This window comes from Lichenostomus cassidix, chromosome 9, assembly GCF_008360975.1.
Source record: "Lichenostomus cassidix isolate B80296 chromosome 9, HeHo_3.0, whole genome shotgun sequence".
NCBI lineage: Eukaryota > Metazoa > Chordata > Aves > Passeriformes > Meliphagidae > Lichenostomus > Lichenostomus cassidix.
The window spans coordinates 718376-823267 of NC_139490.1; the positions used below are offsets into that span (position 1 = coordinate 718376).

At 45.8% G+C, this 104892-nt stretch overlaps 3 protein-coding genes across 6 annotated transcripts; 1 reads left to right on the forward strand and 2 right to left on the reverse strand.

Annotated features, from left to right (window-relative positions):
• Nucleotides 1-7227: 7227 nt before the first annotated feature.
• On the forward strand, nt 7228-34137 carry ARHGEF26 (Rho guanine nucleotide exchange factor 26). 4 transcript variants are annotated; one of them, XM_085068878.1, is made up of 15 exons: nt 7229-8256; nt 8296-8733; nt 10146-10182; nt 12083-12228; nt 15532-15588; nt 17513-17673; nt 23226-23378; nt 23757-23886; nt 24858-24932; nt 25476-25565; nt 28248-28402; nt 30224-30433; nt 31659-31726; nt 31923-32027; nt 32838-34137. In XM_085068878.1, the coding sequence occupies exons 1-15, from the start codon at nt 7798-7800 to the stop codon at nt 32978-32980; spliced, it is 2427 nt and encodes an 808-aa protein (XP_084925004.1). In that variant the 5' UTR covers nt 7229-7797; the 3' UTR covers nt 32981-34137. The 4 variants fall into 4 exon arrangements, with proteins under 4 accessions (XP_084925003.1, XP_084925005.1, XP_084925004.1 ...); XM_085068877.1 differs by having other exon boundaries at nt 7228-8733; nt 10149-10182; XM_085068876.1 differs by having other exon boundaries at nt 7229-8733.
• Nucleotides 34138-37852: 3715 nt separating this feature from the next.
• Nucleotides 37853-54003, reverse strand: DHX36 (DEAH-box helicase 36). The gene is made up of 25 exons (XM_085068875.1): nt 53683-54003; nt 53096-53217; nt 51981-52182; nt 51283-51321; nt 49951-50121; nt 49497-49576; nt 48496-48570; nt 48199-48365; nt 47559-47640; nt 46949-47089; nt 46352-46454; nt 45939-46026; nt 45044-45099; nt 44850-44914; nt 44207-44350; nt 43596-43713; nt 42867-42965; nt 42138-42311; nt 41759-41845; nt 41060-41143; nt 40886-40985; nt 40710-40800; nt 40225-40345; nt 39537-39689; nt 37853-38895 (listed from the first exon to the last, which is right to left on the reverse strand). Exons 1-25 carry the CDS (start codon nt 53986-53988, stop codon nt 38710-38712), a joined length of 3054 nt encoding a protein of 1017 aa, XP_084925001.1. The 5' UTR covers nt 53989-54003; the 3' UTR covers nt 37853-38709.
• Nucleotides 54004-54231: 228 nt separating this feature from the next.
• Nucleotides 54232-62316, reverse strand: GPR149 (G protein-coupled receptor 149). Its single transcript, XM_085068884.1, has 4 exons — nt 60898-62316; nt 59887-60079; nt 58844-59262; nt 54232-55285 (listed from the first exon to the last, which is right to left on the reverse strand). Exons 1-4 carry the CDS (start codon nt 61837-61839, stop codon nt 54713-54715), a joined length of 2127 nt encoding a protein of 708 aa, XP_084925010.1. The 5' UTR covers nt 61840-62316; the 3' UTR covers nt 54232-54712.
• Between the last annotated feature and the right edge of the window lie 42576 nt (nt 62317-104892).

The following is a 104892-nucleotide window of genomic DNA, read 5'->3' on the forward strand; positions in this document are numbered from 1 at the left end:
GTGGCTGTTCCAGACTCAGTTTCCTCCTGCCCTGAGGTGCTGCAGTAAATATTACCATGGATAGAAATCAAGTTAAACATCAACAGCAAAGAGGATCAGGGTACAAGTTGAAGGGTTGTGTGCCTGTTTCATTAAGGCATATGCATGGCTTTAGGTCTGGAAAAACACCATTTAATTAGTGGTTTGTTCTTCAGATTGTTAGTTCCTCTAAAAATTATTTTTATCCTACTCAGAAAATGAAGCCATAAAAAAAAGCTGTTCCACTGTTTCTAGTGGGTGATGATTTGGACTTCACTGTTTCCCTCAATGGCCTAAGGTCAGTGCTGATGCTGCTGCAGGACTCCCCTCACATCCCAGCCAGACACAAGGAACTTTATTTTTATTGTATACTGATTTAAATTTATATTTGGCATGTATTGAGCTTAAAAACTAATTCTAAATCAGCAAACTCCTTTAGGAGCATTCCCAAAGGAGCTGGGGCATTAAGAATCCTTCGTTGCACAACTGAGAGGTGTGGGCTGTGCCAGGCTCGGGCTGCACTGTCAGACCAAATTCCTTTCCCGTGAGCTTTATTGTGTGGTTGCTGCCAAGTCACAGGAGTCCGTAGGGTACATGCAAAACTGCACCCAGCGAGATCCACAGAAATACCTGGGTGGAAAAAAATCTTGTTTGATAAAAATGAACATTCTCTCCCCTCAGCACATGAGAGTTCACCTCATGAAAGCATTTCTATCTGATCTTTAACATCTCTGAGCTTAAAATAATTGCTCTGTTCAAAGAGCCCATATAACTCACAGTGAGATGACTAAATCAAGTACTTTGGTTATTTTGCTACTTGAAGAATTGATTAATCATGATACAGAGCAAGTAGGTACCGAGCTGAGCAAACTGCCTGGCAACACATGTTCTTCTCTTCTGTCTTAGAGGGAAAAGCATGTTCTCTATTTCCTTGTAGTGTCTGGCTTTTATCAGTGAAAACCATGGGATCATAAAGTGCATCACAGCATTCCCAAGGAATGTTATCCATGGCTGCACTGACACTGCCCAGGAGGTGCTGGATGGGGCCTGGGCAGTGCCAGCTGAATTCAGCACCCGGGGGCAGAGCATGCCAGCAGCTGAGTGTCCCTTTTCTTATTTGTCTAAATTCTTCAGAGGGAAAGAACATGAAGAAACAAGCAGAACAGGAAGCACTGACAGTCTCACAGGCAAACTGCTCCTTGCAGTTTGCAGTTCTCTTTTTGGGGTTTCCAGGCAATGAAACAAAAGGTTTCTCTTGCTTTCAGACTGCATTTGAAAACATTTTCAGTCACTTTATTTCGCTTTCATCTCCTGAGAAACTGAATAAAACTGTAAATGAAACAAAAGCACTTTGACACCCCAGATGAATCTGGAGGTATTTAACAGCACAGAGCTTGCTAGGAAGATGCCAGGCAATATTTTCTGAGAAAGAAATGTTCTTGCTCTATGCCTGGTATATTAATCCACTCCTACCTTTTGTTTTCTATACCCCAGAGGAACATAATTCAACATTAAAAAGCCCTCCATATAAAATACATAATAGCAGCCTGTAAAAATGAAATGCAAGACACAGTAAGACCATGCACAAATATGAGCAGTGCTCTAACAGGAACCACAATCCACAGGCTCCTCCTCATCACTCAGAAGGCCACAGAGCACTGTCACCTGTGCTGTGGAGGCACTGTGGGGGCTCAGTCCTTGCAGATGATTGTCTCAGGTCCCCAGAGAGAACAGCAGCGCTGCTGATGGAGCTGCTCAGCCTGGTGGATCCTGCAGCCACGGGAGATGCTGTCCCAGCCATCCTGGGCAGCTCCTGTTTTGTTTCCATGGCCATGGCGGGGCTGCTGCGTTCCCTTCGCGTTCCAGGTACTTGTGAGGCCTTTGCAAAGCCACTGGAACTCGGACTGTGTCCTCATGCTCTGAGAGGCTCTGCCTGCTGCAGCTCTTCCCAACTAGGTAAGGTATGTGGAAGGACCCTGCCCAGCCCCTGCCTGCCCAGCCCCTGCTCTGTGCTGAGCCCACGCCGGCCAGCTGACCTGCTGGAAGAAATCATTTTGCATGGCTCTCTTGCCAAGTTTTGTCAGAGTAACTTGAAAAGCATTAAAACTCTTTATTAACATTTATAAACCAGTTTGTCCTCCATGGCAGTGATGCTGGGCAAGGCTTCTGCTTATTTTGGGTGCAGCCCTGCCTCTCTGGAAGAAAGCCTTTTGCAAGGTCTTGATCACCTTCAGTTTGATTTAAGGAATGAAATCAGTCTGTGACTAATTTTGAAACCAACTAAAAAGCAATACAATTGTTTTGTCTGTGGGGACTTGTTCCACAGATAAAACGAACAGTCTCAGCCAGATTTGCTGCACAGGCAGAGTGCTCTGGCCATGTTGCTGCATCAGAGGCCTTGGCAAAGCAGGAATAACTTTATCCACTCCTTTTTGTCCCTTCGTTTTGAAACCAGAGTTCCTTTCTTTTGGGAATCTGGTTTTGGCTCAGTGAATGTCTCTACCCCCCTCTCCTCTCTCTTTTCAGTCTTGTTAGAAGTGCTGTTTGAATTCTCAGACTCTCACTGCTCCTGACCTGCTGCTATTCCAGCTGGAGGGTTTTTCACTCCTGCAATATGCTCATTTACACACCCCCTCTCCTTTTGTCCTCTTCAGGACTGCACCCATCAGGTCTAGAATTTCAACTCTGTTCTGTGTGGTAGGTCAGGAAATAAGTCACAGCAAGGTAAAGGATGAAAAAAGGACTTAGATAATATGACAGAAATTATTTCCAAATAAAAAGAACACTGAAGTGACTGCTAGAAAATTAGAGCTTGGATTTGACTGGAGACAACTCAAGAAACTGAGTTTAGAGAAACTATAGAGTTGAATTTTGGCACATCCAACAGCAGAATAAACCCCACTAATTAAAACGTATTTGAGCTAATTAGTAGGATCAGAGTTGAATTAGGAACACTTTTAATAGCTTGGAAAGAAAATAAGAGAAGTGCCAATTTTTCAAAATGTTTAGGAAAGGAGCAGGGGGAAGGGGAAATGTGAGAGAGGCCTCTCGCTAAGCAGATCAGGGAATTCGGTCAAACTTGTGGTTATTTAGGTCCAATTAGGCCTGATGCAGCCCAAACCCCAGCCTTGTTGAAGTGAGTAATGAAAGTCCCCCAGCCCTTGGCAGGCCAGGCTCTGCATGCAGCCATGCATAGTTTCCACTGAAGGACTGCAGCCAAGTGAGGCGTGGAGTCTGATGTGGGGAGTGCAAATGGGAAACTGGAATTTAAGGGGGAAAGGCACACTTCAGAGCTTCAGCTCATTAGCGAAAAACAGACACGAGCTTCCCTGCCTCGCACTCCAGATTTCCTCACTTTCTGATTCTGTTGCTATGGCATTCATAAAATTCCAGCATTTCAATGCAGCAAAGGGGAAATCTGGCACATAACTGCAGGTTAATCAGTTATTTGAAACTAAATCAGGTCCAGCTTTTCTAAAATCACCCCAATTACAGAATCACAAGACCAGTTAGGTTGGAAAAGACCTCTAAGATCGAATCCAACCTTTGACCGATCTCCACCTTGTCAACTAGAACTGCAGTGAGCCATGCAGCCAAGGCAAGCCATTCCCTGGGGCTCAAATATCTCACCTGAGAGAGTCAGGCTTGAAAATCTCAGCCTCTGTTGACAGCAGCTGCACTGTCTGCAGAGTCAGAGGGGCCTGTGGGGTCCCCAGGGTGTTCAGGCAGCAGAGGATATCCTGGGAAGGGCAGGGCTGGCCAAGCTAGGGGAACCACAGGGCTGGGGAGTCACAGCCTGAGAGGGGCTGAGAACACGAGTGACTCTTCTGCTCCCACTGCAAAGAGTGGCAGTGATGTATCACACCCAGAAATTATCTATCAATAAGGAAACAAATGAAAAACATTGGGGTTTTGGTTTTTTTTTTGATTTCTGTATAAGCAGAATGTTCATTCCTTAAAAATAAAAACCACACCAAGAAACCCAGCAGAAACTCGGGGAATGAGCAGCAGCTCTTGGGAGACCTACTCCTGTCCCCACTGTCAGTGGCTCAGGCATTTCTGTGCACAGGAGACAAAGGGGGAACAAAGAAAGAGCAGACCCAGCAATCCATCCTAGAGCTGCACAGACTGTCCATGTAGCCTCCCAGCTTGCTTGAGTTTCTAATGGCAACCACAAAAAGTCTTCAGCTATGGCAAGCAGCGTCTCCATCCTTTTGTTAGGAGATGTTTGAAACCCTGCAAACTATTTAAATAGCAACATCTTACTAACTACCAGTCAACAGGTTAAAGAGTTTTTATCTACATTTTCTAGGACTTTCCCTTAACTATTCTCCTATGGAAAGAATGGTCTTTGAATTACAAAGAGGAAATTCACTGTCAGAATTTCAAAATGGAATTGTAAAACTGGAAAAAAGAATATATATAACTAAACTGGAGGTGAAGGGACACACTTCCCAGTTTCACAATTCTCCTTTAATATTTAGATTCATTTCATATTCACAGAACAAAAATCAGGCACAGGTGTAACTTTTGGAAAGTTTGATAACCTTTGACATAAATTACCTACTTTAATGTTACACTGACCTAATCCTACTGGACCTGATTATCAACCTTGACACCCGTGGGAGTTTTACTGGTGAAAGTATTGGGAGATATAAGCTGTCTTGGAAAATTAAAAGGAAAAACAAAGAAGGACATATAATTCAAGCAAGGCAGGAAATGTTTTGCACATCAAAATATCAAATACACACACACAAAATTCGGTTAATGTATTGAAATCTCAAATACTTCTTGTAGGAAAATTCCCAATCAACTCTATAAAGGACGGAGCTGCCAGGTACCTCCCTTCTCTCACAGAGGAGACAATCTCTGCACCCACCTCTGAGGCAGTAAAGGAAGAGACATGATCAGGAAACAGTGCTGGTAAATCAGCTGGGAAACAAGTAATATCAGTCCAAATATTAGCAAATACGAAGTTATTTTTGCAATCATATAGACACAAATTTATAACTTCCATGACAAGAGTGACAGAGGCAGCAGTACCTCAGTCCTCAGTTGTGTTTCTCGGGTACACATTCATTCTTACTCTTTTTCTTTTGATCCCAGTTTAGCAGTAAAACGTCATCTTGTTTCAACTCTGATGCTCTATGGGAATTACCAGGTCCTTTATTTCTGCACTACAATGAGATGTGGTTTTCCCCTAAAAGCTTTTAGTTAATGCTGCAAAGCTTTCTATTATTGCTGAGTATTTTAGCAACAGAAAAAAACAATTAAGAGGCAAATAAGAATAATTAAATGTCTTCTGCCATCTTGGATTGATTTACAGTTAACATTTGGCTGAGCAGTGTTCAGAGTAAAGTCTCTCACAGCCTACATACACTTGTAGAGAAAAGAAATCAGGGGCAGGAGGCTGGAAGGCTCGACCCTTCCTGAGCACCGTGGTTGGCAGTGCTGTGGGATTGCCTGTGTTGCTGGAGTAACCATGTCCTGCTTGGGAAAATCCTACTTGCATTGGCAAGAGGATCCACTGCTGTTCCAGGTTCCTGTCCCTGGAACAGCAGTGAAACCAGTGACAGGACTTCACCAGTGTCTGGCTCTGTCACGCTGAAATCTCGTCTTTTCTTCGCTTGTGGTGACCCCTGTCACTCCTGTGCTTGGGGAGGGTTTTGTGGGACACTAAGAGCCTTATTCCCCCTGCATACTAATCCTGGGACAGAGACTTGCTCTGATCTGAGCATGGCTGGCTCTTCTTCAGCTGCCTGTGAACAGGCCAGGGAAAGAGACGAGTTTCAAAAGAATGTTATTTATATTGCTGCTCCCTAGCTGGCAGATAATATAGATGGGACATACAGTCGATTCCTTTGGGGATTAATGAGCAGCTGGGTGCTTCCCCCAGAGCCACTCCAGCCCTCCCCTCTCTGGGAAGCATAGAGGGGACAGATGTGCTGAGAATGTCCCTGGGGAGGCTGAAGGCAGTGGGGATTGGGACCCAACCAGCAGGCAATTCCTGACACCAGCTTTTAGGTCTTTTGTACCAGCTGGGAAACGTGGGCTTCACTTCAAACTCTCCCTCAGAAATGCTCCAGGTCAATGTGTGGGTTAATGGGATTGCCATGAAGATAGTGGAAAGGTTCCCTGCAGGTTCCTGCCAAGGGTGCAGCATTCCAGGCTCTGCTCTGGGCAGGGGTCTGGCCATGGCAAGGACACATGGCCCTGCCTGGGCTCTGAGCAGCTCACATTTGGGCACTGCTACACAAGAGCCTCAGTGATTTCACACTGCGACCTGGCTTCGTAGGAGGGCTCATTATTCATATTTACATTTGTCTTCTCTTAAATTACAGAGTTGATTTTACTTTTCTTACGATGGCAATTTTATTGTAAGGTTTTATTTCTCTTTTACTGTGTATGAATTGGAACACTGAGGTGGCTGTTCAGGAATCAAAATTACTGCTGTAATTGCAGCACAGTGAATAAGTATGTGCAACAGAATAATCTTGTAAAAGCTGATTACCTCGCTTATTAATAATTAGGATTTATGAGTTAAGTAATGTGCTGCAACTATATCCAATTCCTTGGTAATTTCATGTGGAAAGCTGAGAGATATTTTAGCAATATTCCATTGTGAAATCCCAAGTGACAACTAAACCAGCACCTTAGGTTCCGCCTGTGGCTTCTCCCTTCGGCTCTGGCTGTTTGAACCTGGAGTGGCAATTTGCAGTCTTGTCTCATTTGTGGGGCATACAAATTTGTCCATTTTAATTGCTTTGTGCTTTGCTTAATTTGATTCTTAGCAAGATTTTTTGTTTTCCTGGATTCTTCTGGCAGAAGAGTTAATAATACATCTGAGGTTTAAGTGCACGTACAAGGGGTTAGCTGATCCTTACATTTTCCTCTGTATTTTTTTTCTGATTGTTGAACAGACTCAATGTAAATTCAATTTTTCATATATTTTAAAAGGTAATCAGGCACTTTTAATCTATTCTGGGGTTTTTTTTTCTGATTCAGTGATATACAAAATCTGCCAAATTAACGACTTGCATCTGTTCGTTTCCCAGCTTTCTCCGAGCTCTCTGTCCGGCAGTAAGGCAGCCCGAGCCGGCCAGGTGTCTCTGATCAGCGAGCAGGTGCAGGACGCAGGGACACAGGGCACAGGGGTACAGAGCACAGGACACAGGGGCACAGAGGCACAGGGCACAGGGGCACAGCCGGGCAGTTCGGGATGGCACCGCTGAGGCACAAGGATGGCACTGCTGCACGCGAGTGCCGCAAGGGCTGTGCGTTAAGCGGCAGATCAAACGGGTACCCCGGGAGGACACCTGCGGATCGCTGCCGAGCAGCCCGGGGCTGTGGCTGCTGGGAATCGCCGGGACTGGGGAATCGCTGCCCGTCCTGCCCGCGGCTCTCCTCACGGTAACTCGCCTGCTCCCGCCGCGGCCTCACTCGCTGCCCCGGGCCTGCGGGCACCGCCGGCACCCCCCAGGCCCGGCTACCTGCGCGGGACAGGGAACCAGCGGCCGCGCCAGGCGGGGCAGGGGCTGTGCCACCGGCGGAAGCGCCGCTCCTCCCGCCCCCAGCCGAGCTGCAGGTGGGGCGGGCGGGCCGGAGCCGGGGGAGCGGCACCGGGAGCGGGCGGTGCGAGCGGGGCGACTCTGCCCGGCCCTCCCCTGCCGCCCGGCCCGCGCTGGCCCCGCGCCCGGCGGGGCTGTGGCGGCGGACGAGCTGCGCTCCGCGCCCGCCTCCCTCCCTCCCTCCCTCCCTCCCGGCGCCGGGCGGGCGGCGATGGACGGGCAGCCCCGGGCGGGCCCCGCCGCGCCGCGCTGGAGGCGGCGAGCGACCCCCCGCCCGCCGCCCCTCGCCTGGAGCAAGCCCCGGCCGCAGTCGTACCAGAGCCCCAGCGGAGTGCTCGTCACCGACTTCCCCGTGGAGGACAGGTGCGCCTTCTCCGGGACTCAGCCCGCCGGCGGCCCCGCCATGGGCTCGGTGTCCAACGGCACCGTGCGGCCGCCGGGCTCCCCCGCGCTGTCCGCGGAGCTGAGCTCCCGGCTGCCCGCCCCGGCTGCGGACAGCCCCGTCGGTTCGACCGCCAACGGCACCATCTCCTCGCCGGGCTGCGGGCAGGGCCGGCCGCGGCTGCCCAGGACCGCGGGGCTGCCCGCGCTGGCCCCGCAGGAGGAGCGCATCGTGTTCGCAGGTAGCGCTCAGCCCGCGCCGTGCCCCCGGGCCTCCGAGCCGCCGGGAGTGCCGGGGGGATGCCCCGGGAGCGGCCGGCCCGCCGAGCCGCCGGGGGGATGCCCCGGGAGCGGCCGGGCCGCCGAGCCGCCGGGGATGCCGAGCGCGGAGCCCCCCGCCCTGCTGAGCACGCACAGCCCCGCGGCGCGCAGGGTGGGCTCGCAGCAGCTGATCCCCCGCAGCCTGGCCGAGAGCCGCCCCGCCGGCCGGGCCCAGGGCCACGAGCGGGTGCTCAAGGTGCGCAGCCTGGTGGAGACCCCCCGGCTGGCCCTGGGCAGCGACACCGAGGACGAGCCCGACGGCGGCACGGGCAGCCCGGGCGCTCTGCGGCGCGGGCTGCGCTCCACGTCCTACCGCCGGGCCGTGGTGAGCGGAGTGGACCTGGATGGCTCCGCCAACTGCAAGAAGAAAAACAGAATGTCCCAGCCCATCCTGAAAGCGGTGGTTGAAGATAAAGAAAAGTTCTCGAGCCTGGGGAGGATAAAGGTAAGGTGTGCTGATGGGTGATGCTCCGCGGGAGCGTGGGCTGCTGATTCTGCATTTTCAGTTTGTTTTTTGCTAACACAAAACTTTCCGTAGTTACTGTGAGTCTTACAAGTGCTGCTTTCCAAGTGAGGTGTAGGAGACGGCAGGGACGCGGCTCTGTTGAAATCCAGGAGGCTCAGAGCCTTTCCTGGCTGCCTCCTGCTCGCCTTTCCTGGTGGCTTCTCTAGCTTTCACAGCCGAGCCACTGGCTTAAAACGTATGTCCCAGAAAGGAGTAAACAGGAAAATAAAGGGACATTGACTTAATAAAGTGTGCATGCTAGAATAGAGACAGAAAAGTGAACTTCCTCCCTCACTCCTTTACCTGAGACGTTACTTTTAAAGTATTTTTAAAAATCACAGTGTGAATTTTAAATTGATAGAAACCACTTTGGGTATCTTAACTGTAATGCCTGAAAGTAAAAGCAGCATGCCTGATTTTAAATCTTGGTTGTAATCCCTTAGAATCCCTAAGTAGATTTATATTGAATGTTAATGTATTAAAGTATAAAGACTTACTGATAGTATTCTTTTACTTATCATAGTGTAATATTGTGTTTCCTTATTTTAAATGTAATTTGTTACTGTATGAAATATTTCCACAGATTTCTGTGGAGTGCTTGGAATTGTATAATAAAGTGTATTAGGCCAAGGGCTGGTGCTTTAGGATTTTTTTTAAATAATTACCACCTTTATGGCAGTTTTCAGCCAATTTGAAATTATGGCAGTGGATGCTTTTGTGAAAATACTGCAAGTGGTGAAATAGGAATTGATGAAATTGTGAACAGCTGTGTGCAGAGTGTAGGGTGGTTTGGTATTAGACTTAAACAGTGAGTTATGTTTAAAGTAGGAGGATATGACACTGTCCCATACTTACAGAGCTCTCTGCAAGTAGTGTTTTATTAAATAGACTCTTGGGCCCTGGGACTTGTTGCACCAGAACAGCTGTTTTGTTTCAGAGATTTGTTGTGCTCTCAGAAGGCTCCTTCACAAAGTACTCAGAGTTGTTGTTTGCAGAGTGTGGAAGGGCAGCCTCTCAGTGCTGTGCCTCTGTGGAAAGCCCCGAGACAGTGGGATGAGCTGCAAGTTCACTGAACCCCTCTCAAGCCAGTATAATGTGCTTTTGAAACACAGGGAAAATACATATAAACAAAGAATGAGAGAAATGAAACTGAAGTGAAAAGTAGCTTTTCACTTTCTGTGGTGACACAGTTGTTTTCACTAAACTCTTGTCCAAGATCTGAAGTTTACAGATTAGGGCCTGTTGATTTGGTGCCCAACTCTTGAATAAAACAGAACCTCTTGTTACTGTGATTATTTTGCATTCTCCTCCTTCTAACATACTTTTCTCTTTTCTGTTAAAATTATCTGAAGAAGATGCTGAAAGGACAAGGGACGTTCGATGGGGAAGGTGAGCCCTGTTCTGTACAGACGCGCTAACAACTCCCAAGGGAAATGAACTTCAGGATCCTCTCACACACTTTATTTGTATGGAGGGAAAGGCTCAATACCCTGTTTTTCAGTAAGCTGACTGAAATATGGGACCTTAATTTTGGCACACGACCTACCTTAGGGATATTTTAAAAACCATAAAGTGGCAGACTAAAAAGGTGTGTCAAGGGCTTCTTTCCCACTTAAGCCCCTGTCCCTCCCACAGAGTGAGCTGTTGGATGTGCCTGCCGCAGTTCTGTGCAGTTCCATAGTGGGTTCCTCCATGTGGGGTTGCCTTTGTGGGACTCTGCCCAGCTGCAGGACATTGTGGATCCCTTGTGGGTTTGGGGCCCCCCCTGCAGCACACACCTGAGTCATCACTCTGGGCTGGTGGTTCACACAGCTGTTTCTGTTTTCTCATCTGCTGAGGGTGCTGGGGTGAACCCTTGGACTCTAAGCATTTTCTTTTCTTGGTACCTAGGCTTCAAGCTAAATGCCAGAAAAACACTGTCTGGGGATGTGCATTTTTGTCTTACTCATTAATTCTGGGCTTTGCCAAGTTTGCTGCCTTTCCCAATATTTCAAAAAGAAAAACGTCTATGGAAGAGTCCCCAGAAGTTCTGTTATAATAACTGCTACTCTCTTGGGTTTTCTCTGCTTAATGCCTTTTTGAGGTCATCTCAGCTGCTGTGTTACCTTCCTCTTGTTTCTGTTTTCAAAGCTTCCCACTGTGTTTTCTTTGCATCATCCCCTTTCCTGCTCTTATTTTTATCTCTTCACATGCTATCTCCTGATGATGTTTTTCAGAGTCTCTTCTAATCGCTCCCTTCTGTCTTGGATGATGCCAGCTAACAACTTGCTGTGTAACTCCTTGCAGAATTCAGTAATTCAGAATTCAATTGCTGTATCAGTGTCCTCTGTTAAAAGTATATAAACTCTATAGACTCTCCCAAGAACTGCTTCAAAGGCCACACTTAGTCTAGCAGGACTGTAGGTCTGAGCAGGTGGGACAAACCCACCCAGCCAGGTGTGGGACTGTAGGACTTGGGGCCATGCCTGGAGCAGCCAAACTTCCCCTTCATTCCCCTTTCTCTTGTACGGGAAGATTGGATGTTATCCAAAGCCTGGCCCATCTAAAAGTACCTTTCAGAGCCTGCCTGTTTAATGGCTTAATCTGTCTGTGGGTTATTGTGGTGTTGAATTTCTCGGTCCTTGCTCTCTGCTGTTGCACAGGGTGTGTGGCCAGGGAGGTTGGGAAACAGCAGGAGTGCTCCACGCCTGTGTTCCTTTGCCACTGATAGTGCTGAATTAATGATGGCAGAACTCAAATACATGAGGAGTGTATTTTGTCTTAAGGTTCATAGGTCTCGTGCTTACTCAGCCAAGCTTTTAACTTTCAATTTGGAATTGTTCTGACCTCAAATCTCTGAAAGTGGGAAACCGTGAAATGTGAAGACAGGATTTAAAGTTGACAGAAGAAAGGCTGGCGTGGGCAATGTGCTTTTCCTGGACATGAAAACAGTGAGACCTGCAGATGAGTGGCTGCTCCACTGAGACAAGATCCTGTTTTCTAATTGCTGGTTAATTACAGAACTGGGTACAGCAAACCAAGGAAGAAAGAATTGTTTGCTATTTTTTTTCTTGACAAAGGCCACATCTGTTCTTTAATTCGGTCTGTGAGGATCTTTGGGTACAGTGATCTATTGTCACTGTACTGCACCATTGTCCAGCCCAAATCAGATGCTATCTTTGTCTCATGGAGTGTGAGCAGCACAAGGACACTTTGGTTTCTTTCATTGTTTAAATGTTACTTTAGATTTTTATGAGAGCAACTAAACTAACTTTCTAGCAATGACTGACAAACTGTTGTTATTTGACAGAAAATGCTGTATTGTATCAGAACTATAAGGAAAAAGCTCTGGACATAGATTCTGATGAAGAGTGTGAGCCCCGAGAGCAGAAGTCAGATGACAAGGTTGTTTTTCACCATAAGCCTCTGAGGTCGACGTGGAGCCAGCTCTCTGTGGTGAGTTGTGATCCTTGTATGGCCAGAGACAGCATCTCAGGGCGGGTTGAAGCAAACTCTTCTATTACTCGCTGCTGGAGTTTTTGGCTTAAGTTTGTCATCTTCTTTTTCATCTCATAAGAACAACATGGGAGTCCCAGTCAGCTACTGGTCCTTATTTCACGTAAAAAACAATCAAACCACAGAAACACAACTTTGCTGATTCTTTAAAAAAGGGTTGTGTGAGTTCACTAAAAGGGTGCATTACACTAAAGAAAGGCTTTAGTTAGTTACAAACAAGTTACTGCTGAATTGTTCTAAATCACTCCACACCAGCTCTTCAGCTGACTTGAGTACAGATGTTTACTGGGAAGCATTTCGAGAAGTGGAGAGAGGAGCTGGTGGTGCTCTGCTGTCCCTTGCCCAGGCTGGGAGGCCTCTGCAGGGCTTTGGTGGAGCAGCATCATTAAACAAAGTAAATTCAGCTGTTCTGATGAGTGCTGCAGCCTTGCTGCCTTCCCTGCTAATAACCTGACAAAGTACAGCTGATACTTCCACAGCTCTGTCCTACACATGATTTTGGGACTGAAGGAACCATAAAAATTCTGTGTTTATGGGGTTAATCTTATTCTTTGATCATTTCTGTGGCTTCTGGAGGAGTATCCCTAAAATGAAGGGTTTGGGGTTGTTTTTGTTTATGTAATTTGTAAAACGTTGTAGATTCTCATCTCTGGCATTTGAGAGATGATGCCATGACAAGATCACCTGGAATATTTGACCATCAGCTCTGCATATCCCTTTTGCAGTTTAAAATATTGAAAGATTAATCTCTCTGATTCAATAATTATAAAGAAGGCAAGACAATGGGGTTTTGAAAAGATGTACTTTAATTTTTTTTTCAACAATCAAATACTTTAAATATAATGCATTTGTTTCATGTTGCAAAAAAAGCATTTATAATGAAGTCATGCTGGTTTTTTCTGCCTTCTGGGCAAACTAGCAGTTAAATGTTCAACAGCTGAAGTATTTTGGAAAGAATGCTATTCAGTAATAATAATAATGATAATTTCAAAACACTAATTTGCCATGAGACAAAAATAGCATGAAGACCATCTCAGGAGGAGAACTGTTCAGTGCCATGCTGCACTTACAGAAACCAACTTGTTTGTTACTGCTCTTTGCACAGAAACTTGTGTGCTGTCTGTATTTGATTTTCAAGATTGGAAGTGGGGAGTATCTGGAGAAAGGTGGTGCATGGAGGAAACAAAATCTGGGAATCTGAGACTCATAGTGACTGTGTTTATAACTCTGGAAAAATTACATGCTGTCAATGTCTATTAAAAAGTTAAAAAGTGAGTCTGGAGTTGTAGCAGGAAGTCAGCTGGAAAATGTCAGCCCTGGGTTTCAGCATATGTTGGGAAAAGAGGAGGATAATGTTTCTGGCGTTTGTTAGCAGTGCCTGTGCTGGGGAGCCAAGGGGAGATGCAAGAGATCCCCTCTCTCTGCAGGAGGCTTCCATGGCAGCTGGTCAGCTCTGACCATGCTGTGTTTGAGGGGTAGTGCCCTTCAGGTATGGAGTTGTCAAATTCTTTATGATAACAGTAATAAAAAAGGGCGTTTCTGTCTTCTTGAAGTGTATTCCACATGTGAAACTGAGATTGGTCTTGCTTGTGACTGGTTTCTCATTCACATCAAAAGCAGCTGCTGTGAGTGGCCACACAGAGCCATTCACAGGGTCACTGTCCAGGGCTGATTCCTTGCAGAATCACTCACAGGGTAACTGTCCAGGGCTGATTCCTTGCAGGGTCACTCACAGGGTAACTGTCCAGGGCTGAGTCCCTTGCTGGGTCACTCACAGGGTAACTGTCCAGGGCTGATTCCCTTGCAGGGTCACTGTCCAGGGCTGCCTCCCCTCCATGGTACCAACCCAGACCCCTGGTGTGCCTGTTAGGGGCCTTCAGGGCTGATCTCTGCATTGGCTCCCCTTTCTGTCCCCATATCAAAGAGCTTATGTTCACTTTGGGTATGGTGCAGCCACTTAATACATTTCTGGTGAGCTCCCCTGCTTCAGCACCTCCTTGTTTTGAAGGAACTTTTGGTCCCTAACCAGAGTTCACCTGTCTTCCTTTCATTCTTTGCTCCTCATCTCCATGGTTGAATTAGTCATTGCTGGGGGAAAGCAAGTCCAGTGTGATGACAGCAGCTTTAGTAGCTGGGATGAGCCTCTTCCATTCCTTTGGGTCATATTCTTAGCTTAAATGAAGCTTTTGTTTGCATAGCATCACACATGTGACTTTTTTTAGATTATTTCAGCTTGAACATTTTGGCCATGTCAAAATTAGGTATTGAATTTTCTTTCCCAGAAATGCCAAAAGTAGGCTCCATATCTGGGCCTCTGTCTCTGTGGAAGTGTTGCTGTTGATTGGCAGAGTAAGGCTGGGCCCTTGGCCCATGTGATGGATTAGTGTGTGCTTTGTGTGGACACACCCATGTGTGACAGCAGTGACAGTGGAGCACAGCTGCAGTTTGGAGCCTGAATTCAGCAGGTGCCACATAGACCTCCCTGGACACTGGCAGTGTCTGTGTTAACAGGGAGCACTGAAATCTGGGAGATGTGTTGGTAGGTATTTCCTGTGTCTGAGTATTTTTAGAAAACTCTTCCACTGCACCCAGAAAAAAGTGACATTATACCTTCCAGTGCCATTGCACTTCCTAAGGAATGCTCTGAAGCTCTCAGGCTGCAGATTCAAATGCACTTTGTTTAATAGAAAGGCATCTAATTAGTTCTTGCTCAGCATGCAGAAGTGTCTGTGGTGCCATGGGAATCTGTGACTGGTGTTCCAAAGGCCAGTGGCTCCCACACTGGAATGTCGATGTTGCTTTCATAGGCATTTACCCGTGAGTCTGTACTTTGGTGTGCAGACCAACATGTGGTACCTCTTTATTCCTGCAGGAATAAAACAAGGAAATGTATCCTTTAAAATTCCAGGGAACAGGTGGAGCAAGAAGAGAAAACTGTTGGTGATAGTATGTTAGGAGCTTTTGGAGAAGACTGACAGAAATGGGAGTAGGGAGGTGTGTGAGGTGCTGTGTCTGATGTGCTTCTGCTCCACAAAGAGAGCAGAGCCTTCCCCTTGTGTGGTGCTGTGGCTCCTTCCCTTCCCTGCCCCTGGTGTCCCTCCTGTTTGGGGTCCTGTGTGTAACACTCCTGTAGAGTCAGGCCTTCCTTGGAGCTTTGCTTTCTGCTGTTTGATAGTCCTGTATCTCTTTTTAATCACATTCTCCCACAAAAGGCATTAAAAATACCGATTGATTTGTTTTCAGGTGAAGAAGAATGGATTGTCAGAAGCGATCAGCCAGGAAGAAAGGAAAAGACAGGAGGTACTCTCTGTGCTTTGGGTTGGTTGCTCAGGGCTGTACTGCCTGCCTGGATCAGTGCTCCGAGTGCTGATAAGGAGACACTGATAAGAGTTCATTGCTTGGCTTCCTGCCCTCCAGTGAAGTGTTCTCTCTCCCCAGGGTGAATAAATAAACCCAGTCTGTGCTGAGGTGCTTGTGTCCCTGGCTGGGGACTCCTGGGGTGCTCCCTGCACAGCTCCAGCCTGGCAGCACCAGAGCCACTGCTGCGCCAGGGAAGGGTGACATTAACCGTGAGCTCACGGAGGGAGGAAGTGGCACATGAATTTTTATAGCAGTGAGGAGCAAAGAGCAGCTTTACAGAGCTCCTGAGCTGTACCCAGCCCTGTGAGCTGTGCTGAGCACGGTGTTCTGCTGGAAGCCAGCTGGTCCCTGTGCCCTGCAGCAGGCAGGTGCCTCTGTGCTGGCAGCAGCAGCACTGGGCTGCTTGTCTCTTCTCTCTCTTTCTCCTTTACTCCTTTTGTCCTCTTCATCCACTTTCCTCCTCCCCCTTGCTCTTGTGTCCACTTCACCTGCTGTCCCCTCCTTCCTCACTACAGGGGCTATGTCAGAGACAATGAGAGGTGTTGAAAAGCGTAGCCTGGCCTAGCCAGCTGTGTCCCTGCAGCTCCTTCCCGAGGTATGTCCTTGCACAGGGAGCACAAGGCTTTAGTGGGAGCTCTGTAGCATTACCTGCCATGGTAATTTGTCCCAGGATCTTCATTCCTCTTCAGAACACACTTCAGCCTCCTCCTGCTGGGATCTTTTGAGACAAGGCATATATTTTAGTCATATCCTTTAGGAGCCTTTGGTCTGTGTTTCCTGCAGCCATACTTGCATCTTTTCAAAAAGAACAAGTTCTTTGGATGCCTTTTAAATGTAAAGTCTGTAATGTTAGCAAAAATGTTTTCAGGCCTGAGGGGTTTTTATTTGAATTTTAGAGGCCAATTCTTTCAGAGGGAGCCTAAATAAATATTCTTAACCTGTAGTTACATTACCAAGTCATGCTTTTACTGTATTTCTTTTAAACATCCTTTTATCATTATTTATTCTTTATCTGTTCTTTAAATTGCTTTCTAGAGCCTATTAGATTATTTTATAATCATATACATTGTCACTGCAGAAAATTGCATTTGTTTTCTGCCTTGATTAATGTCCATGTCCTGTCTTCATGCACATCCTATCTTGCAGAATCTGTTAGTGAGATGGATCTCTGTGCATGTTTTGGCTAAAGAAAATGTGTCACAGACTGATTTGAACTAAAATTATTTTCAGTAGATGTTTCCTTGCAAGCTGAAAGTAGTTGTGTGTGTAGCAACTGCAGTGTGCACCTGGCCTGAGAGTGTCACTGTCCCTGGGGCTTCACACATCTGAGCCTCAGTGTGGCTTCAGGTGCCATCCAGGAGCACCCAGCAAGCACCAGGGAGCTGTCCTCAGTCTCTGGGTGTGTGTCACTCACCCTGTTCTGCTTTTTATTCTCCAGAATAAAATTAGTGAGATGATTCTCTCTTCCTTCCTTCCTTCCTTCCTTCCTTGCATGTTAGAATCAAGGTGTCTGTGCCCCATTTGTTACCTGTCTGGGAAGAGCTCCTCAGCCTCATGCCTCCAGCCTTACTCCTGTGCTCTTGGGGTCACACATGGTGTTAAGATTTTTGTCTTTTGTCGGACTCCTGGTTTGCAGCTGCATTGAAAACTCTGAATATAGACTTCTTTAAAAAGGCTTTTTGTTCTAATATTAAATTACTTATGTCTAATTAATGATGCAACTATTATAGAAATGTATATTTATGTCATAATCTCTAGTTTACATCCAAAACTTTGCTTTGTACCCCTTCTCAACATTTCCTTTCTTTTAAGGAAAAAAGCCCAGTCACTAGTAAGTCTCTTCTTTTTCCCCTCCACTTTGCAGGCAATATTTGAAGTGATATCTTCTGAGCACTCTTATTTGCTGAGCCTGGAGATTCTGATCCGGATGTTTAAAAATTCCAGGGAACTGAGCCTCACAATGACCAAAACAGAGAGCCACCACCTCTTCTCCAACATCACGGATGTTTATGAAGCAAGCAAAAAGTAAGTGTGGCGTTTCTGTATTTAACAGAATTGTTCATCCTTAAACAAAACAGCAGCTTTCTTTTTGGAAGCAGAGGTAACCATTTTAGTGGTGACCATTTCTCCAAAACTTGTGCTGGTTTGAAGACGGAAAGTCCAAGTAGCAGAGATATGCACAAGAGTGTGAGAGCCTCACCTTTAGTGGGTCTGCGCTGGGATTTGTGTCTGTGAAAATGGGAAGGGAGGGAAAGCACCAAGTGAATTGTAGTGGAAATCAGCATCCTTGAAATCTGAACAGTTCTGAGCTAAATGCTGATGCATCAGGCATTCAGACCTGAGTGCATCAAATAAAGTTTAGTCTGCCTTGTGCAGCTGTTCAAAGTTGAGCAGGAGTTCCATACAGCCCTGAGGGGCTACTCCTGGCAGGTGATGCCTTGGTGCTGTCCTGAGGCCTCACTGTGCCCTGGCACAGCCCGGGGAGCACCAGGGCTGGCACTGCTGAGCTGCTCTGCTGCTTTTGGGCACATTCCTTCCTTCAGCAGGAAGTCAGGAACAAGGGAAACACACACACACTACAGAGAGTGCCTGAAGAGGAGGAAATGGCAGATCTTATATTATACAAATGCTGAAACGTCTTGTTAAGGACTGATAATGACTGCCAGTGTTATTTAATCCAGGACATGCATATGTATGTGTACTCAGAGTACTTCAAACTCTCTTTCAAAAAGTTGCTCAATGAGATTTGTTCCATTGTAATTTGTTCTCCCAGCCTGCTTCACAGCAGCAGGTGGAATATTGTATTCTACATAACTAAAACATCCAAATGTCTGTGTTGCTTTTCTTATCCCTGATTTCCAGTCTGAAATGAGCAGAGTGGCTGAAGGATGCCCAAGGCCTAGAGAAGGTGCTGAGTGATCTCAGCTGTAGTTCTGTACAGCTTTGCATGGATTTCTTTACCTGTGGAACAGAGAAATATTGGCCTCCTTTCAGAAGGGGGGCTGCAGGCTGAATGAGGATTCTGAATGTTTTTTGATTCTGTTCCCCCTTCTTTTGTCCCCTTTGTAGAAATTATTCTTCTTGTAGAAATTGTGAAGCTCTGAATTCTTTAATGCTAAACCCTTATTTACCTTGGTGGAACTTGTGAAGTTCTGTGTTTGCAGTCATGGTAAAGTAATTTCTTGGGTTTTTTTTCTGAGACACCACAAAGTCTGGAATTTGACATCTGTTGGGCAGCAGTTTGACTTCTGAAGTTTATGCAGGAACAAGATTTTGGTTCATGGAGGCTGATGTGTTGTGTCAAGTGCAAACCCAGTTTAAGAGCTACAGAGCAGGAGCACATTTGGGTTTGGTTGGGGAACTTTCCTTTCTCCCTCCCCATTCCCCTTTCTTTGTCTCTTACAGTTGACATCTTTTGCCAGAGGTTGGGTGTTGTGGCCCCAAAACAGCCCCAGTCTGACAGCAGTGGTGTTGTGGAGTTCAGCTTAGCAAAGTCTTTATTTTCAAGGAAAAGTACCCTTTAAAGGCTTCTCCTTACATGAAGTGTGAGGTGTAAAAGTTAAGGATGATGGGGGTGAGGAGAGCAATACTTTTAGGGGAACTCTTGCAACCCTTTTGATTAATAGTCTTCAAAGGAAGTGGGAAGGGGAGGAGAAAAAAAAGAATGGAAAAATACCACACAAGCCTAGAATTATAATCTTAGTCTTTCTTGTCTGTGAAGTCTAATGCTTTAAGAACTTGCTTTTTTATAGCTTGGGGTAAAATCAGAAGTCAAAAGTCCTTTTAAACTTAAATGAAAACATACTTTCTTTCCCAAGTTATGCAATACTGTTAAACTAAAACAAAACTTTGTGCTGGCTTTGACCAATGTCATTTGTGTAAATAATGGAAGCGATTTTAAACCAGAAGCCTCTTTCTTGGTATCTCCAAACTGTTGCTTTCCGCTTTCAAGGTCTTTCAAGGTAGCAAAATCCACCCTTTTGTTATAAAATGGAGCATCTGTCTCATTCTGCTGTATTTTAAGCAGCCTTTACTTAAAAGTGCAAAACCTGAGTATGAGTGTAGTTACCAGCAGTTTGGGCTGCTGGGCAAAATTTTGGTAATCTGAAGAGTCCTAACTGATAAAAATACTTTACAAAAACCTTTAGTCAAAACTGTTTAAAGCCTCTATCTAGGAACTTTGACTTGAAATGTGTTTAATGGAAACTCTCCAGCAACACCAGGATAGGCCTGTAGTGCCTGACAGGGCCATTCCTGAGGGAACAAAGCTGCCTTTGTTGGAAGCAGAATGCAGAGAGCAGAGACCGTCTCTGCTTTTGGGAGCTCCCTGGAATGTCTCTGACAAAGGAGAGTGGAGATGAATAATGAGTGCAGCACATGCTGTGTGTTCATGGAAACCTCTTGGAAGGTGCTCTAGAAAGCTGGAGTGTTCTCTTGGGCCCTTGTGTGATGTGATGTGCAGTTCAGAAGTACTGGAACCCAACTCACACAGTCCAGCCTGGTCAGGAGCTGTTGGGCTGGGCTGGAGGGGATGCCAGGGAGCAGCTCAGTCAGGAATGAGTCAGGAATGCAGTGTGAGAAATCAGTGTCAGGGCTGGGATGTGGGGCAAGAGAGGGCACAGCTCCCCAGAGCCTGTCTGGGGAAACAGGAGCTACAGGGAAATTAGGGAAATGTCTTGAAGAACAGTTGGTCTGCAGGGTCAAATCTCCGAGTTTATAGGAGAAAGGAAAGCTTTAGCATTTGTGCCTCTCTCTGCCATTGGGCCAGCATAAGGCAAATGCTTCTGTGGTACCAGATCAGCATTAGCAGAAAAAGGCACTAACAAAAACACTTTAACTCATTCTGACTGTTCTTAAACTCTGTGTCTTAATGATAGAATCGCAGAACATGAGCACTGCCGTTGTGATGAGTTCATAACTTCACAAAGACATTCCCATTTCGTTGTCACAGTGTCTGTGGGTGCATTTATTGGCGGAAGGGACATCTGCTGTCCTGCAGGTCCCACCACTGCCCAGGTGCTGTAGGCAGCTTCCTGCTGTCTCAGGAATCTCTCTGGAACAGGATATCTTGGCAGGGCTGCCGTGGCCTTTCCACTGCTCTGGATTGCTGCCAGAGGACTATAAATAGCTGGAAAGGCAAGTGGCTCAGCAGAGGGCCAGGCCCTGGGGCGTGGGCTGGCCCAGAGCTAGTCGGGTTCCAGAGGGAGCAGCCAGGCTGCAGGGGTGGCTTTTCCTGGTTTGGCTCTGGAGCTGCTCCCTGCAGATTACCCAGAAAAAGGTGTTTGATGCGCTGAGTTTGCAGGGTTTGGTGGTGTGTGTGTAGCTATGTGTTGGTTATTTAGATTGTGGCAACTCACCAAACAAACTCATTTCAGTTCTGCACTTTAATCACCCTCTCTCTAGCCATTTTTTGGGGGTAAAAACTGATTTTGATTCAGCATAAAAATTCTATGCAGATAAGTATGTTTTTCCCATTTTTACTATTTTAAATCCACCGCTTCCTTCCTGAATAACAATAATGTTGCAGATGTTCAGATTCTGTTCCTATGAGAAGATTCAGATTTGGAGAGGTTAATCAGAAATCTTCATTACTTTTAGCTGAAGTTATCTCAAGTTGGCAATTGTTACTCCAGTGCCCTTATCTCCAGGGGAAAAAGCTGAATTGTACTCACTGCCACTCCAGTGGTTTGTTTCTGCCCCTGGATGGTGTCAGCAGCACCCTGGAGCTAAACCTGCAGTTCTGAATTTGGCCCTCAGCCTTCAGGAGTGTTGCAGAGTGGATGATTCTTTTAAGTACATAAGGGCAAGACGAGGGAAATCAAATTCTGTCCAATTATGCTGTTTGACTTTCGCTTAATTGGATCTAACCTTAACCAGAAAAGTTCTGGATTTAACAGAAAGAGATGTTTGAAATAAATCCTTCTGGCATTCAGCAAAAAAACCTGCACACATCACAGCAAATTCATCCTTGGTTAAATTGAATGGAATCAGCTCAGTCCTGAGCTTTTTGACAGAATCTGTCCTAAAATTGTAAGTGAGAAGGTTTATGATGTGTTTGCTTCACTGATTGTACCTAATGCAGATTAGATGTGGAAAACCACAACTTTTGATTCAAACTTCGATGCAGGATTTCCTCATAGGACATGCTGGGGGATGGGACTTGGATGTGCTACTCCTCTTTGTCCCTCCTTTCCTTTTTTAATTTCCTTTTTTATAAGTCTTCTGCTCTCCCAGATCTTTACTGTTCTTACAGTGTCCCTGCTGATGTCACTGATGAAGCACCAGATAAATTCTAAAGGTGGAAGTTGTGGCCCAGCAGGGTCCAACACCTTGTCAGTGTGCTATAACACAGCAGGAAATGTTGGATTTCCTCATTTCCTGAGCAAAGTGAATTGGCAGCAGTGGGAGGTTCTCCCAGCTATAAACATGTCTGAGCAGAGAGAAACAAATCCCAGTGTGGCAGTTCCAAGTCTGTGGTGGGGATCTACTGTGGCTCCTGAGACACTGCAGACTCTGTACTTACAGGCTCTTTTTAATTTAATTTTATTATGTATTTTTTTCCTTCTTGGACCCCAGCGACACTTCTGGGAGCTCTTTCCCCTCTAGCTTTGTCCTTGTGTGCTGGAGCTCTCAGAGCAGTGGGTAGGGTGGTTCTGACACTAAACCCCAAATCCACAGCAGAGGATGAGTCTGGGACAGCTCAGAATCTGTTGTGCCTGTCTGTGCTGTATGAGAATTTTTTGTGAGCTTCTTTACTCCAGGGAGTTGAGGATTCTTGCAGTGAATGCTGATGTACAAAGGCTGCAGCCAGAACAGCTTTACATGTGTGAGGAGTGACCTGCAGAGCTGATCTGTGAGCTGTTACACCCCAAACAGTGAGGGATTTCCAGTGAGCATCATGGAAATCAAGGCTGTGGGAACATTAGGAGTACAAAAAGCAGTTGGAAGCTTCCAGTGGCCAAAGAGACTCACATGTGGGACAGAGCATGGCCAACAGAGAGGTTCTTGGAATGAGCATGGTTAGGGGAAGAGCCAGCTCAGGATTTTGCCTGAATCCTTGGCATCCTGTGCCCATTTTCAGCATTTCCAATCTCTGATTCCAGTGGAGGATTGGAGGATGTAGAGCACCATGTCCATGTTCTGCTCCACCACCACATGGCTTTTGTCCTTGGCTCAGCAGCCACACATACCTGTGCTTCACTAAGCACTTCTGGTCTTGTGCTGCCTTTAATTGCAAGAGGAAATGTGTTAATATGTGTTTGAAGTAGTTTCATTTCTTTTCCAACCCCATTTCTGGAAATTCTGGTCTGACCAGCTCAGTGATGCTGTTTGGTTCTGGCATTGGGGAATGGGAAGTGCCTCTGCTAGCACTGCTGCTGCTGAGCTGCCAGGGGACAGCAGCAGCCCTGTGTCCTGCCAGGATTGCCCTGGCTGCCCTGCCAAAGGAGCGATGGTCCCACCCCGTCACAGCCCAGCCCAGCTGTCATTAGCTGATAGAGCCGTGGGTTGTGTCAGGTGAATGTTGTGAAAGATGCTGTTTGTGTGTAAAAGTGAGCAGTTGATTTTTAACCCCCCAGGTTCTTTGAAGAGCTTGAGGCGAGGCACCAGAACAACATCTTCATCGATGACATCAGTGACATCGTGACACGACACGCAGGCTGCACCTTCGACCCCTACGTGAAGTACTGCAGCAACGAGGTGTACCAGCAGCGCACCCTGCAGAGACTGCTGTGAGCACTGCAGAGCCCCGCTGTGACGGGCTGGGCTGTCCCTGGTGGGCACCTTCCTCTGGGGAAGGGCACTGGGAGCTCTCCTGGCTGCACAGCCCCATCCTGCTGGGCTCATGGCTCACACTCCCTCTGTCGGTTCGGTGTCACACAGTGTGACACTGTGTGCCACACCTGTCTGCCCTCGGGGTCAGGGGTGGCAGCACCTGAGGTTTAATGTCAGTGCTGGGCTGGTGGATCTGAGCGGATAAAGCTGAAGGCTTGGGTGGTCTGACTCTTGCAAATCACACTTCCCTGTTAAGAAAATAATGGTTTATTTAAAATTCAGCAACTTGTTTGGTAAAACACACCATTTAATTCTTTCATCCTCTTTCTCCCCAGAGCCACAAATGCAGCGTTTAAGGAGGCTTTGTCCCGGATCGAGTCCCATGAGGATTGCCGGAATTTGCCCATGATCTCCTTCCTCATCCTCCCCATGCAGAGAGTCACTCGTCTCCCCTTACTGATGGATGTGAGAACAGCTATATTCCTCTTTCCTTGCTGCATGTTCTTGCAATGTTAACATTCTCTCGTACTCAGTTGTGGTTCACTTCAGTCTCTTCATATCTTCTCCCTCACACCAGTCCTGGGCTGTGCATTATGGAGTCATTCTGGAATTGTTTTCTGACTGGGACTGGGCCCTCTTGCTCCCCCATTCACAAGTTAAATATTTGGATGTTCTAATAGGAAAAACTGTAAAGTAAAGGGTCAGAACAGTTGTGAAACTCAGGAGGAGCCAGCATAGAAACTATGTAGTGCTAAGACTGAAATGAACCTTGCAGATGGAAAACAAGACCTGCTGTCAGGTTAGTTGGGTGAGAGCCCTTTGGCAGGGAATACTCCTGGGAGCCTGAAGGATGGACTCCATTCCCAAGGGAGCTGTGTGGGAGTGGCACTGAGCTGTCCTTCCCTGCTGTGCAGTGAGTGGGGGCTCAGAGTGATGAAGTGCCAGGGAGTGTTTTGTGGTATCTCAATTAAGGTACTAAAACCAAATGAGGAGCTGGACCACCAGCAGCAGTGCAGATTGCCGTCAGGCTTTGATTCCCACACTGCTAGGAGCCAGAAACAGAACTGATCATTTTGTTCTGTATATTTTCCAACTGAGCACTGATTAATTTGATCACCTGGGTTTTTCTTTCACCTCCTTTCCCTCTTAGGTTGAAATAATCTAAACGAGCAAACCAAACATTTTATTTCCCCCTCTTTCAGTTTTGTTTTTTGTTTGGAGATGGTTGTGTAAATCTTGTCTGGAGAGGTGCAAAGCATCACATTGCTCCCAGAAGTTTTCCAGGGAGGCATTCCTTAGTTGTGACCAAGTGAGCAGTGTTCCCTCTTTATACCAGTCCACAGCTGTGATTCAGCTCCTGGATTTCAGTAGCGAAATCTCAGTGGGTAGCAATCTGTGCTGCTTGGTCCTCTGAAGTAACTAATGTTTTGTTTCAGACTATTTGCCAGAAAACTCCCAAGGATTCAGCAAAATACGAGAACTGCAAGCAGGCTCTGAAAGAAGTCAGCAAGGTACATTCTCAAGTTATTCCTGTATGCTTCCAGGGAAAGATGGATGTTTTCCATGCATAAATAATACAGGCGGGAAGAGCACTGAAGCATAAAAACTCTACATTGCTGTATTTAAGAAAGGCCACTGGGGACTGGGTTTGTGCAGAATTACAGGTTCTTACTTGGGAAAAGATGCCAAGCTGGATGATTCCGTGGTGGTGTCAGGTTTGTGTGTGGGAGCAGTGTGGGGTGGGCAGTTAGTCCAGCTGGGAGCAGGATGTGTGTTTGGAGCTGATCACTGACCTGGAGCAGAGCAGTGGCCCTGCTCAGCCAGAACCTGGGCTGAGCCTTTTCCCCCCTGGAGAACCATGAACTGTCAGGGCCCTGTGGGAGCACTGGGGTGTCGGGGCAGTGCAGCCATGGGGCCAGGCAGGGTCACTGGGGCCCTGCAAACACCACATTGGGGTGCTTGTGCCCCCCAGAAGGGCTTTTGGCAAGGGAGCAGCAGTTGGTGCTGGAGGCCACAGGCACTGCTCAGCCCCACTCAGCCCCTCTCGTTGGCAGCTCGTGCGGCTGTGCAATGAAGGCGCCCGCAAGATGGAGAGGACGGAGATGATGTACACGATTAACTCCCAGCTGGAATTCAAAATCAAGGTAGGATGAGGATCATATTCCTGACCATTGTAATTGAGACAGTGAACAGTGGAACTTTCCTGACATGGTCATATCCCACAGTGATCCTTGCAAAGAAATAACCTGTTGTGGTAGGACAGAAATTAAACCTTTTGGTCAAGTATTTTTGTTTTAGTAGAAGATGATGCTACAGCGCAAGGGATTTTGAATAAATACCAAATGAAGAGTATTCTTTGCTGTAAAGATGAAGCTGCTGTGAAGATTTTGGCATTAGGAGAGGGGCCAAAGGCTGCTGTTCAGTGCTGAGATTTGCTTATGCACTTGCTGAGAAAGGTGTGCCTGGGACAGCACTTCCAGGGAAGGATCCTGGGGGTGTTTGTCCTTCTCCTTAAGGGTGGGATATCACAGGTTTCTATTAAAAACATACCGTACAATCTTGTGTAGGAAACAACAACAGACCCAGTCAGAGGTAGGGGAGCTTTATTGGACTTTCAGGATCTTTCTTCAAGTACATTTATTGTTTCTATTCAATGTTTGTTACAATCCCATTTCTGTAATTAAGGTCTGACACCATTACACAATGAGGGTTCTTTTGGGAGAAGATTGTTTCATTATCAGACATGTAGTGAGTGGAGGTTCATGATTTTAAAAGCAGAGCTCTGGAAAGGCTCTCGGTCAGGCTTGGGGCAAATGCTGCCTCCAAAAAGACATTTTTCAACTTGCCTAAAGTATTTTTATTCTCAAACTTTGCCTAAAAATTGACAGTAATATTTGTTTATAGCAACAGCAGCAATAAACAAAACACTGGGCAAATGACACCAGAGCATTTCCTGATGGGTGGTAACAGACTTGAGTCTTCAGCAAGTCCAGCCCAGTGTCAGGGCTGAGGTGCTCTGTGCTTCCACTCAGATCCCAGGAGCCCCTCAGGATCAGGGCCCTGGTGAGGGTCTGGAGTCTCTCACCTTCCCCGGGAGAGGATGTGATGTCTGTCCCTCGCATGCAGTCTGACCCTGTCCATCCCTCTCTGTCCCTGTCCATCCCTTTGTGTCCCTCTCTGTCCCAGTCCGTCCCTGTGTGTCCCTCTCTGTCCCTGTCCATCTCTGTGTGTCCCTCTCTGTCCCTGTCCGTCCCTTTGTGTCCCTCTCTGTCCCTGTCCATCCCTTTGTGTCCCTCCCTGCTCCATGGGCAGCCCTGACTGACTCCACTCCACCTTGTAGAGGTGCCGTGGCAGCAGCAGCAGCTGTCCTGGGGCTTTGTCTTTCTGTGCTTTTCTGTGAGATTTCCCTTTGTGCACCCAAACCCCAGCCCTGCAATGGGCAGGGAAGACCCTCTCTGGTTAAACGCATTTTTCACTTCTGAGAGCCTGTTTTGCATAGCAGGGACATGGTGCACGTGATGTGCTCCTTCAGCAATTAAGGAAAAATTAAAGTAAAACTAAGCTGCCTCTGGAAGATAGTCAGGAAAATGGGATGAACTCATTTGCAGTAGAGATTGGAGGAATTTTTTGTTCATCTTCAAACAGAACTTTTTTAAGTAGCTTTTGATTGTAAACCAGTCATCATGGGATTGTAACTCTGTTTTATAGCCATTATAAATTAGTTAAAGTATTTCTGTTCTTGCCCAGCCTAACAGAGTTTTGAGGATTTGTTTATTATTTTGTTAGATATAACTGCGGAGAATTTCATGGGAGCACAAGGGAAGTGACTCAGATTTTGAGTTGCTTTTGTACATGGCTCAAATGTAGAATTAAGTTTTTAATTAAGTTTCAGCAGTTTTTATTCTTAAATTTTACATCTTTTGCACCAGAGAAGTTTTAGGGGTTTGTTTTAGGGACTCAGCGTTTGTTCCTCCAGCAGGGAGGTCTCAGTGGCAGTGCTGGGCTGGGTTTGGCTCAGCAGGTACAGGCAGGCTGCAATGGGCTCAGCCAAGGGATTATTGGATACAAAAAGCCAACTCATGCAGAATGGGGAAGGCAGCTGACAAACTGCATGAAGGGATGTTTTTAAAAGCATGTGAAAGGTGTTTAAATGAGGGGAAAACAGGCAGTTATGTTCATTAGTGTGGACCTTGGTCTCCCTGGAGCATCTGTCTCGGTGCAGCCTCAGGGATCTGTGTGACCAGGACAGTCTCACATCTCCCTCCATCTTCTGGCCCAGAGAAACAAAAGGTCCTCCTGTGGGCTCTGTGTCTCCTGCAGCTGGGAATAATAATTTGGATTAATAAAGCTAGGTCTTCACATCAGGCAGCTGAGATGCTCTGGGGCTTTCCCAGGTGACAGCAGCACAGGAATGTCACTGCTGCTCCAAGAGCCGTGTGGTGCTGAGGACACTCCTGTGTCCCCATGTGCTTCAGGAGCCACATCTCACCCTGCAGACACATTGCTGGAAGTCAGGCTTTGCTCTGTGCCCTCAGGAGGTCTCCCAGTCTGTTCATCCCCAGTGTGACCAGCCAGGTGTGTTCATTTCAGTTTCCCCTGAGCACTGATGACAGGTGCCCCAGTGATTCCCAGGTATTTGCAGCTGTTACCTGTGTGTTGTAGCAATGATTGAGTCCCTTAAACTTTGGTAGCCTCTTCGTGTTTGTAGTCTCTGAACTTTGAGTTTATTCAAGCATTTTTCCCAAACAGATCTAATTTGTTCTCTATTTAAAAAAAAAAAAAAATCTAATTTTCAAGGATTACAATGTGGTTTTCTTGCCTTGCAGCCATTTCCATTGGTTTCCTCTTCACGCTGGTTGGTGAAGAGGGGTGAATTAACAGCCTATGTAGAAGACACTGGACTTTTTTCCAAAAGAACCTCTAAGCAGCAGGTGTACTTCTTTCTCTTCAATGATGTTCTCATCATCACCAAGAAGAAAAGGTAAGAGCTTCACCAGTTTAAAACTGCTTTTGTGTTCAATCCTTGAATCACAGTGACTTTTAACGTGATCCTGGCTGTGGAATTTCAGGCGTTATTTGAGTCTCTATCATGGGTTAGAAATAATGAGTAACTCTTGTTAAACAGGATTTACTTTTGGCAGACATAATTGAGATTCCAAATTGTCAAACAGATTTAAAAAGTTCATTCTTGATGCCCTAGCAAAGACAGACGTTTAGGAAGGATAAAGTACTGGGATTGTCCCTTCCCCTCCACACTGCCCACGATTCCCTGAGCGTGAAGCTCACTCTGCCCAAGTGACAAAGCTCGTTAGCAGTGCTAGAGCTCTGGGTGATCTGTGCTCCCACCCACAGTGTTGCCGTGGCACCACAGCAGCAGACAGAAATGTTTGTTGCTAGTTGAGATTGAATGTTTGTGCGTTTCCTTGAGCAGTTGAATCTCAGATTCTTAGCATTGCACTAAGACACTGCTCCCCACTACATGCTAAAAATGGCCAATCTGAGGCTGCACTTGGGGCTTTTCCCAGAGTTCATCTCCAGCGCTGGCTCAGCAGCCACTGCCCAGCCCTGTCCCAGCTCTGTCGTGGCTCCCTGTGCTGGAGCTGCTCAGGAACAGCAGCTCTGACCTGCTGGAGGCTCTGCAGTCATGGGTCTGCTCTCTGGAACTGGGCAGGAGGGGCACAGCAACTTGGGATGTGTCATTGTGCACAAGCCTTGGGATAAAAATCTGCTTTGCCTCACAGCCCAGCTTTTAGTTTATTAGGAACTTTTCTTCTGCCAATTGGCCTTGTAGCCCCTGCTGTGTGTAGACACAATCTAATTAAAAAAAAATCATTAAAAAAACAAGTAATACCTGCTGAGCACTAATGCAGGGTCTTAAAGGGAGCAGTCAGTGCTATCAGATGTGGATCCTGGGGAAGGACCAGCTGTGATCTGCCTGGTGCTCAGGGTCAGCCCAGCCCTGCTCTTACAGACCTGGCTGTTGAGGTGAAGGGTGGGGGAAATCAGTGCTACATTGACTCCAGAGGGCTCGATTGGAATGCGCTGGCCACTTCTACATGTGTTTGGATTCCCTTCAGCAGGAGTCTGATCTGACTGGTTTGTGGGATGGAGGTGAGGAGCAGAAAGGATTTGTAGAGGTTTATCTGCTGATTAATGAGTAAGAAATGCAGTTATGATTAGCTGTGCACATGTACAAACTAGTTGGTTAATTTATAAGAAATGCATTTATTATTCATTGCACAAATGTATAGACACATTTCAGATGCAAGATTCCCAGGCAGGGATGGCAGCACTCCCAGCTGGGATTACCAGTTCTGTTGTTGGCTAAGCAGGAGTTATTCAGATGAAAATACTGAACTGACTTCTTGGAAAAAAACAAAACTGCACCCCCTCAAAAGAAACCAAATCTACCCAAACAAAACAAAACCTACCTCTCTGCAAAAAACCAAGCCTCAACCAATCCCTTCCATGGTTCAGAGCATTTGAGCAGGATTGGCTCCATTAGGAGCATGTTCTGTGTCCATCATTTGAGATTGCACAAAGCTGTTCTGCAGAAAGAACCCAAAACCATCTCAGTGTTTGGTTCACAGAACAGCAGTGAAAATGTACTGCAGAGCTGAACTAGGGGCTTTGTGTTACACCAAACCCACTGGCAGCAGCTGGTGACCCCCACGTGGATCTGTGAGGTGTTGGAAGAACTGTTCCCATCAGGGAGTTGTGTGGTGGCTGTCACTGCGTTTGCTTCCAAAGGGAATGGGAAACTGCATGGTAACTGGTGTTTTCTCCTGGCTGTGCCCTGCAGTGAGGAGAGCTACAATGTCACCGAGTACTCGCTGCGGGAGCAGCTGCTGGTGGTGCCCTGTGATGGGGAGGAGCCCAGCTCCTCTCCCGGGAAGAACGTGGCAGGGATGCTCCACTCCGGCCGGAATTCTGCATCCCACCTCTTCAGGCTCGTGCTGCTCAGCAACCATGCCGGGGACAGGGTGGAGATGCTCCTGGGAGCAGAGACTCAGTGAGTACAGCTACTTAAGGGATTTCTTCACCTTGGGCTGCCCCACCCACCCTGGCTGAAGTAGCAGATATTTATTAATTTAAACTACTGGGTAAGGCCTTGATTACCCTGCCTGTAGAGATCAATGTCGCTGTGCCTTGGGCTGGCCCTGTGCTCAGATCCCTCAGCCCAGGGTGGGTCAGTGCTGCCACCCAGGGTGGGTGTCACCGTGGGGCAGTGGGCACAGCACCAGCATGGGGCACAGCAGTGTCCCCAGAGTGCTTTGGGCCTGGAGCAGGGCGCTGTGGGTATTGGTGGGGATGGCTGGGTGGTGCAGCAGTGGCAGCAGAGCAGGGTTAATGCAGGAGGAGCTCTGTCCTTGCTCTCCTGGGCACTGTGAGGAATGTCCTGCCTTAGAAACCAGCAGCAGCCAGAGCCTGCTGGGGAGTGCACTTGAGCCATCATCTTCCACATGACCTCCCAGCACTGAAAGAGTTCATTTGTTCTGGGGGAAGCTGGAGGCAGGACAGAGACATGAAAGGAGTGCTCCAGACATGTCCCTGCCTGGAAAAATCGATAGTTTTAGGTTTGCTTTCAAAGTTTAGAATAACCCTGAAAGGAACTAAAGATCATCAGTGCTTTCTATTAAAGATCTCATTATGAAAGCAGCAGATGATTCACACTTGTTTGGAAATGCAATTTTATTGGGGAAAAAATGCAGGACATTTTTAGTTGTCTGAGCTTTCTATGAAAAGACATTTTGTTCTGCAGACTTATTATTGATATGTTCTATGCTGTTTGCAGTATAAATAGCAGTCCAGCTGATCATCACTTAGAGCAAGAGTCTGAAAAGAATTCCTGTATTTTAAGTTACCTATTTTTATAGTCTTACCCTGTCCTTTGAGAAGGATGAACCAAGGCCAAACAGTTCAGAGAGTTCATCATGCCTTTGTAATAGTTTTGTGCAGCTAAAACTGAAATGTTTTCTCTGACACAAAGATAACCAGCACAGTTGGATCCTGTCTTGTCCCTTCCTGTGGCATGTGGGTCCCAAGGACAAAAGTACTCCTGTTAGATGAAAACGCTTGTGAAGAAGGCACAGAATAGAGAAAGGTGATGATACACAGGGGTTACTCACAGGTGCTGAAGAGAGAGATGCTGATACTGGAAGAAGTAGGGGGACCTCAGTGCTTTCCATTATCTAGGGCATGAGTTGGGACACTGGGTTTGCTTTGCTGCTTTGCAGGAGTGACAGAGCGCGCTGGATCACAGCACTGCGCCAGGACAGCGATGGACATCACACAGACAGGACCAGTAAGTTCAACTGGTGGGAGTGGGAGTGCTCTGCAGGGGAACAGCCCTGCCCTCAGTGGGCCAGGGTGGGCAGGAACTACCCTAAGGGATGGGGAGATGTATGGAGGGGAAATTTTTAAAATAAATGGTGAAGTGTTGTAATAAAAGCCCCTGCTCTGTGACTGGTTTAACTGAGCCTGGCTCCTTCCTTCCCCAGCACTGGCTCAGGTGGAGATCATCAGAACATACACAGCCAAGCAGGCCGATGAACTCTCGCTCCAAGTCGCTGATGTCGTTTTGGTTTATCAAAAAGTGAATGATGGTGAGTGAGGATTGTGCTCTCAGGTAAACATCTGTCACCTCTGCAGGGGGATCCAGCTAGAAAAACTCATTTCCTATAAATAGCACAGGGCTGCAGTAAGTGAAGGTTCAGCTTCCAAGGAAAATGTGAGCATTTGGGTTCAGGTTTCTAAAGGAACCAGCAGATACAATCAGCTGCAGAATGTGGCTGCTGGTGGCATGGGAGGTGTCCACAAACAGGAAATTGAATTTGTCTAAAAACATGGAGCTCAGACATTTTAGTGAGAGCCAGTGCTGTCCAAGGGAAACATCCCCCAGGCCTGGGCTTTCCTGCTGCTACAGCTCTGGCACGGGGCCTTGGCTGAGGTTTTCCACAGGATTGAGTATCCCAAGATGAAAACTGGTTCTTGCCAGACCTGCCCACAACTGCACTGATAGCACCAAGTGCTGGCTCAGGGATGTAGGACATGACAGCACTTGAGGGACTAAATCCTTACTTGCTGTTACTCAATCACCTCTGAAATCAGAGATCCTGTTGCTTGTCCTGCATTGCTCTCTTCAGATTACAGTGGTCCTATAGCATTACATCAAACTATATTTGAATGACAGTATTTTTTAAAAATAGTCAAATTGTGCAATACTTTTTACATACTATGTCCTTCCTAGTCTGGCTGTATTAAAAAAATATGCCAAAGCTATCCTAAATTGGTAATTGATTCACAGATGAGACAAATGCAGAATGTCTGTGGTGACTGTCAGCCAGGTCACCTTAGTGCAAGCAGCCAGCTGTGGGGTCAGCTGCAGAGGTGTCACTGCTGTCCCTTCCCCGCAGGCTGGTACGAGGGGGAGCGGCTGCGGGACGGCCAGAGGGGCTGGTTCCCCTCGGAGTGCGCCAAGGAGATCACCTGCAGGGCCACCCTGGACAAGAACATGGAGCGCATGGGGCGCCTGCTGGGGCTGGAAACCAACGTGTAGCCTTGTCCTTGCCCCGTGGGACAGGGCCACAGGAGCCACAACCCAGCAACAGAGCACTGGAGCCTCGTGATCCCTTCTCTGCTGGCATTCTGAGAGCTGTGCACTGAACCCTGGCTCCCCCAGAAGCACACTGCAGCAGTGTCCTGGGCACTCTCGTGCAGCTCCTCCATCTGATTTTGAGTATCTGAACTGCCTTTCAGCAGCAGAGCTCTGTAGGGCACTGGGCCCCAGCCCCAGAGCTGGGGGTGAACAGTGCTGGGATGTCCTGCTCCTCAGGAGCTGCAGTGCTACAGCCACAGCCCCTGTTATGGGACACTTCCCCCTGAACTCGTCAGCAACTCTAAAGGCTGACCTACCTCTCCAGCACCCATCCCGGGATGTCCTGGCCTGTCACAGGCAAGGCTGGCAGGGCCTCGGGGAAGAGTCCAGAGCTGTGCCTCCAGTAGGGGTGATCTCTGACACCATGAGGCTGCTCAGACTGGCTCCAGGTTCTGCTGGGGGAAAGGCTTGCTGAAGGAAGAGGTACCACCCTCAGCAACTCTGCTGAGGCACTGCTGCTCCCTCTTCGCACAGGTATTTTACTGGAGAGTAACTGCTGCAAGTGGGGGGACATTGCTTCTGCTTTCCTCAGGTATCTAACAAGGTCTTCACTTAGTGCTTCAGAGCAGGGTGGTGATGAGGAGAAAAATGGGCTCACTGCTCTGCAAAGAAATGCACTCAAGGGTGAGCAGAGTTCAGGGCACATGTGGAGAGGTGTGAGAGTCCACATGATAAAAACCCTCCCTTTTAAGGACCAGCTGCTCACTCAGCAGCATGGAAATTGCTCATTAGAAATGAGGGGACAACGTAGTACCACGGCTTTCTTCTAGTTGCCTTCCCCATCCTCTGCAAAGGGGATGGATGCTGTTTTTTATCCTGCAAGATGCTGATTTGAGTGTTGAGTGAATTGGGTGTTTGTAAAGATGTGTATCTCTAACAATTTAAACTGCAAGAGGAAGGCACTAATTTTGTACAAAAGTACTTACCTGGACAGTGTGACAGTGGTTATACAGCCTTGCAAATTAATTTATAAGTGGACTGATAAAATAGTAATGAGAGAAACTGTAAATTGAACAAAGACTTATTTAACATAGTAAAAATACTGCTGTTTTAACAAATTTTGTTGTATACATACGGATTTTTAACACATAACTGAATGTATAAATCCTGGCATTAATTTTATTCGGATTTTTTAATACATTGTACATATTTTTCATACCCAGTATTTTCATAAATGCTGTAATGTTTTGTAAAGACATTTTTCATTTTTCCTATTGGACAGTGTATGATTTTATAGGACAACAATCAATAAAATACTTTTAAATCCTTACTAAAAAAGTTTTGAATTATTTTTTAAAAAGCCATAAAGCTGCCTGTTAATGTCATTTTTGCCAGAGAAATTGAATCTCTTCAGCAGACATTGGCATTTTAAATTTTCCTATTCTGTAAAGATAAATAGCACCATCCTGTGTCCTACTTCATCTGTCACAGATCCCCCTTACCGGTTGGACTTGGAGCAATGGCCTGGGGCAGCATCTCCCTGGTGAGAGACCATTACAAGAGAGATGGAAAAACAGTTTGGTAACAGTTCAGCTGAAGGGACTCAGTCCTCCCAGTGTTAAATGCTGTTCCTTAGGGCCCCTTCACCACCCTCAGCCCTGGGGCATCACCACCTCTCCAGGTCACCTGCTGCAGGGTCTGTCCATTCCCTGCTTCCTCATGCCCAGGGTGCAGCTCAGCTTTAACTGTTCCTCCCCAGCATCCTGTCCCAGGCAAGGGAGCTCAGCCACTCCCTTCTAGCCACTCCACAGTACTTTCATTAGCAAGAAAAAAAAAAAAGGTCACTTTTAACACTGACTTATGAGCACTTCTATTGCAAAGGAAATCATATGAAAAACTCAACACCTTCATCAACCCCTGTGCACTTTGAACACAGACAGACACACACTCTCCTTTTTAACTGGAGGTGGGCCTTGCACCAGTACCTCCTTTTTAATTAAGAGCCCAGCAGTGACAGAAGGCAGCTGGGAGTTTGTTACTGTAAAATCAGCTCTCATTTTTGCAGGGCATAGCACAATTGTCCCCTTCCTTCTGTAAGATGTCAAACCAGGTTTTAAGCAAGTTGACTATAATAAAAGGCTCTCAGTTGATCCAGGCAATCTCCCAGTGAGTCAAGGTGCCTCTGTACATCTGGGGGCTCCACAGTGGCACCTGTTCAAAATCCATGTTCACCTGCCCTGCACCTGGCTCAGCATCTCCATCCTCATGGCACACCTAAGACCAGTTTGTAGTACTGTTTTCTGCTGCTTTACACCAGCCCTGCAACATAAATACAACATTTCTATCTCTCTGCTGAACTTTACCAAATGCTGTAATGCAGTGTTGTTCTTGACTTCCATGGTGAAGAGTACATTTGTTCCCATTATGCAAAGCTAATTTGCTGAAAAAGGTAAAAATAGCACAACTTTAGTCACCCTCCACACCCTCAGAATGCACAGTCTGCTCAGCATCACACACACATGTATGTACCTTAAATCCTGGATCTACAGATTATATTCACAAAGTTCTTGGGTTTCCCCTGCATATTTTGTTTCTAAAGTAACACACATAGGCAAAATAAATGGACTGAACACAAGTGTTGGTAATAAACAGTAAATTTTGACACCAAGCTTGAGGAACGCCAAGGATTTATCTGCTGTTGTCTACAATTGTTTTTCAACAGCTGTATCAAAACTTCATCATTTAGGCAAGCTAGAGATAACACAAAGGTCAGAAAGAATTTACTATATCGCTGAATTCTGTTTCATTCCATAACTCAGAGCTCCAGAAGGTGTTAGAACCTAAGGCCTTCATTAAGTACAGAACTTTGACCATTCTTGATCTCAGGCTGGCCATGCAAAAACCAAGTTACAAACCTTACATAAGGATCACCTATTTGACTAATAACATTAATAACCTGATGTGGTGGTCTGAGCCTGGTTTGCAGCTCATCCCCACAACGGGATGGGGGAGAGACATGAAGGGTCAAAGTGACGTAAGTCATGGATTGGGATAAAGCCAGTTTAAAGCAAAAGCCACATGTGCAAGCAAAGCAAACCAAGGAATTAATTCCCCACTTCCCACAGGCTATGTGGGTGTTCAGCCAGGCTCCATACATGTAATGGGGACTAGGGAGGACAAATGGCATCACTCTGAACGTCTCCCCTTACTCCATCTACAACATGACACCTGGGACATCCCTGGGGCAGTGGGGTCAGCTGTCCTGGCTGTGTCCTCAGCCCCGTCGCTGGCAGGGTGAGAACCTAAACAGACCCTGGCCTTGCTCAGCCATACCTGGAATAACTATTTACATCACAAATCCAACACAGCACCCCACACACCAGTGAGGAAAATTCACTCTAATCCAGCACCCCTGCCATTTAGAACAGGCTTGTTTTCAAACTCTGAAGAACACAGAAGTTTCTGGCTCCTTTTTGCTTTAAAAAGTATGTTAGGCTGTGTGCCTTGACCACAGTGAACAAGTACAGCAGCATCACTATTTACACTTCAGTCATTTCCTAACAGCTGCCCTGTAACCCTGTGAGCATTGCTCCTGGGGTACCTTTGTGCTAACTGCTGATGCTGAGCTCCACAACGGGGGTTTGATGGAACTCATCCACCAACACTGCCATGCTTACCCAGGCTCTATAGCTACCCTTTCCTTTTGCCCCCCTTTGGTGCAGTTAATTAAAACTTAGCCATCATTTCTTTTAAGTACTGCAAAAACCATTAACAAGGGAAATTAGGCAGGTACCACATGCCAGCCTGTATTTTCCTGACATTTAACTCAACCCCGCCAGCAGCAGTGCCACCGCCAGCTTTTCCTCACAAAGCACAGTGGGTGACCCCGAGCAGCCCCGCTGCCCTCCCGGCCCGCACACAGCCCCGCTCCGCACACAGCCCCGCTGCCCTCCCGGCCCGCACCGCACACAGTCCCGCACAGCCAGACCATTGCTGCCCTCAGCGCCCGCCGCCATCTTGTGCCCTCCTGCCCCAGCGACGCCCTTCGCTCCCAGCACCGAAATTCCGCACTGCAATTACTTCCTTCCCACTTCCACACAATTATCACTAATTTAGTCCCCTTTTCCCTACCCTTTGAGTCCGGGACTCACCTCCAGTGATGCCGTGGCTTCCACATCCTCAGAAGGGCCGCGGCCCGCGCTGAGCCGATGCCGGCGGGTCGGGCTGCCTCAGGGCTCGGCTGTCCCGCAGCCTCACAGCGCTCAGGGCTCGGCTGTCCCGCAACCTCGCGGCTCTCACAGCGCTCAGGGCTCGGCTGTCCCGCAGCCTCACAGCGCTCAATCCCTCACAGCGCTCAGGGCTCAGCTGTCCCGCAACCTCGCGGCTCTCACAGCCCTCAGGGCTCGGCTGTCCCGCAGCCTCACAGCGCTCAGGGCTCGGCTGTCCCGCAGCCTCACAGCCCTCAATCCCTCCGGCTGTCCCGCGGCAAACGCTGCCGACTCCTCCCTCCCCGCAGCTGCACGTTTCCCGTTCCCACACCCCGGGCAGGGTGACTCGCTCATTTGGAACACCTGAGGTGAATTAGTGCATTAGCGGCGCACGGAGGTTAAACGCCGCGCTTTGTGCAGCTGGTGGGTGAAGCGATGAGCTTGGCGCCCTCTATCCCTGTTACCCCAAATGCAAAACACCGTTTAGCCAGCAGCTTGGACTAATTTCTGTATAAAAAGTTTCACCTGAGCTCCTCTGCTTTCTTCAGAATACAGCACATAAATCCTCCCGAGCCTGAGGATCAAGGTCATTTTTGCAAAGAAATACAAACAGCAAAACACCAAAGAAGGGAGAAAAGTTATATTTCCAGGCAAATATAAGGAGAAACAAGAGCTTTTTTCTTGAGGATAAACCTCAAAATCCTTAACAAACTTTGTTATTCAAATATTCTTCCATAACTGGAAATCATTCAAACAAAATGACATTCAAAACGTTGAGAACAGTTGAAATAAGACTTGTAAAAAAAGACTTTTAATGGAATACTATAACCCAAATATGAACTTCTTAAAAAAAAAAAAATCGAATGCAATGAAACCATAACACATTACGCAACATGACTTTTATCCAACCACGCTTTCTGTAATCTGCAATTTCAGTAAGCAGTGATGATGGAGGGGGACAGAAAGCAAAGAAGATTAATTGAATGGGATGAAATGCAGAAGAGGGGAATATTTCTGAAGATTGTTTCCTCCCACAGTACAAATTCAACAAGTGTTTTCAAGTTTAGTTTAATTAAGCTGTAATTACCTTCTGTGGAAGTGTTGGTGAGCAGACTGCTGCACAGCTGGAATAACACAGCAAGTGTAATTACTCACCACACCCCATTAAAAAAAACAACAGTTTAGGTATTACTAAGCAGTATTTTAGCAGGTTTTTTAAATATCTGTTACCTGATGGGTGAAAAACCCAAAGAAAACAGCTACAGCAGGACAAGAACCATACACCATCCAAAACTGCCTTTCTCTCCTTCCCAAAGCTACACCGAGCACAGAACACATGCATGTAACACATACTGCCAACTAGCTCCAAATAACTGCTCCTCAGGAGGAGGAGAATACCAGCTTACCCTACAAAAGTTGTTCTCTAGCTAAAGAAATGCTATAAAAAGGAGGAGGCAGGGCTGGCGGTGGCACAGTGCAGTGTCAGCTGTAGCGCTCGCCCTGGAAGCGCGGCGCGAAGTTCCTCAAGCCCTCGTTCTCCTGCGTGGTGATCAAGTCTATAATAGCTGTCAGCACTGCTGTATCCCTGGATTTGGTATCATTCCAGTCCACGGGATGGGGGTTTTCTATTTTTTCTTGTAGAAGATCATCAAGTTCTTGTCTCAAATTCTGGAAAGTATGTGTTGTAATAAAGGAAAAAAAAAGGAAAAAGGAGAGATGGGCAGTTAGAGCCATACACAGCATCAACAGAAAGGTTCCAGCGCCTTGGGCCTTCTGTTCTCCTGATCTCTACACCTGCTGTTCTCCTATCAATTCATTTCCACGTGGCTATTTTCAGGATCAAACACTGTCTCTCAAAACCCAGTACTGTTACCTTTGATGAGAGATGACCATCTCTGGATGTGATGCCTCTAACAGCCCACACATCCATTAGCTGACTATTTCAGGATTAAAAATACTGGTTTAAAATAAAAATGTAAAAAATAAAGAGTCAGGTATGGTTTCTGGAATCTAATATTAAACCGTTCTATAGAACCTATTCCTGTTAACTGAGGAGCCCCACCCTCATGTTTCCATATCCATGTGGACATTTCCTGGACCGACCAAGTCATCCTACAGCTTCTGCTGTGCTAAAGTAGGTACCTTTTGCTTGCTTTGTGTGCTCAAACTGCTCGCTGGGAGTGTATTTCAAACATCATCTCCCTGAGTGATGAATCAGTAAGCACATAGGAATATCAAATCCAGAAATCCCCAGGCAGAACCAATTTTACACTGAGACTTCCATGTACATTATTTTGAAATACAGTCACCTTGACCAAGTGTGCTATTCTTGCTGGAGACTGGAAAACAATCCACTCATCCACAGCAATAGTTTCCTGGTCCTTATCCTTCTGAATGGATATATCCCCTCCAAAGAACAACAGGCAGTATGGAGACACCTCTGTACAATCATACAGGTAAATCTGCAAAACAACAGAATTGTCTGATCACCCTCAAAATATCTTAAGTGCCATACTTAATCCTTAATTCCAGAAGATCATTATTCAGTCACTCACAAATTCTGAAGATGCATGAAGCAACTGAGTTCAAAAAAAATTAATGAAATCAGATTGAACAACAGCAAAAAATGGTCCCAAGTCTTTCACACAGTGGTGAAATCAAACTAGCTACTCTGTAACAAGAAAAAATGTCAGCATACTGAGAAGTGTTAGATTGGGTTGAAATGAAAAAAATAACCTAAAATAAAAAATTTACACCTGTTATTGCCAGACATTATAATAACTCCAAATCCTCCAAAAAACCTCCAAGAACTAAACTGTAGAAGTTCATTATTTGTGGTACAATACCCCCAACAGCACAAAGGACAATCTGATGGTGTGTACAATGGCCCAGCAAGGCCCCAGAACACAGGCTGTTCACATCCCCTCTGAACCCTGATCCAGCCTCATTGAAAAAGGGATAATAAAACAAACCCCATAAGCACAACCCCTGACTCACACTGCTGGTCCTCATCTTCAAATGGTACACAAGCCAGTTATAATGGAACTCTGTTTCCTCCACGTTAACCGATTTGGGATGAATATTAACTGATCCATCTGTCTTGGTGCAAACTTTCACCCTGCAAAGAAAATACAACCAAAAAGAGTCTGATAATACAAGAAGTGATAAATCAACAGACCAGGATCACTGGGCTCTCTCTTCCCAAATAACCAGAAGTGACCTTCAGAGCAGTGCTACTGAGATGTTTTAACATTAGCCACAGCATGGTAAGGTCACACAAACTATTTCAGGTATTAGCAGGAATCCAGATTAAAAAAAAAAAAATACAAAAATCCCACCCTTCTCAGAGGAAGTAACACACAACCATGACTCAAACTCTGAAGTGAAATTCATCCACACACTCAAGCCACTGCTTCACCTTGCCAAACTATGCCACATAGAAAGCACTGTGAATACAAACTAACATTAAACCAAATCCTCACATTTTTCTCTTTTTGCTGAAGCTGGGCCTGATCTTTGCCACTTTGGGATAGAGGCCAGCACAGATGACTGCTTTGAGCAGCTTCTCATTACCTGCAGGAGACAGCAAAGTAAGTGAGGCAGTTCTGCAAGCTGAGATTTCAGCTGGGATAAATTCTCCCTTTCCCTCCATGGTTACCTGAGTTGGTGTTAGATTTGGGATCATTGGGATTTCTGCTATTCACAAATCCAGCTGCAAGGAGATGCTCAGCAAACTGCCCTTTCATGTTATGCAGCATCTAGAAAATAACAAAAATTGCTCCAGAATGATGCTGTGCCAAAGGCTCCTCTTCCCCAGACAGGATGCTGTTACCTGCATGGTATTTGAGGACAGGAAATATTCCCAGCAATAGTCCTTCTCATTCCTGAAGCCACAACGCCGAGCCTCTTCCCAGCCCTAGAAATGAAAACCAGAGTTCCAAGGTGTTTGTAAGTGAACACACTGCAGACTCAAGGACAGCAAAAACTAGAGGTCAACAGTTACAAGTTTCCTACCAGGGAGAAAGCAAATCCTTTGATCTCCCTGTATAAGTGCACACATCACAGTGCAGAAAAACATAACTTCACAACCTTCCCTTTTCCATGGTGACCACTGATATCTGTCTGCATTCACCAGAGCACCATTTGTTGTTACTAGCAATTTTGGGCAGAAACGGCTTTTTCCAGGCTATTTATTTCCTCCTCCCCAACACAATACAGCAAAATCTCCAACACTTCTGAAGTTGGCTTCAGCCTGTCATAGAGGCCAGAAGGACAAGAATAAACAACTTCATCAAGGTAACTGTACTATGCTCCCTTTGTCTTTTTCAGACTCATCCACCAGAAATCAGATTACTGAGCCTGGAGGCAAGATTTTTCAACACAAGAAGGGGGAAGATCAGTTTGGTTTTATGTTTCCATAGAAGCCAATAAAGAAATCCTACAAAGCATAAACTGATCAGCTCTTTCCTTAGGATCATCTGTAGTACTCAAAGTAAAATTTTAGAAGAAAACCACATGATAACATGCTTACAGTGAAAGCATTCACCACAGTCAGATGGTCGCTTTTTGAGTTCTTTGACAGCTCCTTTCTTCTTGCATCTGCGATTTTCTCTTTGCCCTAAAAATTAGAACCTATAAAACATCCAGACTGACATGACAGTTCTCTTTTCCTAATTCAGGTACATCTATACAGCAGTACTTTGTGTGTAACATACATGACAGTAACAGTTACTTCCAATATTCCAAAGGAAAAATGGTAATTCATAGTATGTGAAGGCAATCCCACTAATAAAAATGTAATTACCATGAAATTAATGAAAATGCTCTTAAACTATACAACTTCACTAAGTCTCAGTATCCTCCTGAGATACTTAAACTCCCATATGTAATTCCCGTCTGCGGGACGTTACCAGAGGGATGACAAAAGGGTCCTTGAAGCTGAGGCTGGCTGCAATGGTCAGCACAGGGTCCAGGCAGCAGAACAAGGCTCCAAACAGGATCATCTTCCCAATGTGTGGCTCCACAGGCAGCCGTGCCAGGTGGACACCCAGGGGAGTCAGCTCCTCCTGCCTGTCCAGAGCATTCTGCCAGGACAAGGATGGAAAGGAAAGAACAAACACATTGGGGGAAATGGGGAGGATTTCCTTGGAAAAGCCACTGCTACACAGGTATAACCCACTAATATCCACCCACAAAACCAGATCTCTCTACTTATGGCTGCTACTCAATTGTACAGTAACACCATAGCATGGAGTCAGCACAACAAATGTGTCATGAATCTCTCCTTCCCAAGGGAACACACAAAGTACTTCTCCCTATGCCTCAAACTCCTCCCTGATCCACCTGGAATAGGAAGGCTGCAGATGCAGCAGGGGGTACAGAGGAGGGAGTTAAATCAATACCTGCAGGGAACTTAAATGCAGGGTCAGGTGTCTAGAGTAATTTAAAGTCCCTCAGAACTATAGTGTAGAGCCCATAAGCACCATAGATTATGGAATTACTCCCTCTGTGCAATGAGGGAGATCAAGGCTCTACACAAAGCATGAGGGGTTGCAATGCCCAGAGCTGTGCAGTCAGACCTGTCTGGTAACACAGCTCTGCAGTAACTGATCACTCCTGTGTATGAAGCAACACTTTACCAGCTCCATGAGGTGATTTATGGCCAACATCACAGCATCACGAGATGGGGGGTCCATCAGTTTGCTCAGAAAATAAGCAATTCCACCAAGCTTCAGTATCTGAAAGAAAAATCACAACAAAAGCCTACAGCAACTGGAGAAAGACGGTTGCCTAAAATTAGTTAGCAGCAACCGCACTCATGGGAAGTGTGAGTAATTCACAGCTTGAGTTAGAATTTCTTTAACTAAGAACTAAGGACAAAAAGTGTATTAGTGATGAAATTTGTAGCAGAAGGATCTATTCTTCATTCAGTTCACATACACATGGCACTCCTTCTGCTCGCATGAGGAATTCAATACAAACTACCAAAAAGGGAAATCCACACCAGTTCTAAAACTACCTTGTAGTAAAATTCTTTTAAAACATCACATAAATTGACTCACTGGCATTCTCACTGAAGCTTCTCTGATTGAATGATATTTGGGGGAAAGCACAGCCTGAATTTTTGTCAGTAGGCTTCACCTTTTATTGATACCAGACAATTCTGTTTCCCCTGGGTTGGATGCACCTAGATATACATGTGCATTAACAAAAGTGGCTGCAATTGTTGGCTAAATACACTGCATTTCTAGTGGAACAGAATTTTGGCTTGACAATCCCAGGTTCACAGTTGCATTAACTTATTCTCTCAGCCACTTGTCCCAGTGAAAAAGTAGCTAATAAATATATTTGAAGATTCCTATGTTTACCTTGATTTGTAAGCAGAGTTCTTCCAAAGGTGTCCTCAGGATCTCTGGTAACTGATAATCATCCAGAAGGCTGGCACGCAGCCCGTTGTACAGATGGTAACAGTGGCCTGGCTGAACTCTGCAACGATTTAAAGAAACAATTCTTTGGGGTTTGGTCGTTTGCTGTGGGACTTTTTTCCCTATGAAACTGTGACATTATGATTGTGTCTGCTTACACAGAGCTTCCCAAAACTCCTCAAGGAAAGAGAACTGAAGTGTATCCAATTGTAAAAGCCATTTCAGTCTTCTGAAACACAGACCCATCAGCAGGAAAAAGGCACAGAGAACACAGAAATTAATTTTTAGGCCATTTCCATTTTAATATATCAGCCTCATAAATCAGGTGTGAGGGCAAACAGTGAAAAAAATAAAATAAAATGCAGGACATTCTTGTACATGAGGGAAACTCTAGAGTTAAATGCAGCACAAGTCCTTTCAGCTTCCTAGGAAGACAAGGAAACCATTCCTTGCCCAGGAACAGCAGCCAGCTGTGCCAGTACATTCCAGCAGTGAAGAAGAACCTTCTGCATTGCTGGAAACTCAACATCCCCAAAGCACCCCACTGTTCCTACCTTCCTGCTCGCCCCTTCCTCTGCTTGGCGTTGGCTTTGCTGACCCACTCTGCTGCCATGGTGCTGATGTTGTTCTGCGTGTCAAAGTGAGTCTCCTTTATCTTCCCCCCATCTATAACGAACACGACGTCATCAATTGTGATGCTGTGCAAAAAAAAGAGAAAGAAATGCAACTTTTCATCTTTGCAAGTTTGACTTAGAATTGGGTTTGGCCTCTCTTTATTCCCTCCCAAACACAGTCAGCAATTCAAAAACCTGTGGTTGGAATTTCAGTAAGAACTATGTTACTAAACAGTTCAAGAAAGAGCTGATTTATTCTCCTGGGTCTGGCAGAAGTCCCCACATCTGTTCTGAAGAGAGGACAGGCAGTTCAGATTATCATGTACAAGTTATTTTAGTAATTGTTTAGTGTTCCTGTAGTTTAGCTGTTCAAAACAATGTAACTGGTTGAATTGTTTAAAACAATTATAGGAAAACTCTGTTTAGTCTATAAATATTTCTAAAGACAACTTGTTATAAATGCATGGCACAAATGCAGAAATGTATTGTTGGGAACACCAAACTAGTTTATATTTTAAATTATCACTTTCATTTCTTTTGTTAAACACACACCTTTCTTGGCTCTGGGCTGGCAGGTACTTACCTGGTCTCTGCAATGTTGGTTGCAATCACGATTTTCCTCACTCCTGGCGGAGTCTTCTTGAACACCTGTAATTATCCAGGGCCCATTTATGTGTTTGCCAAAACCAAACATGTACTTTTTCTCTTTTCTTTTTTTTTTTTTTTTTTTTTTTTTTTTTGGTAGTTGTGAAATATTGTAATAAAAGAGCAGCATACCTGAGTCTGGTTAACAGTAGGCATCAACGAATGCAAAGGTATGATAAGAAACCTATCTGAAAGTTAAAAAATCAGTAAAAGATATGGTGTAAGCACAGAAACGTCCAATATTACAGCAAAATCAACTATGCAGAACAGAAAATAGGCTGCAAGCCAGGCTACTGTTTCTTGTTCTGAGTTCACAGGTATTTGTATCATAACAGCAAAATCTAAATTAAAAAGTATAAAGGCCTTCTTTATGATGCTACAACATGGTATGTTCAAGAAAATATATGAAGTTATGTACAGTAATTTAGATTTAATTTTTAAATTCTGAAGTTAATTAATAATTTGTCAAGTTTAATACATAAACTGACATTCAATCTTTCAATAAACTGGAATTCTGCATCTATGGAATGTAAACGACCACACTGCAAGTCAACATCTGAACAGTCAAGAGCCCAACTAAGACAGGTGAGATGGAAACATGAGATGCAAAAGGACAAATTAAAGTGTGTCAGACAGGCACAGAGTACTTGAGAGTCTGTAACAAGGCTTCTCAAATGAATAGGACTTAATGAATCTATCAGCAAAGCAGGGGGAGTTGCTAAAGTATGAAGGGCAGAAGAAGTGCACACAGATTGGAATTTAGTTTTGGATGGAAGCTCTCCCAGCTACAGGAAAAGACAAGAGGAAGATGCAGGTCAGGTTGTTTTTCAGATTGTCACTCCCACACTGAGGAAAATGAGTTGTTGTTAGCAGATGGAAGACACCACAGACACACAAAACTGCTCAACACTTCAGAGAGGGAGAGATGAGCTAACAAATGAATGCAGTGCAATAGCAGCAACCCCATGCAAAAAGAGTCTGCCACCAATGCTACTGCCAGAATCCCCACGCAGAGTTTGGGTTTTACCTGACTTAAACATGACTTGTGACGTCAAGAGCTCATGCAAAGTGCTGATGTTGTCCCAGCCTGGCAGAAACACCAGAATTGCACCATCCTACAGGGAAAAGAGGGAGTGGAGGGAAGAGATGTCAGAACACACCACACACTGCACAGAGAGCCAGCTCCTTGCACACTGATACACAGTGGGCATGTGAGATCTGAAACCCCACTGACCCAGCCTGCAACAGTCTATCAAGGCGTTTTTTCTATGAAAGAGCTACCTACATGTATTTCTCTGAATGTAAGAGTAATTAGATATTCAAAGCTGTTCAATTACTTTTTAGAAGAGCAAAACAAAAATTTCCCTTCTTTCTGTGTGACCAGCCAAAGTCACTGCCAGCTCTGGCTCTGCCACTGCCCCCAGCTCAGTCCCACTGTACCTCCTCTTCCAGCACAATGTGTCTGATCAGTGCTGCTATAAGGTCCAGGTCCACCTTGTCATCATCCATCATTTCCAGGGCACTGATTGTACTTGCTGAATACCTGCAGCAGGGAAAGCACAGACACTGTCCTGTTCCTGCTGCCAGGCTCTGAGTGAGCCACCCAGCCATGAACCCACTCCTGATCAGCTCAGTTCTTTGTCTGAGCAACTCCTGCACCTCTAAGGTATTCTCCACATTTAGTTCAGTGTGATTATTGTCAGTTCAGAACAGCTGAAGGATTGCCATGTAATGACTAAACTGCCTTTGAAGCACTTACTTGACTTCTTCTTATGGATGAGCAATTTGTATTTAGGTAATGAACTGAAATTTAACTTGAACAACTCAGAATCTGTCCAGGCAAAGGGAGCTAATTCTGCTGCCTCTAAAGCACTTCACTGGTTGCCAGCCAACTGCACAGGCAATTCCATCATCATTTTCCACAGCAGCCACTACCACGCTGTTACTAAAACCCAGCAGCACAATACAGCATTAATTTATGGTTCCCACTTAAGAGCTGTCTGAAAACTGAAGGTAGCAGAGAAACTTGGGCCCTACCTGTCCTGCAGCTGCCTTAGGTAGCCTGGCCACTGCTGCCTGTAGATCTCCTCCTTCTCCTCCTTCTCTGGCCTGCTCACATGGCCCTGCATGAAGCCCCTCCTCCAGTGCGTCCGACGGTCTGTCTTTTCTGGGGTGTACCTTTACATGGGAGGAACAGACAAAATTCCACTTGAAACTGAGGGAGTTTAGAGCAGCTGCACAGCAGTTTTCCAAACCACAGACAATATGCTGTGCTTTAGCTAGACCATGTGTAAGATTGTTCAGTTTCTCTGCTGACAGAAATCTTACACAAGCAGGGACCAACCCTAGTAAGCATGAGAACATGAAGGGAAAAAAAAGTCTGAACAGCAAGAAAGACTGGTTTGATTTAGAAGCCTGAAAATTCACTACACCAAGAGAGAAACTGTTCTCCCCCTCCCACCAACACTCCCAGGTAGCTGTGTGCCATTTGTAATTGCTATACAAGCTACAAGGCCTCCCTTGGTAGGTCTTCCGTTGAAAAATACAGGCCATTCTTCTTTAGGCCAAGTTAATCTTTGAGCATACATGCACAAAGCTAAAACCCCCCAAAATACTCTCTGAAATGATGTCCAGAAAAAACACTTGCCTCAACTTCTCAATGACATCTTCGAGCAGGTATTCCATCACTGGGAAAGTGAACCCAGGGATATGAATCATTGGGCAATGGTCTGTGGAGAGAGGCAGAACTCGGTTTTAAAACTACTGATGCAATACTGCACTGAAAGAACAGAGGCAATAAACATTCTTCACTAGTTCTGCAATACAGCTGCCATGTCTACAGGACATTTCAACCTATCCTGGAAGATGCCAAATTCACCCCCAAATAAAGCTGCTGAATAAAAAAGCACAGGCAGCAGGCAGTATTTTGCACACCAAGATGTTCAACTGGTTCCAGCTACTAGAAAAAGCTGGGAGACTGAACAACTCTAAATTCAATTTGCTTGCCCACTCACACCAAGAATGCTAAAACATGGTAACTATTAACTAGGAAAACACTCTGTGGATTCTGCTTCCATAACATGTCTGAAAAAGCAAAACCAGAAGTGGTATCAGGTCATAATGAGATAAAATTGAGAGAAACAGTATCTCCAGCAGCCAGCAAATATTTGTAAAATTGAAGTAATTTCTTCTTTTGATACAAATCAATTCTATAATTTGAGAGCTGCACTATACTGTGGAAGCCTAAATTCCTTAAGAGCAACATTCCTAGGAAGAATTTCACCTACCAAAATACTCAGAAAACTTCTCTGCATTTAAAGTAGCACTCATCAATATGACTTTCAGATCCAGTCGAACATTCAGAAGATCCTTAATAATGCTCATTAAAACATCTGACTGAAGATTTCTTTCATGGATTTCATCAAGAACTACATGACTGACGCTGGACAAGTGCCTAAAATAGAAGGGGAAGAAGTTAACCTTTTCTTTTTTGGAAAATTAAAAAGCAGAGCTGTGACTGTTTGGAACAGCCCAGGACTCATTTCATAATTGTATTCAGGGTCTCATTAAGCAGGAGCTCTTACTTATCTGACTGGAGCCACTGCAGGACAATCCCCGTGGTACAGTACAAAATTGAACCTTGTTTCCTCGGCAACCGACTGAAAGAGACACAGCAAGAACTCCTCAGTTCTCTCATGTATTTAACAAAATGCTTTAAAAGCTTAAATCCCAGCTGCAGGTGCTATTCTGGACATGACGCAGATATGCCTCACTCTGCCTTCCTCACTCAGAGCACAATGGGAGGAACAAGGAATTAGGCCACTGTTGCATCACTTCTGTGGATGAGGAATGGAGCAGGGAGAGGCCCTGACTTCCCAGACATCCTTTGGCATCTCCAGCACAGAGGTGCTGAGCCTCAGCTCCTGCAGCTCTGCAGGTTCAGCACAGAGGACACTCACACAGCACTGTGACAGCCTGGCTGAACAGCAAAGAGAAACAGCAGATTTTGTGACCTCCAATTAAAATGCTGGGAGGGCTCAGCTGTTGTCTCTCACCAGAAGTTTTGCTTCAACAATAGGGCTCCATTATTTGCTTTGGATACCACTTTGGATACTTTTTAAGATTATAACTGACTCCAAATGTAAGAGCTTTTGCTCTGCAAGCTCCTGTCAGTGCACCTATTACCTGGTCCCAGGGAATTAGTCCATAGATATGTGTAGCAAATTCATAGCTTTCCACAGAAATTTGGCTTGGAGCATTCTCCCTTTTAGCATCTTCGCTTTTCCTCAAAATTCCTGGGTTAGGGACATCAGTTTTATTTCTGCCCACAATAGAACCTTTTACAAGACCTGAAAAGAGGACTTACTAGACAAAACCTAACTTAGGCTAGTCACTGTCACACAGGGTATAAAACACAGTAACTGCACTCAAACCTTTTCCTAAAACTCAGAAACCTCATTCCTTCCTCATAGGAATTCCTTTAGGGGAAAATATCAGCAGGAAAGCAGCTATTCATTTTTAGAACTACTTTTCAAATTGTCTCCTTTGGGTAACAACAGCCAGCCCTTCCCCTGGAGCCACTCACCTCTGCAGGCGGATCTGGTACCCCGTGCTCTTGCCATTGCCACAGCTCTCTGCCCTCTCAGCAGCTACCCTCTCAGCCACCTGAGGAGAAGAAAGAAAGAAGAAGAAAGAAAGTTAGGCTGATCTGTGATTTGCCCCTGCCCATGACGAGCATCCTCTGGCACTGAACTATCAAGGACAGCAACTACTGAGCACTTGAAAGCCAGATTCTTTCCTGTTCATTAATACACCTCTAGAGGGCCTGACACAACATTAGTTTTGATCTTAATTGACATTTGCACTGCCCAAACCCATTAAAATCACAGATCTAACCCATGGCTTTTTCAGGGAAGAACAAGGCTGCAGTGCCAAATCTTGTGATACCCAATTACTGCACACTAACAGAACTGTTAGTGGCAACAGACTCCGAGGTGAGCGACAAGGAGCCTGCAGGGCTGAGGAGCAGGGGCACTCACGGAGATGGCGCTGATCCTGCGGGGCTGGGTGCACACGATCCTGCACGTGGAGCCCAAGCCGCGCTCGATGTGATCGTCCAGGATGAACTGCGTCACCTGCGTGGTTTTCCCGCAGCCTGTCTCACCGCTGATCACCATCACACGGTGGTTGTTGATCAGCTTCACAAGCTCCTGGGCCCAAAGATACAACAATTACTGTGTTGTTGTTCCAAACAAATTTTAGAGGATTTCGACAATTCTCTGCTCCTGTGGGATGAACTTTGAGCAGTGTCAGCACCCGAAGAAATGCTCAGCTGCTTCCTGCATTGCTACAAAGAGAGTTTCATTTAAACCTCACAGAGATAATTTCTGCACATTTGCACTTCCCATGTGTAGGGTTTAAAGCACACCCAACCTCAACACTAGCTTTAAATACTTTAGATCCTGTATGAAAACAACATAAAAGAACTAAAATGAAAGCCTGAAATACATTTTTAACCTTTCTGCTTCCTTCTTGGCTCCTATTGATCTTTGGAGACTGAAAACACAAGTTTGCCCTGTTGGGCTCCAAGCCTGCATGAACTGAAGGTTTTCAGCACAATCTTTTAATATTTCTCATACCAACAAGAACAGTTTCCTGGCCTCTACCTGCCAACCCCAAGGACTGTTAAGGGGAGTATGAGTATTTCAAGAAACAAACGCTAACAGAAAGAACATTAGGGCAAATACATAAACTGTAGGAAGGAGTTCCCTAATCATCCACTGAGCCTGCAAAAGCAAACATACCAGAATACTCCATTTGTACTGCATATGGGGGATATCAGCTGAAGAATTAACATCAATTAATAACAGCACTTATTGTCACTGACCTTATCCTGTGACTGGGAAACTAACGGCACTGAGGGCCAGCAGTGCAGCCATTTAGTCTGTGATTCAAGCTAAAAAGGCTTAATTGGAATTATATTCAATTCTAAATTGACTAATTGTTCAACAAAAGGCACAATTTTATACACAGAAGAAAGCATAATAATCTGAGTAACCAGAAACCTTCTGGAAGGTTTAACTGGCAGAGAATGAAGATCTATTAAGAAATGTTCCTAAATGTATGTAGCAACCATGTATTCCCATGATATTCCCAGTAATATTGCCATGATAAGGCTGTATTGAGCCCCGTATCACGATCTCTGAGCCCCTGGTAGTGTCTGGAAAGAAATCATCCCCAGGGTCACAACCTGGGAGGCCTCTCCCCTTCCTGAAGGCCACAAAGGATTGCTGCCTGTCCCAGGGCACAACTGCTTTCTCCTGTTTTAGAGCACAGCAACAGAGATTCTTTCTCTTTAAATCCACACTCACCTCTCTCATCCCATATGAGGGGAGCTTCTCTCGGAACCTCTGGGGGAAAAGAGAACAACATTTATCTTTAAACACCTTTTCAACACTGAAGCAATAGAACAAATTGCACCTCTAAACTGGGCTAAACTGCAGAATAATGACAAACTGCTCAGCAGCACTTGTATAAACACAGGGCCATGGGAACAACTTTAATTTCATGTGTGTTTTCAGTTTTATTTAATTTACAAAAATTATTTAAGCCAAACAATTCAGTACATGATAAGGTAAGTATATAGAGCTGCAAGAGCAGGGTCTCGTACAGAAGAGAGAACTGGTGCTCAGGGTAAGACAACTTTCTATATGTGGCTGTTAACAACAAAACCTCTGTTTTTAAGAGACAATTCCTTCAGAGCCCAGTGTTGTGCTTTCAGTTTCAGACATAACTGCAGGGATAAAATCCATAAAACAGAAAAACTTACCCAATGAAACAACATGTCAGCTTCAAATTTCAGATTCTAACTGTTTCTGAAATTCATAATTTCCCTTTTTTAATAATTGTTCTATCAGTAGGTATAAATTTTATGAATGCTAAAGATAATTCTTAGCAAAAGTAACATCATGACAACTACCTAGTAAATTGCAAGATATGACATTTTCAGGTCATCTTAATTTAAAAAAAATTCAGTGAAAAATTTTCAACTTAATACAGGGAAAAGTACCTGCATTTCAATATATCTGGGATCAGATTTCTTCTTCATTAAGTCTTCTTTAAGCTGCTCATCCAAATTAGCATCCTGCTCATTTTTTTCACAGAGATATTCCACTTCCCAATCCAGGGATGTTTTTTCCAAGGCTGGTCTCTGTCTTACAGGAGCTTTTTCAGCATCTGGTTTCACTTTGGCAGGCTGTTCTGGAGTAGGGCTGGAATCACACAACAGAAACTTCAGAGATTGCCCCAGCTGTGCCTGGCCACATGCAGAGTGCATGGAATTATATCCAGCAGTTTATGAACCAGCAGCCCATGGGAACAGAGAATCATGGAATGGTTTGGGTTGGGAAGAGACCATAAGTCCATCCAGTGCCACCCCAGCCATGGCAGGGACACCTTCCACTGTCCCAGTTTGCTCCAAGCCCCAATGTCCAGCCTGGCCTTGGACACTGCCAGGGATCCAGGGGCAGCCACAGCTTCTCTGGGTCTGTCACTACAGTGAATGTCATTAAACCAATAAGGTCTCAAACTACCAACCACCAAAAACTTGACATCAGCATCTAAAATATAATGCGTTATTTTGTACCAAAGCTATAAAGCAACAAAGCATCATCAGACAATTACCACTTGATCCACTGCCCTCTAACTGGATCCCTCAGCAAAATGAATCCCAAACCCCCTCATTTCAGCACATCTGCATATTCCAGCTATTCTGGAAAATCCTTAACGAGTCCAGAACAAACCCAGCTTCACAGACTCTAAGAAAATGTTCCAAAATTGTCCAACAACTGAAAATGGAAGTCAAAAGCCATCTCTGGGAGAGTAATTCCACAAGCCAGGGGAGCTGAAAAATCCCATGTATCTACCACAGCAGGCCTTGAGATCAGTGATAAGTTTTATGAGTTTAAGTAAAAATTTAACACCCCAAACTTAGCAATAATGAGAGTTTTACAGCAATGGCTACAACCATTTCAGTGTGACAATACACGTGGAAAAACCAGAGTATATTTGTTAAGCCAGTTCACTCAACAGAAGTAAATAACTTCTGACATGTCTTCCTGCCAGTTTATGGAAGTTTTGCTCAACTCAAAATAAGTAAAAGAACTGGTAATTGTATCTCTTTACCCTTCTTCATCTCCAGACCACCAGGACATGGCTTCTTGCTCTTTGTCGTTTTTTGTCTGCACAGAATTCAGCAGCTGCACGATTTGCTCTTCCCTGCGCTCATCCATGCGCACAACAGCTCTCTAAAGCAGAAAAGCACAACTTCCATCAGCACGGACTCCATGTATCCTCGAACAATTAGGGTATCACCACTCACACGGCATTCTCCGCCTGCCGAGGCTCTTCGGCATGACCATAAATCTACGTTTTTCCCTACGCGCAGTTCCAAGGTGCAGAGGGACAGATCCCTGTCCCCCTGGCCAGGTGAGCTCTGTTCCCGGGCCATGTCCCTGCCGGGTGAGCTCTGTTCCCGGGCCATGTCCCCCCGGCCAGGTGAGCTCTGTTGCCGGGCCATGTCCCCCTGGCCAGGTGAGTCCTGTTCCCGGGCCATGTCCCTGCCGGGTGAGCTCTGTTCCCGGGCCATGTCCCCCCGGCGGGGTGAGCCGTGTTCCCGGGCCATGTCCCCCCGGGCGGGTGAGCTCTGCTCCCGGGCCATGTCCCCTGGCCGGGTGAGCCGTGTTCCCGGGCCATGTCCCCGCGCCCCTCACCTGCTGCCGGTCCGCATCCCGGCTCTTCTGGCCCTGCTTGCGCGCGTACCACAGCCCGATCTCGCGGCCCCTCAGGTGCCCGGGGTGCCGTCCCCGCCCGCCGGGCCCGCCCGCCGAGGAGGAGGCGGCGGAGGCATTGCCGCCATCGCCGCCACGGCCACGGCCGCGGCCGCGGCCCCAGTCGCGGCGGTGCTCGTAGCTCATGGCCGCGGCGGCCGGCGCGGAGCAGCCGGCACAGCCCGGCCCGGGGCGGCTCCAATCGGCCCGGCGCGGCTCCTCCCCATCCGCCGGCGCCGCCCGCCTCATCCGCCGCCGCACTTCCGCCCGCCGCTCTCGGCGCGCCGGGCCCCGGGTTCGAGTCCCCGAGCTGAGCCGAGCTGAGCTGACCCGAGGGTTCGGGTCCTGACACTGACCCGCCGCTAGAGGTCCGGGTTCGAGTCCCCGACCGGCCGGGGTGGTGCAGAGTGGGGAATATGTATCATTTTCTCAATGTTTGATCTATGTATACTTTGAAGCCTAATAAACAAGACGAGATATTTAATCCGTGAAACAAAGAACAGCCAATGAGCTCGAAGTGATATCCAGGTGTGATCCAGGTGTTAAAAATGTATTTATAGTATTATGTCCATTTAAATGTTGACAAGAACTGCGAGTAAAAACTGCTGTAACTTCCCACCTGTGCAGCTGCCCCGTCATTTCCACAGCTTCCTGCAGACACACCACCCAGTGCCAACAAACACCAAAGCTGGGGTTTAAGACTTTATTTAGGATTCCCTTTAGACACACATGTTCCTCAAATAAATAAGATATATAAATAAAAAACTTAAAATTCGCTATGGAAAGCTGTAAAGCACTTGGGTATTTGCTATCCCCTTGATACAGCGTTAACAGTTTGAATCGATTCAACAATGCATCCAAATAAAATTTGTATGATAGGAAAAAACCAGCTGATACTGTACTTGCTTGGGTACCTTAAGCCAAGTGGAGTGCTGTCTGTCCGAGCAGCTGAGGTGTGGAGATTGAACACCTTTTAACTGCTGCTGCCCTGCTCCTCCCGCTCTCTGTAAGCTTTGTTCAGCAGCTGGATCTCCTCCTGGTAGCCAGCCCTGTCCGAGTGCTGCTGGCGGCTGTTCTGCCGATGAGCCTCCACGGTGTCTGGGATGGAGATGCTGAAGTCGCTGCCGGGGCTGTGCGAGGGGATGAGCAGCGAGTAGGAGGCGCTTTCCCCCAGCTCACAGGACACGAACCTGTTCTCCTTGCGGGAGTAGCGCAGGGAGGGTGACCGTGCCTGCGCGGAGGACTGGCTGATGTTGCTGATGATGGACACGGTGTCCAGCGCCTCTTCGTTGTCGCAGATCTCCAGCACCTCCAGGTGAATCTTAACGCTCGTGTCGGCAAACGCGTCCCGAGGCTCCCCCGGGCTCGGCTCGTGCCCCACGCTTTTGGAGCGATACACCTCGATTTTCTTGGCCAGGGGGGTGATTTTCTGCCCCTCGGTGCTCACCTCGTAGGTGGACAAGGAGAGGGTTTTGCCGGTGGGGGCCTGCAGAGACACGGTGCCCTGGAATGCACAGAGGGGCACAGCCAGGGCTCCTCCTGAGCGCTGCAGGGAACAAGGAGCGTTAGTGATGAGCAGTGGCCACAGCAAAATCCATTCCAAATGACCCAAGTGTGCTCCGTTTGTTAACTCTCTGCCTTTCCTTGCAGAATTTCAGACACCTGGTGTTTAGAACTTGAAACAGTAGCAAGAAGATTTTAGTGTTGTACACCTTAGTGTATGAAGTCCCAGGTGACTGTGACTCACCATGACATCTACGAAATACAAACAATAAAATAAAATAGTTTAAATAAAAGCTGCTTCCTTCAGTGCAAGGTTACGTCCTGTTTAACCAAACACTTTGATTTGTAAGCCTGAACATGAGGAACATGAAGGGGATGTCTGAGGCACCTGGAAGGAGAATGAGCAATCTCCACTTGCTGTAATGAACACTCCGGGCCTGGAGAATGAGGCATTTTCTAATCATTTAGCAGCTCTTTCCATTTGGAAATGCTCAGAGCAGCAGCTGGAGGCTGAGTGAGACACTGGGACACCACGCCAGCTGGTTCTACAGTGTCTGGTGACAGACTCAAGCACAAGGCACTTTGTAGTGCCTCACAATTCCTGTTTTCACAGGCCCTGGAATAAGCAGACTGTGCCAGTATTGTCGCAGTGAAGCACAGATGTACTTCTGCACTGTACACAGAAGCACCAGGAGCACACACAGCCTGTGCCATGTCCCAGCTCCATGTCGCTCCCACTGGGCCATGCTGCCTTCCCAAACAGAAAACCAGCAATCTAAAACAGACTGAGCCGAAAAGATCCATTTTTAGAATGTTTCCAGTAAGGATCCCGACTTTTCTTTCCAGAGACAATGAGTTTTCTGTTTGTTTTAAAACAGAAGCTTAGTCTTCCACTTCCCTACAAATTAAAATTAGCTGCAGTGAAATTAATTACTGCAATGATTTGCGTTTTCCGAGGCTGACTGCAGTAAATGTAGAGCCAAGGGGGTATGGCAGGAAGAGACAAGCTCGCCTCAGATGGCCTGAGCCCAGCCCTTGCCATTGGCCTGCCAGACAGACAGATTTACATGTCAGTACCAGGAAGAGCAACTGAATATCCAAGGTGAAGACACACACACCTCTGGGGGAAAGTGAGAAGATGAAATGTTACATTGATTTTCCAGCCACAGGAACCTCTTTGGAAAGCAGGAACCAAGTTCCAACCACCTGAGCAGGAAGAACCCTGATGGGAACAGCTCAGCACATCAGCAGGGTACAGAGGACAGATTCCCACCCAGCCCGTGGGAAGCAAAGAGAATCTTCAAGGCCATTCCTAACTCAGCTTCTGTGCTGTGCTTGGTGTTAAAGGAAGGTTCACAACTTCCCTGCAGAGAGTGAGATGCTGTGTATTTATCATGTTAAAATACTCCTGCCTGCACTGGCTCCTCCTCTGTGAAGTTGCTTGCACATAAATAGGTCCTGTACAGAGTCTCTTCAAAGAGTTTGCCTGAGGCAACCAACAGATGAGGTAGAGAAAAATAATCAGCAAGCCTGGAACATACTGCCAGCCTGGGAGATTTCTGTTGCCTGAGGGCACTGAAGCATAGGCAAAATAAGACATGACATATTTACACTCAATCTCTTTAGGAAGGGAGATACACAGGTATTTTATGAGATGTTAAAGGTATTTTTCAAAAATGCACCCAAGCAGGAGTTAGAAATGACAAGTACCATTTTCTCTCTCCCTCTCCATTACAGCCGTCCTATCATGTATTCAGTAAAGCCTGCTGCCTCATTCTCTCCTGCCACTTTTATTCCAGAGAAATCACTTTGATGGAGCAGCTCTTTACTCACAGAACAGACAATGAGGAAACAACCAGCTCCACAATCATTACTGTCACCTACTGTCACCCCAAGAAGTGCCACTCCACAGCTTCTAGAGGAAACCAAATACATCCCAGGTCCTGTCTGGCACCCTGCTCTCCAAACAGCTCAATCAAACTCGCTGATCCCACATCCATGGGGATGGCTGCTCTGCCTCCTACTGTCAGTTCTTACAGCTTCTCCTCTTGAAATGAAAAATAGCAGCACTCTAATAAGAACCCCTGTATTTCTGGACTCCTGTAAGAAGCCCTGTATTTCCTGCAGAAGGACATGGCCAATCAATGCTAGGGGGAGACTCCTTTTTTAACACACATGGGAAATGCACAGTGATGAGAACAGAGTGGCTTTTCTTAGACACTTTGGTACTTCCAGACAGGAGGAATACAAGAGATGGTTTTCAACTTACTTCATGTGTGGCCCAAACGGATCTTTCATCCAACACACACCTGAGCAATGCATTCAAGTTATTTTTACAAAGCTTACAGGAGTTTCACACTCTGCCCTTTCCCAGCAGCAAAGCAAATGTCAGCTGTGAAGCTCTGGCAGCTCCTGCTGAATGTCAGAAGCAGGCAGAGCTGTAACTCCAAAGCCTGTGAGTTTTACCCATAGGAACCTTAATGCCTGGCACTGGGTTATATGTGGGAAAATGTCAGAAATGGATGAGCCGTGGTTCTTTGTAATGAATGTAGTGAAGATTATGTCCAAAAGTGACATACAAGGCCCTAGGGCACACAAAACACCCCCAGGCAGTCACTGCCAGCTGCTGACAAAGAGCTGCTCACTCCTGCTGCAGTCCCAGGGTTGCATCTGAACTGGCACCCGGGGACACGGGGAAAGGATTTTTTTTTTTTAATTTTGTTTTTTTTTAAAAATCATCTGGAAGCTCCTGTAAGGAGAGCCATAATTCAGAACCTACTGATACAGTACTTTATTAACCAAGCTGTACATGTACGAGGCCTTGGCAAGAACTGGTAGATTAAAACCAGGAACCAGTCACTTCCTTTGCCCCCAAATGCAGGAACTCATCTCTGCACACTGCAACAGGGTGAGCATTGGTATTTTGTGAAAGGGATGAGCAGTCAGATTTGAAATATCAGCCAAAATCCTACTGTGACTCAGATGATTAACTTGTGTTTATCAGATGGAGAGAGATTCCCATATTTGAATACAAAATACATCTTACACACCTCCCGTGTATGCAAAGGCTGAACACAAGCTGATCTGGCTCTGAAGTCACCCTGCCTGGAAGAAGAGGTTGGATTAGGTGACTTCCAGAGGTCCCTTCCAGCCTAAAGCCTTCTGGAGCTCCTGTCTCACAGACTTCACATGGGCTCTTACCCCACTCCCACCCACTGTAATGCCCAATATCCACTGAATTCCACAGTGGAGTTCTCTGGAAAATGTCATTTTTTGCAGTGTCATTCTTTGTCATTCTTTGTTGTTCTTTGCAGAGAAACTTGCTATTCATTAAGATGAATTAATGTAATTCATACTTAATTCTTACCATATACAAATCATGCAAGTGCACACAAAATAAGAAAACCCCAGGACTGAGAAGACAAATAAGAATTATTGCAGGATCAGCACCTGCAAATAGGTCTGTGGTTACTAAACATCCAATGCCATGAGTTTCACTAAAAAATAGGACTAACAGAAGTATCAGTGTCAGTAAAAATCATTCCTGTTTCATAAGGAAGCTCTTATTATCAGAAAAGAATAAAAGCAAATTCCTGTTTACCTGCCGAGGAGTCCTCTCGGATTTACTCCGGCACCACTCCCAGTCTGAGAGTTCTGGTTTGTGGCTTTCCTCGTGGGACAACCTCCACTCAGGTCCTTCAGGGAACACCGATGGATCACAGTTTGTGCCCTCCTGGCCCTGACAGGCCCCTGGCTCATCCAGAGGCGGGTCTGGGGAGTCTGTCCTAGTCCCCCCCGGGGTGCCCCGGGAGCTCTGTCCCAATGCCATGGGTGGGACCCCAGAGCTGGTGGCATGGCTGCCTCTGCCAGGCTCTGGCTCCTCGCAGTCAGAGCTCACCAGGTTGTGGTAGGATGTGGATTTGCCATCGCTGGTGTGGTGGGGAGGATTTTCCTGGGATATTCTGTAGATTCCATAGCCTTGCTGGAACGACAGGTTGAACTCAAAACCCCTGTGCTTGGCTAAGCAGGAAGGAAAGAAACCTCGTGTTAGGAGTTGAGAGCAAGAAGAAAAATGAGATTACAAATACAATGAAAATGACATGCTAAAACATGGACTAAATTATCCAGTTCCTGCTGGAAACAGGCAATAATTTTCTCTCCATAAAAAGAATGAATTGTTGAGAAGAAAGACTTCTGAGAAGGAATTGCCTTCTTGATGGACTGCAAGCTGTTCTTTCCAGGAAAGTGACTAAAAGGGCAGCAGGGGCAGCACAAGCCATGCTGCACCTGGAGAATGTGTTTAAAGCAAGTGAAAGCTGGGCACTGAGGATGGCATTTCTCTAGGATTCAGGGGCTCTGTCTCCCTGGACATGCAGTGAATGTCAGGAATTCATCCACTGATGGCAGAGGATTTTCACTCCAGAGAATGGGAAACAATTCCCACATCCTCAGAAATATGTAGTCCTTAATGTTTGCATGTGAGATGAGATGATCCCTGTGAGTTCCTTCCAGCTGACCCACTCTGATCCTCCAGCTGTTTTTACATAAGGCCCAGGGAAAAACAGGACTCTAGAAGATCCCAAGAAGGTTACCAGGGAAGGTCTGGCATCCTCTGTCACACCAAGGCAAGCCTTCCACACTTACTTTTGGCATCTTCTGAAGACACTGCATAGGAGTTCCTCCTGCAGTTGATGATGCAGCCGCAGGGCAGGTGGAGCCAGTGCTGTGACAGGACAAACACTGGGGTGACTGTGGCAGCCAGCGCGGTCAGCAGGAAGCTCAGTGTCTCACACGGAAGGCTCCTCAGCCCAGTGATGTACTGGACAGCCATCTGTATCTGAAAGGCAGAGCACTTTGAAATTTAAATCACTTCAGGCACATGAGATGCTTCCAGGAACAAAGAGAACATCTCACTATGAATATGACAACACTGTACGACACAGATTGTCATTAGTGTTTGCTGAGCACAACAGCTCTGGCTCTACCAGACAGCAGAGGAAACATGCTGACTGCTCTCCTCTCATGCTGCATTTCTCAGAAAAACCCTCACTGAAGCTAAGTGTGGATGCTGAGCACCACTGAACAGCTCCCAGTGCTAGCCAGTCCCGTGTGCTAATGAGGAAACCCATCCTCACACACCGTGCCCCAGAGCTGTGCTCCCTGTGTCCAACAGATCCCTGTCCCAGGTTCCTGTTCCCAAACACAGACATGAGCACATGACAGCACTCCCTCCCACCTTGTACGAAGGTACAACCAGATAGCATTTTTCTAATGAACTCCTATTTTGTAACCCAAAGGATTTGGGTTAAAGGACATGACAGAGGGGCCCATAGCTCAATTCCCAGCCCCAGAATGCTGAGCAAACCTCATCAGTACCAAAGGGGAACCTTCCTACCCCTGTATTCAGGTGGTATGAATCAGATCAGATGTGATGAGAGAGTGTCAGAGTGATGAACCAGGCTCTGCCAAAGCCAGTGGCACCAGTTAAACTCATGCAGTGACACAGACCTGCTGGAGAGGACTTTTGCTGGCACAGCTACACTACGAGGAACAGCTGCAATGGCCACTGTTCATGTCTTTCAATCCATGGCCCAAAGGTCATATCCCACTGAAATGTAAGTGAACATTGGAAAGTGAAGCCATCTGAGAATTTACCATCATTGGGAGCCAGAGAATGACTTTGGTCAGTGCCAGGATGAGCGAGAATCGTTTCTGGGCAAAGCCCACTGTGAAGCACCTCCTCTGTGTGCTGCTCTCAGCCACGCCCTTCCCAAAAACCGCCTCCGAGTTTTGGAAAGGCTCCAGGGTTTTATCCCCAGGGTCCAGCAGTGACAGTGGAGGGGCAGCAGCACCGCAGCCCCGTGGTGTCCCAGGGGAGATGAAGCCTCCAGAGCCCTGCAGGTACTCAGTGTGCAGCAGCTGTGGCTCACCTGAGCAGAGCAGCTGCAGAGTGAGGGGAACAGCCAGCACTGCCAGGAGGGAGAAGCACAGCGAGTACACAACGAACACAAACAGGCTGTAGGAACTGGCACAGTCGGTGAAGCAGCCCCAGGAGGTGGGGATATAGCTGCCCCAACCACAGAGAGGCAAAATGCACAGCAGCAAACTGACAGTCCAGATGGTGAGGATGGCCCAAACCACACTCACATGGTGCTTGCAGGAGCGGCAGCTCAGTGTCCCAGTCGTGTGGAGGGTGTAAAAGTTGTAAGAAACTATAAGAGACCCTTTCAGGTTGCTAGAAATGCCCTGGAATAAATACATAAATGCTGAAGTGGTGCACAGACGCTGGGGAAAGACTTCGCTTGACCACTGCATGAGCATGAAAATAATCACTGACACGATGCTGATCAGATCATCTGCTGCCAAAGAAGTCACAATCGTTGAAACTGTGGTTTTGTTCTGCATTTTCAGCAGGGAAACTAGGGAATAAATGCTGCCCAGAAGGGCTGGGAGTGCAATGGCAAAAGTCAAGCAGAACAGAAGGCCATTCCAAGTTCTCTGCTCATTGGGTTTGTCCATAATGCTGTGATTTTCAGTGAAGGAGCTCGTCCCATTGAGTGACAAATTACCAGGAGTTACAGACATTGTCCTGGGCATCTTTTTCTTTGCCTTCTCACTGACTCTGCAAGTTTCCACCAGCTGAAACCAGAACTGTCAGCTCCATATCACAAGTTTCTTTGTTTTCCTAGGCTCTCTTTTGTGGCATCTGATGAAGCAATATTCAGGTGGCAGCATCCCTAATGCCAGAACCACAACTCATGCTCTCGAAAAGCCAGGCAACAGTGAAGTAGCAAAGGTGCTGAAAAATATTGAATTCTTCAAAATCGTTCCCGTGCTGGCAGATGGTGAATCAAGGCTGCTCAGGAGTCCACATGCCATTCCCCCGGTCGGACGGCAGGCACCGTGCCCCACTCACGAGCTCGGCTGCAGGGGAGGCACAGTACGGGCTGTGTTCAGGCTGTAGTAGCTCGGGCAGACACATCGTAGGAGAGGCTGTTGGATTCCCCCTGCGCTGCCTGAGCTGCAGGAGGGAGGAGCTGCCGGCAGGATAGCAGAGAGCGAGCGAGGATGCTCACAGCTCCTCCCGGCTGGATCGGCAGCCTGGAGCAGAGTCCCGCTAAGCCACACCTCCGAGCGGCACCGAAATCCAATGCAAATCCTGCGAGTTGATGTCAGCCGTGGATGTCATTCCCGTAAATCCGAGCTGGAATGCTCGTATTCCCTGGCACTGCCGCGCTCCGGGCTTGGCAGCGGCACAGCCGCAGCATGCGGGGATGCAGGAGGGGCTCTGCCCTGCCTCCAGCATTCCCACCCGTGCACACGGATGGATGGATGCTCCGTGCTCAGGGCCACCTTGCAGCGACAGCCGGGAGCTGTGTGAGGCAGCCCGGCGGCAGCTGCCCTGTCGTAGCTCAGCTCAGCCTGGGGTCTGCAAACTTCCATTCCTCGCGTGACTCCAGCCTGAGCCTCATCAGATGCTGAAAAACTGTTCTGCTGTACCCTCAGCCATTACAGCTACCCTGCACGTCCACAGCCCCGATGGCAGAGAGAGAGCAACAAATGTCCTGCAAGTTCCCTCAGGACTTTCTTCCTCACACACTTCACTTCTCCTGCTTGCTTTCTTCCTCTGCCTCTCTGCAGCTTTTTGACACTGCAGTCAGAGCAATCCATCCTGTGCCTCCTGTTTGTGTTTGGAAGGAAACGTTCATCAGTGTACTCGGGAAGAAAGTCACTTTTTATTGCTTTGCCTGTTCGAGGCAGGTGATGTATAACTCACTTCTGTTTGCCTTCTTACACAGGGTATTTTATGATCTGAGCTGTACCTTGCCACTCTCTGTGGCAGCTTTTATCACAACTTATGGTGAGATGCTCTTTCCTTTAGTCATTCCATAGTTACAAAGAGGTCTTGGGAGTGATGAATTCAAACAGTTCCCCTTCTTATTTATCTTTCCTTACCATGACTGATAAATTCTGATAAAATGTACAGAAGGATCAGTTTCATCTTAAAATTACAGATAAGTAAGAACCAAACAACTCCACAAAAGGGCAGAGGGATTTCCTCCACACTGTGCTCCAGGGAGCTGACCTGCACATTTAAGGAGATCCAAGCGCTGAAACATCTCCTTTGGTTGGGGCAAATGAACCTGATAGATTCTCTCATCTCAAGGATGAGCTCACATTGCAATCTTTCAAAGTTTACAGGAATATTAACTTTGCATTATAATTTCACTCCAAATTTTCCCCTAAATTCACGAATGGACTGAAGTAGGTCTGGGGGAGGCAAGGACAGGTAAGTGAGCAGAGAGGTGGGCAGAGTCATCACTGCCCCCCATGTCCTGAACTTCCTAAAGAAACAGTGCTAGGGTGGAATAACATGGCACTGCCAAAAAGGCACAGGAAATGATGGGAGGGTGCCTTGAGAAAGGAGAAGACACCTCTGTGTGTGTCCCTGGCTGCACTGTGCCAGGCAGGCAGGAAGCTGTCGATTCCTTAGTGTCAGTTCCCTTTCTGCTCTGCACTCGGCCTCCTGCATGATGGGAGGTCCCAATCAGAAGCACTGTCCTTCACTGTACATGTATTTATTCCTTATCCTGGTGTGAATTCTCCTCAGTAAGGAATGATACCAAAGAGAAAATCACCTGGCCTCGTTCCACACAGAGCCCAGCAGGCTGGGAGTGCAATTCATGGAGAGCTAAAGGTGAGTGATTTTAGTTTCGCTGTGTCGCTGTAGCAGCCGTGGAGCAGCTGTAATCCAGAGTGTCAGTGAGGTCACACCCCTCACCGAGCAAACCCAGCCACAGCACACTGCTTGGGAAGCTCCTAAATGTCTGTGGCATGCTGCAGAAAAAGCCAGTGTGGTGCAGTGTGTAACACCACACCACTGTGGGGAGCTGCACAGAGAGGGTTAAACATAGAATCCAAACTGCTGGGAAGAAAGTTATCCTTTTCTGAAGGGAGGGAATAAAAATGGAAGATGGCATATGCTTGGAATGACCCAGCTGTGACCCCATCTGGAAGCAGCAGAAAATCAGCTGTGTATGTGGAATTTTCTGCAATAATGATGAAATTAATGGCTGCAAGAGCCATGTGTAAAACTGCACATTCCACTGCCTGCTGGGTATTCCCAAGAGCTCTGCTGTGGGTTGTCTCAGCCCTTCATTGCTCCATCTTTACTTTCCCATCACCTTCTCTCTCACTCAGCTCCAAGGAAGTCAGAGTAAGCAGATACGGAAATTCAGCCCCAGAAGCTGTGATCAAATTGATTTTCAATGACAGATTGAAAGCTCTGGAACCAAACTCTGCCCTAGAGGACCAGGAACTTGTGTTCTTAGTGCTGGCTGGCACTGCTCTTACCTACACCCTGCGTTTGATGGGGAACCGTCAGCCTGGGGCAGTGCTGCTGGAGCAGGGCTGCCACCAGCTGTAATTCCTGGGAATCTGTGCCCTGGGAAACGCCCTGGCACCGTCAGTGTCACCACTCTCCGGAGTATGAGTCTCATGTGTGTCTGAGGAAGGGATGCTCAGGGGATGAACACGAGCACCTGACAAGTTATGACAAAGGTCTGCCCTGGGGCTGGACCCTGATTAGGAGGTAACAGATGAGAAACGTGGAATATTAAAAGATGCATCCAGAAAGGAAGTGCAGAGCTGGGCTACTGTCATCAAGCATTTATTGATTCCAGTCAAGAGAAAGAACTCATGAATATTTTAATGAGATTGTGAGGGGAAACCTCCCAAACAAGATAAAATCACACTTAGCAAACAGCCTTTCAACTGCAGTGACAGTTCCAGCCTCTCTGATCTGCCGTTTCTGAGACTCAGATCATGACAGACAGTGCAGAAGACAGGCTTAGTGCCAGCACAAGCTGGACGCAGCATGTCAGCAGGATACCAGGGACCACAGAAAGCCTGACCATAAACATCCTTCTTCATCAGCCCAGATGGAAACAATGGCTCACTCCCTCAGAGACGAAGGTTTCAGAGATAGATAAAAGAAATAATGCTTGAGAAGAAGCCAGAGTATTTTCAAACACCAAATCTTTTCAATTCGAGTGTTTATCTTATTCCCTGGGGCTGATGACAAACTGGACTCTGTGTTCACAGGGAAGTGGAGTCTCCATCAGTGTCACTGTTGGCAAAACAGCCATCACTGAGGACACACAGTCCCTCACCCTGGCCTGACGACAGCTCACCGTGTGCAGCTCAACCCAGCACAGCTTGGAGCTGCTGGGGAGGACAGACAGACAGACAGACATTGGGCCCCTCTGCACTGCAGCACAAGGCTGGAACATCTCCCATGAAATCACTGCAAAGCTACTGCAGAACTGGGCACTGTCTCCTGGCCCCCAGCTCACTGTGGGAGCTCCAGGCACAAAGGGCTGGGAAATCCACAGTCTGCATTTGTACACCACAAGGGGCCCCAAACGCCCCTCACACACCTGGGCACCACAGGGATGGAAACACAGCTCTGTCCCTGGAATGGCTCTGGGCACAGCAACACACACATCATGCTGGCAGCTGAAAGGCATCATCAGTATTTTTTCTAGTACATGACACTCAAAAGAGCCAGGAAGCACCTACTAAAGATGCCCATGAGCCATGTGTTTTCCTAGGGAACAGGAATGTGCTTGGAGAATCAAATCCCAGTTTCAAGGAGTTCCCTCCTGGGGATACAGGTGTGGATCAGTGAGCACAGTCACAGGGTGCCCTGGGAGCAGATTTTGGGCTGACTCATTTAACAGTAATATCAGGAGAAATCCTTTTGATTGCCTCCACCCTCAGTCTGGCATCCACAGCAGTTTTTAAACTATCAGGAGAGAATTTTAATAAAAAAATTAAACACATTCACGACTGCAATCACAAGCTCCAAGTCCTTCTGTCTGCTCTGCTCTCCATTCCTGTGTGTGTTTCAGATTTACATGAGGGTGTCTGTCCCAGTGAAACACATGGGGGATTTGCTCAGTAAAGTCCATGAAAGAACTGATTTTATTTATTGCTGTCTAGTTAAAACATAGCACAAAAAGAATGGATCAGGTTCTCAGGTTTTAGGAACTCCATCAAACTCAGTTTCTGTGAGCATGCCCAGCTGTGTTCTGAGTAGAGAAAGCACTGCAGCCCTTCCTACTGACACCAAAATGTTAGAAAAGAGGAAATTAATAGGAAAACTTCTCCCGACCCTCAGCGGTACTGACAGTGCTGCTCACCACAGTGATCTCACACTATCTACCAGGTACTAAACCAGCTCTTTAACTCCCTGTTAAGCTTCATGTAGGCAATAAATGAGCATGGACCAGAAGGTAACAGTGTGATCATCTCATCATCAGGACTAACCACCATCCCCTTCAACCTCCAAGACCCTTGAACCATCCTGACTCACAGGACTGATTTGCACTGAATCATGCCATAAACACCGACATTACCTGATGTTACAGGAATAGCTTTCAATACTTTAGGGACCCAGGCTGCTACAGCCTCTCATTTCCTTCTTTGCATTGGATGAGCATCAAGAGTTTTTAGATATCAGATCTAATCTCTGGAAAATTGTCCACTTCTTTTTGAAGTGCTTTTCCTATGTTTTTCACTCATCCTCTGATTCATGTCATGACTCTCAGATTAACATCCCAGTTCCTGGCAGATGCTGGAGCTCAGGATGTTTCTGGGATGTACACCCTGTGTATGCACCTAAAGGTTCTGCTGCTTCCTTGGGACCTGGTCTTTGTACCTCATCTCCAGCTGGGAGAGCACAACCTGCTCCTCCAAGGCAGCTCCAGGCCCCTCGTGTGAGCATCACCTGGGGACAAAGAGGGACCCAAGTGCTTCTGCCCTGCAAATTCCAGAGACAAGGACCAGCAGAAGCGGAATGGTCTGTGTTCAGACCACTGCATGGCTGCTACTGTTTTATTTTATCAACTATTTCCCACATACGTTAGAAAGTATGGCTCCCATTTTCCTGGGTGTATGCAGAGACAGCCTGGTTTGTGCTGGAAAAGCTGAGGAGATGAGGAACTGAGGAACAGCAGCTCCTTACACAGCATTTGCTTTGCAGAACATGTACTTATGAAATATGCATGTGCTGAGAGGTGATTAGGATGCAATTCCTCATTTTGATTAAAATGCTGCTTCCTTTATGTTTACTGAGCTTCACAAAACAGCCTGATTTGTATGCTTACATAGTATTTTTTGTTTGATTTTTTTTATAAGCTAAATTTATCTTCACTGCTATATGTGCAAAAATGAATGCATATACGCAACTTTCTTTAGCTTACAGTTATTAACCTGTGAGATAAACTATAACTTCAGGCTCAAATGATGGCTTTATTTTTGGGGTGGGGTGCTGGCATTATTTTTAATCACCTGGAACCATTTTTGCCCAGAATTACAAGCCCAGATGCTGCCAGATGCATTGGGCCTGGAAAAGTAGGGTACTGTTAGGCTGTGGCCCAAGTTAGATGTAGCCATTTTCAGTTTCCCATCATAAGCCTTTTCTACTGGCATTGCTGAAGCTGTTAGGATCTGCAAAAAAAAAATTCATAGTCTAGAGAAAATTGAAACTCATTTGGAGTAAGCTGCATTAGATGGCAAAATGGGCCTTTCTTTCTCATAAATGGCAGAAAACAAGCCTTAGGGGACAGAAAATAGATTTATTTTCTAGGAAAATGTGCAGTAATTTTGTTTTCCTGGCTATTTTACCAGTGCTTTTATTATAGATTTTGTATTATTCACTCCTGTGCCTGCACTCCACCAGGCCCTGACAACATCCAGTACCACAGTGCTCTGAAATTGCTCTGGCCCCTGAATCAGATTCTGTTATTATTTTAATGTCTCATCTATCACTGCCTCTGAAAGACCTGCCAGAAGCCTTTTAACAGTGAAGATATCACTGGTCTTTGAGCCCCTACAGTGTCCTATCTGCCATCCTATTTTAAGACAGTAAAGTTCCTATTTCTTTGACAATGCCCAGCCTCCCTTCAGTCCTCAATTTCAATTAAGACAGAACAGAGATCTTAGGGCAGTGCTCTGGTGTTGCTCACTGGGTATCTCTAACCTTCAGCAACAGGCACTGGGAAAACTGGGAGCTGGGCAAGTTTGGCACAGCTCCTTGTTCAGTGAAAACAAGTCTCTTAAAAACCCCACAAATCTGTTCAAACAGAAGGTGTTATTGAATTCTTCCTACAAAAAACACATTTGCCAGTGCCAGGATCCATCCATTCCACTTTGCCTGCTGATAGGAGAATCCATGGGAGTGACTGTGTGATTTCATTCACCACTCTTCAGTGAAACATAAATGAGCTTTTTTTATTCTGCTCAGATTCTCAGAACTGTTACACCCTTTATCTGCTGCCAGATTTGAATAAGGACAACAGCAAAGGTCACCATGACAATTGGAACTGCGAACTGCTTAAGCACAGGATGGATTTAGCACTGAGCATTGCCAAGGACACTTAGAGATGTAGTAGGAATGCTGAATGTCTGCCTGCTTATCTCCCATTGAAAAAATTTCAAACAAACAGCAAATCATGATCAGAGCAGCAACTCCCTGTGGTGTACACTAGGCACTTAATGCAAGTGCAGCACTGCAGCCAGCAGCAGGCAATAAATATTGGTCTGTATAAATGTTAGGAAGACATTTAAGAGAAAAGACATTGAAGTAGAAAAAGGCAACAAAATGACTAAGCCAAATTTCAGTGGAAATTATATCCCAATCTGAAAAAATCGAAGTCAGTGGCTTCCCAAAGGCAGAGAAAATGGTACATGTTGTCCCAACACAACTGCAAGTTGCGAAACAGGTTGCAGGTGGAACAACAGAAGGAACATCTGCAGTGCAAATGAACAAACACTTCACTCTCGGAACTCACAGAAGAGTGCCTTCTCCTCCTGCCTGCTGCAAGAGCAATGATCCATCCCGTGTGGCTGACAGCAGGCAGATGCGTCAGTGTGACGTCCAGGGCTTGACGTCAGTGGGAAATTCACTGTTCCCCTGAGAGCTGCACTCCCAGGATCTGCACATGGGGAGGGAGCTGCTGCACAGCCCTGCTTGCCACCACCCTCACAGTCTGCTCCCCTCCACCTCCCTGCCCAGCAAAACCTACGTCAGGAAAATTCAATTTTCCACAACGCACTAAGAAAAAGTGAAAGAAAGATCCTTCACTTATTTACTGTCTTCCCAGGAGAAAACCCATTCTGTCTTTATAAACTGCATTCTCCAAGCTCAAGAACAAAATAACTGTCCTTACATCACGGATAGGAAACAAGGGAGTCATTTCCATGGGTGTTTCCTTCTTTCTTCACTGCTCACATGCTGGAGGGGAGCAGACTGGGGAGTCTCTCCCTACATCATCACAACACGCCAATAGGGCTTGGATTAGGGTAAGAGCAATACAGGGGGACATTTTTACTTCTTCTTAACTTCCTCCACACTCATTTTCCCATAATGCCTCAATTTTTCTTGTCTGTTTTCAGATAAGAACCACTCAGGGTGAGGACAGGCAGTGGCAGAGCTGTCCTGTGCACACAAGGCCAATGCCACGAGGGGACAGACAGTGACAGCAGGGACAGGACGTGCCTGAGGCCACAGCTTCTGTAGGAATCCCCTGCAGTGGGAAACTGCCATCAGAAATCAGCATTTCTGCCTCAGGCCACAGGATGAGAAGTCTTAAAAACCTTCTGTCACCTCTGACAGTCACAACCTCCTGCTGAGTGCAAAGAGACCTCAGCGCATCTTCCCCAGCAGGTAATCTTTCCCTCTTAATGACAAACAGCAAAAGAAGGAAGTACCTATGGTCATCTTCTGTACCATAACTCATTCAGGAAGCCCCAGAACCCACTACAGCTCAGAACAACCTGGCTGCTCTAAATGGCACATTGTAGAACATAATGAACTTTCATTATTCATTCTCACTCTGAAATCTGCCTGATCATCTGTGCTTGTTGGAATTTCAAGTGGGATTGTTCAGACAGAATTACAGAAGAATTTGCAGGGTGTGCAAGGTGGTTCTGGTATGATCAAAGGAAGAAAATCAAAGCTTTACAGGGTCTCACATGACATAATTTAAGAATCTGAACTTTCAATCCCCTCATATCCACCTCATTTGTTGCTTTTATGACTGATGAGGGGTGCCCAGTTCATGGCTCTCTTCTTATTTTCACCTGTGTGAAACTTCACTGAGTTCAGAGAGTGAGGCTGATGTCACATTTTCAGGACAGCCCAGCACTTCTCAGTAAAGGTTAAAACAGAGCAATTAAAGAAACAATCATCTCCACCACATACAGTCACCTCTGCCAAAAACTGGGATCATGTGAGGGTTGGGGAGACAAGACGGTGTTGTACTTCTGCCTTGTTCTGTTCTGATGTATTGAGTTTAGTCCTTTTTGACAATCCTGAGTGGCTTTTGTTCTATTTTTACCTCCTCAAACATAGGATAATGTCGCTAAAAGTAGAGTGAGAACAACAAAACAACTTCTGGAGCCAAAGTTCAGCCCCTGGAATTAAGGAACCCAATCTTTGACAAAGCTCCCAGAACATGCAGCAATGCCAGAATTGGCTCACAGACCTGGATCTTGCTCTGCTAAAGCCTGGACAATCACTCTGAAACCTGCATCCTGTCAGGAGATAGCACACTGCTAAAAGATTCCAGGGAAGTGGAGCCAGCATTCCTGCAGCCAAGGAAAGGTTTCCTCCCAGGAAAACAGTTGTAGATAGTCTTGAACTAATTATAACAGAATGTGGAAGAGGCCATGAGATTTTCCAAAATAGGGAAATCCTTACTACTTTACTGAATTTATTTAGGAAATAATAAATAAACCCCCAAAAATTAAGGGCAAAGGGAAGCATTAGCAAGCTGTGATTGGGAATACTGAAGGGTTTTCCTTTTTCCTTTATGAAGTTGCAACCCTGGACTCCTGTGGAGTTGCAGTTAATGCATGATTTGTCCCCAGGCTGGAGCTCTCTCTTCCAGCAGAGGGAGAAGGGACACAAGTGAATGGACATTCAGGGAGTGGCTCAGGTGTGAGAAGAACCACCACAAACCATTTTCCCATTTGTTTGGATTCCTGTCCCACTTTGGTGGCTGATGAGGAGCAGGTAATTCCAACATTTGTCCTCCTCTATGCATTGCCAGGACTCCTGGCACAGAACAGGGGCCCACTTTCCAACTTGCATTTCTGAGGGGTTTTTTTCATCTCCCTTAATTACTGCAAATTTGTACTGGTGATACAACTTATTCATTCTAAATGTCTCTGTTCTTGCTCAGCTGCTTTGAGCAGAAAGCCTGGCACCAGAAATACGCAAGATAACTGCATGTACAAGGAAAAATAATTAAGTATGAGTCACAAAAATCACAGTCCTTGCTCACATGCTTGTGCTAAAAGAGCCAAGTTCTGCCCTCAGTCACCCCTTCAAAGAGGTGAAGAAATGACAGCTAAGGTTGGGACAAACAACCACTGGAAACAACGGAGTTCACATCCATTTTCATGATGAAATGGTAACATATGGATGTCCCTCGAAGAAGCTTCACTCCAAATGCCTGGAGGGCAGGACTGGACTTGAAAATGACAAGCAGCAATCGAGCTGAAAACGCTGCTCCAATCAACTGGTTGGCCCAAACATGATTCCATTCCCCACACACAAATCCAGGGACATGGATAACAGTGACTTGCACATGGAATTGTGGAAGAACAGAAAGCCCATCTCTCAGCAGAGGGAAGCAGCACAGGGCATGGATGGAGATGGAGAAAGGGTGGCAGTGGTGGCAGCAGAGCCCCAGGCTGCCCCTCTCCAGCTCAGTCAGTAACTAATTCACTACCACATGCTCTCCAGGATGACAGAGCCAGGGGATGTTTCCTCTTGGTGCTTCACAGATCTCATTACAGTAACAAATCAGGTACACTCCTTTCCAGGCTGAGCTGCAATCACTGTTGATTACCAGCCTATTAAACTCAATGGAATTACTTAAGTGCTTCCTCTGGAATTAGTGCAGTTATCAGCATGGCTCATGGCAAATGGTTTGAGTCATTTTACCACACATTTCTTATGTTTAACTTTATATAATGCAATAAAAATGACATTTTGACACAGTATGAAGTGAAACACCTTCTTTCTCAGTGTCTGCTCAGTTCAGGTATTTCCTCTGTGTATTTTCTGGAGCGGGTGTTTGATCATGATTTTCCTGCACTATTCCCTGCTCTTTAGCAGCCAATCAGCAGCTGGAATGCCACAGAAGGGAGCAGCAATCACACCAAAGACTAATGGTGCTTTAAAGGACTAATAAATACACACAGTGTGAAAAACCTGCTTTGAGCTGAAGGAACTGGACTAAGGACTGACCAGCTCCTGTGGCTTTTTGGCACCCATTTTTTCCAGGTATGCCACCAATGTCCATGGCAGGACACAGAGAAAGGGCCTGGAAGCACACACTGTGAGGGCCTCCCCACCCTCACAGGGAAGAATTTCTTTCCAATATCTAACCCACATTTCCCCTCTGAGTTTGAAAGAGAAAAGCCAAGCACAGGACAAAGGCAGCAGCCTCAGGCTGCTTTGCTGGAAGCACATGGAATGCCCAGTGCCTTCAGCACCAAGTCCTCAAAGGTTTTGTGGCTTTCCTAAGAGTCCCGACTAGGTTTGTGGAAAATGTGGAATTATAGTTCCAGGCAATTTTACCCCGAGCAACACACTGAGTGAGAAAGGAGCAGAACTGTACTGGTCACTTCTGCATTAAAAGGTGCTAAAAACCCAGGGAACTGGAGGAAAATAGTACAAAAAGCATTAAAGATTTTTGTCCTAATGTTAATAAGATTTAAATGCCATTTGAGGTGATTTCTCCAAGTCCACCAGCTCTGCAGGCTGTGCTGGGGGCAGTGAGGAGTGGGAGCTCCGGCCAGTGCCCAGGGAATGACCGCACAGACCCGATGGCCATTCCCAGGCTGTTCCTCGGCGGCTGCAGCGCAGGGCTGGGGATGGGGAAGGTTTGCTGGCAGCAGAGGGAGCTGCCGCCCCACATTTCCAGCCGGAGCCACGGCAAACACGGCAGAACAACGCACCGGACTGCCCGCCATACAGGTGCCGCGGGCCGGCTCAGCCGGGCGTTGTGTCACTGACCCCGAGAGAGGCTCTAGGCAGCTCAGACCTGCGGGGTTTTAGCTCCCGCATGGCTTTCCTGGCCAGGCTAGCCCGCCAGTGAGCCGTGGGTATCCTCAGTGTCCCAGGGCAGTGCTGTGCTAGGGGACACCACACTGGCAAAACGTAAAGGAATCAGTCACTTATTTATTACCAAACATCTAAAGTGTCACCTTCCTAATTCTCGCTTTCTGTAGCTCACACTTTTGGGTGAGACTTCTGCCTTCCTCCAACTCCAGCCCCTCTGCACCCCCACTGCAGAGTGAACCAGGGCTTTCCCACAGGAACTGCTGGCTCCTATCACAGCCACAGGACAAACAGCCCAACACACACAACTGGAATCCAGCAGGACTGCTGCTGCTGCATTACTAAAGCTGCTTTAAAGGGTGTCATTCCTTTGCCCTGTGAGATACTTCTGTGACCTCCAAACATGTGGTTGAGCAGCAAAGGAAAGAACTTGTACACCTACTTCTGAACCTGGCTCCAAGCTGTTCTCCTGTGGGTCACCCTGAGCTGTTTTGCCACCACCACGTGGGATGTGCACAATCCTGTACACTCAGTCTCTCCACTGATACCTTGATGACATTCAGGCAGTCACTGAACTTTAACCCCGAGTCTCTTGTACTTGAATATTCAAAGTAACAAAAATCAAACTTGTACAAGATTGGTAGAGGGTAGGAAAATTATCTAATTCCTCAGAGCCTCATTATACAAACTTAGGTAAAGGAAAAGTCCCTGCGAATGGAATGGGAAGATTAAGGACTACACACAGACGCTGAAAAGCCTAATCACGGCCTTTTCTTCATGTCCTTATAGCAAGGATGAGTAACTGAAGGATTCAGTGTCTATACCTTCCCTTTCAGCTACTTTATCATTTAAAATGTGACACTCAACCTGTTTTCTGCATCCACAGACAAGGAGATCATTTATTGAGGCTCCAGCTCACGCAAGAGAATCAAGAGGAAAGGCTGAGGTACCTCCTATCCCCTGTGTATTAGAGGTGACACTATGACACACCTATTGCGACACATTTACTTGGACTGCAGGTTCTCTTGAGTAATGGATCTCATGATGTTTTCTCCAGCCTTATTTGTGAAGCAGAGCCAGGCTCGCCGTGCCCGTGGCTGTGGGATGGAGTGACACATTGCTGGGAACCTGCTCACCCAGAAGTGCTTCCAGCTGCAGCACCAGCAAGTGGAGCACTGACCTACGCTTTCATCAGTGAACCACTTTCTGGCTCCCTAACTCTGCCCACAGATCAATACTTCAGGGTTCTCTGGAGTTAAAACATTTTCTCTCAGTTCTGCTGCTGCTTCTGAATTGGCCTGAGTGGGTTTGCAGGGCTGGGAGAGCAGAGTGGTTGGCTGGAGGAGTATTTTCTTTTTTTTCCATTGTGGTATTCCTACTGCTCACCCCACAGCAAGAGCAAAACAAAACCGATTTGTGAAGTGGATTCTTAAAAAATCCTCTCAGCCAAGTCCAAGCTGCCTGTATTGTGCAAGTTCTGGAGGCAGTTGGGGGAGTTTAGCCATATAAAAAAGTGTTTGTTTGAAATGCACTCCCCTTTGTTTCAGGAGAACAATGTCCTTAAGGATCTCTATTCCCACCCCATCCCCAAGGGCTCTGACAAGGGGAAGCAGCTTCTCATGGCAGATCCAAGTGCCCAGGGATGGATGTGCATCCAAATCCAGGTGTCCCAGAGATGCCTCTGAGCCTCTCGTGTCTTCCAGTTCCTAAAGCAAAGCACAACTGCCAGAAGCTCTACCCTCCTCTGGGGAGCCCAGAACAGAGGGTGCTTTGTGGCAAAATCAAGTATGAACAAGTCCTAAGTCTGGACAGTAGAAGAGGCTTCTTTAAAATCCGCATTTTCTGTGTACTTTTTGATTGCACCACAGCACATTGTAGTTTTATACTGCAGGGAAAGGACTCAGCAGAAGCAGCAACACCAAGAAAGGTCTTCATAAGGAGAAAGAAATATCTTTAAAATACCCCTGCTCTCTGGAGAGCTGGAATACCTGCCACTGGAATTCAGTCAGCATTTTTCTTGTCTAATCTCCACTTGATGAGCTCACATAGGCCTTAATGACTCAGTGTGTTTATTATTTTTAACAGGGAATCTTATAGTCCCTCACCTACTTTTAGGGCACTGTGTTACCTTTTTTACATTTCATTATGGAAACAAGCAACCATTTCTAATAAAATCTTAGAAATTTCTGCATGTGCTTCAAGGTAGTCCTAAAAGTATGCTAAAGGACTGACAAGGGCTTGAAGAGATTTAAAAGGATGATAAAAGATTCAAAGACACTGCATCTTTGATCTCAAATAATATTTTAAGATTTGTTATTAAATTAAGTCTAACTTAAATGTCAAATATATTAAATGCTTTAATTGGATCAAGGTTAATGTATATATGGAAAGCATCTCCAGAACTTCTCTCTTAAACTGTGCATTCAGTTCTAAGTAATTAAAATTCACCCAGACTCTGAGGTAATATATAATTCCTCCTCATTTGCAGTAATCATCACCCAGTAAAGTTCTCTGAATTCTTTGTAGTGCATCAGTGGTTCATGGGCACTTCCAAGAGGTCTGTGGAGTTGCTCTTGTCAAGCATTTCCCAGTTTTCAGTCAGTGTTTGCTGTAAAAAGGCAATCTCTGAGAGCTTTCAAGAGTTTTTGGGAACACTTAAGACCTCCCTACTCGGGTGCTCCAAGTTCTTCTCTCTTCTGTGTTTCTCACGTGGGAATTTATTTACACTAAAATTTGCTGTTTCAGGAGAAGTGGTACAGCACAGAATTGTATCCCCTTGTGCAGATGGGAGCAGCTGGAGCTGAAACTAGCACAGGAGACTCAGTAATGCTGCTGAGCATAAATCCTGCAAGAAGAAATAAAGAGCACAGGCAGAGCGTGGGGGAGAGGAGCTGCACACCCCTCACTGCAGGCAGGAGGTAGCATACTTAACTCCTTCTCACTAGGGTCATGGTCCAGTGCAACTCAATATTATATTGCCCCCAGAAAGGGGAAATGAGAAAAAGCAGGAAAGTGACACTTCAGGAGAAAACGATGCAAAAAAACCTTTCCCACCGCTGTCACAACAGGAGGGGCTGCAGTATGAAGGCTACAGAAGATTAAGTCAGCATGATCAGACACTGGAGTCAGTTTTCCCAGAAGGGCAGTCTTGGAAAAAAGGAATCTCAGGCAAATTTCCATGTGGAAATCAATCCAGACATAAATGCTCTGGCTGGAGAGTCATCCAGCTCCTTGCATCAATTCCCACAGCCCTCATGGGTACCTGCAGGAGGCCCCAGTGGCCAGGTGACATAATTGTAATCCCTCTCTTCCACAGACATTTGCTGCACCAGCCAGAAAGTCAGACTTAGTTCTCTTTTTGACCTCTCTAAAGCCAGATTCTGCCTGTCCTTCATCTGAGTTTCAAGCCTTGGTGTGTGAAGAATAAAAATAATGTAAGCCACATGGTCAATATTCCCTAAAATCCCTTCACACTGTTCCAGAGTGTCTCAAAAGTTACAGGTGCTTATGTAGTTTGGCTCAGACAGGCAGAACACATCTCTCACTGTGGTGCATGCACACACTGCATCCGCAGGAATTTTTGTGACAGATTATCACTCATTTTTTCCTCACAGAATTCTGTGGGAGTCTGACTGAATCAGACATGAACAAAGGCTGAATCAAAATCTCAGGACCTGGTTCACTGGAGATTTAGATGCAGAAGTAGCACAGCAGAGTTCATTTCCAAAGTGAAAAAATACCAGTTTTCAGCGGAAGTTCCCAGGACTGACTCACTTGACTCATGTTCCTGATGGTTCTAGAACTCTGTCTTTCACGCCTGACTGCAACACAACTCATCTGGAAAACTGTCCTCAGGTTCTGGTCATCTTTCATAGAACAGAATTTACTCTGTTTGCCCCTACCCTGTAACTCTGTGGACACACCAGGTGGGAAAGTATAGGTTCAAATAGGCAACTTCTGTGTGCAGCAACATTAATGAAGATCTGTGGTTCTGTACCTCTACCATCACTGCCAGAACTTACAGGCATTAATTCACTCCTGGCTGTAAGGAAAAGACAGCTCTATAATCCTTTAATTAGAATTTAATAATCCTTCTTTAGCACTGCCCCACTGCTATTACCAACTAACACTTCTAAGTGGGAATATTGCCCTTTGGAAGACCTGGATGTGCATTTTTATACAGGTGATAGGGAAGACAAGACTTGTGAAGGATCTCTTTTCTTCACCCACCCATTCCCATCTTGGCTTCGTGAGGTGGGTGAAGTCTGACCCAGTTATGTGTGGCACTGCCTTGGACTAAATATTCCATGCTGCTGCAAAGTAATTTGCCTTCAGGAATGTGTACACATGTGGGAGCTGGAGCAGGAGAATGTGCGTGGATTTGAAAACAGGACGACTTGACTTTATTTGAGTTCCAGCTCATGACAGCATGCCAGGAATGGCTGTCCCTGAGCAGAGCAGGCAGAGCTGCCATTCCAAAATCCAGTGTGGTCCATGGCACAGGCACAGCACCCTGGTGCTCACAAACCCCAGCTGTGGCAGCACAGGCCACTCAAGGTTTCACTCACACATTAAACAAGGCAATTGCAGCTCATTTTGATCTTAACCTGTTGGAGGAAGTGTTGAATAAAAGCTAATAAGGACTTGAGGGCTGGAAGCAGAGATTCCACCCAGACTCCAGCTGAGGCATATGGACTGAATTGGGAGGGAAACACTCACCAAAGCTGTTCAGGTGTAAGCACAGTTCAAGTCTCCATGTCTCTGGGAATTCAGCCTTCCTTTACCATCAGGCTCTCTATTTTTTTTTCTAGAAAGAGAGAGAGAAAAAAGAAGTAGAAGTTTGGGAATAATGAATTTGCAGTGATTCCTGTTTAAGCAAGTGCTTTTCCACCAACCCTTCTCTTAAATGTTTCTTATAATAGGATGCAGATACTTACACCTGTGAATTACAGAGGTAATTTGCACCCACTTAGAGCTCTGTTTGGGGAGATATTAAAGTACCCAGTAACAGGAATCTGGTCCATTCCTTATAACCATTATTAGAAATGAAATTAGAATAATTATTGTAACTTCACTAAAAACAAGACAATCAGGCAGAAATGTGCCTTTGAACATTCTGTGACAACCTCTTCTGCCACTAGACATGTGAACATTGTTCCTGCAAAGGTTCTCCTTGCTCTTTCACCTTCCTGCCCCCTTCAGCCAACCCTCTCACAAGAATGGAATGATGCTGGAAGAAAGCAAAATGTCCCAAGATTGTTCAAAGACATCTCACGACTCAAGCTCACTGAGCTGTGTCAAGTATGTGCTTGGTGACAGAGGCTGCATCCCTGCAACCCTGATTCCCCAGGGATGTCAGATACATTCTGCATGTTCCCATGTCAGCCTGGCTGCATGCTGGCCCACACACATGGAATGTTAGGGGTCCAGGGATACAGCATTCAAAGGAAAGGGACTAAATAATAATCTCCAGCACAAAAAGGCATTTGTGTCAGTCCTACCTGGGGACATTCTGTGTATAAATGCTTTCTGATACAAATGCTGCATAAACAGACACCATTTAAACCCTGTAAGAGAGCAAGCCCAAACTTTTCATACAGAAATGCCTAGAGAACAAAAGATTTTTTTTCCCCAGGGATTCTTCCACATACTCTGGAAAATATCCTAAGATATTTTGGGACTGCTGCTCCCTCTGTAAAATTGACTCCAGAATCTCTGTGACAGGTAATTGTGGCAGGTAACAGAGCAGATGACCTGAGACTGTCCAAACAGATTCAAGTGAGCAGGAAAATGAAAGGGTTTGAAGGCAAGCCATTTGGATCATCCCTCTCTGCAGCTATAGCTGTCACACTCCACATGACAGCTACAACTTCAATTTCTTTCAGCTTGATTTGATCCTTGTGTGACAATCCATCAAATTCAGGAGTCAATCCCACAACTGTATCATAACTTACCCTAAAACTCACAGAAATCACACGGCTTCCATTTATTTTAAAAGAAATGGCCTGGAATTAAAACTCTGCCCAGCATTTGATAATAATGACACATCTGTGATTTTGAAGTGCACTGTTGTGTAGAGGATTGGTTTAGTGGTTCCACTCCAATCTCCCTTCACAAAGTGGGTAAGGAGTGCAGAGGCCACACAACTCCCAGCCCAATGCTGCTGTCAGCAGCACCTTCACCATCCCAGGGACACCCTATGCTTCCTGAGGTCCAGCACAAGTACCTGGATCAAATACACATGCACAGGACAAGGAAAACCAAGACAACTTCTCCCTCAGGACTCTTCACCAAGAGCCTTCATCCCAAGGATCCAGGGATTTGGAGTGGGGCAGCTTACACATTCTGGGAGAGGACTTGAGTGGAGCTGGGCAGAGCTGCAGACTCAGCTGGCTCCTCGTGGGAAGCACCTGAAGCTCCCCACACGGAACTATTCAAGGCATCCCGAGTAATTTCCTCTGTTTACAGTGCTCAGGTCTTTCCTCCTGCCAAGCAAAGGCTGCTGGGGTTTCCAGAAGGTGTCCTGCCAGAGCCCTCGTCCCTGGCAGCTCTGCTGTCCCCCCACACTGGGGTGTGCTGAGCACCCTAAGAACAGCCTGACCCCTGGCTGAGTTCCTGGCACAAGGAACAGGCTTTTCCTTCATCTCGTGCACAGTTTGTGAATAAATCCTTCCTACGTACCTTGAGCAGGCTGGGGCTGTCAGTCAGGACACAATAGCAGTGCCTCGACTTAATCACAGCCTTTCCATCAGCTGCTGCTTTGGGGGTTTCCACAAACACCACCCCTCTTCCTGGTGTTCAGCATCACCCCTCCTACCATTTCTGCCTTCACTTGTTTACATCTGACATTCCAAAATTAGTCCTGAATCAAGCAAACCCATTCCTGTTACTGGACCTTGCTAAGGGTAAAATAAAGGTACTAAAGGAACCAAACTTAATTTTAGCCCAATGCAAACAAGTCTACATGAAGACTTTTTATTATTGATGGGGCAGTGAGGCATTACATGACCACTGCTACAATTCATGATTTATAAAAATGAAAATACCATTTCACCAAAATCCATTTTTCATAGTAATGAATATATGAGATAACTAAAGCCCATTAAACCAATTTATTCTCTTAAAAGATCCCATTGCAGTAATGAAAACTGGTATAAATACAGCCTCTTACTGCTGGATTAAAAAAATATACTTAATTTTGATTTTTTCTTTGCTCAGGCATACATCAAACAAATCAGCTTTATTGGCCACAATTCAATATGGTGGAAGCTGGAAGCACTATGTAAATCAAGATTCATTCTCTTGGCAATAGCAGAGGACCAAAAGTCCTGTCTAGAATTCTGTCAGTATAGGACAATAACTTGTATGGCATTTCTTGTCCTTGGAGTGCCCTGTGCTCCTCTCCAGGACAGCTCCAAGCTGGGCAAGGCTCTGGCAGACTCAAGAGCAAGAGGAGTGTTCTGGCATTAGGCTGGAATAACTTCAGACAGGTTTTTGTGGATACAAAGATTATTCTCATCCCATTCACTCTGAGCTCTAGAGCCACAGCTGACTATATCCAGTCAATCTCTCAATCTAAAATCACCTCACTCCTGTGGAAAATCTCAGTTGGCAGCTCAGTAACAGTGGCAGGGAAACCCCTGCATTGGAGCCCACCGGGGGCAGAGTCCAAGAACAGAAAAGATTCACGAAGCTTCACAAAGCTCTTAAAAGTTTGATCTAAACACTGAGTTTTAGTCTGCAAATAAGTCAGTGGAATACAACCTCAAGTCCTACTCTGGAAAATCCAAGTGATTATTCCATAGGATTTTGGAAGCCGGATGCTACTCAGATCTCCAGGATTTCAATGCATTAACAGAATTTTCTGAGAGTTTTTAAGAGCTCTCTATCACAATTAGCTCTTCCCATTAGCCTTCCATTTCTACAGGAGCCAAGCACATCCAAGCACATCCAAACCCTTGCAGGCCCAGTTGATGCAAGTGCATTTACTCCCTTTAAGTCCTTGGACATAAAAATAATTTGGCTTTACTGCTATATGAAACATTCATTCCAGCATTTTAAAATATACTGTCAGGAACAAAATTATGGTCTTTGTCTCACTCTGTTTTCAAGAGTTCCTAAGAGCTTTCCCTCTGCAACAGAGAAGAGCTGAACTGCAGCTCCTCCAGAAGCTCAGTGTGTAACTACCAGAGGATGAGGAACAATATGACTTATCCACAGTACCGTGACCAAAGGGCTGCAACTCTGCTCCCACTGTTGGAAGTCATTTAGATACCTAAAGCAGAAGCAGAAGGCAGACCCAGGTGCTATAAATCCCCTGTGCCTGGAGCAGCCCAGGCAGAGGCAGCAGCACCTGCAGGGCTCAGTCTGATGCCACAGGAGCACCCAAAGCATGCCCACCTCACCACCAGGGTGCTACTGCCTGGGCAGAGGTGTGTGAGACAGCCCCAGGCACACCAGGCATTATGCAACCCAAAAATTAAACATTCAGAGCTTCCTTTCCCAGCCTGGCTGTGGCTCCTCATTCGCTCAGCAGCAGGGATCTCCCAGGATTCTCCTAGAGAAGGAAATGGGTTAAACTGATGAGGTATTTTTAATGTGTGTTGACAAAGGTCCAGAGTGACTGTGCAGTTGCATTAGTTAAATTGGGACTGCTCTGCTCAGCCCCAGTAGGAATGTCTTCCTCTTTTATTATTTAAAGCTTCTGAGTTTATTTAACATTTCATTACGTAGAAAGAAGAAATACATCAAATGCAAATCCACTGGGAAAATATTCCCACATTTTCTGTAAAACCTCATGGAAGAAGCCACAGAAATTTGTTTCGTTTTCGCACTATCTTTACACTTAATTTGTACACAATCTTTTTCCTTTCCTTTTCTTTTCTTAATTCCACTGTAGGGTGCAAAGAGAGAGGAGAGGAAAGGAAAAGAACCTTTGTGTGCTCAGCTTTGACAGAGTACCCCTGGACAGCAAGGATAAAGATCAGTGGCACCATTTCAATCCCTGTTGTTTCAGTCCCCGCAGTGACAAACAGAGGAGTACAGCCTAGAAGAAAAACTCAAACTGAGATCTTCCTCTGTGATAAATTGTCTGTTGTCTCCTAAGATGACAACATCACCTGGATTTTGTAGCTGGTACAGGAAGATAATAAAGTAATGCCTTTTCAGGTCTCTGAGTTAATAACCTGAGTTATTTTGGATGCCACCAGGATGCTTCCCCAGGCAAGGGAAGATCACACAAACCCAAACTCTCCTCTACAGCAAATCCTCCTGCACTGTCATTCCTGGAATCCTTCTACATGGAATTTCCTTCCTTTCCTTTTCCTTTGAGGGAATTCAGCACTGGCTGGTTTGATTGGACTGTGATTGTTTTGTATATGTGAGCAATCTGCGTTACACCCACTCACACCTGCTTGGCATGTTGGCTAAACTGCACGTGGTGCCTCTCTTTCCCCCAGTTCTAAAATAATTAGGTGTCATTTCTGGTGTACAACTGCACTGTGGGGACTTTTTAGGGAGACCCCAATCCCTATGGAAATCAGGCTTAAAATTATATATAGGAACAAATTCTCTGGTGAAAGAATGCATCAGTCTTGCATTACAGACAGCCTGAACATAAACAGATTTTACTGTTATAGCTTTAGATAAAATCTTTCTCCCTTTCCAAGGTTTTATATCATTTCACACGTACAGGAAAAAAGACCCAAAAGCTTTTCAAATGGGATTCAGCCACAGCTGCTCTATCATAAATCTAGAGAATTAAAATGTGCAGTGAGACAGCTTGGCTAAACAACATCTTAATTTCCTTCACGTGAAGCAGCTTGTATAAACAGGAACAGCAGCAGGGGTGGGAGCTTGCTCAGGACATGGAAATGGAGAAAAAGGGAGAGCAAAGCACGAGGAAAAGCAGCACTGGAGGAGGCTAAAGCAGAACACAGCGGGGCTAAGAAGAATTAACAAATTCTTTGGAGCAGAGAGCATGGGAAGGAGGGAAGGAGGGAAGGAGGGAAGGAGGGAAGGAGGGAAGGGCACCATTCCCTTCAGCCATATGCAGTAAGATCACCAGGTGCCAAAAATGAAAACTCCCCCTGGAGCCCCTGGAGATCCCACTGGCAGTGGGGAGAGAGACCAGCATAACCTGGCACCACCTGTGGGACTCAGAGAAGAATTTAGATTTTGCAATCTGAGAACAAATCTATAAATTACCTTGCAATCTTCCCAAATCAATTCCTACACAATTTGAACAATTCTCTCCCTCAAAGGCCCATTCCCGAATCCTGATTGATTTCCTCTATTTCTGACTCGATCCATGCAGTCATCCTGCCAGCCCAAGGTGAGTACTGGGTGTAAGTGACTGCTCAGTGTATTGCAAATTTTAGCAGCTGCATCAGTGAACTTTGCATGAACAGCAAATTCAGGATTAATACCAACCCCAAATGTAACATGTACACACCCAGCATGCAAACTGTTTCTTACCCTTTTACAACCAGCTAAACTGGCCACTGGCCATTCTTATACAAATACTGAATACCAGAAGAAAGGAAAAGAACCAAGAATCCTACAGGTCTTACTTCTCACTCAATTAGTCAGAAGTATACAAAAAAGATACTGTGGTTCATTACAGGGAAAAAAATGTTATTCCTGATGGAAAACATGTTTTCTCCTGATACCAGCAACCAAATGGCAACTAAACAATGAATAGACAAAGAAAACTGGGAAGAGTTTTCCTTCCTGCATCAGGTTTGCACTGACAAGGTGCTTAATCCTAGCACTGCCCCCCAGAGCACAGCGCCCAGGGCTGAGAGGGAGCAGCCCTACTCTGCTGGACCTTATTCCTAACAGCTACAGTTCTTTGTGACCAAACAGTGAGACTGGAGCTATTCCACAGCTACCCAGCCTGGGAGGCCCTGGGACACAGGCCTTTCCAGCTGCAGCGACTCTTCCAAGGGACAGTTTCTTGGAGCTTTGAAAGAGTCAGTTTTATTTCAGCATCTGCATGAAGCTCGTCCCTGTCAGATCAAATACACTGATTGTGTCAGCCTGTGCAGGTACAATTCCGGGACTGTTCCTGCTCCTGGCATTTCTATCCCAGCACTGCCATAACTGGTGCACGTGGCTGGAAACGGAGAAGGCAGTTGTGTGTGTTTTCCTTCTCCACAAGGTCTCAAAGGCTTGGGAACAGAATGTCTCTCTCCTGCCGAAACACACTCCACATATCAGCACCACTTTATGAGCCTCTACCTTCCTCTGTCAGTTCATAAAAGCGCCTGCCAAGTTCCGCTTTGGATGGAGCTGGAAGAGCCCCGGGGGTTAGCCCTGCTTTCCCTGAGGCAGAGCTCAGCCACACTCACTGCCTGCAGGGCACAGCAGCTGAGTGGGGACAGTAAATGGGGAATCCATGGCCCACACAGGAGCCACCTCTGTCTGCCAGCACCAACAAACACTGGGAGTAGGCTGACAGAGCCCATGGTCAGTTTGGCCATGGCACCACCTCTCTGGGGCATGTGCCAGCAGGAATAATGGGATATGCAGCTTTGCACTAACCACTTCCTTCTCCAAACTCCTGCTATTCCACAGCTAAGCCCCACGAGGGTCATTTCCAAGTTGGTCAAGGAAAGCATGAAAGGCCAAACTGTGGATACCTTGAGTATGAGCTGTGATTCAGCTGCAGGGTAAGCAGAAAGAAATCTGAGGCTGCTGAATGCTGCAGTTTGGTGTGGCACTGTGCCCTGCAGTAGCAACACCAATAACAGAGCTGAGAGCACAGAGAAATGGCCTAACTTTGATCCCAGACAGCCCAGGGTCAATGTGACCCCAGCCAGGCTGAGCTGTGTCTCTGCTTTTTCTCCCAGGTGAGGCACTCACGTGGCTGCAGGTCAGGTTCCCTCTTTCTCACAGAGCTTTAGGATTCCTCTCACATGGCTGAGGTATCACCAATCAAACTGCAATTCCAGAACCCCCCAGGGCCTGTCCTGCCATTCACTGCTCTATTCAGGGCTGAACTCAGTCCAAACCAGGGTATCCAATCTTCACTCCCATTTCTACATGTGCACAAAGAACTGGCTCAACCTTGACCAGGGGCTCAGATCAGCTCTTCAGCCACGAGCTGGGACAGACTCTGCCTGCATTTCTAGACAAGCCAAGAAACCACAAACACCTCTGCTGGTTCTGACACCGGCTGCCCTCCAGCCTCAGTGGGAATCCCTGGGAGCCCTCGGAGCATTGGGAATGTCTGGTTGCATTCCCAGGGAACTTGGCCTCAGGAACACCATCATGCCTGCTCCAGTGCCTCTCATCTGCCCTCGCTGCACTTTTCTCTCCTGATTGTTCTCTGAAGGGGTGCAAGCTGACCTGGTGAGATTTTTGGCGGATTCATGGAACCAAGTCTCTATTGCACCTTTGGGCTTTGCTGCAGTCCCAGAGCATAAATACAGTCACATTCCTGACTTTCCCACAGTCTCCACTACTGCCCCACAGCAACCATTAGCTGCAGAACCAAACTGATCTGCAGGAATTCCTAAGAAAGGCTGCTTTAAGATAAAACAAAATAAAAGACTCCCTCCTTTTAAAACAGAAGCACAAGGCCCCAAGCAAAAACATGCTCACAATTAATTTTATTTGTGCATGGAAATGTGGTGAGCACATGAAAATGCAGCAGCATATTTCTGTGCTGCCTTGGGCTTCTGACTTTATGGAAATTCACTCCAATATATTAAACCCTATTTGTCCTTTGAAAAACAAACACCCATTATTAACTGAAATACCCAAACTGAATAAATATGATTGTCCCATGCTAGCTGAAAAAAAATTTATTGCCTATTAAAAAAAAAAACAACCCCAAACTAACAGAGTGTTCCTATCCATTTTATTAATATAACTGTCTTTTCAGCAGAAAAAAGGGAAAAAGACAATGGCAGAGTCTCCTATGTTGACATACACATTAATCAGCAAGTCACCAAGCAAAGTTCATAATCCAGACAGGCTTCTGCTTTCCAGACCAAACTGAGCATGAATAGTGACCCATATTGAGTGAGAAAATCTCACTCCTGGGATGAATTCAGTCCAAAATGCCTATTAGCAGGTTGATTCTTAAAATGAACAAAGTGCTCCTTCTGATGGAACAAGGTATTTCAAAATGAGAATCTGGGAAGGTCTTTTTCCTTAGGGGTTAGTCACTGTAACTTCCCACAGTTGTGCCTCAGGGCTGTATTTTGTGGGTTCTACCAGACCAACAATTGCTGTTTCAAAAAAGAGTAATAAAACTTTCAAAACTGAAAGAGTGGGAGGACTAAGACAGACAAAATCCTGCAACCCACAGGATTTTTGAAGCATTTGGATCATGGTTCATTCTCCCACCCCTTCTGACTTCAAAGGAGTTTTATCTCTGACTTTGGCAGGTTATGCCAACACTGAACACTCAGAACTATAAATCCTGGAAGGTTCGCTCACAGACCCTCTCAGTCCACTGCTCGCTTTAGCTATGAAGGATTTATCAAAACACAAACTTCTGTAAAAATATTGCATCTGGATGGGTGGTACTGATTGTATTTTATACCTCATCCACCTGCTGTCTTTTCAATTTTCATACATAATCAGGTATAAGAAAACACCTGTTTTACAAATTCAGGCAGTGGCATGACAGGATGTGACTCACATCACATATTTGCTGAGATGCTTGTAGCACTGATTTGTGTCCTTGTGTAAGGAAACTGCAGGGATCAAACCTTTTTCCTACTCTGATGGTGTTTACTGAGACCAAACTGCAAAGAATAGATGAATTCCAAGATCATCAGAATTAGCTCCTGACAAACAATAATGAGATGCAAATCGAACACTGTTGAAGACCAACATAAATTAGAGCAGAGTGAAATAGTGATATTGAATTAGCAGCAAGGTTCTTGGGGTTATTTAATATACTCAGTGAAAGTCATAAATTGTGATATAATATTTCATTGAAATATATTCCTGTCAGCTGGACATAGTAAAAACTTGTCAATATTTTGTTTGAAAGGGATAAAGTGTGTGTTTGGTGTATTTGCACATTAGAGTTGTGAACACAAAAATGACACTTTGCTACCAACACCCATCCCAGGCCCATCAGGTGTTCAGAGGTTCACTCTGCACTCGGAACAAGACATGCAGCCACAGACCTCATTCCATCTGGAAACATTTCCCAGTCTCTCCCAGCTCAGTCCAGGACAGAACTGCTGTGTGGTCCACAGATGGCCACCAGTGACACCCTGTGTGTTCTGATAAAACCAATCCAGCCCTGCCAGAGCTCCCAGGGACCTCACCCCACTCACAGGGAAGACTGACAAAGATTTAGATTTCAAATATTAAATGCACAATAATACCACAATGAGCTGATATTTCAATGCCAATTTGATTAAAATGCCGGCAGTGGGAAGTGCTCCAGGAGAGCTTTCAGCATGGATACTGTGGGTGCTGAAGCACTGCCGTGGCTCCTGAGGAGAGCAGCCAAATGAGATACCAGTGCTGGATGAACTCAACACTCCCCCTTACCCAAGGAACCCTGAGACACAGCCTGGGGCACCTCAGCAAGGGCACAGCATTTGGTCCCTGTGTCCCTGACGTCCCAGGCGGCAGCACTCCGGCACCAGCTGCAGCTGCTCTGTGCCGCCCAGGGAGGGAATAAGGTTTCCTTATTGCTCAACAAAAGCTGCTCTGTTGGGGAGGTATGTTTGGTGTTTGTGGTGCTCCTGCTACCAAACACCTGCATTTATTCAGACACAAATGCAAAAGAATTGTAGTTTGTGATTCGTGTTTCTGCTGTCAGACACCAACCCAACAAGGCACCCAGTGAAAACTGCCCAGGAGCTCTGCTCCCGTGCTGCACTTTGGTGTCTTCACACACTGTACAGCAAGAGTAAGTGAGTAGCAGCAGCAGCCCCTGGAGCTCAGTGTTGGGCAATTCTGCATTAGCAAATATACTGCAGAATGTTTGAGGGGGGCAATCAGACCCTTTTATTCAGTTGTGCTTTTTTTGTGTGTGCTCTTAATGTCATTTCTGACTTGCTTCCTTTTATTTGACTAGTGAGATTTGCCCCTTGGTTCTATTTGAAGTGGTGTATTTTATTGATATGTTATTGTTATTATAGATAACCTAATCAATATGTCTATTTTAAGAAGGAAGGCTTCATCTGACTTGCTCTGTTTATTTAGGTTGAAGTTATCTTATCGGCTGGAGAAACCAACAGGAGACTTTCCAGAGTGCAGAGCTGTGCCCTGTGCCTGCAGAGCAGCCAGGTGTAATTGCCAATTTACTTATGATGTCAGAAGATCTGCATACAAAAACTCAGCAGTGCCTTCTCAAGGTCTTACACACCAAAACATTGTCTGAGTTATGGCAATGGAGACTGAGCACATCAGGGAGTCTGGATCTTAGCTTTTCTTTCCTGCAAAACTGCTGGGATAGCAGTTCTGCTGCAGGTCACTCTGTCCTTCAGCTCCTGAAATGCCAGACAAGCTCTGGCACAGCACTGACACCAATCACAGAACAGGCATAGCCGGGGGATAAAGCTGACGCAAAACCAGCTCTTTCAACAGCCCTGGTGCCCCGGGCAGTGGCCATGGGGTGTGGCACGGTGGCACACAGGTGTGTGGGACCAGCCAGGTGTGCCACAGCCACAGGCAGACTCACAGCAAGAAGCCACAGCACACAGACTGATGCAACTGAGAGCTGGTAAGAGCTACTCCACTCACTCTCTCTGTTCATACAGGATATGAAATCAGAAAATAACTACAGAAAGGAATGCAGCTACCTCAGATTAGCCCTAAAAGGATTCTCTGTAAGGCACTGGCAGAGCCATTCCATCACTGCCATAAACCAGATTTGTATGAGCAAGCCCAGGGCTCTTAATCTGGATTTATGACTCTGCTACCAACTCCATAAACCATCTACAATCACTTGAGTGGCTGGATTAAAGTCAGCTGTGTGGGAAAGAATGTGTGTCTGTCAACTTCAATGAAAGCACGTCCACCTTGCACTGATCCTGAACTTGACTCCAAAGAACTAACTGGAACTTGACTCAGGATACACACACAGCAGATGGTACAGTTTCAGCTGTATTTTGGAAAACTGGATGACTCAGCTATTTCTCTTTTCATTTCTTTCAGCTCTTCAGAGTTTTCTTGATTCTCCTCAGGAGCTGAGTTTACACATTCCTCCTACAGAACCCGCAGGCTGAACCCACCTTCACTTTACACAGGCATTGTATTTAGCTGGCACAGTCCACTACCCAGAACTCCCAAAGCAGTCTGCCCTTAAGAATCCTGTAATCCTGTCTCCTGCCTGACAGATCAGACAATATGTGACCAAAACATACGAATGATCCAGCATTTAATACTGTCTCCGTGAGGCTTCAAATAAATACACAATGAGGAGGGAAAATCCACATATATTGGGAAAAACATGTTCCCATCTCCCTGAGGTTGTTATTAATTTTGCACACACACTGATCCAAAGTGCCTGACAAATTTAATGCATTATACCATATGAGCCTCACACAAGCCGTGCTATGTGTTGCATACACACAGAAATCACAAACACTGTTCATGATGTGTAACTTCATGTTCCCTTACAGGGCTTTATGCAAGGTGCCAGTGTGTTCCCTGTGTAAGCAGGAACAAAATGGCCAACACAGTGACACAGCACTGGGGCAGGTGGGCCCTTTGCAGCTTCCCACCTGGAACCCAAGCCATGCACAGTTTGCAGAATAATCCTCAGAACATGAACCCAACAATGGCATGAGGCAGGTGAGATTTCTAACTGGGGCACCTACTTCCAATGACACAAATGCACTGTTCCAAATATCCCTGACACCAGAGTGGGAAAAGCAGAGGGCTGATAATTGCAGCTAAATCCTGTCCTCCACAGCAGCCAAAAATTATAGTCTGGGTCATTCTCCCCGGAACCACAAAATGCCACAGGAATATCCATTTCAAAAATGATGCTGTGTCCTTTTGTCTGGGTTTCACGTGACAAAGTCAGAGCGGCAGCAACAAGTTTTACTATCAGATATTGAGAAAAGGGGTTTATTGTTTATTTGAACTGTAATATGCAGGGCAATTCTAAACAAGCTGCTGTGGTACTTTTAGTACAAATGCCAAACAAACCGAATAATCACCACCAAACCACAGCAGCTGTAACGGAACAGTTCCTCTGCAATGCACAAAAGAACTGGAGGCATGGGAGGAATGGAAACAGAATACTGCAGAAAACCATAATACAGCTGCATATCAAAAAGAAGAAAGCTCCTGAAGTTGTCTGAGAAATTCTGTATTTGGCCTTTCTGGAGACATTACGTTGTCACCTCGAGAGTAAACTGTCCACCCTGCTCCAGTGAGAGGTAATCTAAAAAACGATGGCAGGGATCAGGAGAAAGTGTAACTTTCTGCAACAGCATCAAATACAGCTCTTTTGGGTTAAGGCTCCAAATTGTTTCTGAAGCCTGACGTAGACTTTTCTCAAATCTCTGCATTCTACCCCAGCAGTGAACAGCTCCACTCGCAGGAGTCTGAACTCTGATGCTCAACAGAACAGTTCAGACAGGTTTCCATGCATTTGCCACATGAAGTCACTGTGACAATAAAGAGGATCAATGCTTGCATCTTCCACTACGAGACTGACATGGAACTGACTTGGAGGAACTGGTACAAGTCAGATCAGATTAATAACATCCAGAGGATCTCATTACTTGGGGTTTACTTGTTATTCTTTACTCTCCTGTCAACACAGATTGTCACAGAATCATGGAATCACTGAGTTTGGAAAAGATCTCCAAGACCATGGAGTCCAAGCTGTGCCTGATCCCCACCTTGTCCCCAGCCCGGAGCACTTAGTGCCACAGCCAGACCTTCCTTGGACCTCCTTGGACCTCCAGGGATGGGGACTGCAAACCTCCCTGGGCAGTTCCAATGCCTGACCACCCTTTCCATGGGGAAATTCCTGCTGATGTCCAAATTAAACCTCCTCTGGCCCAGCCTGAGGCTGTTCCCTCTCCTCCTGTCCCTGTTCCCTGGAGCACAGCCTGACCCCTTGGCTGTCCCCTCCTGTCAGGAGCTGTGCAGAGCCACAAGGTCCCCCTGATCCCCTTTTCCCCAGGCTGAGCTCCCTCAGCTCCCTCAACCACCCCTCATGTGACTGCCAATAGCTCCATTTAAACCCTGGAGACAATGTTGATCTCCTCCATCTCAATCCCATCCTGCTCACTGCCCTGACCCCTGACTGCTGCTTTGTGCTCCCAGCTGCCTGGAGCCAGCACTGAGCTCCAACATCTGCCCAAGGTGACCCAGGCTGTGCCGCTGGAGCAGTGCTTTTGTTCTCCAGGAGGAGTTTTCCTGAGTGCTGTGGATGCCTGACAGCTTTTATTCTCTCTGTGTTATCAGAGCAAACACAGCCCTGCTCCTTTCCAGAGGGCTCTGGGCTCCACTGATGGTGCCAGCGCTGGCTATCATGATTGGAATTGTTCTCTGTGCATTGCACTGCTCCAGGATTTTGCTTAACCTCTGTATAACATAGTCAGTATTTCTTTCCTTCCCTCACCGTGTCCTAAAATAACACTTTTTATGCCCAATCCCTGTCATTCTGGGGAAAAGTGTGTATGGAAAATTATTATGTTGGGAACATGTATTTAAACAGCTGCCAAAAGTACACAATTTTAAAATAGTAAGAGCAAAGCAGAGCACTGTGGGCTTTGGTCAGAAGAAATCTTCACTCCAAAAAGCTTATTTCATGTACACAATAATTTCTCCAAATAAATAATGCTATAATGCTAATAATGTTTATGGGGTGAGACGGATCTCTTCTGAACGCCGGCACAAAATTCAAATTAACTGACAAGAGGCATAATTTACCTTGAGTTCTCTTCATTAGGCACCACTGGCAGCTTCTCCTGAACTAGGAGGAATAACAATTAACTTCAGATGGAAATATGAAATCTAAATTACAGTTGCTAAACGTAAGAAGAGCAAAGAGAAGATTCTATTATAATAAGATATATTCAAATTACATACACGGCACCTTTAATTTGGGAGAGTGGGCTCGTTAGGAATGACAGAAATGTGGATAGAGTATGAAGTTTAGTGTTTCTTTATATTCCTCAAACTTGGTCAGGAGCAGCACAAGATTGCACCTTGTTTTCTCTCAGAGTTTACATACAGAAAATCCTAAACAGCTTCTCAACTGTTAGATACAGGTACCACTTATCCCATATTCTACTGGGCCTATTTCCATCCTAAATCTTCCAAAAATTACTGCCAAGGACACCAGGAAGTGTGCTTGAAACCCCAAGAGAGTAACAGCTTCTTCAGCATCTCACCATTCCACCTCTGTGAGGAGGACTACAAATACATACGAGTGAATTCCTCAGTTTGTATGTCTTGACTCCTTAGACTTCTTTCAGCTGGGGAGCTGCATGACACACCTCCTGCCCCAAACCACCCTTCCTGCTTAAACATTCATTAGAGTTTTATTCAGAGATCAAATTCTCACATTGTGGACATGCTTTGAAGCCACGCCTTTAATGGGCCTGACCCCAGACATGCTTTGAAACCATCAAGGGCCTGGGGCACTTCATGTCCCTTCTTCTATGAAGTGACTTGGAATGTTACCACCCAAGGATGTCCTTTAACTGACAGTTGTATTATTGTGGCAGTGCTCCATGTTCCAGAGCATCCATTTAATCCCAGGCATTGTTCTCAGACAGCTTCAAATATCTTCCATTTACATTCAGACAATGACATGTCATGTTCCCTTGTATATGGTCAGCTCACACTGAGTTATGAGTTTTCATTTCTGCAGCTCACACAGGAAGTGGAATAAACGAAATAAAAATTCCTGATAAGAACAGCAGCTGACTGATACAGAACCAGGCCCTCATTAAACCCATTATTCTGGTACCATTAAGGGGAGGAAAGAATTTATAAGACAGACTAGATTTTTTCCCAAAGCATGTAAATAATTTATGAATTCAAGTTGGAATGGAACGCAGATGGGACCTGTACTACAAATGGTTGCAGCCCTAGAAAACTGGAATTCTCACTGAATGTACCCTGTCAGGTAACCACAGAACTTTCTTCTTTAGAAAATACAAAATCCAGAATTGTTAATCTTTGTTTTGGCAGAAGATAATTCTAGCATGTTAAATTGCATCATCTTAAATACCACCTGGAAACAAATGGTGGAAGTATGTGCTGTGTTAGAAACTGCTGTAACATTTCAAACATTCTTGTCTTGCTTCTTTTCACTGTAAACCAGCAGAAAGTCCAAATGAGAACATCTGGGACCAACACACAGCATGGCAGAAACAAAGGCAGAGAGACTCTCAGACAAGTTTCAGATGTGTCAGGCTGAATAGGAAGCCAGTATAGTGAAACTTCCTATGAACAACATTTTCAAACTCAGAAATGCTGTTTTCAGTATTTCTGGGCACTCAGCCTCCAGGGCCCCCAAGGGTATCTGTGCCCACCTCCCCTCCTCAGTGCTGGGGGCTCAGCTCGTCACTGTGCCCTGTCTGCTGGCAGTGCCATTCCCAATTCCGCAGGGGTTACAGTGGAGAAAGGCTTTTTCTGGCAAGAGGGAAAAGATCAGCCTTTCAAAACAAAGGGTAACTGTGACTGTATTTCCAAAAGTGCACAAGCTCCATTTGCTGCCCTCTTTTATCTTCCTTGGGCTGTCACTCGGGAAGGCTGTTAGTGTTTAAAAGGGGGATGTGCCAGGAGCTCCTTTTAACACCGGATTTTTAAGTTCTTCCCAGAGACTGTCTGATTAGCCCCAGGGAAGCTGTGGTTTCACAGCAGGGTGTCATCAGCTTGCCATGGACCACAGCAGGTCAGAGCTTAACCAAAGGCAGAGGCAGCCACAGCTGGAACCAAAGCAGATGTTGTGACTGACATTTGCTGTGCGGGTTTTTCAGCTGTAATAAACACATCCATTAACTTTCTTCTAGCAAAACCTGGCCATGGAAAGGCAGTAGTGTCACTTCCTCAGGTGCTTCTTTATTTAATCCCCTAGCACCCAAACACATTAAATTTAGCAAGTGGTCCAGCCAGGTAAAACTTAGAACTTCAGAAAAAATTTCTTCAGAACGTTTGAAATTTCGGAACTTCTAAATCTTCTGTGTTTGAGCTCAGAGAAGAGCTCTGAGCTCAAACACAGCCTGAGCCCTGCTCCTGAGCCCTACCAGCAGCACAGAAATGTCACATTAGCCCAGATCTATATTCCCTCTTCACCATCTTTTATGCTTTCTGTGTCTCAGCTCAAACAAAAGAACTTCAGGTGCATCTCATTTTATTATGGCTGATACAGAAAACTAATTATCATGTTGGAAAACCTTGTTGTGCTTCTCCACCCCAAGATGAGAAGAAAATTAAAAATAAAGTATCACTTGTCGGTATCTTTATAATAACTAAAGCTGGAAACTCTGAATGCATCTTAACAAAGCTATGAACATCTTCATAGATTCAAATTTCTAATCTCCCAATATGCTGCAAGGAGAATGGTTCATTTTTAAATCTGCCAAAAATTTGGATTATTCCCTCTAATCGTCACTAAATCATATGAAAGATAATGAAAAACTATTTTGTTTTAATCACTCCGAGCAAAATCATCTGAGAAATCTCATGCTTTAATCTCCTCGTAAGTACCATCAAGACGACTGCATCAGAATTTTGTTACTGGGCAGTGGGGAGCAGCCAAGTCACCACGAATATGGAATGTTTCAGTGCTTGCCTGACACTAGCAAGGGTCTTCCAGGGTGTACAAACTCATCAGAAAAAACTCCAACTACCATATTTCAGTCTTGTCTCACACACATTTCCAATTTTAATCTCATTCTGCCCGGTCATTTTATGAAAGATACAGTACATTTTCATTTATCATCCCAGCAGCTTTAATGGCTTCTTAAGAAACCAATGTCTGCGTCAGACACAGTATAAAAAGGTCCCCTGTAAGATAAAAGGTAAAATACCTTTTCTTTATTGATACCACTCCATATCAACTAAAGATTATCTGGGATATCTGACATTAAGTTATCCAAGATACAGCAGGGTGTTCAAGAGTGTTTCAGAGCACAGGGTACAAAAAACCTGGGAAGAGGTGGGAATAAATATTTATAAACACTCTTGTGAATTTTGTTTTGGCTCAGCCATCAGAGCAGAATCTTATTTACATAGTAAAAGCAAGCTCCTATCTGTAAACAAATACTAATAACCAGGGTGATAATATATGATGAGGGCAGGGGATTTTTATCTCAGGTGAAACAAATGGAACTCATAAACATGAGAGCACCCAGTCAGTGAAAAAGGAGGAATAATGTCACACATCATACAGTGTGAACTGTGCCCAAAGCTAAAGAACAGCTGTAAATGATGCATAAGCAAAGACAGTATTTACCTAAAACTGTCAAGAAAAGCTTGAATAAAATATAAGGTCAAAAAAACCTCTCTATGAAGAAACTGTAAACTGTAAATGGAAAGAGCTGAAATCTCACAAAGCGAGAAGAAATTAGTTGATGCTACATTTGGAATGTCAAAGGGCACAGGGCAGGGCTCACTTGGCACAGGTACCCCAGGCAAACACTGCCCTGGAGCTCAGGTGAGCAGCAGCAGCTGAAGGCAGAGCTCTGACAATTCCTCCTGACTCTCTCACACCTCAGGAGGAGGAACAGCCCTGTGCAAGGGAAAAGGTGGATTTTACCCTGCTGGGGACCAAGCCCCAACCACACAGCAGGGAGGGCACAGGATGGAGGATGGACAGGTCTCCCAGCAGTACCACCAGCAGGCTCTCATTTGCACCAGAACATGCTCCCAAAGGAGCTGCCCTGGATGCATGGGGTGTACCCAAAGGGCAAAGGGGATTTCTACAAGAAGAGTCTTCAGAGCATTCGCAATGCTCTAAAATCACACACACAGGATAAAGAGAACCAAAGTGAGACAAGCTCAGTGCACTTAGTGAGGGCGTGTAGTATTTTATAGCCATTGTTTTGCACATTCCCCCATCTAAATCAAGAACAGCTGTGACAGCAATAATTCTTTAAAGTATGAAAATAAGGACAATAATTCTATTAGCTCTGAGCATTTCTGAATATTTTCCAGAGGAAGTCTTGCTGGAGTGAAGGTCAAATTGCAAGTATAACAGTAGTCTAAGACAAGAAAAACTTTAAAGTCTATGAAAACATGTGGAAATTACATCAATGCATGACTGTATTTAATAAGAATCCTCATAGAATAAATACTACAATTTCCAGTCCTCAGAAATGAAGAAAGGATGTCACAATTTTCACACAAAGAAATGTAACCAAGTGTATTTTCTATATTTTCACACATGGTAGGTAAGTGCTCTTTTCCCCTATAAAAAGAAATATGAGGATTTGCTCTTCCACAGGACCTCTGCCTGGCAAATGCACACCCAGTGTCCACTGTGATCTCCCTCATCAGTGAAGAAGCAGAGACCTAACCCAGTTAGCTATTTCTTCATGGCCATCTTGCTGAATTTTACCATGGCATTCCCTGGGGCTCTCTCTGAGGGAAAGAGAAAAATCCCTCTTGTGGGATGGCTGTGGTGCTCCAGCCAGACTGTGCTGTCCTGTGTGAGTCACTGGGATGCCTGGGCTACTCCCCAGCTGGACTTCGATCCTCCTGGCTGCAAGCTGCCCTTGCACAGTTGGTACCACCTGCTCCGAATTCTTCAGGCCTTGTTATCTCTGCAGCAGCTCTGGGCCTTCTCAAAAGCTAATTCAGTGAAGAAAGAGGAAGGGACACTTTGTGCTTGATGTTTAAACTGCAAATTTGTCTTCCAGAAGCTCTTCAGATTGATAGTTTTGATTATATTTTAAGAGCTCACAGTGGGGCACACTGAGCCATGGGCTCCTGCTGCTGCTGTCACTCACAGAAACCCAGACTCTGCTTTGAGTCGAGAGCAGGGACATAAACCCAGAGTAATGCCAAGGACTGTCGTGGAATTCCTCTGTCCACAGGTGACAGAGCTGCTCTGAGGTTGTATGAGAACAGCAATAAAAGTTCTCTGTACTTCTTGACAGAGATAAAATGTAAACTATTATGCTCAAGGAAGACTCCAGTGTTTTTCTTCTATCCCACTCCTCCCAATGTCAGCATTTTTAGAAGCACATGTTTTTAGTGCTCAGGATACCATCAGTGAAGTTATGTTGTAATACGTATAGAAACAGCTGAATTTATATCCTTGTATTTAAACAAGACTTAAACTCACTGTAACTTCACAACTTTTTGCAGGAGCAAATCAGTTTGAGATGAACAAGTGCCCTTGAATTGCTGCAGTCAGGTTTGGGTATAGACCCAAACCACCCTGAAAGATCCTGATATACATTACAGATACAAGGAAATTTGGATTTGAGCTTAGAGCCAAATTTCACTAGTCAAACCCACTGCTGATCCAAAACCAGACCTGGATAGGTCAAATTTCCAGACAGCTCTACACTCCCTTTGCTGCACAGGTAGGCAGACTAGTTTTTATTGCTGTGGTCTTTTTGCAGGGTAGTCATTGAACAGAGAGAAGAAAGTTAATTATGGTTTGGGTTTCTTTAACCTGGAAGAAAAAACAGCAATTTTGTAGCACTATGAGAAAACTGCCCAGTTGTTTTCTGGCTTTTCTTGCCCTCTGCCCTGCACAAGCTGAAAGCACTGAGACATGGGGTAGGGGGAGGAAGGTATTTTTAGGTTAGATGTAATTTTCCCTTCCTCTCTGGAAAGTAAACAATAACAGAAGTTTGTGCTTGTCTCAGTTATGAGTAAAAATAAACCAAGACTTCATAATAAAATCACCTGGCATTTAACAGACACTGATCTTCCCAGAACACACAGAAAATGTGATGCCACAGAACCTTATAAATGGCAAACAGGTAGGATGGAGGAAAGCAAAAGACTTCATAATTTTTTAAAACATGGTTGTCTATTCCAAGATCAGAAAGCAGCAGTAGGCACATATACCTACAGTACAATGCATACACAGAGCCTGGTTGATGTGTATTTTAATATTCATGTCTTAACAAATATGTAAATATAAATTCTCAGAGAAAACACACATCATATGCTCTAAGCCAGGCATGTGTTACCAAGATAATGTTGAAAATCTATCATTTCTGCATTTTAAATTATAAAACCTTTGAAACTTTTCCTTGTTCTTTACAAAATAGGCAGTTTTCTACTTTTCATCTCTCAGTTCTATGTGTATTTAGAGACACCCTACATCCCTGCCAAAATCAGTGGTGTCTTTAAAACCTCCTAAGGAATGTAATAGGTCTGGAAACTCTTAGTAGGCTATTAAATCCCCCTGTAAATCCTGGCAAATTCCCAGACTGCCCATTCTCACAGGGATACAGGGCCTAATTACAAATCCATTAAATGCTGTGAGTTCAAGGGTCTGCTTTAACCCTGCAATTATTTGATCCTCCTCACACTAAAAGCTTCAGTGAAACAGAGACAGGCAAGAAGGGACAGAGCCAACAGCAGAGGTAAAACCAGGATCAGGGAGTGGGCAAACTGAAATCGTGAGGAAAGTGAACGGCAGTGGAGAAAGACTAACCGGGGAGGGAAATAACCCTCTGGAAAGAGGAAGACTTTCAGCTCCAGGGGGAAAAGAGCACTGCTGGCATGGTGTAAGGGCTGCCCAGCCAGGAGAGGGGCACAGAGTGGCACCCCTCCGGTACCAGAGGAATGGAGCAGCTCTGTAGGGCTTGGCAGGGAGCAGGGATCCCTGTGGAGCTCCACCTGGGCCCCATTGCCCAGGGCTCAGCCACGTCCTGCCTCTTGATGTCACCCAGGAAGTTACCAGAAGCTTTCACACAGGCCCAAGGGAAGGCAGGACAAGTCCTTGCTGGGACAAACAAGAGAGATTTGTTTTCCCATTTTCACATTCACACATACAGCACATTTCCCCTTTCATATTTTAAGACAGCAAACCTAATGTAAACTATTAGGAAAACCTATTGGTTTTCTCTCCCAGATTTTCTACTCAGTGTGACCTAAGAAGGATGGCTTAGAACAGGACAACTCTCCCACTGTTCTGACAGCCCAGAGCCAGCACTTTTCTCTCCCCATTTTCCATACTGTACTTGTGCTATACAAGCCTCGTACTTTGTCATTTGGGGTTAAAAAAAGACCAAAAAGAGACATTTCGGTCATGGACTTGGTTCAAATGATCTCATGTGCAGGGCTGTGGAGCCAGCTAATCTGTGACATTGAAACACAACCTATTTTTCTTGCTGACTATTTGCTTATGTCATTTGGGTGGTGAAAAGAAACTCTCATCCAGGGTGCCAGTGAGGAAGAATGGAAAAATGGGACTTCTTTGCCACTATGCCAGGCAAGGTGTTACTACCCACTGCTTTGTAAAGTTATGGCTGATTGTTTTCCAGTGATCTAGACATCAATAATCAATATTTTTAATCTGTCATCCTAAATTTAAACATTTCTTTCCTCTCTTTTGAATACCTCCTAGCCTTAATAACCTTCTTGACTGTAACTGTACTCCAGACTGCAGCAGACACAGCCTGTGGTGCTGAGTGTGTTTATCAGCCTTGCAGTCCATCAGTGCTCACTGTTGTAACAGACTATGACACTGAAAACAATCACACCCCTCGGCAGGGATAACCTGATTAGTGGCTCTACCAGGCTGGACATTTTTCCAGTCTGCTAAGAAAACACACACTTCAGGACCCATTCTTCAAAGAGTTCCTCTCTCCTGCTAAGAGGCTCCTCATCCATCAACAACCTAATGTGGCCAACACACCACAGACATGCTGGATGTGAGTACCTTACACAATGCCCTCACACAGCACTGCTATGCCCTTCTAGTTATATTTAGCTATAAATAATTTTATATTCTGAACAATAACTCAGAGTGTTGTTGGACAGGAAACTCCAATAAAGACATATAAATACAAAAAGTCACCACTTTGCTACACTGAAATCATCAGCATTTTCCCCTTTTTTCTTTGCTATGCTTCTAACTTTCCCACTAAGAAATCACGCAGGTCTCATGTATTTTATTTAGTACTGATGGGAGATCCCATGCCTTTGATTAAGTACTGATGACATTCATTGCATTCTTGAAGAAGAATGAGGCCTGTGTTTTTCAGAGGTGCTGTGGCTCTGTGAACTCAGCAATACCTGGTCTCTCAACACACTCAGACTACCACACTAGAAGAAAAGTGGACCTTGAGGAGATAATTCATCCTCTAAGATGCTTTCACCATCCACAGTTCTGCAGGTAGTTTAGAACTCCACTGAACTTCTCCAACCATTCAATGCACCTTTACAGCAAACAGCAAAAGATGTATTAGTCTGATACTTGATGATGAAAAGACTATTCTATTGTTGAAAAAATGGGTGATGTTCATCTCATTATCTTATAAAGACAAGACAGTGAGGCTGCAGTTCTGCTATGCTGAGGGCTAACGCTGCCAGGAGTGCTTTGGGACATGTTTTACTCTGTCATGTTCCCCTTATCCTTTCAGCTGATAACCAACCCTCTCCTCGCAGCTGCCAGATTCTGCCCTATTCTCTACTTCTTTAAAAATACCAGTGCTGCAAGTACATCACAAAGATATCTGCTGCAGAACTCTGGGCTCCTCCGACGCGCTCAGAATATGGAATGACTGTAACACACTGTGATTGTGGCTTGCAGCCCCAAATCCTCTGCAGAGCTGAGCAAAGCTGCTCAAATAACAACTCCTGGACAACGAGTCATCTGTAAACTATCACATGGACCCAAAAACCTGCACTCCTTTATTTGTCAACTTTAATTATCTTGTACAGACACACCAGGCATTACAATTCAGCTTCAAACAGTGCCACAGTCCGACCTATTATCAGCCTTAATCTTGTTACTGAGTGGAATCCAGCTGCTCTCACTGATCCAGGAGAAACAGAGAGCAAGCACAAGTTTTACAAGTCCCTCAAAATACTCCCCACAGTCAGGCACCCCATGTAGCTCCCTGCCTGGTTCACTCTTTGCTGGCACCACACCTCAGACACCCCAGTGCCACTGGGCCCCAGTGTTTTGGAATTCCAGTCGTTTTGGATTCCCAGTGCTTTGGAACTTCTGTTGTGGATCTCCAGTGCCCCAGTGCCGTGGAGCCCCAGTGCAGACAGCTGCTTGGAAACACAGCAGCATGTTGACTCCTTGGATTTTGCATGTCCCTAGCAGTTCCTGCTCCAGTTGCTGCTGGAGTAAAGGCCTCTCTGTGCTTGTGCTCCTTTTTTTACCAAAGTTGTGGTTTTGAAGTTAACCAGAAAAGCATGGCCAAGCCTTCACAACTGTATTTGCACTGCACAGGAAACCTGTGGTTAATGTATCTCAATTCTCTCCTATCTTTTTTGTCCGTGTTTACACCATTATCAGTTTTCATGCCATCTGCATATGGCACATGCAGTTTTACATCCCCTGGTTTTACCGGCTTCTTCCACAACATCACCCACTATCATCCCAGTAACATTTACCATGATGATTCCTGGTACTGCTGCAGAGAAATTCAGGACCCCAAAGAGCCTGTTAGCCAGTGCTAACTGCAGCAATGTGTGTGGCTCTTCGGCAAGCTCAGAAACAGCCAGGGAAAAAAAAAAGGGAAAAAAAGCAGCTTTTCAGCCTTCTCAGCCAAGTGTTTTATCAGGCTTGCAAACACCTGCAAATCAGTTGCACTGCAAAGCCTGTCGCCTAACAAAGACAAAGCTTTGTAATACAATACAATTAGACCTGAATAATTTAGGCACTGAAACAAATATTTTGAGACCTAGACTGTTTGCTTTCCTGAATGAGAAATTACCCAGGCTTGGATTCATTACAAACCTACTGAGAAACAAAACCAGAACCAAAAGAGGAAATATTCAGTGTGGTAAGACTTTACCACCTACATTCTCACAGTCCAACTGCACTGAACACGCATGGGGCTAAGGAGGGAAGGCAGGAGGTTCCCCATTTTTTTTCTCCTATAGCCTAGGAAGTGACAGGGAACAGATCAGCAGGGTTGAGGGGGGTGGTCAAATTCACACAGGCAGCATCTGCTCTGTTTGTTCCTTGAACGCTGGCTTTGCTCCTTTGAAAATGAGCTTTTCCAAAACGAAATTAATACAACTACCATCAATGTTGTTTCACAGCAGTGTAAATAAGTCCTAATGTCCCAAAAGTCACCTGGAGGTCATACCAGGAATAAGGTCTGCTGTGGTTGTTTGGGCCAACAGGAGAACACAATACTGAATGGGTCATTGGCTTTTCTTCACTCCATGAGGAATTCCAGTTGAACTATTGGGACATAGTTTGTTTTTCTGAAGGCTGGACAGTGCATCCATTTTTGTATGTTGTTCTGAACTACTTGTGGGCACACATTTTGGAGCAGCTTCCTTCCCTAACCAGATTTTTAAGGAATTGTACTAAGTGTTGCTATCTCCTCTCAAATTAGCAGTGAGCAGAAATTTTTGTTTTCCAAGGACACAGATTTAACAACAGTGTGCTCTGCCATTAACTCCCTTTTTTTCATTTTCTGACTCTAAATTGTATGTTGAGTGTTATTTGGCTCTGTAAATTTACCAGGTGTTTGTTTCAACCTGGTGGTTGTCCACCAGCACTCCAGAGAAGTCCACTGTGAGCACCAGTACCAGACCCTTCCAAACTTGTCCCTAAGGGATAAAGCTGCAGACTCCTCCTCCTGCTCCTTCTCATTGCTTGAGCAGCACACCTCAGCAAGGTGCTAAGGACAAACTATTTACTCTTATCTCTAAATGTGAAGGTTCCATTGTTTCTTTCAGTCCTGGGGTGGACTTTCTGTTGTTAGCTTGCCTTTTTGTATCTTATCTAGGTGAAATCACGGCCCTAGTAGGGGAAGGTGAGTAAGAGGGAAGCAAACACATGAGTGTTTAACCGGAATCAACACAAAGGTAACCTGCTCCTTGCTTGTTCCTGGCATTGCAGGGGTACCCTTAGGAATTTGTAGGGCACATCCCTTAACAGAATGAAGCTTTAGGCTTGACATCCCTCAAATAATAGGGCTGGAAAAGCCCTCTAAGACCATCGAGTCCAACCATTCCCCAGCACTGCCAAGGCCACCACTGACCATGTTCCCAACTGCCACATCCACACAGCTTTTAAATCCCTCCAGGGATTGGGACTCCACCACTGCTCTGGCAGCTGTGCCAGAGCTGGACAACCATTTCCATAAAGAAATTTTCCCTAATATCCAAGCTAAACCTCTCCTGGCAGAACTTGAGGCCATTTCCTCTTGTCCTATCACTTGTTATCTGGGAGAAGAAGAGACCCCCACCTCACTATTGTCTCCAATTGCCCGCAGGAGCATTGATAACATTATTCCCAAGAAAGGTATCACACCATTGACTTGCTGGGCTTGCTTGACTCACAGATCACGCCTCTCACAGCCTGTGTCACCAACATCTGCTCTCTCTTTCCAAGCACGAGGTTCTACAAGAGTGGAAACTCTCTCACTGCCTGTCAGGTACGTTAGTCCTCTTTGGGCTATTTACAGATTGCCAGATGGGTTTCTTCCTTTTCTCTCTCGTTGTGGTGAATTAGGCAGTTCCACTTTTTCTGTTCACCTAAAATTTTTGAATGAAGTCCTTTATTTTGCTGCTTTAGTTCAGTCTGTTCGCACATCACCCTGTGCTTCCCAAGCTTTGTTGCAGTGAAGGCTGTGCAATGGGCACCTAGTTACAAAATCACATGTATTTTTAATGACTCTATTCTTACATTGCTTGCTGAAATTTGCTATTGTTTAAGGCATCAGGTAAATATAGGAGTGACCTGCAGGAACATATGGCTTGTCCCAGGAATTGGACTGGAACTTTGTAAGAATTAATGCAGGAAAGGGTGAAAGTGAGATATTTATATTAATTTGAACACTTATCCTGGAAAAGATATAATCAGAATTTTCCCCACTCTTCTCTGTAAGAAAATGCAGGTTTTTTTGTTCTCCAGACTTCTGGACATTTTTTTCTTGCCCATTCTTGATACTCCTGTTGCTTTTTTAGTGAATAAAACCTCGTTCTTCAGAGGTTCATTTTGCAAAAACGCTTAATTTTTACAGCTAATGCTCAGTTATCATCTTCCCTTCTTCACTGCATCTCCCCTGAGGATCACTCACTGAGCAGTTTCATAGAGAAGTGGGGATTCAGTTTCCACCTTTCTTGGTCGGAGGAAGTTGCCCCTCTCAAGCTGCATACATTTTAATGTGTGTAGCTTGTAATAAAAGATTTCAGAAATTCCTGCCATGTCTGCCTCAGAGGTAATAAACCTGTAAAGAAAGGCAGCAGAAGGGAGAATGGTGTCTGGTTTGAGTGAGAGAAATGATGGCAACTCATATTGCTGCTGATGTTTATCAGTCTCTTAGTAAAAATGAAACTTAATTAAAATGAAACTTTGTAAGAATGAAACAAATATCTTTTTATACTCAGTTGGCTGAGAAACCTTTTGACAGAGCTCAGAGCTGTCTCTCCGTGCAAGAAGTCAC

Excerpts from the sequence above, each read along its gene's own strand:
- ARHGEF26 (XM_085068876.1), top strand. The coding sequence starts at position 7,798 with ATGGACGGGCAGCCCCGGGCGGGCCCCGCCGCGCCGCGCTGGAGGCGG. Across the intron at positions 10,183-12,082 it reads AGGGACGTTCGATGGGGAAG|AAAATGCTGTATTGTATCAG; the intron begins GTGAGCCCTGTT and ends GTTATTTGACAG. Across the intron at positions 28,403-30,223 it reads ATCATCACCAAGAAGAAAAG|TGAGGAGAGCTACAATGTCA; the intron begins GTAAGAGCTTCA and ends TGTGCCCTGCAG.
- DHX36 (XM_085068875.1), bottom strand. The coding sequence starts at position 53,988 with ATGAGGCGGGCGGCGCCGGCGGATGGGGAGGAGCCGCGCCGGGCCGAT. Across the intron at positions 51,322-51,980 it reads CCAGATATATTGAAATGCAG|AGGTTCCGAGAGAAGCTCCC; the intron begins GTACTTTTCCCT and ends CTTTTCCCCCAG. Across the intron at positions 40,801-40,885 it reads CAAATCTAACACCAACTCAG|GTAATGAGAAGCTGCTCAAA; the intron begins GTAACCATGGAG and ends TGTCTCCTGCAG.
- GPR149 (XM_085068884.1), bottom strand. The coding sequence starts at position 61,839 with ATGCCCAGGACAATGTCTGTAACTCCTGGTAATTTGTCACTCAATGGG. Across the intron at positions 59,263-59,886 it reads GTCTTCAGAAGATGCCAAAA|CCAAGCACAGGGGTTTTGAG; the intron begins GTAAGTGTGGAA and ends CTTCCTGCTTAG. Across the intron at positions 55,286-58,843 it reads CCGAGAGGACTCCTCGGCAG|CGCTCAGGAGGAGCCCTGGC; the intron begins GTAAACAGGAAT and ends TGTTCCCTGCAG.